General features: G+C 39.2%; 2 protein-coding genes across 5 annotated transcripts; one reads left to right on the top strand and one right to left on the bottom strand.

Moving 5' to 3' along the window:
• Positions 1-5815: 5815 nt before the first annotated feature.
• Positions 5816-28332, top strand: TARP (TCR gamma alternate reading frame protein). Its single transcript, XM_070046264.1, has 7 exons — positions 5816-5908; positions 6018-6325; positions 8344-8347; positions 12693-12743; positions 22161-22538; positions 26354-26389; positions 27926-28332. The coding sequence occupies exons 1-7, from the start codon at positions 5866-5868 to the stop codon at positions 28066-28068; spliced, it is 963 nt and encodes a 320-aa protein (XP_069902365.1). The 5' UTR covers positions 5816-5865; the 3' UTR covers positions 28069-28332.
• A 9555-nt stretch (positions 28333-37887) lies between these two features.
• Positions 37888-87878, bottom strand: STARD3NL (STARD3 N-terminal like). Of its 4 annotated transcripts, none has more exons than XM_030871162.3 (9): positions 87739-87878; positions 61343-61625; positions 54081-54158; positions 51313-51390; positions 49089-49142; positions 48857-48974; positions 46072-46167; positions 39602-39677; positions 37888-38377 (listed from the first exon to the last, which is right to left on the bottom strand). In XM_030871162.3, the coding sequence occupies exons 2-8, from the start codon at positions 61565-61567 to the stop codon at positions 39619-39621; spliced, it is 708 nt and encodes a 235-aa protein (XP_030727022.1). In that variant the 5' UTR covers positions 61568-61625; positions 87739-87878; the 3' UTR covers positions 37888-38377; positions 39602-39618. The 4 variants fall into 4 exon arrangements, with proteins under 4 accessions (XP_030727022.1, XP_030727023.1, XP_060160821.1 ...); XM_030871163.3 differs by having other exon boundaries at positions 39619-39677; XM_060304838.2 differs by having other exon boundaries at positions 61343-61610; positions 87739-87872.
• Positions 87879-127300: the final 39422 nt, after the last annotated feature.

The following is a 127300-nucleotide window of genomic DNA, read 5'->3' as shown; positions in this document are numbered from 1 at the left end:
GGCAGGGCTTACTTTCAGGAGAGCCAAAGAGCTGAGGGAAATAGAGGTTCCACTCATACAGGGCGCACACAGAATCTCACAGGGCAGTGGCAGTAATTAAAGGAGCCTGGGTCAGGTTCACCTGATGATCTTGGAGAGCTCCCCAGAGGCAGGAGGCAAACAGAGCTCACCCAGGGGGCCTAGACCCTGGCAGCAGCCGTTTGGGGGAGATCATTCTACCACAAGGACACTCGTGGTGGCTAGTGTCATTTTGGAATCCTCCCTCTAGCTTATTAGTGCCTGGGCCTATGAGGCTATCAGCTGACTTTTCAGGAGAAAATTTGCAGGCAAGAAGAGAATGCCATGACATATTTAAAATGATGAAAGGGGGGAACCCAACAACCAAGAATACTCTACCCAGAAAGGATTTCATTCAGATTTGATAGAGCTATCAAAAGTTTTACAGACAAGAAAAAGATAAAAAGAGTTCAGCCCCACCAAACGAGCTTTACAAGAAATGATACAGGAACTTCTCTAAGTAGAAAAGAAACGGCCACAACTAGAAATATGAAAAATGAGAAAGGAAGAATCTCATTGATAAAGACAAATATACAGTAAAAGTGGTCAATCAAGCACATATAAAGCTAGTAGGAAGGTTAAAAGACAAAAGTAGTAAAATCATCTATATCCACAATAAGCAGTTCAGGATATCCGAAATAAAAAGACGTAAACATGATATCAAAAACAGTAAATATGGGGGTGTGGAGTACAAATGCAAGGTTGTTAAAGTGCAAAGTGTTTGACCTTAAGAGATAAGCAACTGAAAATATTCTATATATAGATTGCTACATATAAACCTAATGCTAGCCACTAACCAAAAATCTATAATAGATACACACATGAAAGAGAAAGGAATCCAAACATAACACTAGAGACCGTAATTAAATCAAAGGGAAGAGAGCAAAAGATGAAGCAAAGGGGTGGCGGCCAGGCTCAGCGGCCACGGCTCACGGGCCCAGCCACTCCGCGCCACGTGGGATCCTCCCGGACTGGCGCACGAATCCGTGTCCCCTGCGTCGGCAGGCGGACTCTCAACCACTGCGCCACCAGGGAAGCCCTCCCAGCTTTTTAATGTGAGATGAGGCACCTTTGCCACACTGTTCTCATAGGTCAAAGTGAGATAATAATACCACTGACCCTCAAGATTGAGAAGTCTAAATGAAAGAATACAAAAAACTATTTAGAACAGTGCCAGCAAATCCTCAGCAGATTTGCAGTAGAAATACCCTACCTACATCTTCCTCCTGTCCTGCCAAGTCACACGACACCTGCATCTTCCAAAACCCCACTTTCCTGCTTTCTTCTAGGTGACATGGTCAGGCAGACAGGAAAATGTCACTGCTGGGCACATCCATATTTTTCTCCCTCTGGGCTTGTGAGTTGCTCTTAAGAGATGAAATACATTCTTTATTATTTCCACTTTCTGTGTCAGATGTTTATGGGAATTTCCCTTAAAAAATTTTTTTTTTTTGTGGTTGGACATGGGCAGTTAAAGTTAGAGCAACCTAAAATGTCATCTTCCAGAGCAACAGAAAAACAAATAACATATCCTGTATGAAGAAGACTTTGAAAATATAGTTATACACTGGTATTTGCAGAAACCCAAGGAAATTATGACACATCAGATGTTTGTCATCTCAATAAAAACCCCAGTTTGAGTTCACTTAGGTGAGAAACAAAGCAAATTTGAGGCAAGAAAATTTTCAAGCGCCCAGTTCAATCCTTACCATAAACTTCATAGAAGAAGCTGTGGCCACTGACTACAGTGCGGTGGGACCCACAACACTAGAGGTGCCGACAGAGCCTAACAACTGCCTCTGACGGGGCTCTGCCCCATCACAGCCTTCCCACAGGAGCAAACTCAGCTAGTTCCTGCCTGGGCTCCCAGCCTCTGCCTCACTGTCTCTGCTACTTTCCTGAGCTTTCCAGGAAGCCATCTTCGCTTGTCCTTATACATCAGGCCCTATCTTGAGCAGCAAGCATTTCTGACCATGAAGTTCCCAAATCTTCCTTTAACACAACTTCCCAATGAACTAAAGTCTTGTCTGGGAAGGAGTAGACATGGGCTTCATTTATCATATCACCATCCAGAGATTTCCAGTAACTGGGAATCGTTCAGGCTGAGGGAAGGAATCACTGCGTACCAGGACTCCTAGACTTGGTACATATACATTACCACGCGTAATTATTACAACTCTCCTGCATTTTAATCATTATCTGCCCATCTTATAGATAAAGAAATTAAAGCTTAGAGAATTAAAATGATTGGCCAGAGACAGGAAGTCTATGCTTTTTTAACTGGACCTTGAGGCTATCCTGAAAATTTAAGGATCACAATTCTATAACAAACAGAATACTTGAGGTAAATTTGGGATGGAGCAAGTGTCTTTTTTCTGGGGGAGCAGCAGAATGTTTCCTCTCTTCACATTCAAGGCTGTGCCAGCCTGACTTCATCAGAGTAGAGGTCTGAGCTACTGAAGCCAATAGATGAACCCACCAAATTGTGAGTAACCCTCGGTTCTGCCTATGAAGAAAGTCGGAAGATGACCCAAGAGAGGAACAGCTAATAATTCTGTGTGTGAGAGAATTCTCTATTAGTGTTCTCAGTTCTTTGCACATATTAAGTCTCTTAACCCACACGGTAACCCGGGAGGCCTCTTCTGTTACTGTCATGAAGCCACTGACTCACGAGGTAAATAAGATACTGCTTGTCTCAGGAATCTGTCCAGGTCACACAGCTGGTACCTGGCACAATAGGGTTGGACCCAGGAAATCTAGCTCCAGGGTCTGTCCTCTTCATCATGAGAGGATAAAAAGAAGTACTATGCATCGTTCCTACCTCCATGGAGAAAATAAAAGTCACCTTTGTGGAACACTCACTGGCACAATTTATTATTTTATACTGAATCAGGTGAGCAGGATTTGAGTCATTGCAGGCTTCACAGAATATGTGAAATGCCAATAAGTTAGCAATGTATTTTCCAAAGTATAAAATAATAAAAATCTATTGTTTTCTGATGCCACCTCTCAAATAATTGTGAAGCAAAGGGCTATCCTGTAATCCATGCATTCTTTTTATGCAGTACATACTAGGCACCCCCTGGATATCATTTTGCATCTGTGCCATGAGTATTCCCTTATTTATTTGATAATTTCCAAAGTCATGGCAACATATTCACCCCCATCATCCTGTCTACTAAATATTCCAGTCCTATTTCTAATTCAGGGAAGCCATGGAAAGAAAGAAGGGGGATTCACAGGAAAGACTGACATAGAATCAGTCTGTCAGCCTTTCTCTTCTTGCCTCTGATGCAGGCAACCTTTTCTGATTGCATCCTGTCTGTTTAATTTCTGTCCATCTTATTCACTCAGTGTGGCCGCCATTAATTTCTTGAAATTAAATAGGGCGTTATTGGTTACCTAAACTTTGAACACAAGCTAAGGTAGAGAGCCAGACCTTAGAGAAACCAAAGGTCTGAAAACGTAAGCCCTTTTGAGACAGAAACTCGAGGACAAGCTTGTCAACCTACCTCTGCTCCCTTCTTGACATGGTTGCTGAGTACTCAAAAGTGCCTCATAAAGCAGTATGAGGCGTCCAAGGCAGGACCCCCTGTGTCACAACTTAGAGGAGAAGTTTCCAGTAGGTTCTTACGTGTCGGACTAAATGGTGAATAACAGGGAAAGATTTACATTGTGTTCAAAGGGTAGAAAACTAGGCAGCCGTTGAAAACAACGTGTTGTGGATTTATTAATAGAATTGAAAAATACCCACAATATAATATAAAGTAAATTCATGAGGATATAACAATCTATTAAAATTATAGAGGTTGTATTGATAGAAGAATTTAAAAAGAGAAGAGGGAGTTCTCCAACATCTTAAGAATATCCTTGAGAAAACGAACGGTTTTATTTCTACTATGTACTTTGATAACCTAACTTTACTAAATGAGCTACTATGGTTTTACTGTAAAAAAAGTAACTTTCTCTTGTTTGATAATAGTAATAACAAGATTTCCTAACATCACTGAAGACTCAGGATGTGCCAGGTACTGATATCTGAGCATTTTCTTCATGTAATAAGATAATGTAAGCCTCCTAAAACCTCTGAGAGATATGTATGCAGTCAAGGTGGAAAGTGAGGCAGAAGAAGCTTAAATAATTCAGCTCATGTCAGATAGGGTAAGTGGTATTGGAAGGTGTTGACTTATCTTTAGTCATTAGAAATAGCATTCACATAGTTTAGTTAAAGCAATGTTGCTTACTATCATAAGTTAACCGAGAGAAGAGAATATAAAGCCCCAATGCAAATCCCACTTAAATGTGTATTTATGTAGATAATATCCAGCAATCCCATCTCTAGCCATAAAAATGTACAGAAAAATTCAAACTGAAAGTAAAGGATGGATGATGCCTCTTTTGTCCTTCTTTATATCGTACTTTACCCATTTTCTCTGATAAACAAAGGTTACTTATGTGAGTTATCACATTTACCAACTCCACGTCTCTGAATGAGTCTGTTTGCCACTATCCTCACTGGTCACATGGAGATGTTCATAACAGCTCCCTCACAGGCTGATTAAGAGGATTAAATAAAATTGTAAGAGGACATTTAGAACCATGCCTGACAAATAGCAAGTCCTCAATGGATATTAGGTACCATATTAATTTTAAAGATTACCGTTGCATATTAAACAGAATATTGCTTTTAAAATACTCCTGCATGTGACATAAAGTTCATGAGACTGTTCTCAGGTCCAGGTTGAGTGAAGCTGATTTCCATAGATCACTCTGTCTCACAGATCCACTAGCAATTGTAATCTAATCCCTTTTTGAAGGCACCCTGATTGTAAACAAAGTATGATTTCTCTGACTGATAATTTGCATGGTAACATCTCAATTAATTAAAAAAAAAAAAAATACCCCAGTGCTTGTGCACATGGCATATTAAATAATGTCCAGGATGGCTTCCCTGGTGGCGCAGTGGTTGAGAATCCGCCTGCCAATGCAGGGGACACGGATTCGATCCCTGGTCTGGGAAGATCCCACATGCCGCGGAGCAACTAAGGCTGTGTGCCACAACTACTGAGCCTGCGCTCTAGAGCCCACGAGCCACAGCTACTGAGCCTGCGTGCTGCAACTACTGAAGTCCGTGCACCTAGAGCCTGTGTTCTGCAACAAGAGAAGCCACCACAATGAGAAGTCTGAGCACTGCAAAAAGAGTAGCCCCCGCTTGATGCAACTAGAGAAAGCCCTTGCGCAGCAAGAAGACCCAACACAGACAAAAATAAATAAATAAAATAAATAAATTTTAAAATAATGTCCAGGAGATGTTCTAGTGTCTGATTTTTTTCTGTAGCATTACAGAAAAATAAAGGTTAGTTTTCATACCTGAGTCCTGGCTCACCAGCCAGTTACAGAAAGATAGACATAGGGAAAGAACACAGTAGGGATATTTCTGTAGCAACGTTACATATGTACAATTTCTGTAGCAATGTTACTACAGCATGGAATTTCAGGGGGATGAGGGGAGTGGCTGTGGGAACTGCTCCACCCCCAGGTATACGCATTCGTCTCAGGGTTTTCTTTCCAGATCGTGAGCCTACTTAGCCCGCCTGCCCAGCACTCAGGGGCAGGAAAACCCCACGAAACCAGAACTGCTCATATCCGTAGCAGGTCATGAAGAACCCTAGAGAACCACCTGACCTGATCCATCGCTTCTTCCGAGACACGAGATCCAGCCCGGCTCTCCTGCCACTGGCCTGAGACTTCCTGCCAACAGAGCCCTCAATTTCTTACCTCCTCCCAGGGAGCCAGTCTGGGGACGGGATGGCACTCCCGGAAGCGATCCTCTTCTCCTCCCTCTGGGCTTGTGAGTTGCCTCCGAATCATTTCAGTCTACAGGAGAGACTGAAGAAGGTCTTTATCGTTGCCTCTTTACATGTCATTTGTTTATGGGAATTTCTCTTCTTTGCTTGCAGTTGGCCTTGGGCAATTAAAGTCGGAGCAACATGAAATATCAGTTACTGGAGTAAGAGATAAGAGTGTAGTTATATCTTGCAAGGTATCCTCTCAAGACTTTAGCAACAAATACATCCACTGGTACCGGCATAAACCAAATCAGGGTATGGAACATCTAGTATACGTCGTAACAGCCCCTGCTCCAAAAAACTTAGGAGGGAAGAAAAACAAGATTGAGGCCAGAAAAGACGTCCGCACCTCCACTTCTACCTTGAACATAAGGTTCTTAGAGAAAGAAGATGAGGCCACGTACTACTGTGCCTGGTGGGTTTATGTCCACAGTGTTAGAGTTTTTTGGGTAACACACACAAGAACCATCTCCAGCTCTGTGCCTACCCACATCCTCAATACCAGCAACTACTGAGGCTGCACAGCTGAGAGCCCCGCCTAAGTCTCCCGTTAAAGAGAGCGAGTCGCATGTGATATTTTTTTTTACTATCCAGAGATTACTTGAAAGTTACATGGCTTATCCTCAAAGAGGAAATCACCCATTGCCAGAAAACACGCTGGTGGTATTACATCTTATATCAATGTCACAACACTGTTGCAACGTAATTCTCACTTTTTCCACTTCAATACTAATAATTTGAGGCTTAGCGAGATAAAATGACTTTTTTTTTTTTCAAGCCTGCATCTGACATTAATTAATTAATTTATTTTTGCTGTGTTGGGTCTTCGTTTCTGTGCGAGGGCTTTCTCTACTTGTGGTAAGCGGGGGCCCCTCTTCATCGCAGTACGTGGGCCTCTCACTATCTCGGCCTCTCTTGTTGCGGAGCACAGGCTCCAGACGCGCAGGCTCAGTAGTTGTGGCTCACGGGCCTAGTTGCTCCGCGGCATGTGGGATCCTCCCAGACCAGGGCTCGAACCCGTGTCCCCTGCATTGGCAGGCAGATTCTTAACCACTGCGCCATCAGGGAAGCCCCAAAATGACTTTTTGAACCTCCAAATCCCATGCTACTTCAACTCTCTCAGGCCATCCTGAATAAGTTCAGAGTTTGGTTGCTCCCTACATATTTGGGGTGAATGTGGGATGGGGCTCTTGCCCTCCCTTGCAGGAAGGGGGTCACTGTTAACTCCTCACTCAGGGTTTGTGTGACAGCCCGACCAGGGCACTTCCTTTTGCACAGGCCTCTGACCCCCAGGGGCATTAGGTGATCACACAACAAGGTGGAGACTCCTGTCAGGATCCTTTTCCCCGGGATTCTGCTGTGAACCTGCAGAGCACCACAGAGTCCATTTATTCAGGCTGCTGCTCTCTCTCAGACACCGTTCTAAATCCTTTAGGTCTAATTTTTCTCATGTTTGGGACAATCCGTTGACATCAGTGCTGTCATGATTCACATTTTACAGGTGATGAAACACAGGCATGGAGATGTGATTTCTTTTGTGGTAATAGTTACCGAATGGGGGAGGAAGCCTGCAGCCAGATGGGGAAAAAATAGTAGACTTTCTTCAGAAAGCATGCAAACAAGAAGACAGTGGACAAAAATCTTTAAAATATTGGAAGGGAAAACTGACATCTCAGCAAAAATATCCTTCGAAAGTCAAGGAGAATTGAAGAATTCTCAGACAAAACAGAAATTGAGGGGTTTCATTGCCAGCCCACCTACTCTTAAGAGATGTTAAAAGAAGTTATTCAGGCATAAAAATATGGTATAGGTCAAAAATTTGAATTTCCATAAAGAAATGATATGCATTATGAGTATAATAAATGAAGGTAAACAGTAATCCTTTAAATGTTTTTTTTTTTTTTTTTTTTTTGCAGTACGCGGGCCTCTCACTGTTGTGGCCTCTCCCGTTGCGGAGCACAGGCTCCAGACACGCAGGCTCAGCGGCCATGGCTCACGGGCCCAGCCGCTCCGCGGCATGTGGGATCCTCCCGGACCGGGGCACGAACCCGTGTCCCCTGCATCGGCAGGCGGACTCTCAACCACTGCACCACCAGGGAAGCCCTAAATGTTATTTTTAATTGCACTAAAATAGGAGTTGGCAGACATTTTCTGTGAGGACCAAAGAGTAATGATTTTCAGTTTTGTGGGCTGTGTAGCCTCTGTCCTTCAGCTTTGGCACGGCAGCATGAAGTCACTCTCCTTTTAGACCTTTAGGGACACGGAACTGCTATGACAACAGGGAGGGTATCTGTATTGAGAGGTCACTTTGGGAATTCCCTGGCGTTCCTGTGGTTAGGACTCAGTGCTCTCACTGCCGAGGGCCCGGGTTCAATCCCTGGTTGGGGAAAAAAGATTCCACAAGCAGTGAGGCGTGGCCAAAAGAAAAAAAAGAAAGAGAGGTCACCTGCCAGGAGCTGTGGCCTTTAGTAAAGGGACACAACTGTCTGTCAATGCAAATCATTCATAAGTCATCTTTAATAGGAAGAGAAAAAAAATTTTTTACTTGAGCTAACCTGAAGACAGCCTAGGAGACACAGATTCAAGGACCACAGCTTTTCTGTCAGTAATTAGGATTAGAGTCGGCAAGGTGTGAAGGGTGACTCTGAGCTGGCAGCTACGAGCAGGTACTGTTTTTGAAAGGGCTTGTCGTGTCCTTGAGTTTGATACACTTCAGAAAATTCAAGTTCCCCGTAATGCAGGAACGTGCCGGAAAACACATCCACAATGGAACCCGGCTCCATTTGGGATGCCTCAAACAGTTTTGTTTCTGTCAGAACAAAGGACAGACATCGAACATGACAAGGGCACACTTCATCAAGGTCTCAGAGAGACAGATCAGTATGTACATGGCGACTCAGCTTGACCTCGGTGTCTGGAAAGGAAATCAATCTCATCTTCAAAGGAGTACAAGCATTGACCTCATAGGAAGGGAAGGGCATTCATTTGTATCTTCAAAGTGGACATCCTAAATAATCTGGTAATGCATTCTTTTTTTTCCCTTGAATGGTTAAAGCGAATGTGCAATATATGTTTGACAGGCCATAAGACAGGCTGTTCTAGTTAGCACAAAGTTCAAGCCAAATGAGGTATAAACAAGAATGACTTCCCCATACCTCAGTATGTGAACATGTCTTCCATCAATACCTACCTATCTTAGTTTGGGTTCCCCAGAATAGATGACTTGGGATATGAGTATAAGTAGTTTATTTGGGAGGTGCAGGCAGTAAGGAAAGGAAACATGAAAGGCAAGGCAGATGACACTAGGTCGCTACAGGGAGCATAACAAGGGTTCAAAACTGAGTGATGGGGCTTCCCTGGTGGCGCAGTGGTTGAGAATCTGCCTGCCGATGCAGGGGACACGGGTTCGAGCCCTGGTCTGGGAGGATCCCACATGCCGCGGAGTAACTGGGCCCGTGAGCCACAACTACTGAGCCTGCGCGTCTGGAGCCTGTGCTCCGCAACAAGAAAGGCCGTGATAGTGAGAGGCCCGCGCACCGCAATGAAGAGTGGCCCCAGCTTGCCGCAACTAGAGAAAGCCCTTGCACAGCAACGAAGACCCAACACAGCAAAAATAAATAAATAAAAATTTTTTAAAAAAGAATAAAGATGTTAATCTGAGATCACAAAACGATCTTTATTTAAAAAAAAAAATGAGTGATGAATTGTGTAATGGATTTCCTGTTATGCTCTCCTGTTTTGTGGACTGGCTATGTAAAAAGAATAGAATCTGTGGGACCCTAAGCGATCTGAGTCAACGTGGTGGTGAACCAGGGAATCTTGCTAAGAGTCAGAATACTGCAAAGAAGTACTTACAGAGTAGAAAAATGTTCATGGTATCATATTAAGTAATAAAGACAAAGCACAACCTTAAATATACGATATCATCATATCTATGTGAAACAAATTTTTTAAATGAACAGAAATTAATCTGTAAGCGAATGTACCAACTGTTACCAAGTAATTGTCTCTGAGCGATGGGACAAAAAACAATTGTCTTCTCTTCTGTTTGTATTTCTTTATGATCCATACTGAGGATGCACTCATTATATATTAGGAAATAACAATGGCTTTTGTTTTTAAGGTATATTAAGGCACTACGAGGACACAGCATCTCTAAGGATCCCATTTAATGGTCACATTCAAAAATAAGAGAATATGGGGCTTCCCTGGTGGCGCAGTGGTTGAGAGTCCACCTGCCGATGCAGGGGACACGGGTTCGTGCCCCGGTCTGGGAAGATCCCACATGCCGCGGAGCGGCTGGGCCCGTGAGCCATGGCCGCTGAGCCTGCGCGTCCGGAGCCTGTGCTCCGCAATGGGAGAGGCCACAACAGTGAGAGGCCCGCGTACCGCAAAAAAAAAAAAAAAAAAAAGTTTATTTGAAAATACTGGAAAAAACTAAACATTCTCCAACTTTCTCCTCTGAAACATTAAGTATTAAGTAAAGGTGCTTCTTAATCCTCTTCCCTTTCCAAGCTCCCCTACACAACAGACCCAATTAGTCCCCTACTTCTTTCCGGCTCACATCTCTAGATTCTTTTTCACTTGGATATTTATCTACTTGGAACTCAATTTATATGGTATGAGGTAGAGAGCTATTTTTGCTTTTTCCAACAGGGTAATCAATAGTCCAAAGCTTTTTTAAAAATAATCTATTATTTCCCTATTATTAAAAAATACCAGATCACTGGGGCTTCCCTGGTGGCGCAGTGGTTGGGAATCCGCCTGCCATTGCAGGGGACACGGGTTCAGGCCCTGGTCCGGGAAGATCCCACATACCGCGGAGCAACTAAGCCCGTGAGCCACAATTACTGAGCCTGCGCTCTAGAGTCCACGCTCTAGAGCCCGTGCGCCACAACTACTGAAACCCACGCGCCTAGAGCCCATGCTCCGCAACAAGAGAAGCCACCGCAGTGAGAAGCCCGTGCACCGCAACGAAGAGTAGCCCCTGCTCGCCACAATCAGAGAAAAGCCTGTGCGCAGCAACGAAGACCCAACGCAGCCAAAAACAATAAATTAAAAAATATATATACCAGATCACATTTTAATATCAGCGTACACTTGGACCACCTTCTGGAGGATTTCTGTGTTATATAAGTTTCACTATTCTTACACCTTTATCCTACTATGTCAGTAGCTTTGTAATAAGTGATAAAATCTTCTATGCTAAATGTCTCTTCACCATTGTTTTTAAAAATATTTTTCAATTATCTCATATTTATTCTTCCCATTAGAATTTAAAATCAACTTATCTAGTCCACCCCGACATTTTACAACAAAGAACAAAAAATAAAATGTTATCATAATTCTGGTTGGAATTGAGGTCAATTTACATACATGCTTTTAGGAAAGGTTAGCATCTTTATGATCTTGAGTTTTTTCCTTTACAAATATGGTATATATCTGTTTATTCAGGTTTTACTTTATGCCCTTTAGTAAAATATTATACTCATCTAGTTTTTGTAATTTAATAAAGGATTTTGTAACTCTTTACTTTTTTGTATTTTACTACCTTCATGGATCTTGAAATATAGACAACTCCTAAAATACCTTATAACTCTCCTCATTTTCTTGGAATAAGGTAAAACAGAGGAAAAACTATCAGAAAGGAATTGAGTGGGCATCATTTATGTCTACAATGGGTGCAAAGGGTGTTTGACAGCTCCAAGTAATAATATCTTTGAATTTTCAGTTAAAAATCCCTTTCTAAACGTGATTTTCATTCAGGTCTTCCCCCATTGTGTTGGGGGTTCTGAGCTGCTGTGAATGAACAGTAGCCCACCGTGGCTTCCTCTTACTTTCATTGTCAGGGCAGAGGCAATGATTGCTCACAGGACTGAGGCCGGAACCAAGTGGATCTGGAGTGGACATGGGGATACTCAGGCCCTATCCTGTCCGGGTCCTGGCAGTTGGACAGCTCATCTGTATTCAGAGGAGCACTCAGCTGCTTCTGGCAATTTCTTTTCCCTCTGATCCATATTGAGTGACATAACATTACAGGACAGCATCCCAAGATGACATCTTTCAACTTATCAGAGAACTAGGCTTAGTTTTTAAGGTTTAGTTTAAATAAGGAATCTATTATTTCAAAGAGACAGAATGCTACAAATTTCTTCTTTCATCCCACGAAAAATAATAAGTCATCACAGGACTTATTTTCTCATTTGACACTGCCTTTTTAAAAATCATGTGGCCCAATGGTAAAAGCGGTTTAGGAGAAAAGAAGAACTTTGTTCACAGTGCTCAGTATATTTGTGTTGGCATATTTGCATTTTCAGTTACTGAAGCATTTCCTCCTTTCAGAAATGCATTCCCTAATCACTAATGGAGAAGCCCTGGTGTTTGTGAGAACAAAAGAGACTTTCTTTGATGCAAACTCAGCAGTTTCAACACAACCGAACACCTGGAAATAAAAAAAAGCCTTAATCCTCTGAATACTTTTCCTGGTAATTTAGAAAAGCAGTTGGTTGACCAGTTGGTGCTGAACTCTTCTTTTCCTGCTTTTATCCTTTTCATTTTCTATCCGTGCTTTTTAAAGTTTATGACTCGGAGGAAAACAGACATTTGGGTCAGTTGATTTGAGGAAAATCTACAAACTATCAGATGCCATGAAACCTACGTTCAGGGACGTTCGAAAGAACTGGAAGATCAAATTGACTCTACAAAGTTTTTTAACTGCTGGTCACGTCATGAAGCTAGGAGAAGGCTGAGATTTTTGTAGGCGCTCTAACCATTGTGATAGCTCAGGTTGGATCAAGATATTTGGAAGAGGAACTAAGCTCATAGTAACTCTCCCTGGTAAGTAGCTTTTCTCTATTTTAACTTCATAGTGAAAAATTCATAGTTGCTTTTTAGAAAAAACAAAACAAAACAATTTAGGGTTCCCCCTTATCTGACTGCCACATTCTTGTCCTCAGCATCTGAACAGCAATTTTGCAGCTACTGGTCACTGTATATGGAAACAAAACTCTCTTGTAAATGGCTTTTCCCTGCTTGTTAGTAGTTCAAATTCTACTTTTAGAAGTTCAACTTTTTATCCAAAAAAGAATAGACTCAGGGTAGAAATTAAAGTATTTTGAGGACCATGTCTGTAATCCGTTGCTGTAAGTTATTGGTTCAAAATGCTTTTCTTATAGATGGGCTATTTTTTAATAGATTTTTAAAAAATTTTTATTTTTTCTTTGTGTCTTTATTTTTGGCTGTGTTGGGTCTCTGTAGCTTGTGTGGGCTTTCTCTAGTTGCAGTGAGCAGGGGCTACTCTGCGTTGCGGTGCACAGGCTACTCATTGCGGTGGCTTCTCTTGTTGCGGAGCACGGGCTCTAGGCACACAGCTTCAGTAGTTGTGACACGTGGGCTCAGTAACTGTGGCACACGGGCTCAGTAGCTCTGAGGTATGTGGGATCTTCCCGGGCCAGGGATCAAATTCGTGTCCCTTACATTGGCAGGCAGATTCTTAACCACTGTGCCACCAGGGAAATGCTATGGATGGGCTTTTAAATGAGAGACAATATTTACCTCTTCTCTATAGTTTGAGATAAACATATTGCTCCTTTCTCCCAATAACCTGAAAAAATGACATTATTGGTTTTCATCTCATCCTTAACAGCAGTGCAAAAAAATTCTTATAGTAAATGACTATAGAACATCGATAAATCCCACTTCTTGTTACTCTAGCTTCTCAGACATAGGCTGAGATCAGCTGAAATTCATGCAGTTACAACTCTTGTTACATTGCCTGGATGTGGACCAGTTTCATGGGATTTTTGAGCTCAGTGAGCCATCTCAGCTCCAAAGTCCATGAAAAGGGTCTGCATGGTTGTATATTCTCATTTGCTCCTTCTCTCAGCAAACATTTATTGAGGACACTTTCTGTGCTGGATGCTGGATATAAAAGGGTGAACAAGACACAGATAGGACAGGTCCCAACACTCAAACAGCTTCCAGTCTAGTGGAAAAGTCTTCTAGATTCTGGCTTGATTGAGCCCCATATTCTTTGGTCCGTGGCTGCCAGAGAGGTAGGAGGTCTTGCATTGATGAGCTTGTTTCCTTTCTTAATTGATGTAATACCTATAAAATCCATATACTTTGTTTACTGGAAGATTTTGATGAAGTGGCCACAACCATCCCATTAAAGGGAATAATAATATCACCTACTGTTTACTGAGGACCAGACGCCAAGATAAGTAGTTTCAGTGCCTTATTTCCTTCCTCAACAGGAATCCTCTTCTTCCCATTTCATAGATAAGGAAACTGAGGTTTAGAGAAGTTCAGTTACTTGCCTAAAGGCACATGACTAGTTACTGTGGCAAAATTTGGGACCCAATAGCGACTTGTTGATTCCAAAGTGCAGGGTCTGGACCATTATGTGATGTTAAACGTCATGTTTTTATATTCTGAATATTTAATCTTTTGTATTCTGGCCTTTAAAAAGGATTTTGTAATTGACTACCTAATTAGTAATAGCTCATAATTTGTATTAATACTCATGTGTGAAAATAATGCTCCTGCTTCTAATCATGGCACCGAAAGGACCTTGCTCCTCCCAGAAAAGATCATGTAAGTCATACTGAATATCCAATTATTAAATACTCAAAATATAATTCTTAGAGTATCTTTATAGAATGGCAATTCATTTTGACACCATTTCACTCAATTTTCCTTCTGTATTGGCATCAAATTTGCTAAAAATATTGAATCTGGTAAAAGAATTATAGCATTTATACTAAATTGCATAACTTAGAACTGCTTCTCCAGACATGATGGGAGCGAAAAATACCAAATACACACTATTCTATTTAAAATAGATAACCAACAAGGACCTATATTCTGCTCAATATTCTGTAACAACATAAATGGGAAAAGAATTTGAGAAAGAATAGATACATGTATATGTGTAACTGAATCACTTTGCTGTACACCTGAAACTCACATAACATTTTTAATCAATTATACTCCAATATTAAATAAAAATTTTTTAAAATAGTGCAGGAAAGGTGGTACCAAATGCTTGAGAAATACCAAACTGAATAGGATTCTCTGATGAGCAGCGGAGGATTTTATTTCAATGCCCTTGAAACCATAAGGTTATTTTCAGGTAGAAAGGAGCAGTCTTTCAGCAATGAATAGCTTAAGAGGCCATCATTAAAAATTCACACTCTGCCGCAACTCATCTGGTCTACTGAATGAGAATTGGATTCTGGAAAGAAGTTACTTTAGAATTAACCCAGATACCTACCTCTCAATACATATATATCACAAAATAGCTATAAAAGGTAATGAATAGACATTTATTAAATAATCAAATACATTATTCCTAGTTCAACTTTGGAAATTAAAGAAACATTAACTGTATACCCTAAGCATGAACTGATTTTATACATGAAAACCCTTTAAGGGAGGATATTTAGAAGATTTAGGCAAAATGGTGAGAAAAGATGGAATCATACTCTCCAGTGTACGTGAGGTGAGATGGGAGCAGATGTAACCCAAGATGCCCAATAAGAGCAGGTTCAATTTTTCAATTCTTGACCACGTTCGTACCTAATGCACTTTTGCTTGAGTTCCACCTTTGTTTATTGTTAGCAGGGCCATTTTTAAAATATATTTACACAAATATTGAAAAACTATGGGCACAATTTTAAAGCAGGCCGAGAGGGAGCTTTCTACAAAGGCTTTTTAGATAGTGGGCTAACACATGGCAAGAGCGTCAAAGTGTTTGGTTCTGGAACACAGCTCATTGTTACAGGTAAATATTCTTTAAATTCTGTAGTAAGGTAGGGAAGGGAGGCAAGCAATACAGGCACTGCACACTGCAGTGCTGGTGTTGGCCCAGAATTCTTGGATTTGATCCCTGTTTGGTCACGAATCAGGGTGGGGTCTCTGGAGAGGTCGGTGACTCCATCCAGGTCCTTGGCGTCTGCCTGGCTCCTTCTCTGCTGACCTAGTACAGAGGACATTGACAAGAGTTAGCCAGTTAGACCAAGTGTGAGTCCCTCAGTGGTGGATACATTAGGTTCATTGGGTCTTGGAAAATTTCAAAGACTCTTAGGTGGTTTTTTCATTTGATTCCAGAAATAACCGATGGAAAAATTGGACAAATATTGTTCAACTTGTCATTTAGTTAGAGAATGATTAGTATCAAGTAGCAAGATATTTAACTTTGCGACCATATTCAAGCATGTCTTAAGGTGGATTTTTTTTTTTTCTAAATTCAATCCAGTAAATTTATTCCCTCTTCATTTGCCTTAAAGGTGAAATTTTGCCTGGATGAGGGGGGAACATCTCTCAAGTATGTTCCTACCCTATGAGATCCACGGAAATGAAAGTTTTAAAAAATTTTCACAAAGTTGATAAAGCATTGAAAAAAATGAAAGAATTATATATTTTGATCTCTTTAGTGGTGGTGATCATATGAACAAATGAATTTGTAAATTGAAAAGCAACATTCCGGTCTCCCTTTTTCAACTGAGTCTATTCAATGAAAAGTATAGCAATCAAATTAAATAAAGGTGACCCAGATACAACTCATAAGTGTCCTGAAAAATGATTTTTAGTAGTGTGTAGTGCAGGGAAAAATATGGACTTTGATTCTGTCACTTTCTGTATGATGATCCTTTAGCAAATAAAATTTGATTCACTGGTTAGTGCTTTAAAAAATTATGCAAATAATGCATGCCCATTGCGGGAAAAAATTGAAAAATACCAAAATAAAGAAAAATTAAAAATTTTTATAGACACATCACTGTTAACAGTTTGATATATTTCTACTCACTTATTCCATCTGTGCAACAACCATCTCGAGTAGATGTTGTGAGGATTAAACAAAATGAAAAATGAAAATTACCTACCACAAATGTTGGGACGTGGTCTATGATAAAAAGATCAATTCCTCTCCAGAATTTAAATTGTTACTCATTTACTCATTGGAATTCTTTATGAAATCAGGAGTGCAGCTAAATGTATTAATTACCATCTAGTCTTAGGTCATTTTAGAACAAATGGTCGGTACTTAAAAATTCTCTCAGTTTCTATGACCAATTGTTACTAAAAAGTGGTAAAAGTGGTAAAATGTAATAAGCATTACCTCAAATATTATTAACCTGAATATAAGGTGCTCTCTCATCTTGCAGTAGAAATATCTGGAAGTAAAAAAAGTGGGGTTTTTTAAATATTTTTTTTTGCAACTTGAACATATAAGCTTATAGAGATATAGACAAAAGTCAAATATTCAATTGTAGTATTTAATTTCTTATTTGGATTACACCTGAAAGTTAAAAATTATGTCAATACAAAACCAGTTGAGAAATATTGCTTTTTGCCCACACATTTCATTAAAAATTTTGTTCAGACCCTAAACAGGCACCTAAAACATCTACCTTAGAGCAACTTACTAAGTCATCTCAGGGTCTGTTTGTTTTTTGATCCCCATATGATGATGCCAGTGGGTATTTCATTCAAAGAAATAATTACCCACTTATAAAATAAAAGGAAAGCATTTGTAAAATTTATTCTGTTATTCTATACATGTGCAAGGTAAGCACAAACTGTAGAGACTTCAATCCCAAATAATTTTTACCAGGTAATATTAATACTCCCAAACCAGCTTTAACTGAGTTCCTTTCAAGTTGATATCTTGTCCAGGTAGTACTTTTTGATCAGAGCAGAGTATTAGAAGAGGGTCTTTTAATATGAATGGTTGCACAGGCACTGACACATAGGCAGCCCCTTGTTTTGTGAGGGATAATTTTGAGAAAGAAAGCCTCACCTTATGTTCTGGCACCCTCGGTCTGTTTGAATCCTGCATGTTTTGCTTCTATATCACAGAACTAGGATTAGTAAACATATTTTACCATACCTCATATCATCCTGGAGTTAGATCTTACTAATTATGAACCCCTAGGGCAGAAAAACAAGCAACCTATAATGCAGAAACTATTTGTCACTCATTTAAACTGCTTGTTTGCAAAATCTATTTGAGAAGACCTAACAGAGCAAACATATATAGAGGCAGAGCAGGAAATAAGAATAGAAGATCAAAGGCACTAAGGGAAGCAGAATGAAAAAGGCCTCTGATAATCTAGCAAGAAGCACAGGGTAAGATTTTATGCTCAAAAGTAGGAGAGTTATGTGTCAGTTATATCTCAGTAAAAAGAAGTGAATAAAAAAAGAAAAAGGAAGGTAGGGGAACATGTAGTAGAATACATACCCTTTGTTAACTGATAAAATGAAGCACACCAAATTTTCAAATATGATATGTTTTCCCACCATAAAATTAGAAAAAGACTTCAATGCAGGGGTCTTGAAGGAGGAAAGTGATGTAAAGCATGGACATTGACTTCAATATCCGTTCCATAAAATGGAAGAAATGGTCTTTAAGCCAACCCAGTTTATACTCCCAGTGCATTGATGATACGGCACCATAACATTTAATGTCATTTGGATGGTGACCCTCAGCAGATAATGTCAGGCAAGTTTTCGTGATCCAAGGTGACAATAATAGGATTTGAGGACCAGGCATCCTGCCATTTCTCTAGTCATCCTGCCTTGAAGGTCCACTGCCAGGAGTTGCAAGCTGAACTCTGAGCATGAGCTGGAGAGAAGTCAGATTGAGGCTGAAATTTCTGGTAAAACTTCAAATGCCAATAGATTATGCTGTTGATTGGGGAAAAGCCATTTGTTTTGGACAACACGAGTTAAGTAGTCCCATATACTGATTACATATATTTAACCAATGTTCCCTTTGATTTTCTTAACCATAGATATGCAGGGGATAAGACAAGATATACTGCCTATTAATTGGGTGTGTAAAAGACACATTTCCTATGATGAAGGCTTTGAAACTTCCAGATATATCAGAGCACAGCAAACCAGGGAATCAGCCTTCCTGCTTGATTGCCACAGATCCAATTGCAACCCCCAGATACTGAATTTCTAGCGGTGAGGGCATGATTTGGTCCCATGAGATTAAAATGTCATATTGGACCACACAATCATCACAAATTGCTAATAAAATGATAATGATAATAATAATAATTATAATCTCATTTCTGTAGCATTTTTAATCAAATTGCTTTTCAGATCTTGTTTTATTTTGGTCTCACTTCAGCACTGGTAGGGATGATGAACTGATTTACATTAACATCATTGTTTTCAAATAAATAAAGGCTTTAGTTTACCTGATTAGCTCAGACACAGAACTTGTTAAGAGCAAAAAGAACCAGGAACAGAGCCCTGGTCTCTTGAATAGCAGGCTGTTATAGTTCCACTAGGATTTGAAGAAATCAGAGAAGCTAAATTAGTCTAAAGTTTTTGATATGGGTTGAATCACTGTGGAATTATTACATAAAAATTTTCGGCGATGGGACAAAACTTGTGGTCACAGGTAGGTATCAGAGGAATGCAATTTTTTTCAAGTTTTTGGAGGGAGGGAAGAAGAAGTTAGAGTAATAGTTAAGAATCTTTAGAAAAAACAAGGCTGTGATGGTATTTAAATGTAGAAACCTTAGAAGTGGTTTTAAACAAATCTGTATAGTAAAGGACAGCACAGATAACACTGTGCACATACTGTGATAGGAATTAGTTTTGTGTCCATGTGGACTTATACAAAGTGCTCATACGTATGTAATTATTATGAAAATGTTTGACCCAAGGCTGAAGTTTGCTATTACAGGTAAGTTTTGTGAGTTGACGTATTACTTTTCTGATGGTGAAAGGGTGTTGTCAAGGAGCCTGGGCTTTGGCATCAGGCTGAGCTGGAGCTCCAGGTCCATCACTTACTGCTTATGTGAACTTGGAGATGATTCTCTGGCCTCAGTTTCCTAATCCATAAATGGGATAACAGTATGTATCGAGCAGGGGTTGTGCTGGAATTGAATGAGACAGTGTGAATAAAGTACTTTGCACATTGGCTAACTCATCATAGGTGCTGGATAGGTGTATCTACAACTTATTCCAGGAGAACTGTGTCCAGTATAGAGTTATTTGCAGCCTATAATATTAACAGAACAGATATTCTCCAGTGAATACAGTTGTACTTCTAACTGCTCAAATGAAAAGTTATTTTACTGTCCACTCACACAAAAAGATTGAATTTAGACATACTTTTTTCTCTTTAGCAGAATTTTTCCTCACTTAGCAAGAAAAATGAGATTAAAATGTGTCTGTTTTTCATTTCTGTTGTTCTGTGTTTGTAAACATAGATTATGAACACTTTAGGCACATAGAACAAGAAAATAAATCTTAATCCTTTATCTCAATTGCTATTATCTCAACACCAATATTTATTGCCTCTAAAATTTATAGGCAATAAGTTTGAGTTTCATACTCATGTTTATAAGGAAAAAAATTAAATTCATACAGAAAATGATCGATATGTAAAATCAATTAAATGTAGTTAGAAATGTCATAAATTGGAAATTCTTATTTAAATATAAATTAGCTGTAATTAGTTATTTGATTAAAAATGTGACAAGACAAAATAGAACGTGTAAATCAAGATCAACAAAGTACATATACAGTTGGAGAAATTTTTAGTGTCATTATTATAATCAATCAAATATTATTTGCGCTAAAATTGAGATGTATAAAATTAAAATAAGCACACTGTGAACTAACTATATTTACAGTATGAGTAAAAAATCAACATTGTTTGCTTACTGATTATGATAAAAATCAGGAACTTGGCTACAAAGGCAGAAATTCTCAAGAATATTTTTCCTTTTCTGCTCAATGGAGAAATCCAGTTCTTTTCTTAAGAAATTGCCCATTGAATTATTAAACTAAATCCAAACTAGTCAAAAGACAATATCAGTAAAGCATTAGTGTTTCAGTTGAAGATCAAATTGGAAAGAGTTCTAACATTTATAATTTCAGTTGTTATATTAACAATAAATGTATAATCAAGAACATTCCAGCATTCGAGTGACATCCTTTGCAAACTGTGATGGTTTTGTACATATCTTGACGTTATGTCTGCAAGAAAACTCGGGAACCATAACTTTTAACATTACACTAATTATATATACTCTTTATTCAGCAGAAGTAAACACAGAAATATTTGAGCTTGAAAACAGTTCAGCAGCCCAACAGGGTAGACTCAAATTTGGGGGGAGACAATAAAAGTCAAAATATGGTGCCTTCTTAGTCATGCTTCAACTTCAAATGAAATTCCAAAATAAAATGAGTTCTAGATGAACATTTTCTAAAGTGGAACAAAATTCTGTAAGTGCATTACTTGGTAAGGTAAATATAAAAGCATTTCCAAAAATAATATATTTTAACAGAAATATTGGAAGTATTGCTGTTTTACTTCTAAACTCAAGGCAGTGTTTTGGAGGTGCAACTTTAATATTGCCCTCCTCAAAAATCTGGAGTGGTTCAGATGTGACATTGAGAAGTTGTACAAAATTAGGAGAACTTCTTCACTTCAGAACTGAGCTTCAAAATAAGGAGAACTTCTTCACTTCAGAACTGAGCATGGGACCCACATTTGAAGCTCAAAATTCAACTTGATAGATTGTCAGATACAGATGGAGGTAGAGTCCCATTAATACAAGTAACTGTATATTGTTTTTAAAATGATAACCCCCTCCTGACATTTATTTATTTAGGAATTAAGATAAATATGGTGCATTCCAGAATCAGTTAAATGAAGAATGAGGTTCCACAGAGATGCAGAACATGAGAATGTATTAACCAGCCAAAGAGAGCGTGTTAACAAAACACAGGATAGGAAAGGGAAATAGCTTAGAAGTGACTAAAGATTCTTACCTGTCGAGAGACCATCAAAGTTACATGGTCTTCTCCCCCAACCCTACCACCCACTCTCATCCCCCTTAAAACAGGCTCCACTATGATAGAACAAAAGAGATTTAAGAAGATGAATTTGTTCTTGAATGTTCCAAGCATTGATATGGGGCAGTTTTAAGTCATATTCCAACTTAGCAAGTGGAGAAGGAACCAAAGCCAAGGTGCGAGCCAGCCTCTGTTTCTGAACAGCTGTGACTTTGGGCAGGTTATATAACCTCTTGAACATCTCTTCCCATTGAAAATAAGAGCAATAATGAGTACCTAGACATCTACTGTGGATGAAAGGCCATGATGAGAACTAATTCAATGGAAGCTTTTCTGCCTTTTACTATAAGCTAGGTTGTTCCAAACCACACAATATTTATGTTTCTCTAATAATTTTCAATTCTATTCCATTATCCCCTACAGATAGAAGCCTTGATGGAGACATGTCTCCCAAGCCCACTATATTTCTTCCTTCGATTGATGAAATAAACCTCCATGAGGCTGGAACACATCTTTGCCTTCTCGAGAAGTTTTTCCCTGATGTCATTAAGGTCTATTGGAAAGAAAAGAATGGCAACAGAGTTCTGGAATCCCAGCAGGGAAATATCATCAAGACTAATGATACATACATGAAATTCAGCTGGCTGACCGTGACTAAAAAGTCAATGGATAATGAACTCGTATGTATCGTCAAACACGAGAATAATAAAAGAGGAATTGATCAAGAGATTCTTTTCCCTTCAATTGAGAATAATAAAAGAGGAATTGATCAAGAGATTCTTTTCCCTTCAATTAACAAAGGTATGTGGTTATAAAGAAACATAACCTCCCATAATTCTTTTTTCAAAGAAAATACCCCACATTGACGATCAAGCATTAATGAAAAACAAATATAAATTGTTAAATGTTGTTACATTTAATGGTAGCATAAATGTCCTGCTATTTCCCCACAAAATTAAAATTGTATTGGCTTTGAAGCATAAAAAAGAAAAAAATTTACTGAAGCATTTTCAGCTCAGTTTTATCATCTGAAATATAAAGGTCACAATGATGTATTTTAGGGTTGCTGTATAGATTAAATGAAACAACGCATGTCAAAGTACCTATCAGTTTAGCACACAATAAATGCACAAAGAGAGATTCCATTTTTGATGACCTTACTTGATCAGGAAATAAGAACAATCACACATCTTTCAAGAAGGTTCCACTCAGCAAGCAGAGTTCCTCTCACTTCACTCTTACTTTACTCAAAGTATAACCCAGAAATAATGAGTTATTAAATGACAAAATGGTGTTCGTATGAGGAAGCCAGATCATGGCTCAACAAAATGTAGAATAATTACTGCTGCATGTTTATTATGGTCTTAGGTTTTTGAGGTTTGTGTTTTACGTACCACTTAAGCTAAAATTTTGTAATTGAAGATTGGGTGAGCCTTAAGTGTACAGACTTACTCCCATTTTACATAATGAATGTATTTCTTGCCATTGGTAAACGCCTCTCAAGAAACTTTTCTTGCAGCCCTAGCACGTGCCGGGCCTGGAGGGATGTGTGGATGAACACTCTCGGGTGAATTACTGTCCCAGGAGGATGCAGTACAGTAAAGAGAATATACACTTTTCCTAATCACTCAGGGTCTCTCATGATTCAGGCATGATGTCCCAAAGGAGACCTTTTGATGCAGATGTTGTGCATATCCACACAGTGTGGGCAGAGGGCTGGCTGTACCTTGGCCCTGGCAGTGGTCCTGTAACTCACTGGACTCAGGACTTAATGACCTGAGTGTTCACCTAACAGACCAAAGGACCCAGAGTGCCCATCAGAAGAAACCATTTTGTTATCACTTCTTTTCTCTGTGGTTAGGAAAACTTTTTAAGCAGTGGCAACCAAGCATAAAACAAAACTGTGCAGAGATTTTGGTGTGTAGCAGTCTGAATTTCTGAAGCAAGTTTTTATCTTCTCAGATCGTGAGTTCATCCAATGATCAAATTACATCCGAGCACTTGCCTTGGCTTTGTCCTGGGGCTGCGATGAAGAGCAAATGAAATAACGTCAGTGAAAATGCTTGCTTTCCAAACCATAACACTGATGTATTTATTCATGCATTCATCATATTTATTGATATGCTTTTCTCAAACTAACTAGAGTAAGATTACAAAAACAACCCTAATTTTCTATTTCTACAGCTAAGAAACAGAGGGGAAGCAAATACGCAAAGTGTAAGTTTAACATAACCTTGGGCTTAAAGGTCTTATTAGGTTTTGATTTTGCTAGTGATCAGGGAAAAACAAAATGATAAGTTCCATGGTGATGACGATCATAAAGGAGAGAAGTTCCAGTTCATAATGTGTTTTACTTGGCACTCCATTTCTGAAATAAATGTCTTCCATGGGCTTCTCAGTGCAACATAGCAAATGAGGGCATTTCTGTCAATGTCATTCTACACTAAACTCCTAATGCTGTTTCATAGAAGTTTTTGTTGGTGGTTCTTTTTGCTGTCTTAATGAAAGATAAAAATATAACATGGAAGCACAAATCAGTGAAGTGATCTTGAAGGCTCATAAAAGTAATCTGGTCCAAGTTCTTGATTGAGAAAGAGAACTTAGGATATTCACACAAATTTTATGATGAAAACTTTTTATGCTATTGTTTTTACCTCAATCAATGCATGGTGATAAGTGATTTTTATTTATCTTATAATAAATAAATTCACTGAAAGGAAAAGAAAGAGGTTTTTAAGACATATTAATGTCAGTTCTTAAGTATATTTTAACATCTAACAAGAGTGTACTAACATTTTCCTTCTTGGAATTTACCCCAAAGTCTACACAGGTTTACCCTCTACCTGAAAGTAGATTGTTCCTATGAAACCTTTCCTAAGATGAAAGGCATAAAGCGAAGAAGCAATCATCTTAAGACAGATCTTGCTAACAGATGCGCAAAGTAAATGGAGATAAGGCACAGATGCTCACAGATAACAGTTCAGAGCTATGGCAGCTTGATGCTGAAATGCTGAGTGTAGTCCCGTGGCGATGCTGTTCTTGTTGCTGGAGCGCCCGCTGCCTCTATCATGGCTGGCTGCAAAACAAACATTAAATGCTATTTTTGCTTTTAACCTTTTCTCGTAAAAGTGAAAATCCTCTTCAGATTTCTTTCTGTTAGCAAAAACAGGTACTAATGTAGGTCTTTCGTAAAAGCGAAGTGGCGTAAACTTTTGAAAAATAGTGGATACTTGTACCTCGAAGCCATTTTTTAGAGCAAACCAACTAAAGATCTCCCTGAACCATATCATAAACTAGAACCATATCATATGTACAAAAACACACCTAGGAGAAAAAGGATAAACCAAACAACCTCTGTGTCTCTGATTTCCTCCATCCAACAGTCTATTATTTTTTTAAAGAAATTTTGTTTTTTTATGAATGTAGGAGAAAAAGGATAAACCAAACAACCTCAGTGTCTCTGATTTCCTCCATCCAACAGTCTATTATTTTTAAGAAATTTTGTTTTTGTATGAATGTTTGCCTTTTTTTTTCATTGTAGATAAATACACCTTTCACCTCAGGTTTTCATATTAACTAGAAATATGATTTGGTCTCTCTCTCTATCCTGGAAAGAATTGAACTGAAATGCTGAGCTCCTGTAATAAATATTTCATTTGTTAAGAATAATTAAGATCTCTGGAAAAGAAGATGTTTTCAGTGTCCACCATGGTGGAATTATGTTGTCTCTCTATAGATTAATTTCTCTTTATTTCTATGGATTATTTTTTACAAAGTACTTCCCACCTACTCTATCTCATTTAATCCCCCATGACCATCCTTTGAATGCACTCTGTCATCACTGATATGACTTATCCTCTAATCTTTATTCCTCTTTTGTACCGTGCAATACCCCCAAATACAACTCACTCCAGTGTCACTGGGGAGTTAAAGGAGATAGTGCATATGAAGTATTTAAGCAAGTACCTGGCACAGTAATAATCACTCGCTAGCTATTAGCCTCATTTATATTGTTATCCTGACGTCCACAAACTCCACAACTGCAGAAAATCACATACGTGAGTTGGGGATACTGGGGGTATGTGTGATCTGGAAAGGTTTCACTTCTTTTTTTTTTTGATGGGAAATTTACCTAAGCCAGACTCCTTCAAACATGAGATTCTGTTGTAGATTCTGGGATTGGATGCATCCGTTTGGGGAGCATCCCTTCATGTCAGCTGAACTTCATGGGCGCTGAAGATGTAGAGCAGCCGCTTTTTCTGACGATTTGTCGTTTGACAGTATTTCCTGAACGCTTTGGGGTGTAGGAGATGCGAACACAGAAGGAAACCAAGATGGTCTTGGATATTACCCTCCAGTTGTAATAAAGAAAAACAAAAATGTACCCTTCATGAACTTGAACGTCCTCAGATACAGAAAACAGTATATGCACTAGATCTACTGAATTACATTGAACCAGACCATCTATTCCCAGATTGTAGGCATCTTATTTTTAATGATTCTCTCCTCTCTTGGCAGATTCTATCAGTCTGTCTATCCAGAGACACACACAGAGATGCACACTGTCAAATAATGGATATAAACAATTCACTAATACTTGCTCTTATTTCTTGTAGAGGTCACTACACATGCCTGCGTGAAAAAAGGAAGTGGTAAGTTTTTGTCTAGGTTTGCCTTTATGTCAGGCTGCAGCACATTTTTTTCCTCTGGATAAACTGAACTTTTGAACTTCCTTGGTTTAAGGGAGAAAAACCAGAATGTCTGGATGCTGCAGAAATAGACTGAGTGATAGTTTAAGTAAATCTATCATCATTTCCTAGGAGTCACCTTAACACAGTAAATGCCGGTTTTGGTGTGACGTGACTCTAAATTAGGGGGTGCAGTGATAGGGTCCGAATTATTTCAACAGTGGATTTCCTCCAATTGTGTGGCTTGTGTTTCTAATGACTAGGGAAACGTGGTATCAAGTTGTTTGTAGATTTTTTTTTTTAAGTTTTAGCCCTTGCTAGTACCTAATACATGAACTGACACTAACTGAGAACTTCGTATACACAAGGTGTTGTGCTGTGTCTTGCCTACATATCCTGTTTACTGCTTCTAATACTCCTAGGAGGTGATACAATATTTTTCCCTCACTTTACAGATGAGGGCAGTGAGCTACAATTAATTAAGTCCCTTGTACAAAGCCACACAGCTCTATCTGCGGATTCAACCCAACCCATTTGAATCAATGGCTCATGCGCTTACTCAGTTCTCTATCCCTCCTCTAAGATATAAATATAGAGCAAGAATCCCAAGGTCAAAGCCCTGAGACAGAGTGGGCAGGGGTGTAAGAGCGTGGGCTTCCGCTATCACAGACTGGACTTTAACCCCAGTTCTTTCATTACTAGTTGCATGAATATGGGTAAATTCCTTACATTTTCTGAGCAATACAGTCATCATCCGCCCATAGGGAACAATTACACCCTACTCAGTTATTGCAGACATAAGGTCACATATGTGGAATAGGGTATCCATTTAGCTAGCACAGAATCAGTACTAGTTGGTGGTCCTTTCTCCCCACATGAAGGTTCTAAGTGAATTTAGAAGCACTGGCTCTGGCCCTGCTGATCCTTCTTTCATTCCCCCTATCAGGGGGCCTGGAACTCACCTAACACCTGAGCTGACTGAGGGCAGTGAGTTCTGAGCACATCACCTCCTGAGATCCCTTTCCACACCAAGTGCTGGTGATTCTGGAATTCTGACTCTATGAAGGTGAAGCGTGGGAAAAGGGAAATTTCCCCAGAAACGGACTCAGCCTTGTGGTCCATTCAGTAGCCAAGTCAGGCCCGTCATCACTGTTGTTAATTATTTCTTCACATCATATATGTCTTTGAAAACTTGATAGGAGAGGAAGTGTCATTACCTAATAACATCCTAGCCACCATGAGAGATGTTAAAGAAAATACAGGTGACTGAGGCATGAGATCCTAAAGTTTCAGAGAATTTGGATTAAAATGTTTATTCCACTTTGTGCAATGTTCTCTTTACTAAGCCCCCAACCACTCCACTGTGAACACCAGCAGATTTCCCTGATTTGTACCCCTCATACGAATCTCATTGATACTTCTGACTGTGATGCGTCCCCCATCACTGTGTTTTAGCCTCTCAAAAGAACAGGTGAAACTAACCAAGATGTCTTCTCCTAGATTCCCTGCAGCTGCAGCTCACGAACACCTGTGCCTGCTACACCTACCTCCTTCTCCTCCTCAAGAGCTTGGTCTACTTTGTCATCATCTCCTTCTGTGTGTGTAGAAGAACAGCCGTCTGCGGCCATGGGAAGAGCTCGTGACAGAGGACACCACAAAGGGGTCACCTTTCCTTCATCATCTCTTGTCTCTAAAAGTGTCTGCTGAGGATCTAGCTGGGCTTCCTTTCTGGGTTTGGGTTATTTCAGTTCACATGTGTATTCTTCTATGTGCCATTATTGTGTAAGGGCTTTTCAAACCACTGGGCAAGCAGACAGTTTGACTCCGTAACAGGGAATTCTACCATTACTCAGGGCAGGGCCCAAGGCTGGCCCAGGGGAGCCTCTCCCACCACTGTCCCCACAACCTCCTCAGGTCCTCCTGCCCCCAAGTCCTCGTGCCTCCTGAGGGCACACAGCGGGCAGCTCCCCTCTCTCCCTCAGTGCCTCCACCCAGACCACGGCCCACACCCTCCCTGCCACCCACCCTGGGGCCACCAGCTTTGCCACTTGAATCCTGTCCTTTGATTTTCATAAGAGACATGAAAAATAAAAAAAACAAATCAAAAGTCCACTTTTGTCTGTGTATTTTAATCTCATGAAATCTAACCAAGGTAAGGAATAGCATGACAACCGAGCTATCAAATCCAGTGCTGGTTGTAATAATGGTCACACCGCATTTCTGAGGCTTTCCCTGAGGTGCTGATCTAGTCCTTTCTTTGGGGCACTGGCTCCAACGGCACCCACCGCCAAACGAAGGTGCCCGGGTTCCTTCACTTTCAAAGGTCACCGGATTCAGACTCATTGGTTTGGGACATTCCTGTGATGACAGTATAACAGCCAGCGTGACCTGCACCGTGTGTGCTCAGATCTGTACTAGTGTCTCACAGGCACTGACTCCTGACCCTCACATTAACCCCATGAGAACTGCACCGACACCAGAGGGGCACTGGGCGGGGGGTGAAGCACACAGATTCTGACCCCAGAGGGCCTGAGTTTGAACCCTGGGTCTTTTTTTTTTTTAATAAATAAGAGAGGCTGTTATAAATATAATTAAAGAATAAGAACAAGAGCAAGAGACTATCAAAATGATTGGACAAAATTTTCAACTAAACTCAATTGAAAAATACAGTAAACTGGAAACTTAACTGTTAAACAAGTCATGCATTGTAGAAAAAATTTATAAGCTAGAACCTAAAAATGAATAAATTACATGCACACACAGATAGATAGATATATCTCACATATAACATGTAGAAAATATATAAATATGTATATCTATATGATTAGAAAAAAAGGAGTAAAGAAAGAAAATAGCTGACATACTTACAAATGGACTTCTGGAAGAAAAGAACACGAAGAATGGAGGAAAGACAATATTTAAAGAGATAATGGCTAAGTATTTTCCAGAATTGTTGTATGGCATGAATCCTCAGTTTCAGGAAGTCTAATCAATCTCAAATGGGATAAATAAAAAGCAAGGTATACTTAGCCAAGTTGCTGTAAAACTGTAGGACCAAAGACAAAAACATGATTTTAAAAGCAGCCAGAGGAAAGAGAGAAATTGCTTACAAATGGCAAAAATCAGATTAAAACCTGACCTCTCGACAGCAGCAATGTAAAACAGAAGACAGTTAAACAATAGCATCAACTTTCTGTGAGAGAACTGCTGTCAACCTAAAATTCATTATCCTCTAAGCCTACCTCTCCAGGACAAAGGAAAATATATTAACTTATAGATTAAGGAATTTCTAAGATAAGTATTTCAAAAAAAAAAAAGAAGGAAAAAATGATCTCGAATGGAGGCACCTGAGATGCAAGAAATTATAAGCCAAAAATATGGCATGCGTGTTAATCTAAATAAACAATTACTATATAAAGGAAAATAATATCTCAATTATAATCAAGAGAGAAATGATCTGTTCTAAGGCTTTGCTTTTATATTGATTTAACTTTACATTGTGTTGAGTTAAATTCCCTTATTGAAGCTCTTTAGGGCAACCACTAAAGAGAAAAAGCAAGAGAGGAGAAAAATAGAATGGGGAAAATTATTAATAAAAAGGTAAGAAAACAGAGAGGAAAGAGAAAACATAAATCACAAAATAACCTAGTAGTAATGAATCCAAATAACTCAGTAAGCATTTCAAAAATAATAGATTATATAAAAAACAGAATCCAACAATATATTGCTTGTATATGACACAATCAAAATGTAAAGGCATTTGGGTGGAAAAAGATCTACTAGGCAGGGCTTCCCTGCTGGCGCAGTGGTTGGGAGTCTGCCTGCCAGTGCAGGGGACGTGGGTTCGTGGCCGTGGGCTGTGGGCCGTGGCCACCGTGGGCCCCCTGCGTGGGCCTGCGTGGGCCTGCGCCGTGGCCCCCGTGGGCCATGGCCGCTGGGCCTGTGTGTCCGGAGCCTGTGCTCCGCAGCAGGAGAGGCCACAGCGGTGAGGGGCCCACGTACCGCAAAAAAAAAAAAAAAAAAAAAAAAAAAGAAAAAAGATCTACTAGGCAAATACTAAGCAAAATCAGCTGGGCAAGTATTATAACAGAAGAAAAGTAAATAAATGACATAAAAGTTGGAAAGGAAGAACCAAATCTATCACAATTCACTATCCATAGATCATATGACTGTTTACAAGAAATTCCAAAATAAACAATAGGAAATGATTAGAATTAATAAGAACATAATAAAGATGTTGGATATCAAATTGATATATAGAAGTAATCTGCATTTACACATATTTGCAGAAAATAGAAAATGAAATTCAAAAAGGTGACATAGTAATTCTTTATATCTATCTAACTAGCATCTATCTATGTATCTATCTATCATCTATCTACCTAAGTCTTTCACCTATCTACAAAATCTAGAATTAAGTCTAAATTTAATGTGGAACCTTTTAAAGAAAATTATAAAATTTTAGTGAAAGACATTAAAGAAGAATGAAATAAGTAAAGAAATACCATGTTTTGGGAAGGGCATATTTAATGTTTTTAAGATGTCAGATCTCTCCAAAATTATCTGCGGATCCTGTACACGTCCAATGAAAACACAAAACGTATTTTGTGGAATTTTACAAGCTGTTTCTAAATTTTATATGGAAGAGAAAGGGGCCCAAAATAGCCAAGAGTCCTGGAGAATATAAATAAGGTAAGTGTGGGTGGGGTGGTGAATGGCCCTTCAATGTATCAAGATTTATTATAGAACTACATAATTTAGACAGAGTGGTATGGGACAAGGATAAACAGGGAGAAAAAGGTGAAGAGAACGGAGACCAATTCATATAAAGTCCTACACAAAACAGGGATGGCAATGGAGGAAATCAGTGGGGAAAGGATCAATTATTCACTGAATGCTGCTGAGGCAACTGGTTACCCATAAGGAAAACAAAATGAAATCGTATCCTTATCTCACACCATGCACAACTTTCTTGTTTTATGCCTCCTGATGCTTCCGAGGGGCTTTCTCCTGTCACAATACTGGGGCAACAGAACAGGGGCTTTCTCTAGTGATTCACGGTGGAAAAGCCCTAAAGAGAGAAACTTCTAAAAGCTACCAGTGGGTAGCAAGCTGATTCAGCTCTTCAGCCATTCAGCAGTAGGTTGTCACATAAAAAGCATATACAAATTTAATTCCCTGCTGATTCTAACTAACATTTTGGAATCCTAGTCACTTCTAAGTACATTTCCTTTCCTTTAAGAAAAGGTTAAGTGCTAATGTGGTTGCTGGTTTGCCAAGAGAAATCTGGCAACTCTTACAAGTACAGAGGTAGAGTGTAATTAAATTCTTAATGTAGAGCCAGACAATTCATTGCTTTGAAAATAATACTTAACTACAAAGCCATCCTACGTTCTTTTACTAATAAGTATTGACTGGAGTTGGAGGAGGAATTTTTTTTCTGACCTGGTTGATGAATTCAAGTGACAGAGCCCTGGGTCTTTATTAGTACATTTCTGTGTGATCTCAGGCAGCGATCTGAACTCTGTGCTGTCATTTCCTCCTGTGTGTCATGAAGTTACAGCGCCCTGTCTCCTGGAGCGCGAGGATTAGACGAGTTAATAATGTTTGGTCCATGCACATCCTTGACAACATTAGCATCTACTGTCAGTAGCTCTACTGTAAAAACAGCAGATTCCACACATACACACGCAGACACACCGAGGATCATCTCTAATCTCATTTCCCTGCAGACAGGGTGGGTGTGGATGGATCAGGGACTCGGTTTTAACAATTCCCCAGGAATCCCATTCATTGTCTAAGAGCCCTTGGGGGAGGGTACAGTTATAGCCACAGTTTACAGATTGGAGAGATTAAGTATTCTGCTCCTGGTCACTATTTTGTTAAGTAATAGTCAGTTACAGCCAGGGCTCTCTGAACTCAGAGATCATATTTTGTTTCCTAGGATCTTATGGCTTGTCCTTGACTCACTTTCTACTGGGAAAAACAAAAATAGAACAAGCCACAGCAAAATGAAACACGCACTGCTTCTTGACTAAAGACGTCCTTCAAGGAGTCGGTGAGAATGTTCTAAAGGACTTGTGGGTGCACCTGTCTTCTCCTCATGTACGTACTCTGGAATCACCATAGCTGTTCACTTTATTGTCCACGTCATGGAAATCCTGCCTTACTCTGTGAGTGTGTCTAGATTTGTAACTGCTCTTTTGGGGGGTGTAATGAATTGGACTGAGATTCTCAGGCAGAGCAGGACACTGGATGGTGCTCTGAGCATCCTGACACCACAGCTCCTCCCCTAAACTCAACGGGCCCTGAGATCCTCAGAATCTCCCTGTGGAAGCCTCTTATATGTCCAGGAGCATTTCTGAGGTGGGAGGAAGGCATACATCGTTTTGGTCCAGTCCTTTTCCACTACAGCGTGGCTACAATGTGGTATTGGGGGAGGAACCCTGGACCAGAGGTTCTACCTCACATCCCATCGTTAGAGCCTCCACTTCCCGGTCTGTTATAACCAGCTGTGTCATTTCTCCTTGACCATGTCACGTTGCCTAAGTTTACCCATCTTTAGAAGAAAGTGTTCAAATTAAGTCACTTCAGATTTCTATGGCAATGTACAAATTCAATGATTAATAACCCAATGAAGTAATAATAGCAAAGGCTTTCTGGTACTGGTCTAAGTGCCTGTTAACTTATTTAACTCTCACAAGACATGTGCAGTTATCGCTGTTCTATAGATGGAGAAACTGAGGCAGAAAGGGTTAAGGAGGGTCCCTAGAGTGAAAACAGCTAATAAGAAACAGACGTGGGATTTGAACCCAAGCAGCCTGGCTACTGGAGCTCTGCTCTTACCTTCTACATTAGTTGCTGCTATTATAGAAACAGGTTACATTTACTTTCGGTTAAAACAGGAAAATTTCCTTCCTTGTCCACGTTTCCTCTCCTTGCTCCTAGGCTGTGCGTGCAATTAAAGGGTCAGAGGCCAACCTGCCCCCAAATTTTTCATGCCGGGAAGACTTTTATACACTGACTTGCCAACCACTGATAGAACCTCTGTGACTAAAGTCCATGACACTTGGTTGGATAAAATATATACCACGACAGCAGGCTGCATCTGCAGGTGCGAAACGGAAAAGTTAGGCAAAGATGGATACAATTCCACATTAGAACTCTCATGTGTCAGTTGTTTTTATAGAACTAGAGTACATCATACACTTCTCAAGTATACAAAAGGGAAACTTCAAGGCAGCAATTCTCAAAGTTTTTCCCATTATGAATTCTCTTTACTGTTTTGGAATTCTTTCCCTCATAGACTTCAGTGTTTGAAGGCTTCCTGTCAATCTAGCAGGCCATGATTAAGTAATACAGGATTTCCCACTTTATTTATTCAAAGTCATATATAATTGTCAATTAGAAATTCTGAGTAAAAAGAGATATCTAGAAATACTACATACACCAAGCTGGTATAATTCAGCCAAAAAGCTAGAAATTCAACATTTCTGTTAGCCATGAAAACTAGTCTGGGTAAGTGCATGGTCTCTGTAATGGTCTCTTAGGCTAATTTTGTATGTTTGCTTTCTTTTGTTTTCTTTGAATCATAGCAAGTACCTACCACTTAGTGAGCATCAGGAATTCTGCTGGGCAGTTTGCTTGCTTCACGTTCGATGCTCTCACTAAAACACAGATCAGGTATGACACTCATTTCACTGATGAGAACACCAGGCCCCAGAGAAACTAAGAAATATACCTCAAGTTAATACAGAGCAGCGCCATAGTTCGCATGGGCCAGGTCTGCATGACTTAAGCCCTACTGCTTTATCCATTATAACAGTTGCTGTCTTCTTGGGAACCCATGGAATGTTAATTATAACTCAAAATAAATGGAGGGAAGAGAGGGAGGGAAGGAGGGAGGGGGGGTGAGAGAGGGAGGGAGGGAGGAAAGGAAGAATCACTGAGGCCCAGACTTCATAACAGCCCAGGCATCAGACTTTAAAAAGCCCCCTTCAGTAATTCTAATGTGCAGCCGGGTGGAGGCAGCAAGTGACTGAAACAGTCCCAGTACTGCCAGCTCAGATCTCAGGCAGCAAGGAGTCGTCGCAGAGCCCATTACACAAGTGTACAACGTGCTTCACCTGGAAAGTGATCTTACCGTCCACGCATCAACTTCCTAAGGAAACAAAATGTATGTACTGAGATTTATGTGCCCAGATGTCCATCGAATGTAGCACCACTTACAGCAGCCCAAAGTAACCCAAATGCCCAATTAGAAACTACAGAAATAAACTAAAGGACATCATATGACAGACTACTATGCATCTTCCAAAAAAATGTACATTATTTAAAGAAATGGAGAATTAGTCAGGAAGTGTGGTTGAAAAACTAATATGCCTAGCAAACTCCAGTAAAATTGTTAGATTATACCACCACATGGTTCCAAATCAATCAAAAACACTCTAGAAATTGCATTAAGAAACCTTGCTTCAACCACTGTTTCTACGTCCCTACCTCTTACAGGTCACACTTCTCTTTCCTCTGCACACTTCCAGTTTTTATTTAGCAAATTCAAATGAACATACAAAATAAATAAATAAATGAAACATATATGTATATGCGTGTATACATATTCTAATTTCCGGCTTCATACACAAAGGTAGTGAACAATATACATTCTTCTGTACCTCTCTTCTCACTTATACCACCTAGAGCTCTTTTCATGTCAGTCTCTGGGGACACATGGAGAGCTGTGTGATATTTCACTGGTGAATTACAATACTTTACAAAAATCAGTGGCCCCGTGATATGTCATTGGCTTATTTCCACTCTTTTGCTATTACAAAAGATGCTGAAATTATAATAGTGTTTTATGTCATTGTGACCGTGCATATTGGTCATTCTGACAGCTATGGCCAACTTGCCTATTATGGACACAGCACCATCCTGCATCTGTACCACAATGTAGGTGAATGCTGGGAGAGTGCAGTCAAAGGTCAGGATTCTGCTGATCTGACAGGTGAGAAACAGTATCTCATCTATCTCATTGTGGTTTTGTTTTTCTCTTTCTGTGAGTGAGGATAAGCATCTCTTTATATGAAGTCTATTCGTATTTCCTTTCCTGCGCAATATTTGTTCAGTCCTTTGATCACTTTTTTCTATTGAGTGGTAATAGTAACTAGTACGATGCTCATTTATATGTGTATCTGTGTATTTCTACAGGCACACACAAAACAAAATGTTCACTGCATGGTAGGTGGGTGAAAAAATAAGTGATTGTATATTTTTCTATTTTCTCTGATCCTTTTAAAGTAAAAATCCTTTTTATGCATTAGAATTAAAACATTGTCTCCTTTAAAATTGGGAAGCTGTTTTTTTGTTTGTTTCTGTGTTTATAATTCACTTCAGCTTCCGTGAAACTAGTTCTTTTGAAAACCAAATAGAGGTTCCCATTTGGAAACAAAACAAGAGCAACCAGATACAAGAAAGATGAAATCTAATTTAGATAGTCTCCTTGGTTGAGACTATCTAAATTAGATATTTGAGCAGATCTCTTTAGCCCAAGTACCTGGCCCTCCTCTTGGAGTTGGAAACTATTTCTACGTTGGGAAAGCATAGAAAGGCAAGATGGAAAATGGCAAATCTCTGAAAGTTTTGTGCAGCTGATTTCACTGCCAGGGCCCTGCTGGGCAGTGCCTCCTGTGGTTTCCAACTTCTCAGCAATTTCCTTTCCCAACTCGCCCTGGGCTGCCCTGGGAGGCGCAGAGACGGGAAGGCGGTGGTGGTGAGGGTGACAGCGTGAGTGGCAGGAGGGCGCTGGTGTGGCTGGTTCTCAGGCTTCTTTTGTTCATGTGTTCTGTCGAATGTGGTTGATTCGTGGAAAATGCTCAAAGTCAAACCGGCCCCTGCTGGTTGGGACTGTGCAAGGGGTAGATGGGGTGTCACAAGGAAATAAGAACAGTTAAACCACAACCAACTTTGCTCACTTTCAAAGAGTCACAGCTAATGGAAAGAAAACATCCCTCTACACGGGCACGTAATTGCTATCAAACATACTGTGGCTTAGGGTTCCCCATTATTCCTGTATGCAGTTCCTCCAATTAGCTCCTATGTGAGTTGGGAAACTTACGCCCAGAATATTCAGATGCTGCTTCTCTGTCCGCGCTCAGGACTCTGTTCTGGAGGAAAGAGCAGACAGGATTCCTTGCAGCACTAAGATAATCCCTGACATTCCACCAACCACCCATGCTCTTCCACGATCTGTGATTTACCGAGGCTGGTACTTCTTGGTTTCATTTTCTCAGTGTACACAGGGTGACACAAGACTCGATCCCCTAAACCCAGCCGCATGGACAGACGTGATGTGCTTTTTCCCTCACAAGAACAGAGATATGGAGGCCCTGATCTCGCCCATGCAATTGAGTGTCATATACTGAGTCACATAAGTTCCCCAAATGGGACAAAATGACTTCAGAGTCATCCTGAGCAAGGCTCAATAGAAGCACTAACATCAGATAAGAGTGTGATGGGTGAATGAGCCAAGGGCGGCTCAGCAACGTGAGCATGGAGAGCAGGTGTCCTACCTCCACCCCACCCAGCAGGGGTCCAAGCCCTGGACTCCATCCGTCCAGTCCCAGAGGGAAGCACGGCTCTATGGCTGAGCTCAATGCTTTAGCTCTCACAGTCTGACCTTACAGCACATTCAAGTCACATCCTTCATTCTTCCTGGTCTCTGCTCTGAGAGCCAACATCTGGGGGGCCCTTGCTCACCTAGGACGACTGGCCACATCCTACTGGTCCAACCCAGTGTGTTGGGGAGAGCTCCTTCTCAGCTTAAAGGCACACAGGTCACATCAGTGGTCATGGTGTAGATGGGGGTCCACTCCCGAGACAGGATGTTCTCGTTGTGATGACACCACTGAATTCTTGAGGCTTTAGTCCAAAGCCAGACCCTGGAGCTCTCCCTCCCCCTTTCTCCATGGAAGAAGCTCCCCCTGGTTAGGCCCCAGCCTCCCAGGGAGCTTCCAGCTGCACTTCAGTCCTGTGGCCCATTCTTAGACCAAGCATGGATGGAGTTGATTTGATCTGCATAAATGGTCAGTTTCCATCCAAACCAGCACCATTTCCATCATACACAGTTGAGTATTTCTTGAATGACACATGAATAATGAAAGAAAACTGATAGACATGCTGCCTTCCCATGAAGCATTGCGTTGAATATTCCTGTTTAACAAAAATAGCTCACAATATAATTGAGCTCATTTTAATTCAAACTAGCTAAACACAAGGGAAAATGATTTCATAGAGTGGGTTCAAAGACGAGTAATCAGACTATTTTAGATCATACTTCTGAGAGAACGATTCTATTTCTGGTGACTTTTTATATGTATTCACAATCCCTCATGTTCCCCTTTTGTAATTCCAACACTTTAGGCCAAATACATAATGCAAAACAGGAAAAATAAAACCGATCATTTTGATATGTTGGATTTTATTACCTTTTAAAATTGTACAAATAGTGCATGTGCATGAGTTAAAAAAACACAAGGGAAATGTAGGGAGTTAAAAAAGAAAGACAAAAGAAATCCAAGACATGAAACAAAAAAATTCCATTCTGCAAGTCAAAATAAAAAGATATTCTGCATACTAAAAAAGTGTTATTCCAATATATTAAGAAGTCTTTTGATCAGGAACACAGCACAAGACTTTCTGCAACTATTCTTTGACAGATCAGACTCAAGTCTCACCGAATACAGGATGGATCATGACATTATCTTACCAGCCACAGGCAGGTGATTAAATGTATGTGGAGATGGTACCATGTCTGTGAGGTATTACAATCAATAAATTCGTTATTAGCCGTTCAGTAACGTCAGCAGTGGATGTCACCATTTCAACCTTCAAAAGGGAGACCCTCAGTTTCAGTGCTTTTTTCCCTCTGGTGACGTTCAGTGAAGGTTTTTCACACTTAGAAAAAGAGAGAACACAGAAATATTTGAGATGTAGCGTAAAAAGGCAAAATGCTACATTTTGCTCTATGTAGTTACAACACAGTCTACATACTAAAGATAGGCTGTGTTACAGACACTTGAAAGACCATGTGTGAGGCCACCCAAGAAGTTATTTTAAAGCATTTTAGAAAAGGACGTCCTTATTCACATGCTCATATTTTTGTCCTACGTCTGAAGACTGTTGTAAAAAAAGGGGCCGGAGTGCGCTGGGTACCACGGATGCAGGGCGGGGCCTCCGTTTGCTGCGACTCTGGCCGCCTCTGGCTGCCTTTTATTTCTTTTAAATAAAATTTTACATTTTATTTCATTATTTTTTTAAGTTGAGATATAATTGACATATAACATTTTATTAGTTAAGTTATACTACCTAATGATTCTATATTCGTATACATTGTGAAATCATCACAGTAAGTCTATTAACATCCCTCACTATACATAGACGGATTATTTTTTTTTCTTGTGATGGGAACTTTTAAGATCTACTCTCTTTTCCCTTCTGTGGTTAAATAATTAAGCAGGGTTGCTGCTTCTACCATTGCCTGTATGTTTATTTGCTCGTATTTCTGAGGTTGAAATGTTTCCTTTGATGATTTGAAGGGAATGAACAACGTGCCCTGACCTGGAGGTACATCGGGCCCGACTGCTGTGACTGGACCACATGTGTCATCTCAGAAGCTCCAGAACCCTCCAGAGACGTCCATCCGGTGCGGGACCAGAGGAGATCCTGGTACCACACAGAACGCCCGAGTTCTGGCTCTGCCCCTGCCAGCTGTGCGACCTTGGACCAGTCACTCACCCTCAGTCTCACCCGCCTCCGTGTAAGTGGAGACAATGACAGTACCAGCCTCCCAGGACTGCTGCCCTCGCCGCCCTCAGAAGTTAGGCTTTGTAATTAAACAAAGTCTGACACGGAGACATTCTGGCTACATAAACAAAAAGGAACTAAGTCATCCTTATTTAGAAATTTGGGACTCTGACGTATTTCTCATCCTTCACAAATTTATACCTAGAAAAGGTTAAAAGATTTTACATCATAAAATGTGCCTGACAAATTCATGTACTTAGGAGAAATATAATGTATAGTCACACACATATTCTTTGAATTTTACTTTGAATCTACTCAAAGAAAGGCTCCGTATTTAACCACTTCATTATTACAGTTTCCTTTTCGAAGACTTACTTTAATAAAAGTCTTACTCATAGTTCTAAAAGTGGTTTTTCACTGTCCTGCTTTTCTTCAGCTTCATTTTCAGATCCTAGATGGTAGGGAAGGGGAAGGAGAAAAAGTACTGCATTCGATTACAGTAACAAATGATTTCTTGAAAATTATAATCTAAGAGCATAAAATTTTAAACGAGGGATACATATGTTTAAGCCACAAGAGATTCAAGTTAACAAAACTGTAAAATAGTTTTACATTATATCTTGTAGGAGGAAAACCTTTCAAATAGGACCTATCGCAAGCACCGATCTGTCAAAATGGATTTCACGTAGGTTCTAAAAATATTCATATGGACCAAGAACTACTATGCACTGCTCCTCCTCTTGTGCTTCTTTGCTGAAAAGCTTACCTGTTTTTCAAGTGCAAGTATCTGTGGGTATTAATAATTTAATCTACGTATTTTGAAAAAATAGCTGTATTCAGTGAGTGAGAGAGCAGTGAGGGATTCCAATGTACAGGCAAAGCTGATGTCACCACTGTGTGCTGTTGCCAGCGACCACGGTTACAACCATTCTGGGTCAATGTTGCGTGACCCTTCGATTATTCTTGAATGTGACCCAGTCATTCCACTCTGGGATGATATCCTTAGGATATCTCCCTGAGGAAATAACATTTTTTTTCCATTATGAAGACTTCCCCTCTAAAAATGAGAAGAAAAATCTAATGTCTGAGAGTAGAAGAAAAGTTAAGTAATTATTATATTTCCATGAAATATCTTCCATCCACTTAAAAACTGTGTTTATACTGTATATAACAACATGGGAAATGCATACGCTAGAAAGTAAAAGCAAATATGTAACGAGAAATATAGTGTAAGATCAGATTTGATAAAAATTTTAAAAACTTGATATACTTGTACAAATCAGTAAGACTAGAAATAAATGACCAGGGGACTTATGTACATTTCTGGATATTCCAAAATTTCTACAATAAACTTAAAGTGACTTTATCATTTTTAAAACAGGGTATAAATAACACAGACAGTACGGCCAACAATTATGTGAATTACACAAAAGTAGAAGGAAACAAACTGAACTGTCAATACTAATGCTGCTGAATAGTTTGAAGGAGCGTGATCTTTCATTTTTGTTCTTTCCACACATTTTTATAACAATTACGCATTCCTATCATACTCAGGGAAGGGAACTAAAGAGAGTGGTGAGGAGACCAAGGGAACAGGTTAGGATGTTACCTACTCACCTGCAAAAGCAGCCAGCGCCACTGTTGCTTTACTCTTAGCAGATAATACACTTCAAAAAGGGCACTTTCACCGGAGGGAAAGTGGGGGCAGAGGGATGAATCGGGAGATTGGGATGGACATCTACACACTACTATATATAAAATAGATAACTAATAAGGACCTACTGTATAGCACAGGGAACTCTACTCAATACTCTGTCATGACCAATATGGGAAAAGAATCTAAAAAAGAGTGGATATATGCATATGCATAACTGATTCACTTTGTTGTACACCTGAAACTAACACAACATTGTAAATCAACTATACCCCAATAAAAAGTTTTTTAAAAGGGCACTTTTTTCTTCGAGAACGTCTGCCTGGATTATAGCCAAGAACAAATCTGGTACAGAAGAATGAATGCCTGAGAATCTTAAGAAAAGTTTTGAGTCCCACACCTCAACCTCATAAATGTCATGTCGTTCAGGTTAAGTCTGTGGTAAAACAAATACATAAAGAGGTAGTTGTTGGGAGGCTTCACTTCCCAGCTTATTAAACTGCTGGAAATCTTAGAGACACTGGAGCGGTTTAACTGCCATGTCACTTTGAAAGGAGTCTAAGGAAAGTGGTCATACCGAGCCTTCCTGTTTCCGGGCTCACTTTCCACCTGTCAGGGTAACGGCACTCAAGCCACAATGAGCTGACGTGGCTTGGAACTATTTGCGAGTCCTAAATAAAGCCAAACTTTAAATTAAAACGTAATAATGCACATGCTTTCCGTAATTTAAAAGCGAATGCTAGCAAGGTGTGCTGGCTATTGTCGAATAAGGAGTTCAACAAATGTTCTCCTTGAAAAGCAACTCTAAAACTGGACTAGATGAACCAGACAGCAAGTTCAGTGCTGGGGAAACGACCAAAGGCTTACAACTATGTGAGAAGTGCTTGAAAAATTGCAGAATTGCGGGAACAACCATGTTGCTCTTTCCTTCAGCTGCCCCCATTCTTCCCCCCTCCCATCACCCAGCTCCACGGCATGAAGGTCCTTCCAGAGTACGGCAGGCCGTGAGGACTGCCAGCAAACTTACATGGTTGAAGGAGCTCATTTAATCTGGGGTGAGAAGTGATGCAATGGTGAAATGACAGACTTAGTGGTATGTGAGCACAGGGGCCAGAGCCTCTGCTGGTTTGAGGTGATGGTCATGACTGCAGCACGCATATGTCTGGCTGAAGCTGTGTGCATACACAACGGAAACCCAAGAGAACCCACGCTATAGCCTAAAAACCACGAGGCTGTGAGCATATGCAGAGGAGGTGTGAAAATATTCAGCAAAAGAAGACTCAAAAAGCTTTTTGAAGAAGACTCAAAAAGACCTGAAATTTGAATGTGCTATCCAATACATACAAATATCCCTTTGGCCGAGGATGAAAGTCTTAATCAAGGTGACTGACCACAAAGGCTGTCTAATCATTGGCTACCACTAAGCTATGTAGACACAGGGGTGACCCCTAGGAAGCCAGGCTTAAAAATAAAAGAATTAAAAACAACAACTACAACTGAAAAGACACAGCCACACACCGTAGGGGACATAATTTCACAGACTTAGCCCACACCAGCATGCATGGCGTCAAATTTAAATTTCAATGCCTTACTCAGCCATAAAAAGGAACGAAATTGGCTCATTTGTAGAGACGTGGATGCATCTAGAGACTGTCATACAGAGTGAAGTAAGTCAGAAAGAGAAAAACAAACATCGTATATTAACGCATACATGTGGAACCTAGAAAAATGGTACAGATGAACCGGTTTGCAGGGCAGAAATTGAGACACAGATGTAGAGAACAAATGTATGGGCACCAAGGGGGGAAAGCGGCGGGGGGGTGAGCTGGTGGTGGGATGAATTGGGAGCTTGGGATTGACATGTATACAACGATGTGTATAAAACTGATGACTAATAAGGACCTGCTGCTGTACGAAAAAATAAATAAAATTCAAAAAAAAAAGATGTTTCAAAAACTCCAGAAAACTTATCTAACGTACAAAAATGGCCCATAATTTATAAAGGTAAACTAGTATTGTATTTAAATGTTAAATTCCATTTTATTTTAATGAGTTATTTATTTACTTTTTTAGACCTCAGGCAGTTTATTTTACTAATTTTTTTTCAAATGTACTAATAAAACTACATTTTACAGTGTATATATATATACACATGTTTAACACAAATAGACTCATAGTGTATATACTCTTCTGCAAGTTGCCTTTTTTTACTTAATATATAGTGGACATCTTTTCATATTCGTTTATAAACCTCAGCCTCCTTTTAACAGCCTCATAGGATTTATGATAAGGATGTACCATAAGTTATTTAAATGTTTTGCCTTTTTTAGGTGTTCCCAGGCTTGGGTTTCATTTTGCTCTGCTTTACTTTATGAACAATACTGCACTGAACATCCTTGCCCACAGATCCTTGTGCGGTGTGGCCACACCCATTTTAGAAGGCACACACACACACAAAAATTTCAATGCCTTCATCTAGATTTGTTTAGCACAGATGATAGTATGCAATGAGCTATTCTTCATTTTAAGTCAGTCTTTCAATGATTCAAGAGGTGACAAATTACCTTTTCTCCAGCATCACAACTGGTTCATTTAAATTGTCTGAGCACATAACAACCTCAACCCAATCATCCGAGAAAGGACTCTGCTCCCTCATTCTTTCCATTTAATACACAGGCAAACAGGATATGGTTAAACCAACAAGCAAATCTGTAAAACAAACCACCTTTATATCCTTTAAAAGTACATCCACTAAAATGTGCTAATTTTCCAAAGCTCTGTGATTCTAAAATTCAAGCCATTCCTTTACAAGGAAAAATGCTAACATTTAAATTTCTGGTGCCTCCAATTTCTTTCTTTCTCTCTTCATTCATTCCTTCAACAGTTCTAAGTTTACTATGTGCCAGGCACTATATTAGGTGCTAGAGAAAGACAAGAAAAGGCAAGGCAGGCCTCAGACACCCTCTTATTGATAGGGACCAATTAGCACTGTTTAAGGGCAAAAAGCTTATAACTTCTGCTGCTAGAAGACTATTTAATATTTGTCTGCTGACCTCATAAGAAAGCTTTATTTTAAAATAAAATCTTTTCTAGGCACATTAATTCCAATAATAGTTTTCAATCTTAATTCTTTCCTGAATTGAACATTCAGACAATGAAAATATAATACAATAAAGTAAGTCACTTTGAACACTCCTCTGCCCACTACTAATCTGGGCTTTGTCTTATACAATGCAGCCACCCAGTGGAACGCTGACAGGGTTGTTTTTGTTTAGCTTCATAATTCAATGAAATGGTAATGCTTCCAACTGCCACTAGGTGGTGGTAAAAGTCAAAGAAGGAAGCCAACGGCTTGCTGGATGAAAAATGCCTGAGGTATTCCTCACATTTTTATCCTGTTGTTCTGAACTTCTAATTAAAAAAATACACTGGGGCTGAGAAATTTTATTAGTCTTAGAAAAAAAGTTATACAAAAGCATGAACTGTAATGCAAACTTTTTTTTTGAAAGAATGAGTCCTGTGACATAACAAAAATCTCAAGGAAATCATCCTTATAATGAGGTAATGAAAGTTTAATACTTATTCTAGTTTCTGCTGGCTGAGAAATAGCTTTTCTGCTAATTCATATCTTTATTTCATCTAACTCTATGATTTTGTGTTTTATATTGCTTTTAAATCTAACACCAACAGTCCAGAATAGCAAGTTACTTCGAGTTCCCCTAATATCCTATGTCCCATTGTTGTGCCTTTGATATTCACGTGGCTCTTTCTGCCTGGAGTCTGTTTTTACTCTAGTGTGTGTGTGTGTGTGTGTGTGTTTAAAATATTTACTAAATGTAATGTGGGGAATAAAACAATGTAGTCTCTAACCCAAGTTTATATCCCAGTAATAGAAACAGGCCAAGTCACTGCCAAAGACAGTGCAGTCAACCCAGGATGACAGGGTTGTGGGAGAGATCTTAGAGAACCGAGACAAAAGACCCTCTACCTAGGACTGCTGGGAGCCAGGGGGAGGGTGGGAGTGGGGAGAAGCCTTCTGCGTGTGTGAGTGGAAACTAGGATTGCAGAGGGTAATGTCAAGGATAGAACAAGCAAGATGGCTTGAGGGTTTTAGTGTATTTTCAGAAAGCTAAGAACAGCACACAAGGAGCATGAGAAGAGAGCTTGGATCACTGGGTAAGGGTGGACACAGAGGTGCTTTCTGTCAGCCTAAGGATCCAATGACTTTCTTAATTCTTTGCGTCGTCGAAGGCTTTCAAGCAAGGAAATAACGTGATCAATTTTGCATATTCATTAATACTGAGCGGCTGTATATTAGCTATGATCAGGGACTCTAGCCCTGGAGCTGGGGTTCAAATCCTCCACCTCCTTACTCTTTGTGTGATACTGGACAAACTACCTCACTTCTCTGTGTCTCAACTTGCTCATTTCTGAAACAGGGATAATGAGACTTTTACCTCACAGAGTGGTTATGAAGAACCTTTAGAACAATGCAATTGTTCCATTTAACATGGAATTCTAGTGGCTGGTTGGGAGAAGGCAACTGAGGAGGGGGCTGTTGCAGAAACTGAGATGAGAAATGCTGGGGACTTCCCTGGCGGTCTAGTGGTTAAGACTCCGCGCTTCCAATGGAGGGGGCGCGAGTTTCAGCCCTGGTCAGGGAGCTAAGATCCTACATGCCGCGCGGCGCGGCCAAAAAAAAAGGAAATGAGAAATGCTGAACTGAGGCTACAGATACGATAAGTGTGCAATTTAAATGAAATCTAGGAGGCAGAAACAAAGAGGATCAAAACGGCGTGGTGAACGATGGACCGGGAGCCACAGGTAAGGGGCAGAGTCCCCAGTGAGGCTCTGGTTTCTGACTTGGGCAACTGGGTAGGCAGTGCTGCTACTTTCAGACATGGGGGATTGTGGAGGAAGGTCAGTTAGGGGATGACAGATAACAGAGCATAGAGACCCTCCCCCTGGCCACACATCAGGTCTAAGGCCCTCTACCACGTTTATTTTCACATCTTTGCATCTCATCACGGGTCGCACATCAAGACCACGTCTTAGTTATATTCACAATCTAAATGCCCGGTATGTTAAATGTTTGCTAAGCATATTGAGAAGTAGAGGGGGTAGTGAGGGGGAGAGGGGGACCAAGTTCTGAATGATGGACAGAGACGCAAATGATAATCAAATTTTGTACCTGCTTCGGATTCAGGAGGAGAATAAAACTGACCATCAGAAAGACCACCAGGTATCAGTGCTGCCCTCTCCGAGGCATCCTGAACTATTAGGAGTCCTGGAAAAGAAGAAATTCAGATACTGGGAATGATGTCAGTGTTCTGGTAGCTTAGTGGCCAGGTTAATCACAATAAAATGCTGTTACTATTACATTTAAAAAAAAACTCTTAGCAGGAAGGGTACTCTGAAAATCTTTCAACCAAAAACAAAGTGTTATTAATAAACTATGAACCGGTACAATAAGGACAGGTTTCAACTAGTTAAAAAAAAATGCTTCATGTTACTCATGGGATTCTTTGGCTCTGTATTTATAGCATCTTTCCCTTTGGAAATACCTACTTCCCTATAGAAATCAACAACATCAAAACCAAAGCACAAAGCCAAACAAAAAACCTGGTCATGCTTTACGTCTGTGTCTGATTAGAGAAATGGCAGACGTAAAGCATCAAAGCACTAGCCCATGATGAGAGAGGCCGTCGACAATGAGTTCTTCCGGCTGAAGCTGAGTTAGCACCGGGATAAAGCTAGAGGAAGCACCGGGCCAAACAGCTGGTGCCAGGTATGCATGTAATACATGCTACAGTGAAAATAAAGGCTGTTTTCAAGTTTTTCATTAATTATATGTTCTGCTTTATTAGTTACTTTGAATTTGGTTTAATCACATAGGCATGCAAGCCTCAGTCACATTAACAGTTGATAAGGCTTTCAAGAAAGTTCAGTTTGATGTTTATATACAACTTTTTATTTTTTATTTTTGGCTGTGCCATGCGGCAGGGGGATCTTAGTTCCCCAACCAGGGATCGAACCTGTGCCCCCTGCAGTGGACACGCAGAGTGCTAGCCACCGGACCACCAGGAAAGTCCTCTATTTACAACTTTTTAAAAAGTGGCTTCCGTTAGCTTTATTTGTCCCCTTTTCACAATACATTTTCATAAAGGAACAGAGGGCGCAGAATAGAAGACGGATCTTGGTCTGATTAATGTGTTTTAAAATCTACACTTGAAAGTATAATTTTTTTCTTCTAGATGTCTTCTTTGTATATGAGCTTTTGAAAAATAAAACCACTTGCAAGGTTATCTTCCCTTCTGCTGTATCTTGAGGTTACAATCATGCTTAACTTTCTATAAGACACAAGAATTTTTTTTTTCCTATTAGGCAGGGCAAATCCAGCCAGATGACTGACAGAGCATAAAAACAGCATGTCTTGAAACTGCCCGGGTCTCTGCATTGAACTTTGATTATATCACCTCTAAGAGGGCAGGTGGGATGTACAGGCTTTCACTAAGGCCATCATGCAGAGGAGAATTCCAGCCCCATAGTTCATCCTAAAGTTCAGTCAATCATTTGGATTCCCCAGAGAATATTCAGTGATGCTCGAAGCCACACAGGGAGATGATAACAGCTTTGACAGGACTCATGACTACATAATGTCAGCTCTCACTCTGCTCCTCAGAAGAGGACTGGAAAGCCTGAGATGGGTGAACATTTCCAGCTGGCTAACTCCCTCCTCTCCATCTCCATCAGCAACCCATCAAACCACTCCCCTGTAGGCACTCAGCTGTTATTCACACTGTGGCCCATTCAAAGGCACCACCTGTGGGATGGATGGCAATGGGAGGCTGTGGAAAATGGAGGACTTCTATGTAGAACTGCTATCTCGGCACAAAATGCTTTGTGTCCTCCGGCTATTATCGACAGGGAGAAAAGGTCAACCTGTCCGAGGAGAAGGAGGTGTTGGCTGTTGTTGCTGCTGGAATGTCTTTTCCACCAGTGTTCACACTTCCTTCTGGGGAAGCCTGGCCTAAGAGCTGGAGTGAGGAGCCACACCCTGTCCCTGTCTTTTCCTCCAACCCTTCCCTCGATGTCTCCTGCAGCCCTGCAGGGTGGAGACATGCGATCTGCCTAACTGCACCCAGAGCTCCATGCAAAGCCAGATCTCTGAACCCTCCTACACTGTTGGTGGGAATGTAAATTGTTCCAGCCGCTATGGAGAACAGTATGGAGTACACTTAAAAAACTAAAAATAAAGCTATCATATGATCCAGCAATTCCACTCCTGAGAAAACCGTAATTCGAAAAGATACACACACCCCAATGTTCACTGCAGCACTATTTACAATAACCAAGACGTGGAATCAACCTAAATGTCCATGGACAGAGGAAAGGATAAGGAAAATGTGGTACATATATACAATGGAATACTACTCAGCCATAAAAAAGAATGAAATAATGCCATTTGCAGCAACATGGATGGACATAGAGATTATCATACTAAGTGAAGTAAGTCAGACAGAGAAAGACCAATATCATGATACCATTTATATGTGGAATCTAAAAATGATACAAATAAACTTATTTACAAAAGGGACACAGACTCACAGACTTAGAAAACGAACGTATAGTTACCAAAGGGGAAAGGTGGGGGGAGGGATAAATTAGGAGGTTGGAATTAAGATAGACACACTAGTATATATAAAACAGATAATCAACAAGGACCTACTGTACAGCCCAGGGAACTCTACTCAGTACTCTGTAATAACCTATCTGGGAAAAGAATCTGGAAAAGAATAGATACATGTATATGTATAACTAAATCACTTTGCTGTACAGCTGAAACTAACACAACACTGTAAATCAACTCTATTCCAATATAAATAAAAATTAAAACAAACAAACAAAGACAGACCTCTGCAGCCCCTCCTCCCAGCCTGGCCAATCTCAGGAGGGGAACTTGGAGAGAAACTTACGGTTTTCTTCTTCTGCCTCTTGAGGTAACACCTTGAAATCCAGGAACCACGTCTCGATCCAGGCAAGGATGAAGGAAATGATGGGCAGCACGTAGCCGAAAGCCCCTTGAGAGAAAAGCTGGAAGAACAGACGTGACCAGGAGAGAGAAACGCAGTTACCATGAGCTCACCCTGGAGAACGCAGCTGTGTCAGTACAGATGGTCATGGCACAGAAAAAGCGGAAAGCCATACCTTTGAGAGGATCACTTTTGCTAGTAAAAAGGCACTGGTCACTGCTGTCGTCAACTGAAAGACACATAATCCAGAAGCGTTCAAATTCGATGTTTTACACTCTGAAGGCACCTTCCTCAAGCAAGAGACCCATCTGAGCCAGGAGCAGGTAATGCCTGAAAGGGTCTGTCTTACCCAGCTCCCTCCCATGTCACTCTATCCCCTAAACCAGACAGGGGCAAAGTGGGCTTCCACGTGGCACACGAGCCCTGACCGGCAGCTTGAGGTTTCCCTTCACCCACACGCTGTGTGTTGGGAAACTCTGTTTTGTCCACTAGAGGGTACAACATGCAAAGATGCTATCGGCATATGAGAAAGGACCAGTGAAATAGAGGCAAGGCTCCTCCAGGGCTAGGGAAGCCCAGAGACAATCCCACAGCACCTGGGGTTTGTCTCTCCATCCTTCAACTAATATTTGTAGCAATATGAAACCTGACCAAAGTGAGTGCCAATGGCAGCCATAACTGACAAAATGGAGGTTGGAGGTTGGGGAACATCAGGCATCATGCTTAGTGTTGACGAAGTTGCAGAGTTAGTTTTGTCGGCAAAACATACACACACACAGCAGACACACACACACACACCAGCCAGACACACACATACACACACACACAACACGGGAGGGGAGGCATCTTACATTCTGATACTAATTAACTTTACAGGCTGACACTAAGTGCTCTTCAGGTACCAGCTGACTCCTTTCAGCTGCCTGGCCCCCTCTCTGTAAATGTTTTTTAAAACGAGAATCAAAAACAATAAAATGGGCCCTCCCTGGTGGCGCAGTGGTTGAGGGTCCGCCTGCCGATGCAGGGGACACGGGTTCATGCCCTGGTCCGGGAAGATCCCACATGCCGCGGAGCGGCTGGGCCCGTGAGCCATGGCCGCTGAGCCTGCACGTCTGGAGCCTGTGCTCCGCAACAGGAGAGGCCACAGCAGTGAGAGGCCCGCGTACCGCAAAAACAACAACAACAACAACAACAACAATAAAATGGATGTGCTAAATCTGACCTGTCCCTTTGATCATTTCAAAGAAGAGGTTGAAGAAACTCTCTTAAAACTCTCATTGCACGTCAACCACTTTCCTGAAACAAACACTGAGACAGATGGTCTGACAAATACCAGTGCACATCATGGAGACTGGAATAGAACGGCCCAAATTGGGGCTGCTGCAGACGGTGGGTAAGGGATAACCATCACGGCCGTTTGGTATCGGCAACAGCGTACACAGTAAAGGGAGTCAAGTCCGGCTGAAACTGTCAGCCCTCATCCATGAACCGTGACCTTGGGACTCAACGGATGGTCTGACAGCAGCCCTGGGATTCTGTGGATGCTCAGAAGAGATGGCCCAGGCAGATGCGGCCCCTGGGGGACTCCCCCGTAGGACAGTGCACAACCCCATGCCCAGCTGGACAAGCCCATGCCGGTCCCACACAGACTGAGGTCTCACCTTCTAGAAGCAGGACGGCAGATTGGTCCTGCCCATGTCTCTCCAGTCTGAGGACTTCAACACCCCCCATATCCCTGCCTCGTTAGAGCTCTCAACAAGGTGACTGTTTAGAAGTCCATGGAAACAGGGAAAATAAGTCAGGCAGAAATGTTTGTAATTCTTCTCTCAATCAATAAATATTTATTGAGGGTGAAGAGCTTGTGCCAAAGCTCTGGGCTGAAGGCCAGGAAACAGAGGTGAGTTAAAAACTGCCACTGTCTTCAAGAAGCCCGAAGGCAACCATAAAAAGGGAGCTTTCCCCTTTAAGACCGGAGCGAGGGGGATAACACAGCGAGGAAGGCAGTGATCAAAATAAGCTGAGAGCAAGTCATGAAAAATCACCAAGCAGTTTCAACCCGAGAGGAAACTGTGCAAATCGCTTCGTGACAGAGGGACGGAACTCATCTCTCGTTTGCATAATGAGGTAGAGGGTGGGCTGATGCTTGGACCACAATCACGGGTCGGCCCCTAGATTCCTCACTTGTCTCAGTCTCCATAGCGACAAGGCTAGTTACTCATTAGGTTTGGAAAGAAGCCCCGGAGAATGAAACCTACGGAGGTGTGGAGTACGGGGACTCAGGAGAAGCAAGTGGAATTCAACCCAGATGGAATCCACATCTGCCCCCAGCTCAGCCCTCTTGTGAGCAGGCCCCAGCCACCACAATCGGAGGGGAGGGACCACTCACCAGGCGTACTCACCGCTATGGCCCACCAATGGCGCAGTCTGCACACGGCATATGCAAGTATTAACACTTTAAATCGAAAAACTGCCAAAAGCTGTATTAAAAAGAAAAGACAAGATAAGTTTTAAGGAATATACACAAAGGTAAAGTCATTGGGTTTCAGGAAGAACCCACCAAAGTGTCTTCATTATTCTGATTTAGCTGAAAACTGTCACAGATGGGTACTGGTCTACAGACCAGCGTTTGGGATCCTCTGCTCTAGAATTTATGCAACACTGCCCAAAGAGGGATTCAAATTAACTTCCCATTATCAACAAAAGAATATATAGTTAGATGTTTATTTTTCCTTTCTATTTGAGTCCATATATATATATTCTGATATCCTCTTAAGGTTGGAGAAAATGCTTTGAAAGTTTCCACTCCAGTACCTTTTCACTCCAAGTACAAATACTGACTTTTTGGAAGATACCAGATTCTTAGTGATGTCCACTGCAAAGCTCTGAGTTACTGGGGTGTTGGGAGAGTTCTGCTATCCCAGGACCTGCCCTCTGATTTTTCAGGGTGGTTCAGGGACTTTTGTGAAAACTTTCATGTGCATTAGTATCCCATGTAATCCCCCAGCCCAGCAATCCCGTGAGTCAACTGTCATTAAGATGGATAGAAAAATTGTCCAAGGCCACACAACTCTTAGTGAGGAAGCCATGATTTGAACCTGGTAGCTTGACTCCAAAGACCAGGCGCTTATCCACTATGCCTTAGCTGTCTCAGTAATTCTACTAAGGAATAAACACGGAATAAAACTTTACTAATTTTACTTGGAAAACATACTTATTCTGAGTAGGGAGAAGTCAGGTGGCTCTGGAGCAATGCCTCAGGGTAGGGGGTCTGCCCAAAGTTCCTCACTAATCGCAACTGCTGAAAGGCTGGAGGCTGACAACTTCTTTGCTGCCACTGGCTGGGTGACCTCACTGAAGATCCTTTCACGTAAATGAACTTTGCAGTTGTTTTTGTTTTAATTTCCTGCTTTCATTAAAAACGTGTTTTCTAATAATCTGCTAACCATTTAGTTTCTCTATGTATCCTACCCCTATCTCTGCATTCTGGACTTGGCAAAAGTATAAATCTTTATTCCTCTATCTCAAAGTCTCCCAGATCCCAAGGTTTCCTGGAGGCTGTGTCCATTTCCAGGGCCAGGCATGACAGTCTTTCCAAGCTGAGCCAATAGGTCCCACCTATTTGTCCAATATCATTAACTCCCCAAGCAGAGTTCAGACAATCCTTGGAGATCTGGCCAGTGGATTAACTTGGCTTCCCGGTAAGTCCTGGCTCAGACTATGTTAAGATAAATTCAACAGGGGAAATAAAAGGGAAAAGAGAAGTCCATTTTGTTATTCTATGTCAATAGTTTTACAGGAAAAAATTATCAAGAGGTTTGGGATCTCACATGCTCTGCCACCAAGTTCAGTGACCTGGGGTAGGTCAAGACACTGAACCATGAGACTCAATTTCTTCATCTGGAAAAGGAGATTAAATTATATCAGTGGTTTTCCAAATATTCTGTAGCAGCCAAACACTTTTTCAAAACAATCTGATTGGAACCCTAACATACCGTACAGATAAAAATGGAATTACTCAGATTGCAAGGGGGTGATGACATGAACACTGATCTCTATTTACTGGGAACCCCATCTCTTTCCTCACACATACTTCTGCAGTGAGTGTGGGAAAAAGAAAATAAAACAAGACTTTTTAAGGTAGTATGAAAACCACTAGAAAATATAATCAGTAATACTCTTCATCCAAAACTAATGATGATAATAAACGTGATTGCAGGTGAGTCTCTGAGCTCCTAGGACATACCTATCATTGGGCTTAAGTGTTTTCCAGGTAGTATTTCATTTACTTTTCAGAACGATGATGATTTCATTTCACATATGAGGAAACTGAAGTTTAGACCTAATATATTCAAAGATATACAATGAGTGATAGTGTTGTGAATCAAACCCAGGTTTTTCTGACTTCAAGGGTCTTATCCGTTGTGCACACAGCTTCTAAAGATAGTGAGTAAAGTAGTTAAAATGAACTTAGGGGGGATTCTTTATGAATTTTAATTGCCTATATCGTGTCTAACACAATGTTAGAAACCGACTGACTTACACTATCACCTGTAAAGAGATACCGTGAGATGTATTAAACCCAACCAAAGTCACAGTGTGTCCTGGAAAGATACCGCCTCATCTACAGATAACTGCATCTATATAATTCTACAACTGACTAGTTTTGCCCAAGATTATCAATATATCACTTTTCTCAAAAACTCCTATTATGGAAAAATGAAACAATTATTTTTAAAAACATACACAGAAATCTATCTCAAGACAGAAAAGGAATGGCATTTTCATGCGTTATTACATAAACAGGTGCATCTTCCTTTCAGTGATTAGGGTCTGTCAGTGGCTTCTATCTCAGCCATTTTAAAGAATAAAGGAAAATCAGAATGGCTTCTTCTGCTATGCTCCCGTATTTCTCATTAATCTTTTTTTTCCTTGAGATGACCAAGCAATTTCTTAGAAAGAGAGAGAGAGAGAGAGAGAGAGAGAAAGAGAGAGAGAGAGAGAGAGAGAGAGAGAGCGCACTGAATGGTCCAAGAATAAGGAAAAAGGAAAGATAATGTTTAAAAGAGGAAAAAAGAATGGCATAGAATCTGAGGTCTACTGACAGGAAATTTGCCTTTTGGTTAGTTTCATCATGTCCAAAATGAAACCTACAACAGAGAATACTTACAAATATATCAAAATAAGAAGAGTAGTAGTCATACTGCACCACCTCTTTTTCTAACGTGTTCTCAATACCTCCATTCACCTGGGAAGGAGAGGAAGAAGTAAAAATGAGGGGAGTTATGTGTGAAAATAATACAAGAGAACATACAAGTAAATTTTTGCATACACTTTTCTGCCTTCTCCTAACCCAGAAATATTAAAATATGGGAGAAAAGAACGCTCATAATTCGAACAGAAAAATGCTGAAGAGCATTTCCCACTTGAATTCTGAATTCATTTGTTCAACAAATATAAATATATAATGACAAACAATGCCGTTTTTTGTAGTTCATATTTGGTAAACTGAAATGTTAAATGTGAAAACTATTTTTTTTCTCTTGTAAGATAAAGTCTTCAATCACACAAACATATATTTTTATTATTTTTTAACATCTTTATTGGAGTATAATTGCTTTACAATGTTATGTTAGTTGCTGCTGTATAACAAAGTGAATCAGTTATACATATACATATGTTCCCATATCTCCTCCCTCTTGCGTCTCTCTCCCTCCCACCCTCCCTATCCCACCCCTCTAGGTGGTCACAAAGCACCGGGCTGATCTCCTTGTGCTATGTGGCTGCTTCCCACTAGCTATCTATTTTACATTTGGTAGAGTATATATGTCCATGCCACTCTCTCACTTCGTCCCAGCTTACCCTTCCCCCTCCCCGTGTCCTCGAGTCCATTCTCTATGTCTGTGTCTTCACTCCTGTCCTGCCCCTAGGTTCTTCAGAACCATTTTTTTTTTAAATTCCATATATATGTGTTAGCACACGGTATTTGTTTTTCTCTTTGTGACTTACTTCATTCTGTATGACAGACTCTTGGTCCATCCACCTCATTACAAATAACTCAATTTTGTTTCTTTTATGGCTGAGTAATATTCCATTGTATATACAAAACATATTTTTAAAGAAGAAAATTAACATTTATCCAGGGCTCCCCTCACTTTCTGACCACTGCACTATTTTAAGTCTTGGAAGGTCAAGTGGTTCCCTGATCTCTTAGCACATATCCATGACGACAGTTATCATGACACAGGACAGAAGTGTAAAAAATCTCCTGGTTGCTCCTAGCACTTTAAAATTCTGCACTCTTATCAACTTATATGTATATATATATTTTAACTTGAACAGATAACAAAATAAGGACCAGATTAGACCTATGTGAGAAAGTTATAGATGAAGAAAATTAAAGCTAATACGATAAATTTTCTGTCCTCTCCCAATTCTCCTATCAAGATGAATTTTAAATGATCAAGTTCAAAATTCTGCATATCGAACTATATAGAACACTAATCAAGGAAGGGAATGTATGCGTGGAAGTGAATGCAGCGTTCTAAGCAGACCCTCTATAAGGCGAGGGCCCGTGGATTAGCTAATAGGGAACATGATGTACAACAGTAAATTCAGGGTTCTGATCTGGAGCACAGACATCGTTGGTCCTGGCAAACCAGTGCAGCTGGTCTGAGAAGGACAAATTAGAGGGCAATTAACCCAAGACCTGAGTAAAAGAAAAAAGGGGAAAAAAATCAATAAGGAATACCTTTGCAAGGTTTGCTAATTGGTCAAATTAGAATAAAAGTTGCCATAAGGAAAGGATTCTCTTGCCTTAGATACCTTTTCAAGTATAGTTGACCCTTAAGCAACAGGGGTGTGGACTGCACGGGTCCACTTACACATGGATATTTTGCAATAGTAAATACTACAGTACTACATGGTCCATGGTTGGTTGAATCCGCGGTTGTGGAGGAACCTCGGATACGGATACGGAGGGCTGGCTACAGATTATACAAAGATTACTGTCCCCCTCCCCCACATGCTGGGGTCAAGGGTCAACTGTACTTGTTATGAAAATAGAGTATACCATAAACACTATTCTGTTCTTTAAATTCCTTAAGGAGGCTTAGACATCTGTGTAATTCATGCAGGTTGCCTACAGACCTGCCTGACTATAGGTAGACCTTTACAAATGAATAGAATTGAAAACCTGGGAGCAAGGAGAATTAAAAGCCAACCAACCACCTAGTCTCACTGCTATGTCTCTTCAGACTGAGGAAACTTACCAATATCCAACATATTTTTTCAAAAGATTATTCCAAGTAGCCTATGGCAAAGAGGAGTTCTCTACCACATAGAAGTTACCCCTCCTGGCTGAGAGAACAGGAATTAAAGCTGCTGATAACAATTCAATAACTAGCCAGTAGAAAAGGGTTCTCTTCGGTATCCATATATACTTTAAGAGACCCTGATTTCATGTTGCCTTTAAATATAGAAATCTAAAATCTACATTTCTAGCCCATCTTGTACTCTAAATTATTTCAAAATCTTCGTCATCTCTAGCACAACATGTCCCAGATTCACCTTTAGTTTCACATGGAACCCCTTCCCAATCAGAGTTCTGCCAAAGCTGGTAACTGTTATTCTAGGCTCCATCCTTAGAAATCTTAGAGTCACCTTTGGATACTGGGGGTGATAAAATCAACCTATCAACAAATCGTCTGATATTTCTTCCTTTAGTATGTCTCTCAAGTTAGCTGCTCCTTTTCTACTCCTACCGCCTTCCACGGGGCTCCTTCAGCAGTTTCTGAGTTATGTTCTTACGGTCAGTCTGCCCGGAATTTATCCTAATCTGCAAACCACGGCCATTACCTTGATCCATTCACCAAATACCTGTTGAGCACCTAGTGAATGCCAAGTACTGTTCTAAACACAGGAAATACTCCAGTAAACAAAACAATATATCTGCCTTTACGGACCTTCCATGCTAGCAAGTGGAGATAGAGACACATAAGAAAATCAGTGCTACAAAGAGGACAGAAGCAGGACAGTGTGATGGAATAATAGTTGACTCCTTTGGGTTGGGTGGTCATGGAAGTCTTCTCTTCGTGACATTTAAACTGATACCAGCATGCTAAGTTGAAATCTACATCAAGATAAAGGAAATTAACCATTTCATATAGAAGGAACTAGTGTCAAAGTCTAAGACAGAAGAGAGCTTGTTCCATTCTGAGAACAGAAGTCTGGCTGATCTGGGTGGGCCAGGAACAGAGGGTGGGAAAGGAAGTCTGGGTTGGCTTCTGGGGGGCTTTGCAAGCCAAGTTTCAGCATTTGGACTCTATGCTAAGTGCTCCGGTTAAGTCCATGAAGGGTTTTAAACAGAAAGTAACATCTGATTTATGTTTTTACTCTTAAGAGTCACTGTGGATTCTATCAGGAGAATGGATTTGGGGAGGGCAAGTGTGGAAGCAGGCAAACTGGTCAGGCACAGACAGGGTGCAGCAGTTTGGATGAGTAATAATGTTGGCTTGGTCGAGGGTGGCAATGGTAGAAATGGAGAGAAGGGATCACATTGTGAGTATACTTTGCTGGCAGATTTGACAGGACTTACTTTTAGATTGGACAGGGGGCATGAGAAATACAAAACAAACAAGCAAATCAATCAAGGATGATTCTTCACCTTTGGCCTGAGCATCAGGGCATTTTTTTTACTGATAAAGAAGTGGGTGTATGTGTCGTCGGGGAGCAATGTCAAGTTAAGCGTCCACATCGACATAGCAGGTAGCTCGTGATGTAATGTGGAATGCGAGTCAGTGACCTCTGGAAGATCTCAAAACCGTGTTTTTCAATCTGCTCTAGAACCTATCTCAGCTCACAACTAAGGTAAGTCCAACACTTCCATGTAGCTCTTTAAGAATTTCAATTGTTTAGAACCAGGTTACCTAGGCAATTTCATTTCCTAGAGGCACTTTAATTCTAGCCAGCCTAATATTTTCTCTGCATCTGCCCTTGTTCCATCCAAAACACACACCTGCATAAGCACAACAGTCTTGCCTCAGTGCTTCTGTTCACCTCCATCTCGAAACCCTCTCCCTATTGGTCCCACCATCCAATCCTAGATCACCCTTCTATCCCCAATTCCACTCTTCAGATAATTCTAACCCACTGAACTCTCCCAGTGAGTTTTTGTTATCGTGGGTCATCACAGTTTAGCTATAGAACATAATGACAGTGGGGTAATAAAATCAGAATCAGAATCAGTAGGATAATAAATACCTGAAACATAAGTGTAACAATAGAGAGAGATTAATAACCAACTTGTTTTTTCTCTTTCTGGGTAGAATTTATTTAGCTAATAGTAAATTACATAATCTATAGTTACGTAGAGCTTTGTAACTGCCAAGGGGCTGTGGAATATATCTTTTTATTTGCTCCCCACAAGAATTCACAAGGAAGGCAAGACAGGTATTAGCTCAGTTAACTGACTGAGAAACCAAGGCTCAGAGAAGTTACACGGCTTGCCTGAGGCCACAGAGTTGGCCATGACAGCTCTGGGACAAATTAGAAGCATTCTGCCACTTTCTGCTACACCAGTTAGAAAATAAGAAGACAGGCAATGAGCACTGATAAAGGTCTTTCTTGAACCATAATCTCAACCAAAGTGTCAAAAAAAGAAAAAGACAAAGAAATCAGCCGGCCCAAGGTCTTCCAGCAGGAAAATGATCCAAGGTGCTCTTAGGCCGCTCCAGCTCGCCTAGGCCCTGCACACCAGGCTGGGTTGGCGCCAGTCAGCTCCCTGGAGCCAGGAGGAAAAGTGGCTAAGTTGGAAGTCATATATGAAGGCAAAATATTTTGGTTATTGTTATGATTGCATAGAACAGCTGGGTCCCCATACTCTTTTGAAGGCCTAAGCTCCCTTCATGCTATTTCTTTCCTCTTTTAAAGACCAACAGTAGGAGGCAATATAAGATCATCTGTTACACCTCCTCAGCTAAACTTTAAAGCTCAGAATCAGAAGCCTATGTCTCGGCACTCGGTAAACGTATAGTCATGTGAAAATAACAGTGGATCCGAGTGATCAGAGATTTACAGAGACAGACAACAAAAGAAAAAGGGATGGTACAGTGTGTAATGAAAAACCCGGGTCAGGGCTGACAATTCAAAACAAATAGAACTAGAAAGTTAAATGTTTTCTTTTTTTTTAAACAGCCTTGCTAAGAAAGTCATGATGTACTGTCTCAAAGATCATATACTCTTTTTACAAATGGGGAAACTGGTAGTCAGTGGAAAAGTGAGGATAGAAACAAATTTCTTAATTGCTAGGTCTGGTGATTTTTCATTTATAAAATGTTGCATGTGGATGGCAACAGATTGCTTATGATGAATGAAACAGGGTGCATCCCACTTACTTCACTTCCATTTCAATTTCCTTGAAGCAGTAAGAAAGGAGGGAAGTGAGTAGTGTAATCCCGTAACCCACCACGGCCCCATCCCATAGCTTCCCTAACTTAAGTGCACACTCAGTGGTCATATTAGTGGCAAACCAATGAATGCCTCGATTTTGTGCTGTCACTGCAATAATTTTAAGTGTGCTTCCTTAAGACTGCTGCTAAGCTTTCCTGTTAAAAGATGCATTTCTTTTTCATCTCTCATGCTACAGCTGCTGGTTTTGAAAACATATTACTCCTTTAAAATATATCAATTTAAATATATTCTTTAATGTGTACACATGGAACACATGGTTAAAAGAGACATTTTAAATTACTGTTGTCATATCACTGGCTTTTTTGGTTTGAAACAAAACTAAGGCATACCCACAATGCTAGATTAACAGAAGGAAAAATCTATAAACAGAAACTTAACAGTAGATTTGTGCTGCATATGACCTTGATTCTGGGAAAAATCTATCTTCTTTTGATTAAATTTTTAAAATTTTCTAATATAAGTATATATCTGCTTTCATGAAGTTTTATTACTCTATTAGAATTTATGATGAAATTAAATGAATCCAATGATGCTAATTATTAAGAGTCTAGAATCTAGAACTAAAATTGCTGCTATGAATCAGAATATTAATCAGAGTTTAGATTAAGACATTAACTCTTTCTATCATGAGGCAAAATTAAAAATCATTTTCCAACAGGAATCTCAGCATCCTTTCATATTTTCTCTATTTTAATAAATTTCTTAAAAGCACCTAGCACCATGCCTAGCAAAGAGTAACCTCTTAATAATAAACACTAGCTAATAACTATTGCTTCCCAGGCCTTAGCAAATGTTTCTTGGAAATAAATGAACTGCTGAAAGTGAAGGAAACAGACAATTTTTGCTTGGGAGGAAGCATTCTGGAAGAGTTCACCTATTTGTTGGTAAGGAATGTAAACAGTCAAAGCCAAGGCTTTGGAGAAAACAGATATATTGGGTTAAATAAAATGTATTATTAAAATGAATTTTACCTGCTTATTTTTATTGTTGTTAAATGTAGCAGCTAGAGAACTTACATGAGGCTTGCATTCTATTTCTATTGGATAGTACTGGTCTAGACAATTATTTGGCAATATAACCACATAAATTTGACAAAACTTCAAATGCCTCTAGGATTTTTTTGTGTGTGTGGTACGTGGGCCTCTCACTGTTGTGGCCTCTCCTGTTGCGGAGCACAGCCTCTGGACGCGCAGGCTCAGTGGCCATGGCTCACGGGCCCAGCCGCTCCGCGGCATGTGGGATCCTCCCGGACCAGGGCATGAACCTGTGTCCCCTGCATCAGCAGGCGGACTCTCAACCACTGCGCCACCAGGGAAGCCCTAGGATTTTTTTTTTGATAAAATATGAACAAATAATCTTTTGCAAAAAAATAAAAAATAAGGGCATGCAAAATCTTAAATATGGGAACTAGAAAGTAAATGCAACATTTGAAACATATTCCAGGAGCATGTTACGTTTTTTAACGCAGTGATTAGCAGTTTTTTTCTGAAAAGGGCCAGGAAATAAAAAACTTTGCCTTGGTGGGCCAGATGGACTCTGTTAAAACTACTCAACTCAACCACTCAGCACAAAAGCCAGCCACAGACAATATGTAAACAGATGGGCAGGGCTGTGTTCCAATAAAACTTTATTTATAAAACCAGGCCACCTGAATTTAGCTCTCAGACTGCAGTTTGCCAACTCCTGTTATAGAGCAAAACCCGAAGAATTCAACTTTCATAATTGCAGACACAGTGAATTTTAAACTAACCAGGTTCTTCTTAAATATTGATAATAACCATAAAAAAACAAGAAAGGTCCAAATCAGCTGGAGAAGACCAATGGTGCCTCATTTGAAAAAAAGTTGAAATTCACGAAAATGAGACAGAAATGATGAGAAAAATAAGAAAACTGTTTTGTTTTCTTTTGTTTTTGTCTCTGGAAACAATTCGTATAATGTCATGAAAAAAAAAAACCACTTACATTTAACTCTATTATCCACAGTAACGTTACAAATAAGAGGTCAAAGGTGACAAACAAACAGAAAGTCCTCCTGACATCAGATATGCCTTTCTTTTCCCTTCCTTCATAGGACTCAATCCTGGCCATGAGTTGCGTGGGGTTGATGGAATGGACGTCGCGCAGGGAAGCGTGCGAGCTCTGACTCCCCATGAGAGCGTTCTCCATGTCTTCTGGCACAGGGTTCATCCTGCAGAAGGGTTAAAGGAGCCCCTCTCCAACTTCACCATCCCTAGAGAGAAGAAATCTTTGGGGAATGAAAGAGAAACGCACGTTAAATCAGAGCCCACCTGATACCACAGTGCTACCCCTGCCCCGTGTGACTGCCTGTCTCACTAAGCATCAGGGTTTTTTAACTGAAGACATTTCTGTCTTGATGAAGATACAGAGAGAAAGAGAAATGAGAAGCAATTCTTGATGTTATCCATCAATACTATCAATACCAAAAAAGCTGTTATGGGAAAGACTGTCAGTAAAGAAGAATGCAAATTTATAGTAAGTAGTATACGGTAAAAACAGGCAGTTAACAACAGACAGGTGTGCCTGGAACCTGGAGCAAGCCTCTGGGTGACCCAGCCAAGCCAGCTCCCTTGCTGTGCCAGGGAGAAAACCTCTACAGTTCTGTCAGTGTCACTACCCATGGACTAGGAAAACATTTACTGAATAGCTTCCCAGAGAGCATGTAACCAGAACGTGTAAACCCACTATAAAAAAAAATCTGTTTCCTAAAGAGGAATTGCTTTCCACCACAGGTATCTAATAAATCAAATTTAGCATTTCCATTACCTCTTAATGAATAAGCATGTTTCTGGGCCTCTTCTTGGAAAAGAAGTACGCATACCTCAAAAAGTTTACCATTAGTTTACCATTATAACCCCACTGATAATTGCAACAATCATAGTCCTATATGGAGACGCAGGACTCCCATCCCCGCAAGGCCAGCATGTGCTTCTATAATAAAAGGCTGGCGATCTGAATGATCTGATCTCCTCATGGATGAGGCAAAGTCATCAAATAGAGAGTATGATGGATGGTATTTTTCTTTGCCAAACATTGTAGTTTCCCTTCCTACACCACCTCGCCCTATGGGAGGATTATATACCCCTGGCTCTACTGAATTCATGTGCCTTTCTCTGGCCAGTGTAATGTGGCCACTGTAATGCGTGTTACCTGCGTCCAGATCTTAAGAACCAGCGCATGGTTCACCCTGCTCTCCCTTCTGCCACAATGACTGACAATGTCCAGTAGAAAGAACATTTTCCAGGTGGGTAAAATACAATTTCAGAACATTGCTGGAATTTCCCTAAAGTAATATGGTCCCATTTGGTCCTATGCACAGTCCAGAACTCTGTATCTTCACACTTGACCTTCAATTCTCTCCCTCCCCACACTCAGGAACAAAAGTCCTTTCCACATTTTCATACAATGTGGTGATTTAATGACATAGCATTTTTGAAAGCAATTTCGTTATGTAGTTTGAACTATGATAATTTAAAATAATCATACTGCTTGATCTAGTAACCCTACTTCTGGAAATCTATAGGAACTTAACCGTAGACCTTCAAGGCAAAAATTGATCTATGTCATTAGAGGCTGGGTCAGTGATTACCTTAGAGCAAGAGGAAAGGAAAAGTGACAAGAGGGTGCAAGCTTGGTCCAGTCCTCTTTCTTGGGCTGAGTAGTGCTACCACGGCTGTACTCACTGTTTGATAATTTATTGTCGTATCAATGATTTAAAGCCACTAGACTGTACAGAAAAATCAACAAGTTCACAATTCAAACTGAGGACTGTTTTTAGGAAGAAAATCATTTGCAAGGTAATTGGATCATCTTCTTAGTCTCACCCATTCCTCCTTTCCTGAGCCCACCCCTCATGAATAAAAAGGACAACAAAGAAAAACACCCACCCCAGAAGTCTGAGGCTATTTCCAACTAAAAAACTGACATCATACAATGCTGTACACCTGACTTGGGAAATGAGAATCATTACATTATTTTCCAGACGTGTGTATATATAACTTCTAATTAGCTAGAATGTATAGATACTACTTGCAATAGCTTCAATGATAAAGTTACCCACTGCACAGATTGCTCTCAGCAGCCTGACTCTAACCAGACTGATCTCTGTCTGGGACAGAAGCAAATTTTAAAAGGGAGGGAGAGCTTCCTTTCAATGTGTCAAGAGGAAGATACTTCTAAAGCCTCTTTCTACTCTACAATGATAGGATTTCATCCTAACCATGTCCTTCAGAAAGATTCAGTTCAAGTGTCAATTCCTTCAAGAAGACTTTCCTGAAATGCTCCCCACATTCCAATCCCCACGCAAGGCCAAGTGCATCTCCTCCAAGCTCCCCTAGGACTGTGGATATGCCACTTACGGTACCGCTTACCGCACTGTGCCTTAATTATCCACTTACTTGCCCGCCCTCCTGCTAGCTGGAGTGCTCCTTGAAGGCCTTGAATTTGATTTGCACATCCCTGTGTCCCCAGGGACTACCTCAGTACACAGCACACAGCAAGAACAAAACAGATATTGACTGCATAAATCCTGTCTAGCATCTAGCCCAGACACTAACGCCGAGCGGGCTCTCAAAAAACTCTGCTGAACTGAGGAGACCACACTGTTTGTTTCTGAAGAAAAGCTTGGATATTTTCCCAGATATAATATTGGAAGTATTAAATATCCAGTTCTTGTACTGAGTCCTCTCTGGGGTTGGCTTGAGGAAAGCTATGCCTCTCTAAAGAGGGTATTAAGTTCTGATTAGCTGTACCCCAGGAGACTGAATCTACAATGCAGGGTTTATTCCAACTATGGAAGAAGCATGGGGAGGGGGGAAGGTGATAAGGAGTGGGGTGGAGAATTATAAAATAAAGAAAACCATCCCCTTATCTTTTACTGGAATTTGTGTAAGGAGATGAGCATCCTCTTTTGTTATTTTGGTTTTTGAAAAAGAGATTCATATCATAATTGTTTTATCTGGATGGGTAACTATCCTCCTCTATATTGGCTAGCTATTTCTACAGTCATGCTGTGCTCACAAACTACCCCCAAACCCAATGGCTTAAAACAATCTACGTGTGTTCTCAAGCTCATGCGTCTGCAGGGTGCCTGCAGTTCAGCTGGTCTAGTCTGGGCCCAGCTGGCAACTCTGCTTCAGGTAGTGGACAGCAGAGCTTGGCTTCAAACTGTGTTGCGTCTAAGTCTGCTGCCTGTTTGTCTTTCCTCTTGGACCAGGACTACGTGGGGAAGTAGTCACGGAGAAACTACATGTTCTCTTCACGGCAAATGGCAAGAGCACAGGAGACAAGCTCGACCATGTAAACACACTGCAATCTCTGTTCACATTCTAGAGGTCAAATATATCTCAAGGCCAAGCCCAGAGGGCATGGAGCTGAGATGTACATTCCATCCAAAGAGGAGCAGAAGGTAAGTGGACATTTGCTGAGAAATACTCCAATCTACCACAGCTGTCAATGCTCTAAACTAGGAGTCAACATACTATAGCCTGTAAGTCAAATATTGCAGGCTGCTTGTTTCTTAATACGGAGTTGTATTAGAATACTACCACATGCAGTCCTATGGTTGGTATCGATTGCTATGGACACTTTCACATGAAGACAGCAGAGGTGAACAGTCACAACAGAGACTACGTGGTTCACAAAGCCTAAAATATTTCCTTTACTGCCTGTAGTTTTCTAGAAAGGGAGACTGCTGCTTCCATCAGCTTTTCAAAGGGGAGCCATGTGAGATGTAGAGGTTCTGTGTTATAATTAGCAAAAAATAGGCTGATTGATGAATATTAATTTTTCCAATGCACGCTCTGATTCTGCAATTAGCAAAAACCTGTAATCCAGTCTTATTTTTCCACAGGTGGCTCTCGTGACACAGCACAGCTCAGGCACAGGTGGTCTTGTTGCCTTACCTGAGGGCCACTTCAGCAGTACTTACAGCCCAAACACACACAGCTCTCTGCCGTATTCTCTTCCCTTAATCCCACACCGCTAGAACTGGAGAAAAATTCTACCATATCTATACTGGTGGCTTCCTAAATGATGATACCCTGTGCACGTGGGAAAACCCAAAAACCTGAAATCCTTTTGCTTCCAGAAAGAATAGCTTACATCTTTGAGATGTTACTACTGCACTGGTCCCCAGGCTGGTTTAAAATAATCTTAGCAAAGCTAAGCCAAAACTTCAGCTCCATCTGCTTCAGCACAGAATTGATACCACCCAGACGGTAAACAGCAGCTGCTATAGCGCAGTAGCTACCACTGCTAGCATTTTACAGAAGTCCCACAGTCTCTCCTGGGAGAAGTGGAAAGGGCCTCTGGGCACCTACTGGGGCGGCCAAACCAAGTCTCTCAACCCAGGCACCCAGGCTTCTCCTCTGTATTACTTCCGGCCACAGCAGGACACTGTATGTTCTCCTCCAAGAGAGAGAGAATTGAGAATAACAGACGCTAAAAATATTTATCATCTTTTCCAAAGGCCAGTGGAGCAGATTTGGCTTACAGACATGTTTTGCTTGGTCTTGTACGGTGTTTCTAAAGATCTTGAACTAATTGCTAACATTTTAAATAATGATCTTTCATCTAAAATTCCAGATGTCTAGCTTCTCTGGAAAAGTTAAAAGACACAGAATAGCCAGGCCTGCATTCCCTTACCATAAGAATAAAGCCAAGAAGATGCTGAACTCTTTAGATGGAGCCCGCACTCTCCACTTGGCCTCAGCCTCGACCTAGCCTGGAGTCATCTGAGTCTGCCACTCTGATCTATTCCCCTGTCGTCTGACAGGCAAAGAGAATCCTACACCTGCAGATTGTGTCTCTTCTTGTTCTTTCAAAGCTTTCTTCAGGGACTTCCCTGGTGGTGCAGTGGTTAAGAATCCGCCTGCCAATGCAGGGGACACGGGTTCGAGCCCTGGTCCAGGAAGATCCCACATGCCGCGGAGCAACTAAGCCCGTGTGCCACAACTGCTAAGCCTGCGCGCTAGAGCCTGCGAGCCACAACTACTGAGCTGGCGCACCACAACTACTGAGCTGGCGCGCCACAACTACTGAAGCCCGCGTGCTCTGGGGCCCGTGAGCTGCAACTACTGAGGCCCATGCTCTGCAACAAGAGAAGTCACTGCAATGAGAAGCCCACGCACTGCAATGAAGCCCCGACTCGCTGCAACCAGAGAAAGCCCGCACTCAGCAATGAAGACCCAGCACACCCAAAAATAAATAAATTAAAAAAAAAGCTTTCTTCATCTATGTTGCCGAAATTATTCTCGCCTCTGAAGTAAATGTTTGCTTACAGATGAAAAAAACAAAAAGGTAGCAGCTGAGGCCTACGTAGATTATATAAGGACACACCCATCTGAGGGATATTTCAAGATATATCTTAGAATTAAGACTCGGGTCTTCCACTTCTGTCCTCTCCATCAGATTCCTAGAAGGAAACAGGAGGGACCCTCTCCATCAGATTCCTAGAAGGAAACAGGAGGGACATCAGAAGGTGTTCAAATGGCCCCTGGGATGCAGTCATTGGATTTGTCCCTAAAGACATGAGCTGCCCCAGCTGTGCCCACTCTACCCCGGGTCTGGGTTCCTCTGGGGGCAAGAAGCACCTCAATCTGACTCTCTTCTTGCAAGGCCCACCACGTGTTACGAGACCTGGTTTATGATGGTTTTTAAAAGCTCTGTGTAGAGCCCACAGTTTCCAAAATGAAACAGCTAGAAGTGGAGAACGGGAATCGTATGTCAGGGAGTAACCTGACATTTACAAACATACTTTGCCAGTATGAGAAAGAGGCATGATAACTAACAAACACAGATGCTTTGGAAGTAAACATGCAGAGAGAAGAGAGAGCTGTGGGAAGGAAGCTAATCCACAGCAACAGAAACACATAATAAGACAACCTTCCTATTCTAAAGTATGAGAGAAGGAAAGTTCTGCACGCCTAAGAAGACCTGGGAAATCTACACGTCAGATTCAACCAACTATTCAAACTTTCATAAATTAAAAACTTTTATTTAGTGTCTTCTTAAATGATCCGCTTATGTTTTTAAAACATCATAAAGTTGGTTTGTGGTAAAGATGTTCTAAGCAACAAAAAAAGGTATGATTCATCATCCTGGACTTCTTCATGGTACTGATGCTATAGGTATGTCCATTTTACCTTGGAAGGTAAAGACCTGGTATAACTCTGATGAAAGTGTCTTTAGAAAGCCTGGCAGCGGCTGAGGTTAGGGAGTTGATGCATTTGTGTAACATTCCAGCTTCCTGGGCTGGAGAACTATCACGATGAAGCACTACAGGAAGGTTAATAAAATCAAGATCAAACAAACCTGTCTTTGGCAAATGTCCGCTACCATTATGTTCACATTTCAAAACAGCCCTGGCTTACTTTACGCTTTATGTATTACAAGTTAAATAGAACGTCTAGAAAACATTTCTAAAATCTAGACTATTGGATTGAATTTTAAACCACCTACGCATCACATCCAGATTAGTAGTTGTAGCAATAGGAAATTACTGGATAAAGAAATATGGAAAATAAAGTTATTTTAAATTAATAAGTAAAAAAAATGTTTTTAAAGCATCTAAAATCACCCAACCAACTGTTTGGCATTACTTTAAAGAAAAAACTTTGAATCAAGGAATCAAATTTTTTCCAGCAGATTCCTATTGATTTTCCAACTGAAAATGAGTGAAATGTTTTAAAAAGGAAGAAGAAAAAGATCTATGTGTATGTATGAAACTCTGCTAGGCTTTTTATAGATTTGCCCATATCATCAGGACTACAATGGGGAGAGAATGTTGAAACAATTGAAATAATACTGCCCTCTGAAAGTTAAACCATAAAATCTGCACATAATGAATCAGAGTAGATGTGCTCTGCCCTTAAAGAAGCAAAACGGCTCGTAGGCCAAGACATAAGAACAAGGTGACAGGACATATGTTCAGATCTAAAGAGGTGAAGAGGGAATGTGCCCATCAGAAAGAGGGTGGGTCAGTCCCGAAAATACAGGAAAAGGAGTGTCACAAGCAAATGGCACCTGTGCCCAGTCTGGCACTCTTCAAGTGGGGACACCTTGTCTGTTTGATTTTAAGTATCTTCAATCCACTGGCCTTCCTATTCCTATCATTAGTGTGATGGCATCAGGGTATCATCAGTGCCTTTTGTCACTGAACAGTTTAATAATTCCCTACATGCCTCCCACAACCTTTCACAATTCTGTGCTTCTTATTAAAATGTGATAGGGAGACAATAGAATGGTCAGCTTGAAATAAATATCCAGTCTACACGGCAGTTAATGGTGTTCACTGGAGATTCTGAGATGTAAGTTTACCCATGTGAGAAAGAGCCACTCTCCCTTGGGCTCTGATTACACAAGCCGACAAATGAAGTTTCTCAGTCAACAAGAAAGATGGCTGGACTCAAACCTAATAAAGTCACCAACGTGATGCCACTGAGAAGCTTTTTGGGAGATAAACGTCTGGACGTCTCCTGACGACCCTCAACGGGCTTATCGTACAAAATTGCTCTTTAGGAGCTTCTAGAGATATCATCCAGAGACCATTTTAGTGACGGTTAGCCACCAAAAAATATTAGCATATTCTGTATATAGTATGCAAGTGGTAACGTTTCAAAAGAGAAATATATAAAGGTTGTATTCATCACTCCAGTATTCTTCCAATATCTCTTTATAAACCTACATATAATTATCAATAATTTTCCTTAAGTAGAATTATTAAGTACATGACAGTTACCAAGCTTAACCCAAAGCTATAGTAACTGAACTTGATTATGCAACGGTGATCCAATATTTGCTTATTTTAAATCTGACTTGTAAGCATTTGGGTATGATTACGAGTTCATACTCAATAAAAAGCAGGGGAGGGTACACAGTTCAGCTAAAGATTTTTAATAAGTACACAAAAACTTCGAAGACTCAAGATGTGTAATTAAGTTCTGAGGATTTTTATATATATACTCTTAACTAGGCAAGTATAGCTAATATTTGATATTTTTAAATTTAAGAAGTGTAATACGTTTGAAATCAGGTTTAAGATTTACCAATCAGTATCCATGTATTCCTTACCAGAAAGAACAGAAATACAAAATGCATCTTTAAAAACGAAGAATCTAAAAAAGAATGGATGTATGTATGTGTATAACTGATTCACTTTGCTGTACACCTGAAACTAACACAACATTGTAAGTCAACTATACTCAAAAAAAAAAAAAAAACTAAAAAATTGCAAAATCTTACTTAGTGATAGATTATAATCAAAATGGGAAGTTTTTGAAGATTACTTTTTAAAATCTACTGAGTATTTTAAAGATACAAACATGGATACAGATTATTTGAATACTGTAAGTTTTTTAAAGATAATTATTTTTTCAACCCTACAACCATAGACTATGTGCTATTTTGAAGATATGCCATGTTTACAAAATTGATCATAAAACTAGACTATCAAAAAAAAATCTAGGGCTTCCCTAGGGCGCAGTGGTTGAGAGTCCGCCTGCCGATGCAGGGGACACGGGTTCGTGCCCCGGTCCGCCACATGCCGCGGCGCGGCTGGGCCCGTAAGCCATGGCCGCTGAGCCTGCGCGTCCGGAGCCTGTGCTCCACAACGGGAGAGGCCACAACAGCGAGAGACCCCCGTACCGAAAAAAAAAAAAAAAATCTAATTCAGTAAGCCTTGCAATTAGGAGCTAAATACAGAACAAATAATGCATAAAATAGAAATTTATAACATAGTAGTATTTTCTAAAATAACTACTGAGATAAAAATATTTTAAAATTAAAACAAACTATTTAGAAAATAGTGACAGTGGAAAGTTGTCAAAGTTAAGCTTATTATCAAATTCACTTCCTTAAAGTGCTCTAATTACTTTTCAATAAAGAATAAAATTAAAGAATTAGGCATTTAAACAACAAAGTTACAAAAACTCTATCCCCATGGGAAAAAAATATAAAAAAGAAAAACAATGGGTACAATTAATAAATAAATCCAAAAGAAGAAGAAGAATTGCTCCAATCTGAGGAATGAATACAATGTTATTCATTATATTAAACCCTCTACTTTTGCACATGGATGAACAGTTCCACAAATTTTAAAAATATAAATAAACCCCAAAATTAGTCTTTTAAAAGGGAACATAGGTAAACCTAGATTCGGGAGGGGAGATTAGGAAAGGAATACAAGTCCCATAATAGGAGAGCTTATTTTTCAAAGTGTAAGTGATACTTTATACTAATCACATTTGAAAATCATAAAGAAAGTCCATACTCTGAAAAAATACATATATTACATCAAGAAGACATAGATCGCCTGAACAGAATGAACCATCCCCAAAAGAAAAGTGAAAAAGTTGACAAAGAATTACCTAGCAAAGGAATGAGAGTCAGAGAGTATGACAGGTATTCCAAAATTTTAAATAAAAGATAAACAAAATCCTATAAACTGTTCCAGAACATTAAAAAGAAAGAAAAGCTATCTATCCTATCATTAAATAAAGCTAGCATAATCCTAACATTATCTGACCAAGAACAAGAACAAAAGAACATAAGTACAAACCTATCCCACCTATTAACATATTATTATATTATGTAACAGTGTAAGCCTTATATTAACATATTAACAAAATCAATAGCTTCCTTACACTGAGACTGAGTCAGGCTTGGGGCTGAGTACTTAACATACATTATGTCATTTAAGCCTCACAATAGCTCCCGCAAGTAGGACCCACATATTAGAATGTATTCCTGAAACATCACAAAAATAAGTCAAAACTCATATTTAAAAAAAAAAAAAAACTAAACCTAATCAGAAGGCAAATATTTCTGTTTACCCACTGAAATGTTTCACTGCATTTCGAAACCACACATGAACACAACTTACAACTTATTTGAGCCAAAAAGCTTTGAAATTATGTATGTTTTGACTACTCTTCATTTCCGCATAGATTACCACTACCTTCCACTTTTCTTAAAATGTGTCTCTCTCAAGTCTCTTATTCTCCAGGCTTTGAAAGAGACCTAGGGAAAAATATGTGATATTGCAAAAAACACCACAGTAAGCTGAACAAAAATGGGCAACTGACAATCAGTGTCGGGAGACAAGGAACAACCGGCAAACAGGAGGGGGGCGTATGCCCAATATTCCAGGGCCAAACGTGTGGACATAGAGGATACTGTTATTTATCCGTAGAAGCCAGAAACGTTAACTGTCATAGGAAATTTCCAAAATATTAAGCATTAGTTCAATTAAAAAAATAATAAAAACACTGACGGCCAAGGAAAACTCATTACCAGTAAGCCACTGTGGGGCCTGTACTTCCCTAAGCTTTTCTGCAAGGAAAAACTTGTGTAAACCAAAAAATATCTACAGATGATAAAGATACCATCAAAATTCAGTTGCAAAAGAATAAAACTATTAACCAGTCATTCAAGTACATGGAGAAAGAAATCTACTTATCAAAATATACTGAAGATTTTATTAAAAAGCTAACAAAGCAAAATCGTTTGTATGGTTTACATAGTAGAAGAAATTGTGGTAAATAACACATGATTTTAGGATGTGGAATTCTTTCTAAGACAATCTACAATGGAAAACAGAACTGAATACATAAAAATCAAGTTTCTCTATTCAAAAACATTAGAAGCAAAACAAGAGTATTGAAAGACAGATAATAAAAACCTTAAATCCAATTAGAAAAATGGGCAAAGCAAGTCAAGGTACACTAGAAAAATAAATGTATTGATAAACTAAGGTAATTCTCACCCAACACCTGTAGATTTTTTAGGGGATCAAATTAAATTTATGAGATCATTTATTAGTTTCCTGGGACCTTCAGGTGGAGCTCAAATTCCTTAATCTTGCCTAACCTAACACATGGCCTACTTCTGCCTACCTCTCCAGAATCATTTCACCATACTACAAATCACAAGCAGTTCCCTAAAGGAATCACATTCTCACCAACCCCGGCTTGTATTTTTCTCCCTACCTTGAGTGCTACTTTCCTTATCTCTAAGACTCTTAGCCATCCTAATAAGCCTTAACTCAAAGGTCACTTTCTCAGGGAGGCTTTTGCTTCCCCTCATTCTTCTACACCTCTCCGCCCCTATCAGAAAATAGTGTACACAGACATCGATCATGCTGCCTCAAGATTATTTTCAATCTACTTTAGATAAAAACAAAATAAGACAAAACAACAAAACATCAAAAAACAAAAGAAAACCAAAAAAATAGCTTATTCAGGATGTTGTGATTCACCTGTTTACCGATCCCTCCATTCTAGGCAGTTGGGAGCAGGAAGAAATGAGGAGGGGGTGGAATGCTTTTAAAATAGCACCCAAAACATAAAACACTGTAAAGCGATAAAACACTGCTGAGTGAAATCAAAGAAGATGAAAATAAACAGAGAGCTGACCATGTTTATGGGTTGGAAGAATTCATATTGTTAAGATTTCAATTCTCCCCAAATTGGTCTATAGATTCAACTCAATCCCAATCATAATCTCATCAAGCGGATAAGCTAATTCTAAAATGTATACAGAAATGCAAAGAAATGAGAATATCCAAAGCAATCTTGAAAAAGAACAAAATTGGAAGACACACTACTTAAAGATTTTCTATAACACTTCAGTAAGGCAGTGTGGCACTAGCAGAAGGATCAACAAATAGATCAGTGGAACATAAGGAAGAGTCTAGAAACAGACCCACACTTATATGATTTTACTTTTGACAAAGATGTCAAAGCAATCCAACAAGAAAAGAAAGTATGATGCTGAGACAACCAGATATCAAAATTGAAAAAAACCATGAATCTCAAACCCTAACTCAAACCATGCAAAAAATAATTCAAGATGGATCATAGGCAGAAAAGCTAAAAATATAAAGCTGATATAAGAATTTGCAGGAGAATATTTTTAAAACCTTTTTGTAGGCAAAGATTTCTTAAGAGAAGGCACAAAAAGCCATAATCATTAAAAAAAAAAAAACAAAATTGTGCAGGCTGTGACGAGTTCCCGCGGGTCAGATTGGGTGACTTGAACATAAAAATGAATAATGACTGTAATGCTGGAATTTATGTTGGAAAAATTAAGAAGTTCCATGAGTCCATCGTAATATTGCAAAAAAGAGAGGGTAGAAATTCTCCTTTACAGGAAACAAATGTTAGATTAAGAAATGTAGAAAAAATTAATAAAATTAGATAAATCAACGGTTTGTAAGCCCCAGCTGGAGTAAGTGATTCGGGCAAGGATCTTTACTGGATGCTTAAAATTATTAAAACATTGTTGGGGAATAGGATATTCATAGTCTCAAAGTGTAACCCCTCAGAATATTTAATAATTTCACTGGGAATAATATGACTTTATAGTAGAGAGATCTGGTAGTCTCCACCTGTACCAAGTAATCAAACAGCATTACCAATATTAGAACAAGCTGACATTATATGCCTTTTAATGTGATACAGTCACAGGTATATAACAATTATGATGTTCCCTTGCCAAAAAATGTTTAGCCTGAATTCAGCCATAAGGAAACAAACAAACACAGTAGGTGGGACATTCTAAAAGACCGGTATTCTGGAATTTTGAGCGAAGTCAACATGTTGAAAACCAAAACGAGAACAAAAGGTAGGAAAGCGGTGTGGATACTCTTCAAACTTAAAAAAGCATAAAGAGCCACAACCATCAAATGCAATGCAGAAGTCTAGACTGAATCCTGAATTAAAAAAAACCCCAAAAACCCAAAAGATAATGCTACAAAAGACAGCTGGAAAATTGATTATAGTCTAGTATTCTGATTATGCAGGAGAATTCCCTTATTCTTAGAAATTCTTAACCTCTGAATAGTTCAGAAAAACATAAGGACATAAGGATGTTTTGGGATAGAGTTGTTCTATCTATCAATCCATCCAGTATATATAAACATGTATATATGATATAAATATATTTAAACATAATAAGTATATAGTATACATATGTGTATGTTGTGTGTGTGTTTATATAAACATGAATAAAGACAAATTTTCACTGCAAAAATTCATTAAATTAACTTTACTGTAAGTATGAGCTACCTTTAAGAGCAGAATAAGCAACTGGAATCATCTTAGAAAACTTCATAACTCATTCTATAAAAGAGAATGCATGTGGATTTTGTACACATACCTCTGTGTAATAATTCCTATGTACGTGACAATTTGAGACACACTGATAGACTCAAAGGAAAACCTATATAAGATTTCTGGGCATCCAAATCATTCTGCCCCTAATAAAACTATCAAATTTCTTGGACACAAATGGAGATTGGATGAACACTTCTAAAGTGCTTGTGACTGCAGACAGGAGTCATTCTGTCTGGATTTTGAGCCAATACCAAATACCTAATAATAGTCTTTTGCTGTTGTTGTGTCGTCACAAGGCTTAAATGAAATAACAGAGTGCACACCATGCAACAGTTTGGGGTCTCAAGTTTGCTCCGGTCTTTAGTGAAAATGTGCACAAGACATAACTTTACTGTAAGCTTTTAATGGCCAACTTTATCCTTCACTTGTTCCGTATGTTAGTACTTATACTCTTCCCAGACACCTGGGGAAAGATGGATCTTTTACAACGCATCATCCACCGAGGCTTGTGGGCACCATGTGTTGTTTTATTCATGCAGCTGACTTATTCCACTGGGACCTACATTTCAACTGCACTCCCTTCTTTCTCTTACTTTGCTTCAAGAATTTAGAACTCCAACTCCATAGTAATATCTCTATGTATCAATTCCATGGTTTTATTCTTAATACTTACGTTCCAGGTGTCATATTTTCTATTGTTGTTCATATTCATTTGGGAGGTAATGAAACATTTTATTCCATCCTGATAAGTCTGCTCACTCTGCTGCTATGTGTTCTGCCCTCTTCCCCCTCGACACACATTAAGGCTCTCTAATCAAGCTCTAGGTCATTTCTTGCAGTCTCGTCTCATTTAACAATTTCTGTTAATATCAACAGATAAAAGTAATTGTGTGTGCATAAAGAGAAGTTAACTTTTTGACAGCATGTTTCAAGACTCAAATTTATTTAGAAACTAGCATCAATGACTTGGAAGAATTAAAGCAGAAAACAAGTATGTGATGGTGTTTTTAAGTCGCTCCCCTCACAGACACTAATTTATCTCCCAAGCCCAAACCTGTTCTTATGGCAACTTAATTTCTAAGTGACCTATTTCTATAGCAATATTAGAAATATTAGTGAACTTTTATTTGACATATAGAGGGAAATACTAAGATTTAAAGATAGCTGGGTAAATACATATTGATGTTTTCATAATTTATGAGGCAAATCTAAAACGTTTATTAAGAAACTGAACCTGGATGTATACTATAAGATTTAAAAATTGCACTTGATAATTTTTGAAAATTCAAAGTTTGCCGAGAATATACCGCATCTACTTCATTTACTCCACAAATAGGTTTTGAACTACCAAAAACATATCAGGTCCTCCTCTGAGCACTGGGGATGCAGCAATGAATAAAGCTGAAGGAATTTTCTCCCCTCACAGAGCTTACCTTCTAGAGTGCAGGGACACAGGATAAACAGAGGAGCCCTGTAACCATACACTGCTTGGTCTGGATGAGCTCACTGAGGTCATTTACAGGTGAACAGAGGTGGAGCAAGGACTAGCAGGTGATAAGGGAGAGACGTCACAGGCAGTATCAGAAGAAAGAGCAGGGCAGGTGGAGAAAGAGGACAGGCACGGGCCTGAGCGTGGGGTGGTGCGGGCCAGGCAGGAGTTCAGCAGGTCGTTAGCTTCCAGCTTTGCAGGAGCCGACAGCATGGAAGAGCAGCGGGAGGTGATTAACGGAGAAGTCAACAACTTGGGGCGGCCTTGTGGCGCATCAGAGGCCACAGTAAAGATTTTGAATGAGATGGGAAGACACTGGAAGCTTTTCAGTAGAAGAGAAGGCTGATGCAGCTGAAGCTTTAGGAGACGCTCTGGCTGACAGAAGCACAGAAGCGGGGAGCCCCTTTAGGGGACTACGGCAATAATTCAGGAGAGGGAGGACATACTGCCTTAGTAGATGAGGGTGGTGATAGTGGTTGGTTCCAGACACAGAGCCAAAAGCAGTAGGGGATGGGTTGGGCATGGGATACAGGACAAAGGGAGGACTAAAGGAGAGCTGCCAGATTTATAGCCTGTGGGAAGGGAGGGATGGACTCACTATTTACTGAAAGGGAGAAGCTACAGGAGGGGCGACTCTGAGGGAGAACATCAGCTCACTTTGGACACATGGAGTATAAGATGCTTATTAATATCTAAGTGGAAATAAAAGTAAGCAGTTGGATATGAGTCAGGAGTTCAGGGGAGAAGTCTGAGAGAGAAACAGAAAGGGAGTCAACAGCATTCAGATGGAAATTATTAACAGCCATGAGACACAACAGAAATCAGAATGTTCTCCTTTCTCTCCATAAAAGAAGAAGGGGGAAAAAACCAAAGAAAGTGCATCTACTTGTAGAACAGAAAATAATTATGAGGCGGGCCCTATTTAAATCCTCTAAGAGTTCTCATTTTCTTAAATAATAAGCATTGAACACCTACAGAATGTAAAACTCCAAGCAGATATTTTAAAGGATCCAAAAGGTAATGCAAGAGTTTCCCTGCTCTCACAAAAACTTCCAAACAGTCAAGGAAGCAGATATATAAATACTACAAGGGAGCGACCGGAGAGAGGGGAAAGAAATCAAGTGTATACTCTTGACAGTAACCATGCCAGTGGGATGTTGCTTGGTCCAGGGGAAGATGGGCCAGCTGGACAGAGGAAGGTCCTTTGACAATGTATATTTGTTCTTCCAAAGATCATAGGTTGGCAAAATGAAAATAGGCCACACAGTGGTCAAAGTCATGTTGGGTGGTACATGTTGTTAGATCACCCTGCAGGGCTCAACAACTCGGTAGCCAGTTACATCACCAGCACTGGTTGAGTCAGATGGCTGGAATGTTATAGCTACACCTCACCATTTTTCAAAAGTCTCTCTCAAGATGGCCTCTGACAAACAGGAACACTACTTTATTTGTCTCTCATCTTTTTCAGAAGCTGCTATCAAGTGGCCCGGAATCACTGGAACAACAAAGTTACTATAGCTACCTTCCTCCAGCTTCTACTGTCTCTCTCCAGCCTCTGATTCTCCTCCTAATAGATCTCTCCTGGTGCTCAAATTGACTTTGCAGCTTGTTAAAGCTTCAGCTTTAACTCCTACACTCAAATATTTTCGCCACAGCTTACCTAGAAACTCCTTTGTCTTAATCTTCCCAATCACAGAAGCTACACATAACCTCATTTTCCTTCATGAGTCAGTCTTTTCCACAAGTCAAAAGACTGCTGATTTTTTTTTGGTTGCTGACTGCCTATCATTTTCCAGGACTTTTTTTTCTTCCCATAGAACTAAATCTATTTTTAGCTTTCCTAAAAATCACAAAAATACCGAACGGTTATTATGGAGTTACCACTATTTTTCCCAATTTTAACCTCATTATTACTGTCAACCAGTCAACCATCAGCTGACAGTAATTCAGAGGAACCATGTTGCTCCTTAGTGCATATATTCTCATGAATATTTAAACCTTCCTCTTAAGAGATGTGTTGCCAGCCTTGGCAATAATGGAATCAACATCATATTACTATCTAGACAGATGAAGGTCCCTCAGTTAAGAAACTTGAAATATACTCCAGTGCATACAAGGACACCTTTGCACTATGTAATGCCACTTCTTCAGTACTTACTGCAAGCAATTTTCCAACAAACGCTTTCAATTCTCAGGGTGGAACTGATGATCTTATTGATCTAGATCTGAAAATCAATAATATCTCAAGGCAGTGAGCTCACTGCTCTCCTAGGAACCACAGGAAGGTAGCTAAAGGTGTACAACTTGTTTTAGTAACTGTCTTTCTTCATCTCAAAGACTAGAATTAAGAACGTGTGAAGAACACATTCCTAGCAGGCCTCCCCAGACCTATCTTCTCTATGCAGAGAAAACAGAAGCTAAACTATAAGTAGCTAGCTGATGAGCAAACAGCAAAGCCAAGGTGGATATTTAGAGGCAAGAGGCATTTCTTTTTATTCAACAACCCAAGACTCCTTCTCTGGCAGGATAAGGGTTCCTGCAAGTGTCGCTCTAGTTGTCAGAGCCATCCTCTACTCACTGCTCCTGTAGTGGCTCTACAGCTGGTAGAAGTGGCACACTAGTAGCAATGCTAGGGAAGATGTAACATCAACTGTCCCTGGAGTTATCTGAGGCCAACTTCGTATCTCACAAACTAGAGCAAGTCAATAAAAGGGAAGGCCATTGGCATGTTTGCGCGGGGGTATCTACCAACAGGCAGAAGTTACATACGTTATCTCCCATAATTTGAGACATGGGTAAAACACAGTTCTTTAAAAAAATCACTAATCTCTACCGTAAGTCAAGGTTTGAGGTTCAAAGCTTGGTGCATGTGACTTGGAAGGAAAGTCAATCTCAAATCTTGACACTGAGATTTAAACCAGTACCCTTTCCTCTTTCTTCATCAGACTTTTTAGGTGGTCACAAAGGAACACAGAGCCTTGAGAGATCAGCATCAGAGGACTTTATCAACCTAGCTTGTGCTTCAGGAAACAGGATCACAGAAACAAAGACCACTAATTATAAGAGTCAATACAACTACAAGCTAATATATCCAGAAAATAGAGTATGAACTACAGCCTAATAATGAGAATGGGCTGGGAACACATGTTACAGAGGCAGAGGATATCACTAAAGTAAGACCTGTTTAAGCTCACAAGGTTCTCAATAGAGGTTTGAAACTAGCATGTCTCCAAATAATTGCTCTCAAATTATTTGCTCTCAAATAATTAATAAGAAATAAACAATTACAAAATCAAAAAAGAAAATTTTAAGAATGACTTAAAAATACTGACATTGATGTATAATATATATACACTACCTATAAATACTTCACAAATGTTTAAGGTAAGAAAAATTAACCAATAATAATCAGTAAGATCTCGTTTACACCTTGTATTAAGACAATGTGTTAAATGTGATTCTGCTACTGGCTCTATCTTCCAAACATTATATTCTTAACTGGTGACTGTGTCATTCCTCCTAATAGCGCTCATCAGTCTTTTCCATGGTTTTCCCAATCAGCGTTTATCCACATTACTCTGTAATTCAGTCTACTATCTGCAAAACATTCTCATGCTAGCTTTTCTAAAATGAAAGCCTGAATAAACCATTTCCTCCCTCTACTCAAAACTCCATTTCCCTCACACCCAGGGCTCTAGATGTACTAACTCATTGTTGGCTCCCTTGTCCACGAGGTGGTTGCACCATCCGTGCCTTTGTCCTAATACTCCTTCTGCCTGGAGTGCCTTTCCCTCCAACTGCCAAATGATTAACAGCAATAGAAGCCTATTCATTGCTCAAGGAAGCTTAAGGATCACTTCCTCAATGAAATCTTCTCTGATCCCACTGATATATTATCTTTCTTTACCAGCACTTCTAATCTTTCATATGTATTTCACATATTGTTTACATGTCTTATTCTCAGTACTATACCAAAAGCTCCTAGAAGACATTTCTGTGCCCTTAGCACCTAGGGAAATGCGTGGCCATGTTTTAGGCATTCAATTTGTTTGTTAAATTCATGAATTACAAATATCACTGTATAAAAGTATGGAGTCTAGGTGCTTGCTACCTAAAGTTAGACAAGTTTACACAGTTGTCTGGAGCTCTAATACATTATATTAAATAAGCCAAGGATATTTCATCTCCGATTACTAGCACTGACAATGTAATTAAAAAAGATGCTCCAACCTCCCCAAATTAATTTGGTCATCACTTTTTCCTACATATTCTGAATTCTATTTAGTGAAGTCCCTCTAACAACACACTATATTATAAACTGATACAAATATATGGAAAGAAAGGGAAGAGATCACTGTATGAGTGGGAACCTACCAGACTCCAGTGAATAAACTGAAACATATTAAGTATCTACTCTATGTAAAACACTATGCTAGATGCCATGGGGAAAAAGTGAGATGGGAAAGACTGTTCCCTATCCTCAAGTAAAATACAGTTTTATAAAGGAGGTAAAATGCTTATACAAATAATTAGAAATTAAAGCCTAAGATAGCTATAAGTCTAAAGGACCAAACTTTAAGTTCTTGTGGCTAGAAAAGGCTTGATGAAAAAGCTGGCCTAGAGCTTCCCTGGTGGCGCAGTGGTTGAGAGTCCGCCTGCCAATGCAGGGGACATGGGTTCGTGCCCCGGTCCGGGAGGATCCCACATGGCGCGGAGCGGCTGGGCCCGTGAGCCATGGCCGCTGAGCCTGCGCGTCCGGAGCCTGTGCTCCGCAACGGGAGAGGCCACAACAGTGAGAGGCCCGTGAACCGCAAAAAAAAAAAAAAAAAAAAAAAAGCTGGCCTAAGAGAAAATGTATGTCTTCAGAAGAAATGAAAAGGTGACATATAGCAAGGAAGAGGCAGACTAGAGGAAATTAAAAACAAAGGAGGACCAGGAACAAGTTCTGGAGACTGGGCCACAGTGGGGGAGGGGCCCACGTGAGGGAGTCTTAGGAGGTACTGGGGACTGAAGGACAGGACAGATCTGGAGGCCATGAAAAGTCAGCATAAGAAAAGGAGTTTGCTTTTCACACCAGAGCAGGGGCATGATGGCACACAGGCTCAAGGAAAATGCTGCAAAGGCCAGCAGAATTCCATCTGCTACTAAAGCAGGCAGACAGCCTGGTCCTACCTAGAGAGTGAAAACATACTCAACTGCTTACTGGCTGTTAAAAAAGTGAGGTATGGTTGTGGTTCATTTCTCCAGGATATAGCCACTGAATTCCAGAATTTATGTTTTCTCAGTGTCATATAAGATATGGGTTTTAACACCTGGACAAGCAGAGGTCATAAAAGAAACTGTTATGAGTGATGCTGCTGGAGGACATAAAAGTACAGAACTTGCAAACTGAGTCTGGGCAGCAGAGCATTAACATTTCAAAGTGTGACAGATGGCCAGCCTAAGTCTCGCACTCTTTTGGCTTATAAGAAAGCAAGACAACCATTTCTAGCTAGAAGCTCCACCCACCCATCCTTATTTTCAGAGCCTTCCAAGAAGCGAAACTTTCGCTCTCCACAGAGAATCTACCTCCTTGCCCCTCATCAAATGAATATACAATTCTCTATAATGTTATATTGCTGCAAAGTCTCCACAAAAAGAGACCACAAACTTTAATGGCCCAGGACCAAATCTTGTCCATATGTAGGTGATACTCTTTGCCTGTCTAGTGGCTTGCACGATGTTTTGTAAACACTGAATTGCCAATATTAAAAGATAAGAATTTTTTCACACAAATAAAATCCAGATTTCTAGCTTCTCTTGAAAAACAGGCAATTCTGGCAAGGTTCCCCAGTTGCCTCCAGCCACCTCACAGCCCTGCTTGATGCCACTGGCATTTGTTTTGTCCCCTGGTTTACATGGGTCTTTGGATTCCTAACAGTTTGCGCCCAGTCTGTTGGATACGCTGGGCCAGGGTTCACGAACAGCAGTGCCTGGTTTCACATCCAGTATGATTGTTGACTAGTTGTGTAATCTCGGACAAGTTACTTAACCACTCTATGCCTCAGCTTCTCCTTCCATAAAATGAGGACAATAATATGACCCACCTTAGAGGGCTGTTGAGAGGAATAAATTAGTTTATATAAAGCAGTTGTTCTCAAGGTGTCTGGGCTGTGGAGGGAAGGACTCTGCTCACTACCCCCTTCAGGACAGCTGGCTTGTCGAGAGACATTTTCGGTTGTCACAGCTAGGGGAGGGGCCCCTGGTACCCAGGGCATAGAGCCCAGGGATGCTGCTAAACTCCTTATGACACACAGGACAGCTCCCACCACAAAAAATTATCCAACCCAAAATGTCAACAGTGCTGAGGATGAGAAACCCTGACCCACAGCATTTAAAACAGCACCTGACACAGAGGAAGCCCTAAGGGTCAGGGGTTTTTTTTGTGGAACGCGCCTCTCACTGTCGTGGCCTCTCCCGTTGCGGAGCACAGGCTCCGGACGCGCAGGCTTAGCGGCCATGGCTCACAGGCCCAGCCACTCCGCGGCACGTGGGATCTTCCCGGACCGGGTCACGAACCCGCGTCCCCTGCATTGGCAGGCAGACTTCCAACCACTGCGCCACCAGGGAAGCCCTAAGTGTCAGTTTTTATTAATAATAACATAAGCAAGTCCTGGCTGGTGCTCCAACCTCAGCTGGAGAAGATTCTAATTTCTCAAGAGCTCCTTGTGTTCCCTTGGAAGAATTTAATATACCATACCTATAGGAAAATGAACTTGAAATTCTCTGGTTCTACATCATTAATTCAGCAAGTGATTGATTAATTAAGAGAATTATGAGAATACATTTTCCTGAAATAAAAAGCAAACAAGAACATGCTCTAGTGAGCAACAATGCACAGTGTCTGAAAAGTAAACTGTCCTAGAAAATATGGGACGTGGAAACCTGTAATTACCGCAACTTAGAAGGCACGAGACTGATTTCCTCCAAACTCCAAGTTTAATACAAAGGATGCCCACCAGTCCCAAGATATTTTTTGGAAAACTGTGATGAGAGGGGAAGTAGAAGAGAGAGGTTTTAAACTAAAGAGCCTGCCAAACCCAATACCAGCCAATGCTTGCCCAGGAAGATCCCACGGGCTTAAATAGCTCAGTCCGGGATCCTTGGTGAGAGGTCCTGCTTTGACCGTGAGTCACAACAAGAGGTGTCTCCCAGATCCAGGGCGACTCACCAGCAAAGCAAGTGTAACAATCCGGAAAAGGCCTAAGCTGTACTGATACAATCTTTTTCACTGTTGTGGCCTCTCCCGTTGCGGAGCACAGGCTCCGGACGCGCAGGCTCAGCGGCCATGGCTCACAGGCCCAGCCGCTCCGCGGCATGTGGGATCTTCCCGGACCGGGGCACGAACCCATGTCCCCTGCATCGGCAGGCGGACTCTCAACCACTGCACCACCAGGGAAGCCCTGATACACTCTTAATAGGCTACCAGGAATTCTGCAGCAAAACATCAGCACGAGTGCTGGCCCACACTGGCCCCGCCGCCGTGAACCAGGAGTACTCACCAGGCTCCCCTGCCTGGCACTACAGGAGCCCCTGGCTAGTCCTCTGGGCTTCAGTTTTCTCATCTTCAGTATTAAAAACTGGAATTACTGTTATTTTTTTCTAAAGCCATAAACACAGAGAACACTGATTTTTATTTGCAACAATGTGTCTTCAATATTTACAGCCCAAAGAGGTGAGTTCCTCTCAAGGGACCCTTTGGTAGCTGTAGCAGTCAGACCCTCAACTGAAAACAGGAAAGAGGTTCTACTGAATCAAAGCCAAGAAAAGCATAACAATGCTTCCCGCAAAGAGGAGGCAATAAAAGCTCTACAAATCTAAAAGGGCTAAACTATAAACTACAGGGCTCTATAATCTACAAAAAACTTTGCATGTCTAACATGAATTGTTAAGTCCCTTTTAAGCTCAAGTCAACATATATTTGAATACCCACATACAATATAGTGTATTACCAAAGACACCAAGATTGGTAAACTGTCACGAGAAAGACTACCAAAAATGTTGTGAAAGAGAAGGCTTCCATTAAAGAGGTACAGGAAGTATCTCATTGAGGAAGGAGCATAGATGGAAACAGAGGCACAGGTAGAACTTTGTCTGGGTTTGTCCATCTAGAAGGCATACCAGGCTGTAGGCAGAGCACAAGCAATGGCACTAAAGCTGGAAAGGCCAGGAGTCCAGTTTGGGGCACTGAGTTCATGGTGGAAGGACGCACTATAATTTGAGTCCAAATCATGACAGCCTGGACCTTCAGAAGGTGGAGGTCAGTTGCATGAACAATCTTAAAGGATAGAGATACTCAGTCAAAACAGCCCGTAGATGACTAAAGAGCAAAAGCTCTCTTTTGGCTAAATTTAAATATCTTCCAATGTTTAAGAAAGAAGGTGTTACTAATTCTAATAACATTATTCTGATTTGACTAATAGAAAAGACAATCTCCACTAAGTTATAGGAGAGTCAAAAAGCCACCAGAAAGTAAATTTAGCTATTTTTTAATTTACTATTTTTCATCAACCATATCCCCATCATAATTAATAAAATAAGCAAACCTTAGAAATAAAGAATGGGTATTTTTAAATTGTAGAAACAAAGTAACCCATTTTCCAGCCATATAATTTAGGAACTGATTTTTACTCATTTTTTAAAAATGGTAATACATTACACTAAGAAAGAGAAGTTGTATTCCTGAGCTGACCCAACAGCTTCCTCAATTATAGGAAGAAACTCTACTTGCCAGCAGAAACTCTGAGCCAGCAAACACTCGGCAATATTCCCATACTTGTAAGCAAATGGTTAAAGCTGGGAAAACAGTAAATTTAAAACTCCCTTACAAAGATTTGTGAAGTTAAAACTTAAATTTTAAAGTCATTTTGAAACCACTTTCTACTAAGAGAACCAAGATTCATCCAGAATATTTACACCTGCTCACTGCTGAAAAAGAGAAGTAAAATAAAACAAGGGGTTATTTTAGCCCAAGAAGCAGCACTGTTTCATCTTTTAAAAATTGCCTTGTATGAGGTTATGGACAGTAAATTCATGATGCTGAAAAATTATATTTTTGTGTATACAGAAACTCCTTGTGAAGGGACTTTCATGAAGTAAGTATAGCAGAAAAACAAACAAACAAGCAAACAAGAACACTAGGCTGAGAATCAGCAGGGCGAGAATCTGGTGCCAATTCTGCCTTGAAAAGCACCGAATATCAATGGGCCTCCACAGTCTCACCTTTAAACTAAGAGGATTGAATCACGATCCCTAAAATGCTATTTCATAAAATATTAATTTCAAATAACAGAGGTTTGTAGTTGTTATGTACTCGGGAAGCGGTGAGGTGGAGTAGCATGGAATGGGGCTTTGGGGGCAGGCTAACTGGTTTCAAACCTGGGCTCCCTCAGTACCACCTGGGTGGCCTGAGGCAGAAGCTTCCTCTTCCACCAAGAAGGGATAAGATTTACAGTAGAAGGTTAGAAGGATCAGAATGTATATAATGCACCTGGTACATCGTAGGCACTAAATAAAGGCAGACGTTAAGTCTCTGGTCAGTAATAAAAGTTTTAATGGAAAACAGTAATCCACTTGACAATGCAGTTTCCTAGAACTCTGTGTGGGGAAGTGCAGGGACTTAATGTCTGCACATCAACACTGGAGAGGACTCGTGCTTGGGAGCAGGAAGGATAAAAGCAGGGAGTGGAAGATAAGCAGAGGCTCAGAGTCCTGCCAGTAATAAGAATGAACAGGAAAGAAACAGCTTGGGACACAGCGCTTGAGGGAAGAAGACATTTTTCCATTAAGAAAGAGGACCATCGGTAAAAAATATATACATGTAATGATTTCATAACCAATATAAAGCAGAGAGCTGGTTAGCTTCTATGAATGTCACGTAAAAAAATGGAGAGCTTACTGCAAAAAAAAAAAAAAAAAAAAAAAAAGGAGAGCTTTGACTATATCTAAATCCTATTTCCTTTGTCTGGTTGCAATTCTTACCTGGGGTTCAGATGACCTCAGTCCTGCCTACCTCTTGAGCGTCATCTCCTCCCCGTGTCTCCCCATCTCCCTCTCCCCTAGGTTCACCTCACTCCAACCACACAGCCTTTCATCCATCCCTGGAACATGCCAAGCTCCTTTTTCCTTCAGCTCCTTTGCACTGTAATTTCTGCTTGGAAACTTCCAGTCATCTTCCCATGGCTGACTCATTCTAAACACTCAGGTCTCCTCCAAACTTCCTCAAGGAATCTCCTCTGATCACCCACATCTAAACTTCCGTCCACATCCCAGTCACTCTCCAGCCCCTTCCCCTGTAATATTTTTTTCTAGCATTTATCATTATCTAAAATTGTCATTTTTGTTTATATATTTATAGTATCTCCACCAAAATGGAAGGTCTTGAGGGCAGGATCCTTATCTAAACGTTTCAGCGTTCAATCCCCAACATCTAAAACAAAGCATGGCATAGATGAGGCACTCATCAGATAAATTTTCCAAAGACTAAAGTCAAACGATAATAACCATTCTTCTGTGAACCTTAGTAAGGAAAAGTCCCCTGAAGCGGCTTTAATTTCATTTCTTTAATGCAGTTTTATGCAATAATGCAGTCTTAAAAGGTCAATGTCTCAGACAGCAAGATTTAAAGAGAATAAATTCTTCACAGTACAAAATACTACATATGGATACATATATCCTATAGTACACATTTTCACTTTATGAGCATGAATTATGCCCCACCTTATTAGAACCCATCAATAAAGCAACGGTACCCTAAGTTGTTTTGTTTTGTAAGGGTGTATGGGTAGACTGTGTGTGTGTGTGTGTATATATTATATATATATATATATATATATATATATATATATATATACGAATTATCTTTCAGAACCCTTCTCAACAAAGAATTCTGAGAAACAAACAACTAATTCCAGTATTAGTATTGAGAGGTTCGACCTGTTACTTTGTTACCTTGCTAAACTTATCCAAACTATTACTGAGTCAAGTGATGAATTCAGTGATTCCATCTGTGAAATAGAAGACACATGACAGGGTGAACAATTGGCACATGAAGAGAGTGATAAGAAAAGTTCCACAATGTTAACTCATGTTTGAACTGAGAGAGAGAGAGAGAGAATCCCTTTCTAATCCTAAAACAAAAATAAGCATGCTATTGAGATTTCAAAATATGGCCAGATACCCACGAGTGGGCAAAGCATTGAACTGAAACCAGAGCCAGAACATTCGGGACTTGAGCTTTAATTTTTCAATTTTGTTTCGAACACAGCTTTTCTTGATGAATAAAAGAGGTCAGTAACCGACCTTGTCTGTATAATCCACGCATCACCCCAGTAACCATTCTTGGTCATTCTGTAGGGCCCAAGGGGCCAGCACCAGTCTGGACCCCACCGAGGGCTCCTCGGGGTCCGCAGGGTTAAGGAATGGAGACCTCGCTACCTGCATCCATCCCCTGAATCCCAGCCCAAACCCTGGATGAAAAGGGGCTCCGCAATCTGCAACTTCACTTTCGTATCCTTTATAAATACAGCCTGCCTAGCCCCTCCTCCTCCCCGGAGGACGGCGAGGGCTCAACAAACACAACCGGACGCTCGGCTCTGGCCTCCGTTCGCGGGTCTCCAGTGAGTCCCGGGCAAATCATCTGATCCCGGATGACTCAGTTTTCCAATCTGTCAAATAGGGTGACGAGAAACCCAGCCTACCTCATCGGGTGGTTCCGGGCCGGCCGCCCTAGGCTGGCCCGGCGACAGCGGCTCTGTGGCTGCGCCCGCTGCACTCTTCGCGGGCGGAGGGGCGGAGCTCGGCGGGGCTGGACCGGGAATCGAGCCCTGCAGACGTCGCGCAGCCCACCGCCCGCGGACAGCTGCCCCCGGCTCCTCGAGTACCCGGCCCGTGACGTCAGCACGCTGACGTCGACGCACAGAGGCTGCATCTCGCCGGAGGGACCAAAGACAAGGCTGAGGGCCTGAGTGCCCCCCGTAGCAGAGCAGCGATTGGTGAGTGACTCTGTCAATAATCTACTGCCCAGTAAGCGTCGCGGGAAGGCGGGAGAGGGCGGGCCGGCCTGCCCTGAGGAGAGAGTGGGAATCTGGAACTCCGGCTGGTTGGGTTTGCAGTAAACCCGTACCACACCGTTTTGTGACACGTCGCTTCTCCCTCCTCAACCATTCTTCCGCCTTCCTCCAGTCGCTCGGTGGGGATTTAGGCTCCAGCTCTGGAAAATAATCATGGGACTGGATTTCAGGGCCTCCGGGCTCTCCAGGAATGAAAAAGTAGGACATTTCAGTTTCTCTGTTCAAGAGTCACCTCAGCTTTGACTTCTCCTCAGACCCCTCCAGACTTAGGACACACCCTTTCTCTGCGCTCTATCGCTTAACTAACACCTCAGTCTTAATATAGTAGTCACATTCAATTATATTTGTATCGATTTTCGCATGAAATTGGCATCCTTTAATCATTGTTTGACTTCACATTATATTTTAATGAACCTTTTTTTCCAATAGATGCTACAGTTACATCGTTCAAATACAGGAGGCAATAGGAGCTTACAGAGTGAACGTTCTCCTTCCGCCTCCAGGTCCTCAGGCACTCGGTTCGCCTGTTGAAGTTAGTGCCTGAGTCCGGGTTGCTGATATTAATTCATGTTAAGTTACACATAACCATAAATGTGAACATCACACATTAGGCTAATCCTTTTCAGGCAGGAATTACAAACCAGTCCCTATATGGTGACTCCTAGTTCCTCTGCATCTAAATATGTGTAGATGTAATTTTTTTCCCCAATCAACATTATATCCTCGAGATCTTTCCATATCTCTATATAACTTTATCTCATTCTTTTAAAATACTACGTAGTAGTTCTCAGAACCAATAGATTTAATTTATGATTCCCTTACCCTCTATCCATAGTTTGTTTCTTTTTTGGTTTTCTGTTAGAAGCGTTGCTACCTTCAACGTGTGTTTGTGCCTTTTTGCACATATATCCAAGTGTTCTCTAGGTAGAGATACTAACGTGGGTGCGCTGGATAGAGTATGCACATTTTCAATCTCAGTAGTAGATTTCCCTCTATTTACTCCTCAAAGTAGCTGTTACAACTAACATTACTACCATAAATAAATGAGCACCCCTTCCCTGCACCCTCGCCAAAACTGATGAAATATAGTTTTTAAAATTTTCTGAATGGATGTGCGAAAAGTTGTTAAGAGATAACATATGTACAAAAGTGCAATAATCCCGAGCAGGTATCTTGGTAACAAAGTAAACGAACATATGTTACCACCTCCTAGACCAAGATGTTAAATGTTTACCAGCAATATAGAAGCTCTCCTTGTGCTCCATCTTAGTCATTGCAACCCATACAGAAATGGTCACTGTTCTGAATTTTATCACCAAAATTAGTTTTGCCTGCTTTCCAATGGTTATAAATGGCCACACATAGTATGTACTCTTGTGTGGCTCTTTTCACTCAATAATATGTTTGTAAGATTGATCCATAGTAAAGAATATATTAGTAGTTTATTCATTTTCATACTTGTATATATCCCCATATTTCTTTATCTATTCTAATATTGCTTAACATTGGGTTGTTTAAAGTTTGGGGTGACTACAAATGATGCTGCTGCTATGAATATTCTTATACCTGTCTGTTGATGTGCATAGTTACACATTTGATTTTGATATATACCTAGGAGTAGTATTACTGTGCCACAGGATGTACATATATTCAGTATTAGTAGACACTGCCAAATAGCTTTTTGGTTTTGTCAATTTACATTCCACTAGCAGTGAATGAAAATTCCAGTAGCTCCACATCTTTGCCAGCACTCGATATTCTCATTTTTGTGTTCATCTTTTTTTGTTGTTTGTTTTTTTGCTTTCAACTTTATTGAGACAAACAATATACAAAAAGTTGCAAAGATTTAATGGATACATTTTAATGAGTTTGGACACATGCATAGACCTGTGATACCATTACCACAAACGAGGTAATAAACATATCCATTGACAAAACTCTAATTCACAAAGATACATGTACCCCTATGTTCATAGCAGCACTATTTACAATAGCCAAGACATGGAAATGACCTAAATGTCCATTGACAGATGAATGGATAAAGAAGATGTGGTATATATCTATAATGGAATGCTACTCAGCCATGAAAAAGAACGAAATGATGCCATTTGCAGCAACATGGATGGACCTAGAGATTATCATACTAAGTGAAGTAAGTCAGAAAGAGAAAGACAAATAGCATATGATATCACTTATGTGTAGTACCTAAAATATGACACAAATGAACTTATCTATGAAACAGAAACAGACTCACAGACATAGAGAACAGACTTGTGGTTGCCAAGGTGGAGGGGAGAGGGGGAGGGGTGGATTAGGAGTTTGGGATTAGCAGATGCAAACTATTATATACAGAATGGATAAAAAATAAAGTCCTACTATATAGCATAGGGAACTATATTCAATATCCTGTAATAAACCGTAATGGGAAAGAATATTAAAAAAAATTTATATATGTGTGTATTTAAATACACACACACACACACACACATATATATATATGTATAACTGAATCACTTTGCTGTACACCAGAAACTAACACAACATTGTAAATCAACTATACTTCAGTAAAATAAAATTTTAAAAGAAGTGTCCATCACCACTAAAATATTTCTTGTGTCCCCTTGCTTTTTTCTTTGTGGTAAGAACACATAGCAAGAGATCTACTGTCCTAAGTTTTTAAGTAAACAACAACCTATGTTAACCATGGGCTCTGTGTTGTACAGCAAATCTCTAGAGCTTATTAGTCTTGTATATAACTGTAACTTTATAACCATTGAAAAATTCCCCATCTTTTCCTCTCCCATCTTCTGACAACCACCATTCTGTTGTCTGCATCTATGAGTTTGTACTAAATACTTGATTTAAGTGGAATCATGCAGTATCTGTTATTCTGTGACTGACTTATTTCCAGGCCTAATGTTTTCTATGATGATGTTGCATCACCAGCTCCTCCCTCTGAACTTCGTGTGAGCCACGGGCTAGGCTGGACTTTGGTGTCTGCCTTTCAGATGGTTGGTGCCATAAGAGGGCCACGTGTGTGCAGGTAAGAGGTGCTGCTACAACTGCAGATCTCCCTCTCCCCACCCCCAAGTACAGCTCAACTCAGCCCTCACCTCACACTCCCCCAGGCCAGGCGCCTGAGCCCAAAAACTTCTCTGCCCACTCCAGGTTTGGGCTTTGGGACACCACAGCTACTAAAGCAGCCCATGAGAGGTTTTAGCCCTGAATTTTGTATTCCAGAAATCTTTAGGAATTATCTAGAAAATACAGATGCTGTAAAGAGAAAGTGGTGATTGAACCGAATGAAGCAATGTCAGAGTAAGAAGATGTCTCTGGTTGTGCAACTGATCTATATCACATGCCTTTTAAGCAATTAGAACTCGATGGTGCAATTATTTGTCACCCAATTGAATCTGAAAGGCAAGAAATACATGAAGTAGCACTTTAGCTTTTGCTTCAGTCAAAGCAGTTGTTACTTAGATAAAAGGGCATTTAAAATGAAAAATTAATTTTGATAATAATGTAGAGGTATACATAATATTTACTTCTAGGTCCATCCATGATGTCCCAAACGGTAGGATTTCCTTCTTTTTTAAGGCTGAATTACATTCTGTTGTATGTATATACCACATTTTCTTTATCCATTCATCTGTTGATGGAAATTTAGGTTGTTTCCAAATCTTGACTGTTGTGAATCATGCTGCAATAAGCATGGTAATGTAGATATCTGTTTAAAATCCTGATTTCACTTCTTTTGGGTATATATCCAGGAGTGGAATTACTGGATCAGATGGTAAAAGTAATAGAGAATATGAACAGACTAATAACAAGTAAGGAAATTGAATTAGTAGTAAAAAAAACCTCTCAACAAAGAAAAACCCAGGATCAGATGGCTTCCCTGGTGAATTCTACCAAACATTTAAAGAAATTTAACACCAGTCTTTCTCAAACTTCTCCAAAAAATTGAAGAGGAGGCAACATTTCCAAATCCATTTTATAAGGCCTATATTACCCTGATACCAAAACCAGAAAAAGACATTACAAGAAAATTACAGCTCCATATCTCTGATGAATGTAAATGCAAAAATTTGTAACAAAAATTCTAGCAAACAGAATTCAACACTACATTAAGAGTATTATATGCCATGATCAAATGGAATTTATTTAAGGGATACCAGGATGGTTCAACATATACAAATCAACCAGTGTGATATACCACATTAACAAATGAAGGATGAAAATCATATGATCATCTCAATAGATGCAGAAAAAACATTTGATAATATTCAACATCCCTTCATGATAAAAACTCTCAGCATATTAGGTATAGACAGAATGTACCTCAACATAATAAAGACAAAATATTAGAAGCCCACAACTAACATCATATTCAATGGTGAGAAATTGAAAGCTTTTCCTCTAAGATCAGGAACAAGGCAAGGGTATCCACTCTCACCACTTATATTCAACGTATAACATAGGCAGTCCTAGACAGAGCAACTAGTCAAGAAAAAGAAAAGGCATCCAAATTGAAAAAGAAGAAGTAAAATTGTCCCTATGTGCAGATGACCTGATCTTATATATAGAAAACCCTAAAGATTATACACACACACACACACACATACACACACACACACACACACACACACACACACACACACCTGTTAGACATAATAAACAAATCCAGGAAAGTTTCAGGATACAGAATCAATATACAAAATTTAGTTGCATTTGCATACACTAACAGTGAACTACCAAAAAAAGAAATAGGACGATAATCTCATTTACAATAGCATCAAAATCAATAAAATATTTAAGAATAAGTCTAACAAAGGATGTGAAACTACAATACACTGATGAAAGATATTAAAGAAAACACAAATAAAAGGAAAGACATCTGTGTTCATGGACTGGAAGACTTAATATTATTAAAATGTTCAGACTACCCAAAAGAATCTATATATTCAATGCTATTCCCATTAAAATTCCACTGGCTTTTGTTTTTTACAGAAATAGAAAACAATTCTAAAATTCATATGGAACGCTGAAAGACCCAGAATACCCAAAGTGACCTTGAGAAAGAACAAATCTGGGGACATCACACTTCCTGATTTCAAAATATATTACAAAGCTGCCATAGTTAAAGCAGTGTGATACTGGGATAAAGACAGACATACACACCAATAGAACAGAATAGAGATCCCAGAAATAAACCCATACACATATAGGTAACTGATCTTCAACAAGGGCACCAAGAATACACGGTGGGGAAAAGATAGTCTCTTCAGCAAATGGTGTTTGGAAAACTGAATATTCACATGTAAAAGGATGAAAACAAACCCCTATCTTACCACATACACAAAAATCAATTCAAAATGAATTAAAGATTTAAACAAAAGATCTGAAACTATAAAACTCCTAGAAGAATATGGGAAAAGCTTCATGAGAGTAGGCTTGGCAATGATTTCATGGATACGACACCAAAAACACAGGCGACAAAAGTAAAAATAGACAAGTGGAACTATGTCAAACCAACAAGGTTCTGCACAGTAAAGGAAAAAATCAAGAGTGAAAAGGCAACCCAAAAGTAGAAGAAAATATTTGCAAACCATATATTTAATAAGGCATTACTTTCCAAAACTTATAAGGAACTCCTACAACTCTTTAGCAAAACCCCCCAAATAACCCAATTTAATGGGCAAAGGATTTGAATAGACATTTCTCCAAAGAAGACATACAAATGGCCAACAGGTATATGAAAAGGTGCTTAATGTCACTAATCATCAGGGAAATGCAAATCAACCAACATGAGATATTACCTCACATCAGTTAGGAAGGATATTAACCAAAAAACACATGTTGGCAAGGATGTGGAGAAATTGAAACCCTTGTACACTGTTGGTTGGAATCTAAAATGGTGCGGCCACTATGGAAAACAGCACGGAGGACCTTTGGTAATGTTATACATTCTGATGCATCTGTAGGCTATCACCTTATGGATTTAATTTGCATTTTTTGGATGACAAAAAGAGTTTAGCACCTTTTCATGTGTCTATATATCATTTGGATATTGTGAAATGCCTTTTCAAATCTTCTGCCCATTTTTAAATTAGGTTATCTGTCTTTTTCTTACTGATTTCTAAGAGGTTTTCTATATTCTAGATATGATTCTTTGGCAGATAATTGTATTGCGGATATTTTTCTTACTCTGTGGCTTTTTCATTGCAAAATGAATCTTTGACTTATTAGAATCTTCTGCAAGTTAGTACTTTCCCTAGTTTCCAGACAATGCAAGGACTGTAGAACACTTTAATTTCATTTACCCAATTCCTGATTTTTGTGCAATTGTTGTCACTTATTTTCATTCTGTTTAATCATTTTAAAACCCAACAAAATATTATTTATTTTAAACAGACAATATTAGTTTAGATTTATCCTTATATTAATGCCTTACTTCGCTTTTCATTGCTTTTTGCATTTCTGGGATTAAATTTGAAATCATTTCATTCTTTATTAAGTTTTAGAGCATATCTCCTGGTGACAAAAATCACTACCAGGCTATCTAAGATGAGATACCTAAGCTATCTTTCTTGGCTGCTTTGGATACCCTCAGATGCTACTGTTTCCTTTTCAAAGTTAATCCAGCACTATGGTTATTCATGATGGGAAGTTGGTCTGATACCATATACTCAATTATAGCTCAAAATGGGTTGAGCATGTTGACAGGTGTGAATAATATGATTTTAGTGAACCTCAGGCTAGAATAGCACTGTGCACCATAAGAAAATTATTTTTGAATGTCAGTGGTGAAAATGGCAGAGTATGCACGTTCAATGGCTTATCCCTCCACAGAAATTTTGAAAACTTAAGCAGAAACAGTCAGAATCAATTTTGCCAGAAGTCAGGAAAACAGGCAAAAGTTTCAAACAACCAAGCAAGTGCTGAATCAAGACAAGGCAACTTTATAATGGTAGACGGGTTTTGGGTGTTTTTACTTGCCCTTGACCAGCCCCCTCCCAGGTACTGCAGTGGTCTTAAAAATATGAAAATATTTACTTAAAGAGACAAACTGTAATTTGGATTTTTAAGGATATAAGTGATATAAACCTGTAAGACGATAAGTGGAATATGGAGGACAAGCGTTATAGGAAGAGAAATGACAGCAGTAATGTGTAAGTAACCTTGAGGGTAGCCATGATTGAATGGTACATGAAACTATAGGTCTCTGAATTATCTAAATTGAAAAGTCACTTAAGGTTTTGAGAGGGCCTATGGTTGAGAATATGATGAAAGGAGGGATTAACGCATTTTTTCCTAAAATTCTTCTTATATTTCCTTTATCACTAGTTTGCAGCTAAAATAATCTTAGGAGTTTGTCCAAAAGGGACAATCCTTTTAGTAATTTAATAATTAGACACATTGTTACCAAACCAAACTTGGGTCTCTTTGCCCAAAGTGCAGCAAAGCCAATCCACTAACACCAGGTTGTGGTGAAGGAAAGTACAGCTTTTATTGCAGGGTGCCAAGAAAGGAAAATGGGTAGCTTGTGCTAAAAAGATTGGAACTCCCCAGTGGCTTTCAGGAAAGGGTTTGTTTTTTTTGTTTGTTTTTTTTGCGGTACGCGGGCCTCTCACCATTGTGGCCTCTCCTGTCGCGGAGCACAGGCTCCAGACGCGCAGGCCCAGCGGCCATGGCTCACGGGCCCAGCCGCTCCGCGGCACATGGGATCCTCCTGGACCGGGGCATGAACCCATGTCCCCTGCATCGGCAGGTGGACTCTCAACCACTGCGCCACCAGGGAAGCCCAGGAAAGGGTTTTTAAAGACAGTGGGAGGGAGGGGGTCATAGGATGTGTGATCAACTCGTGCACTATTCTCTGAGTGGTTGATGGTGAGGTAACAGAGTGAAGTTTTGGAAATCTGAATTATCAAACTCTGATTCCAACTGGTTGGAATCAGTCTACATGTTGGTGGTCAGCAGGCAGTTAACTTCTTCTGCCTGGTGGAGGTTTAGTATCTGTAAAATAACTCGAGGATATGGCTCAGGATATTATCTGTGGCCCTTGAGGAGGAACTAAAAGTCCTTGACTTTGTTTTATGGGTAAATTATTATTTTGTCTTGCTTGACTGTTTTGGTTTGTTTGTTTGTTTCAGCATTTTCTCACTTCTTTGATTATATTTACTCTTTGGAACTTGGGAAAGCCTAGGAGGCTAAAGTTTTTCTACAAACAAGAGGTGGGGGGCATGTGGGGTTCTGTCCCCAGGAAGGCTCAGCAAAGTCCTGCTTGGTTTCAAAATCACTGATGCACACTGCAACTTAGTTCCCACTAAGTAATACTACTATATAAATAAAAATGTGAAAAACCTGGGATAGATGATTTCAACTTAAAAAAGGAAAAGCACACCAATCCTGGAGAAGAATGAAATAGTAGATACCTGTTAGGAAGGGCAGTATCTATACCACGTAAAGTGACATGGGTTCTGGGCAACTTGGGACATTTGGGTCTGATCCAAGATAGACTTTAAATATTAATTTACTTTAAAACAGAATGTAAATTCATATTGAATTTATTGAAAAGACAACTTCAGCTGCAGGAATTTAAGTATTAGAAGTCTAAAAGACTAAGTAAAACCCAACTTATGAGACCAGAGCTAATGTTAGAACTTCATAGAAGTTTGCCAACCCAAAACATCAGTGAATTTGTTCATTCTCATCCTGTTCTCGCCTAATTTGAGGGATCTGGTTGCATTTTGGTGAAGCCGTTTAGCTCACCATGGTCTCTCATGTAACACAGGACCACAACCCCAATGAGCATCCTCTTCTGCTCCCGAGTGAGTCAAGACAGCCAGGAAGGAGGCTTTCTTCTGCCACTGTGACTCACAGCACATGAGACTGAGTTGGTGCCCTGGAGCAGGGAACCACTGTACCCCCCCCTTACATGTGGACCTGATGTTAGCCAAGGCTGGTCAAACCACCAAATCCACATGTCAAATTAGGCCTTCGTCTTGCAAAGTTACTAAGAAGTCATACAGAGGTTATTGGCTATTCTTCCCAGCTATGTTTGTAAAGTTTTCACACAATGCTTATGTTGGCAAGAATCAGCTTCTATAAGATTCTAGTGGTAGCATGTGAGGAAGGGCCAAAATAACGGCAGAATATTGAGGAAAACAGTGTTTGCTATTATTATTAATTATTTTCAAAGAAAGTTTTCCACATTGCTTTTTTGACTTTTCGGGGTTTTCTTCGTCTTTTTGTAAGCCTCTGTAATCTGATCTTCTTTCTATGTTAAAAAAGGAATTCAAGTAAAAACATTGTTAGTAATTCTTAACTTTTGGGAGCACCATGCTGATATAAAATTTCTCCATAAATTACGCTATCCATAAAAGTGCTTTTTTAAAAAAGAAAAGGAATACAAGCAGACAGCACTATAATGCTCAGTATTTGGTCTTAGTGAACTCATTCACTATTGCCAGGAACTGATAGAGTTAGTGAGGTATTTTTTTCTGTTTAAAAAATTAGTTTGTTTAAAAATTTATAGCAGTGATTTTGACCCTGCTGAAGTTGAAGCTAAAGGGATGGGGAATGGGGAAGAAAGAGACATGGAATGGGAGGCAGGTAGGAAAGGTGTTAACTGTAATGTAATTTTGTAAGATGGCTCCATGATCTCTGGGCCTGGGAGTTTTGTATTATTTTAACTGTGTTTTTTTTTTTAAAAACAAAAAACATCTAAGACAATATTTACCATCTTAACCATTTTTAAGTGTACCATTCAGTAGTATTAATTATATTCACATTATTGTGCAACTGATATCTAGAGCTTTTTTATCTTGCAAAACTGTACCTCTGTACCCACTGAGCAACAGCTCCCCATCTCCCCCTCGCCCCAACCCATGGCAACCACGATTCTACTTTGCTTCTGTATATATGACTACTTTAGATAAGTCATATAAGTGGAATCATATACTATTTGCCTTTTTGTGACTGACTTATTTCTTATTTCACTTAGCATGATGCCCTAAAGTTTCTTCCATGTTGTAGCATATGACAGGATTTCCTTCTTTTTTAAGGATGAATAATATTCCATTGTACGGATATACTACATTTTCTTTATCCATTCATTTTTCCATGGACATTTAGGTTGCTTCCACCTCTTGGCTATTGTGCATAATACTACAATAAATATGGTTATGCAAAATGTCTTCCATCCTGCTTTCAATTCTTTTGGATGAATATCCAAAAGTGAGATTGCTGGATCATATGGTAATTCTATTTTTTTTTTTTTGAGAAACCTGTATACCGTTTTCCATAGTGATACATCATTTTACATTCTCACCAACAGTGCACAGGCTTCAAATTTTTCTGTATCCTCACCAACACTTGCCATTTTCTGAGTATATGTCTGTGTGTGTGTGTGTGTGTGTGTGTGTGTGTGTGTGTGTGTGAGATATCTCATTGCAGTTCTCTAATGATTAGTGATGATAAACCATCTTTTCATATGCTTGGTGGCTGTTTGGATATCTTCTTTGGAGAAATGTCTATTCAAGTCCTTTGCACATTTTAAAATTTGTTGTTGAGTTGTATTCTTTATATATTTTGGATATTAACCCTTTGTCATATATATGATTTGCAAATATTTTCTTTTGTTTTGTAGGTTGCTTTTTCACTTAGTTGATTATCTTCTTTAATGTGCAGAAGTTTTTAAGTTTGTCTTTTTTTCCCTTTTTTGCCTGTGTGTTGGTGTAATATCCCAGAAATCAATGCCAAATCCATTGTCATGATGCTATTCCCCTATGTTTTCTTTTACAGTTTTACAGATTTAGATCTTATGTGTAGGCCTTTAACCCATTTTGTTTTAATTTTTGTATATGGTGTAAGGTAAAGATCCAACTTCATTCTTTTGCATGAGGATCCCCAGTTTTGCCAGCACCATTTGTTGAAGATACTGTCCTTTCCCCATTGTGTGGTCTTGGCACCCTTGTCCAAGATTATATAACCATATGCGTGAGTGTTTATTTCTGACCTCCCTATTGTATTCCATTTGTCTATATACCTGTCTTTATGCAGTACCACACTTTTATGATTACTGTATCTTTGTAATGTTTTAAAATCAAGTATGAGGCCAACAACTTTGTCCTTTTTCAAGATTTATTTGGGGTCCCTTGAGGTTCCATACAAATTTTAGGATGGCTCTTCAATTTCTTTAAAAAGGTCATTGGGTTTTTCATAGGGTTTGTATTGAATCTGTAGACTGCTTTGAGTAGTATGGACATTTCAACAATATAAAGTCTTCCAATCTGTGAACATGGGATATCTTTTCATTTATTTGTATCTTCTTTAATTTCTTATAGCAGTGTTTTGTAGTTTTCAGTGTATAAGTCTTGTTCCTAAGTGAGTTTGTTCCTTAGTGCTTTGAGTGAGTCTGTTCCTAAGTATTTTGTTCTTTTTAATGTTACTGTAAACGGAATTGTTTCCTTAATTCCCTTTTCAGGTAGTTTATTGTTAGTGTATAGAAGCACAACTGTTTTCTACCTGTTGTTTTTGTATCCTGGACCTTGCTGAATTTGTTTATTAGTTCAAACAGTTTTGTGTGGGTGTGGGTATGTAATCTTTAGTTGTCTACATATAAGTATATGTCACCTGTGAACAGAGATAATCTTACTTCTTCCTTTCCAAATTGGATGCCTTTTTTTCTTAACTAATGGCTTTGTCTAGGACTTCCAGTACCATTTGAATAGAAGTGATGAGGGTGGGCATCCTTGCCTTATTCCTGATCTAAGAGGAAAAGATTTCAGTTCTTCTATGTTGAGTAAAATGTTAGCTGCAGGCTTTTCATATAGGACCTTAATTATGTTGAACTGTTTTTCTTCTATTCCTAGTTTGTTGCATGATTTTATCATGAAAAGGTATTGAATTTTGTTAATGCTTTTTCTTCATTGATTGAGATGATCATGTAGTTTTTTTCTTCATTCTATTAATGTAGTGTTGATACACTACATTAACACTACAAATTGATTGCTTTTCATGTGTTCAACCATCCTTGCATTCCAGGAATAAACCTCATTTGGTCGTGGTAGGATGCTTTTAAAATGCCGTTGAATTCAGTTTGTTATTATTTTCATGAAGATTTTTATATCAATATCCATCAGGGATATTTGTAGTTTTCTTTTATTGCAGTATCTTTGTCTACCTTTGGGATCAGGGTAATACTGACCTCATAAAATGATTTTTGAAGTGTTCTTCAATTTTTTGGAAGAGTTTGAGGAGTATTGGTAATTTCTTCTTTAAATGTTGGTAGAATTCTGCAGAGAAACAGTCTGGTTCTGGGCTTTTCTTTGTTGTGAAGTTTTTGTTTACTGATTCAGTCTCCTCACTGATTATAGATCTGTTTAGAGTTTTAATTTCCTCATGATTCAGTCTTTTTTGGTTCTATGTTTCTAGAAATTTATGCATTTCTTATATACTATCTAGTTTGTTGGGTATATTTCTTCATAGTAGTCTCTTTTTTATTTTTATTTTTTACATAGTAGTCTCTTATAATCCTTTTTATTTCTGGAAAATCAGTTGTAATAGCTTCTATTTCGCTTCTGATTTTATTTATAAGGGTCCTCTCTTTCTTTCTTAGTCTAGCTAAGGGTTTGTCAATTTTGTTGTTTTTTCAAAAAAATTAATTCTTATGTTTTGATTTTTCTATTTTTCTATTCTCTATTTCATTTATTTTGGCTTTAATCTTTATTATTTCCTTCCTTCTGCTAAATTTTTACTTAATTTGTTCTTTTCTGGTTCCTTGATATGTAAAGTTAGGCTACTGACTTTAAATCTTTCTTCTTTTTTAATTTCAGTGTTTACTGCCATAAACTTTCCTCTTAGTACTGCTTTCACTGCACCCCATGAGTTTTGGTATGTTGGGGTTTTTTTCATTTTTATTTGTCTCAAGATATTGTTTTTTTCTTTTTTGACTCATTTATTCTTGGGTGTTGTTTAATTTCTGCATTTTGTGAATTTTCCAGTTTTCCTTTTGCTGTTGATTTCCACTTTCATCCCATTGTGTCCAGAAGAGATATTTGGTATAATTTCAGTCTTCTTAAATTTGTTAAAATTTATTTTGTGGCCTAACATGTGGTGTATCCTGGTGAATGTTCCATGTACACTTAAGAAGAATGTCTATTCTGCTGATGTTGGGTGGAATGTTCTGTATGTCTGTTAGGTCTAATTGGTCTATAGTATTGTTATTGTTCAAGTCTTCTGTTTCCTTATTGGTCTTCTGTCTGGTTGTTCTATCCATTATTAAAATTGGGCTAATGAAGTCTCCTACTATTATTGTGTTGCTGTCTATTTCTCTCTTCAATTCTGTAATTCTGTTTGCTTTGTATATTTGGGATTTCTGATGTTAGCTGCATATATATTTATAATTGTTATGTCTCTGTGGTAAATTGACACTTTTATCTTTATAAAATATCCTTCTTTGTCTCTTGTGACAGTTTTTAACTCAGAGTCTATTTTGTCTGTTCAATTATGGTCATCCCTGCTCTATTTCAGTTACTATTTGCATGGTATGTCTTTTTCCATTCTTTCACTTTCAGCCTGTATGTGCCCTTAGATTTCAAGTTAGTCACTTGAAGAGAGCGTTTGGATGGATCTATTTGGGTTTTTTTCTAATCTTTTTAATCAATCTATGTCTTTTGGTTGGGGATTTTAATCTATTTACATTTTTAAAGTAATTACTGGTAGGGGAGAACCTGCTACTGCCATTTGTTAATAGTTTTTGATATGTCTTGCAGCTGTTCTGTCTCTTTTTCTCTTGCTACCTTCCTTGTGTTTTTTTTGTAGTAATATACTTTGACTCCTTTTTCATTTCCTCTTATAGATCTTCTATAGGTCTTGTTTATGGTTACCATGGAGATTACATAAGACATCTTAAAGTTATAACAATCTATTTTAAACTGATAACAACTTAACTTACATCGCATACAAAAACTCTGCTTCTTTACATTTACACTTCCCAACTTTCTGTTATTGATGTCACAAATTACATCATTTACATTGTATATCCATAACATAGATTTATAATTATTTTAAATTCTTTTGCCATTTAAATTCTATTCCAGAAATAAAAGTGATTCATGTACCAACATTACAATACTTGAGGATTCTGTATTTGTCTCTATATTTACCTTTTCCAGAGAGCTTTAATTTTTTGTATATTTTCTTTAAATTTTTGTATATTTTACTTTAAATTTTTGTATATTTTCATGTTGCTGTCTAGTGTCTTTTTCATTGAAGTATAGTTAATTTACAATGTTGTGTTAGTTTCAAGTGTACAGCAAAGTGACTCAGATTTATTTATTTATTTATTCTTTTTCAGATTCTTTTCCATTATAGATTATTGTAAGATATTCAGTATAGTTCCCTTTGCTATATAGTAGATCCTTATTATTTACCTATTTTATATAAAGGAGCATATATATGTTAATCCCAAACTCCTAATTTATCTCTTTCCCCACCCCCACTATCCCCTTTGTAACCATAAGTTTGTTTTCTATGTCTGTGAGTCTATTTCTGTTTTGTAAATAAGTTCATTTGTCTCTTTTTTAAAATATTCCACATATAAGTGATAGCATATGATATTTGTCTTTTTCTGTCTGACTTACTTCATTTAGTATGATAATCTCTTGTTTCCTTAATTTCTCTTTCTGATATTTTGTTGTTAGTGTACAGAACCAGCAACTTTACCAAATTCATTGATGAGTTCTAGTAGTTTTCTGGTAGAATCTTTAGAATTTTCTATGCATAGCATCATGTCATCTGTAAGCAGTCACAGTTTTACTTCTTTTCCAATTTGGATTCTTTTTATTTCTTTTTCTTTTCTGATTGCTGTGGCTAGGACTTCCAAAACTATGTTGAATAAAAGTGGCAAGAGTGGCATCCTTGTCTTATTCCTGATCTTAGAGGAAATGGTTTCAACTTTTTACTGTTGAGTATGATGTTAACTGTGGGTTTGTCATATATGGACTTTATAATGTTGAGGTATATTCCCTCTGTGCTCACTTTCTGAAGAGTTTTTATCATAAATGGATGTTGAATTTTATCATAAGCTTTTTCTGAATCTATTGAGATAATCATATGCTTTTTATTCTTCCATCTGTTAATGTGGTGTGTCACATTGATTGCTTTACAGATATTGACAAATATTTGCATCCCTGGGATAAATCCCACTGATCATGGTGGATGATCCTTTTAATGTATTGTTGGAGTCAGTTTGCTAGTATTGTGTTGAGTATTTTTGCATCTATTTTCATCACTGCTGTTGGCCTGATGAAAAATTTTCTTTCTTTGTGATATCTTTGTCTGGTTTTGGTATCAGAGTGATGGTGGCCTTATAGAATGAGTTCAGAAGTGTTCCTTCACCTGTGAAGCCATCTGGTCCTGGACTTCCGCGTGTTGGGAGTTTTAAAATTACTGATTTAATTTCAGTCCTGGTAATTGTTCTGTTCATATTTTCTATTTCTTCCTGGTTCAGTCCTGAGAGATTGTACCTTTCTAAGAATTTGTCCATTTCTTCTAGGTTGTCCATTTTATTGGCTTATAGTTGCTTGTAGTATTCTCTTATGATCCTTTGTATTTCTGTGGTGTTGGTTGTAACTTCTCCTTTTCCTTTATGATTTTATTGATTTGGGCCCTCTCCCTTTTTTTTTTTTTTCCTGAATAAGTCTGGCTAAATGGTTATCAATTTTATTTATCTTCTCAAAGAACCAGGTTTTAGTTTCACTAATCTTTTCTGTTGTTTTTTAGTTTCTATTTCATTTCTTTCTACTCTGATCTTTATGACTTCTTTCCTTCCACTAACTTCACATTTTGTTTGCTCTTCTTTCTCTAGTTGCTTTAGGCATAAAGGTTAGGTTGTTTATTTGAGATTTTTCTTCTTTCCTGAAGTAAGCTTGGAATGCTATAAAATTCCCTCTTAGAACTGCTTTTGCTGCATCCCATAGGTTTTAGATTGCTGTGTTTTCATTTTCCTTTATTTCTAGGTATTTTTTAATTCCCTCTTTGATTTCTTCAGTGACACATTTGTGGTTTAGTAGCATGTTGTTTAACCTCCACGTGTTTGTGTTTTTTGCAGTTTTTTTCTTGTACTTGATTTCTAGTCTCATAGCGTTGTGGTTGGAAAAGATGCTTGATATGATTTCAGTTTCCTTAAATTTATCGAGGCTTGCTTTGTGGCCCAGCATGTGGTCTATCCTGGAGAATGTTCCATGTGCATTTGAAAAGAATGTGTATTCTTGTGCTTTCAGATGGAATCCTCTATAAATATCAATTAAGTCCATCTGGTCTAATGTGTCACTTAAGGCCTGTGTTTCCTTTTTGATTTTCTGTGTGGATGATCTGTCTATTGATGTAAGTGGGGTGTTAAAGTCCCCCACTATTATTGTGTTATTGTCAAATTCTCCTTTTCTGCCTGTTAATATTTGCCTTATATGTTGAGGTGCTCCTATGTTTGGGTGCATATATATTTATAATTGTTATATCTTCTTATTGGATTGATTCTTTGATGATTATGTAGTGTCCTTCTTTGTCACTTGTAACAGTCTTTATTTTAAAGTCTATTTTCTCTGATATAAGTATTGCAACTCCAGCTTTCTTTTCATTTCCATTTGCATGGAATACCTTTTTCCATCCCATCACTTTCAGTCTGTATACATCTCTAGATCTGAAGTGAGTATCTTGTAGGCAGCAAATATACAGGTCTGGTTTTCATATCCATTCAGCCAGTCTGTGTCTTTTGGTTGGAACATTTAGTCTGATTAGCAAACTAAAAGAAAAATATGTTGACACATGGTTAGACACTATTTTAATATTTTATAGGACTTAGAATTTGACCTCTCTGCCATGGAATTTGTTAGATACTTGGAGTACAGAATCATGTGGAAGTGTGGAAAAGATATTTTGACCAGTAGATGTCTAGTATACCTACAAATTTGAGCTTTTCACTGAAATTTCATTAGTCTTGCATGTTCTGATGTGTGTATGTGAGGTAGGCGTAGTGATTGCTGATGCTAAGAGATTGTCTATAATATCTGGAAGGATACTGGCAACAAGACTGCATTAATTTTATAGCTCCTTTAATCATGTACCACAAATTAAGTGGCCTTAAATAACAGAAATGTATTGTCTCACAGTTCTGGAGGTTAGTAGTCTGAAATCAAAGAGTCAGCAGGATCATGCTCCCTCTGAAAGCTTTAGGGAATATCCTTCTTTGCCTTCATATAGCTTCTGGTGGTGGCCACGGTCCCTGACATTCCTTGGCTTGCAGCGGCATCATTACATTCTTGGCCTCTGTCATCACATGGTGTTTTCCTTGTGTGTCTCTCTTTAGTTGTCTTCCTTTTCTTATAAGGACACTGGTCATATTAGATTAAGGAGCCATCCTACTCATCTAATTACATCTGCAATAACCCTGTTTCCAAATAAGGTCACCTTTGGAAGTGACACATTTGAGGTATGGGGGGTTATGACTTCAGTGTATCTTTATAGGACACACAATTCAACCCATAACAATGACTAAACCCAGTTGTAGAGGTACTGGAGTAGTAGTGGTCAGATTACCTAGAAATGTTATAAAGAACAAAGAACAAGACAGAAGTCCAGTTATAAGAATCAGAACAAAAGCTCAGAATGAAGCTGAGATCAAGGATAACTTACTGCCAAAGCAGACAGTTAGCAAAAGAGATAAGGCATTGTGGCTAAGGCTAGGATTTATTCTAGAACTATAATATTGGGGTCAGGTGTAGAGAGGGGATTACAGAAATTGGAAGCCAGATAGGTGCAGATAATCATTAACAGTTGTATCTCATATTTAGTGCTGTGAATCACTTTGTATAATCCTTTAAAGTTTTTAAACCATCTTTTATGTGCCAAGTCCTCTGGCAAGTAGCTGGACAGGTACAGTGACAGTAGATACAGTATGTCCCTTAGGACTATCTAGCATTTTGCCAAAACACACATATGGCATTTACAATTAACCCTTGAATAATAAGGGGGTTAGTGTCACTGACCCCAGGGCAGTCAAAAATCCATGTATAATTACAGTCAGCTCTCCATATCGAGATTCTGTATCTGCACATTCAACCAACTGTGGATTGTGTAGTATTGTAGTATGTATTTATTGGAGAAATCCACGTATAAGTGGACCAGCACAGGTAAAACCCATGTTGTTCAAGGGTCAACTCTACACACAAATGTTACTGATATGGGGCAATCAGACTGATAATTGATGCATAAAGCATGTTATTGAATGGAGGGAAGGGATGAATTGATCTTGACAGGGAGGATATATGTTCTGTGCCCCTCAGCCCACCGCTCCTTTCCCCCACCCCGTTTTGGTTTCTGTTTTCCTCTGTTCCTTCTATGTTGATCTTGGCAAGCATGTCTTCCACCCTTACTGTCTGACACTGAACCCAAAGACACTGTTATAGACTAAATATTTGTGTTCTCCCCAAAATTCACATTGAAACCTAATGCCCGGTGTGATGGTGTTAGGAGGTGAGGCCTTTGGGAGCTGCTTTCATCATGAGGGTGGAGCCCTCATGAGTGAGATTAGTGCCCTTATAAATGAGACCCCACAGACATCCCTAGTCCCTTCTGCCATGTGAGGTTACAGTGAGAAGATGGCTGTCTATGAGGAAGGGGCTGTCACCATACATCAGATCTACTGGTGCCTTGATCTTGGATTTGCAGTCTCCAGAACTGACAGAGAAATTTCTGTTGTTTATAAGTCAACCAGTTTATAGTATTTTGTTGTAGCAGCCCATATGGACTAAGACAGCTTCTTTCATTCTTTATTTCTGCTTTGGTGTTTGCTGGCTAGACGGAAAGAGGGAAGGAAGCTGGGAGGGAGGAATAGACATTCTCAGTGTACCAGTGAGAAAGTGGGGTGGGGAGGGAATTATTTGGAAAACACACAGATTAACGCTGAAATATAATCCTGCCACAAAAAGGCCGTGTGGCAAAATCACCTTCTCAACCTTCACTGTAATTAACTTTTCAATCCTGCAGGCTACTAATCAACTCCTAACTCTAAGGAAAAAATTATTGAATTTAAGCATGTTATGACTTAGGAAAAATGTAATTTTAGTGGTTGACTTGCATGTATACACTTTCTCCCAATCAGCAAAATGGATAGATCAACTGATGCACTTTTTTTCTATACTTGCCTTGTCGTAAGAACCACGTGGGGCAACAGTTAAATGTACAGATTTTTGCCCCAGCCACAATGCATCAGCCTCTCCAGGGGAAGGGCTCCGAACATCTATTTTTAAGTTAAGAAGAATCTCATGATCAGGCAAGTTTGGAAACACTGAGCAAACATGGGGAAATATTTCGGAGAAGGAAAATAATAGTGCACTCAATTTATAAATATCATAACATGCATTTGGAAATAACTATCCCATTGACTAAACATGTCTTTTAAGTGAGGAAAATCCAGGTGAGATCTTAAATCTTTTCTAAGTTTGAGGAGGATGATTTTTCAGATTCGCAACACTGAAATTTCCCCTTTGCCTCATCTTCTATAATAATATCATCATCATCATGAATTGCCCAATCAGTATCTTTTTTTTTTTTTTTTTGCAGTACGTGGGCCCCTCACTGTTGGGGCCCCTCCCGCTGCAGAGCACAGGCTCTGGACGCGCAGGCCCAGTGGCCATGGCTCACGGGCCCAGCCGCTCTGCGGCATGTGAGATCCTCCCGGATCGGGGCACGAACCCATGTCCCCTGCATTGGCAGGCAGACTCCCAACCACTGTGCCACCAGGGAAGCCCTCAATCAGTATCTTTTAACTAAATGAGAATTGTAAGTAATTGCTTATGAAACACTATGTTATTATTTGTTTTTAAAAAACAGTTCTGTAGAAATAAAAGGAAAATTAATCTGCCTTTTATATGAAGGGAAGAAATGGTGGTTTTTTGAGCACTTATCAAGAAGCGTATGCTGCTATGCCATATAACTGTTTTCAAATCAGAGCAAAGTTTCCATTTTACTTATGGGGAAGCAGATTTAGAAAAGCAAAGAGGCTTTCTCATGACCACAGTGTATATGGTGGACCAGTATACCAACCCAGATAATTTATTAAGAAAGCTAAGTCAGTAATTAAGCAGAGATGAAAAGTTTGAGAATTCATGTTGTATTTCAAAAATAAATCTGCCATAACGTATACAAGAAAGAAAAATCTTATAAATGCTTCTTTTAACTCCAAGAGAATTCACAGTGCTTTTGTATTGGCAGTTGTATTGTTTATAGTAACATCAGTGAAGTCACAGACAGTGGGTTGACTTTACAAGGGTGATGAGTAAGTTTAACTAGAGCAAACAAATGATGAATCAACACAATTTCCCACAAAACAATACAAAAGCAAACTGTAGGAAAATTTCTTGAAAAACAAACTCATGTTTTTATGTCAAAATATAGTATAATGGGACTTAAATATTCTTCAGTGGTTCATCTGCTCCAGGCTTCTTTGGTGCTTGCCAGCAGGATTCAGTTCCTCACTGGCTGTTGTACTGAAGGCTCTAGTTTCCCCTGGCCATTGGCCAGAGGTTGCCCCCAGTTCCTTGCCACGTGGGCCTCTCAGACATGTCATTTAGGCCCACAAAAGAGTCTGCTAACAAGACAGAAGTCACAATTGTTGTAACCTAATCAATGGAAGTATTCTACTCATTAGACCCAAGTCATTCGGTCCAGCCCACACTTAAGAGGAGAGCATTACACAGGGTGTGGATACCAGGAGGCAGGGATTGTTGGGGGTCATCTGGAAGTTGATTTATGGCCTAAGGTCTCTATAGGCATCAACCCAGAAGCATCTTTCTTTCCCCTTTGCCTTAAGATTTCTCTGTTTTCTACCACATCTCAAGAAAATCTTTGGACTAAAATACATTAAGCCAAGGAATTTGCAAACATGTCATAAGAGAGAAGAGATTGCCTCAATATAAGCAAAATTTTGGTTCTTAGATAGCTATGAAAATGATAAAATTACAGAAGCAGCAGAAATTCTAGAACATGATATTCATCCATCCTGCAGTGATTTTAGTACAGATCACACAAATTTGTATAAAGAGCACATTTTTTTGTGTTTTCAATAGGAATGTTTTTAGTTCAGGCATGCTCTCTCTAGTTCCTCACTGGCCCCTTCCACTGCTCATGGGCATCGTACAACCCTGGTTGGTTTCTTACCTTAATATAAATAACTAGCCTGGCACCAAATCCTTTGAGTTGGAACTCCTTGTGATATAAGGTACCACTTGTCAAAAACTTCTGTGATTTTGAGGTCCCTCCATTTCCCAGTTTCTTAATGATGGAGTCTTTTAGAAATGCTTTAATGCTCTGAAAGAGGATTAGCGTAATAGAGGAGCAGCATATTGCAGGACAGCATATAACTTTCATTGTTTGCTTAGTATGGTCAGTCAGCAAACCCAGATAGCAGATATTTTAGGCTTTGCGGGCCATATATGGTTTCTGTCACCTATTGTACGTTTATTTTGTTTTGGTTTTTGTAACTCTTTAAAAATGTAAAAATCCTTCTTAGCTCCAGGATGTATGAAAACAAACTGCAAGTTGGATTTGGCTTGTGGTTGTAGTTTTTCAACTCTATTAAAGATTTGTTTAATGAAATTTTTTTGATGTTTAAAAATTGAAGTACCATAATCCTCAAATTTGAGACACAGGCACATTTGTTACAAAGAGTGATTCAAATTTACTTATTGAATGTAGTTAATATTTTTTCTTTATATTAACTAAATATTAGTTGAATATAAACTATAAGGTAAATAATAGTCCACCTGTCATGCTAGATACTTGGTAGGCCATTTTGATTTGGAAAATCTCTGCAGGAAATTTAACTGCATTACTTCTGTTATAATTTCATCCTTTTCATTTTTCTCTACTCTTTTTTGTGAACTTGTTATTAATAAGATATTGGACCTCTTGAATCTTTTCTATCACATTTTCCCACTCATCTTTGGTTTTTAGTCATACTTTTGGGGAGAGTTCCTTAATTTTTATCTTTCAATCCTTGTATTAACCCCTAAAAAGTTATATTTCTAAGAGTCCTTTTTTGTTCTCCAATTGTTAATTTTCCATAACACTCTGTTCTTGTTTTATAGATGCAACATATTCTCTGATTGTCCTGAGGATATTAATTAAAGATAATAGTTTTGAAGAAAACCTTAAAAAAACACCCAGGGCTGTATTTTCCTATTTTCATATCTTTCTTACATATGGGAGATTTTTCTCAAATGTCTCATAACATTTAATTTCCATTAATATTTCATAGTGAGACTCTGAAAAGCAGATTGGAAGCTGTGTGGTTTAGCTCAAGGACTGGTCATTCATTGACTCTTTTGCTTATTTCAGCAAATACCATTTGTAGAGGTATATCCCAAGAACCACTAAGTTCTTCAGAAAAGAAACTGCCAATCTCTTGCCCATGGTGAGAGATGGGAGGAGCTTAGCTATCACTCTTCCATGCATAGTGTGGGAAGGAGGGTGGAAGAGTTAGCTGTATACAATTTTTGTACTGTCTACAAAAATTCAATTTTGCCCTGTGCCTCCTCATCACTTTCCTCTGTACTTTGCACCTTCTAGTCCTGAGCCCCTCCTAGTCCTGGCATGTGAACTATCACTCTTCATTCATTGTGGCCGTGGCTTCCTCAGCATCATTAAATCCATATATGTTTGGTTTTCTAGAAATTGAGATTCTTCCTCTAGCCGTCCCCCTTTTCATGTTCTCTTTGTATCTGTCAGTTTACATCTTTTTTCTCTTTAATGTTACTTCTAGGAGGGTGATTAGATGAACAGTTGACTGATTCCATATATTTGGAATTAATTAATTTGGATTGATCTTGTATTTAGTAATTTTATTGGAATATATCCTTTAGTAATTATATTAAATGCAGTTTGAAGTTAGTAAATTTTATTACTTGTAGTTACTTAGTTTACATAATAGTTTTTGGATCTGGGAAAGTCAAAAGACATTCTTCTAAGGGCTTAGAAGATAGCACTTCATTATCTGCTTGTATCTAGTGTTACTTGTGAGATACCTAATTTCAGTCTGACACCTGTTAGTTTATAGATAATTTTTGGTTGTTAGCTGCCAGTCAACAAGATCCTGAGAAGTTTTCCCAACTTTATAGTAGGAAAGTATTCAAGCAAATAGGAAAGTTGAAAGCATGGTGTAGGGAATACCCATGTATCTGCCACCAAGGTAAGCATTTAGCCATATTTGCATGATATTCCCCTCTCTATATGTGTGTGCATTCTTTTGCTTAACCATTTGAAAATACATTGCAGCCATCATGAGTTTTCATCCCTAATATTAACATACTTTTTTAAAGAATAGGGTAGTCTTCTATTATCCACAAGCCTCTCATTACATCTAGGAAAATTAATACTTATCATTTTATAAGTAATATTTTTTATTTTCTTTTTTTCTACATTTTAGAATTTTTCCTTGATGCTTTGATATTTTTCTTTAATGTATACCAAAGTTGGAGCTTTCTATATAATTTCTTTTTAATCTCCTCTGTTTAGCACTTAAGCAGTTTCTTTTAATCTTACACCAAGCCCTTTTTAGTTCTAGGATTTTCTTAGAACTAAACTTTCTTCTTTAATTTTCTTTTTTTTATATTATGTACCACTCTCTCCCTTTGCTCTCTGTGCTGTCTTCCTCTGGAACTGCTTCTGGAAATTCTGGACATGCTTGCTATGTCTCTTATCCTTTCTTCCATGTTTTCTGTCACTTGGTTCATTTAGAATTCATTTAGGGAGAACTCCTCAGCTTAATCTTTCAGCTCACCAATTTGTCTTTCAGCATTGTTTATTTTTCTGTTAATCCAATCTCTAGAGTTGGATCAATTTTTAAATTTTGTAGATCTCTTAGAGTTTTTGATGTATGCAAAATTTTCCTGAACCTCTCTGCAGGGGAGGTGTCTCCATTTATACATTTTCTATAGCTTCATTTAGTTTGCTCTATTACCTCTATTACTTTATCGTTTTTCCTCAAGTGTACGGTGATTACAGGTTGTGTGCTCATCTTTATTTGTGTTTCCCTTTTAGCCCTCTGTGGACATAGTATGTTTTTACTATAGTCTTTCTCTTTTGATTCTGAGGAAGGGACATTTCTTGTTTCTTCAAAGCTAGTTTCTTTATGTTGGGTTTTTCCCACTCTCCTTATGTTTTGCCAACATGACACCAACCTGATTCTTAGCAGAAATCCCCACTACTCTTTCTTGCACAGATACTACTCCTGCCTGCTCAAATGGCATAGATCCATCTCCGTGAGTTACTGGGGCTGGATCCCTAAGGAAGTGTAGATGCCTCTCAGGATTAGCCTCCTGAGGCGCAGTAGGAGAAGCAGTTATCCATTAATTCCTGACCCCCATTGGTTCAGTGTCCCCCCACTGTTTGCTAAAGCTCCAGAGCTTCTAGGCTGCAGAGGCATGTGTGCAGAGTGGTCTTCTGTGTCCCGTGCTGCAGCAACAGGAAACCCTGGGCAGAGAGCATGGGCACTTGAAGTGTTAGTTGTTAGTATGACATGAGACAAAGTCTTCAGAGAGCTGTTTGCTACAGCCATGGAATCAAGGGTGTGACTGAGAAGGTCTAAGACAGGCACTAGTGGCATATGATACAGAAAAGGAGGTAGGAAATTTCAGGCAAAAGATGTTAGACAGACTCCTTCTGGAGTCATAGTCCTTGTGAGACACAGGAGGAACTTAATAAAAGCAAAGAGAGATCCCGCTTGCCGTTACCTGTTATCTGGCTTTACAAGGACAATGGCATTCAAATGAGCCTCACAACACTTCAAACCTGATTGAAAGGAATACATTTTAGGCAAAGCTATATAAACATCACACCAAACCCTCTTCCCATTGCCTCTTTTTAACATTGGCTTCTAATTTCAGAATCCACCTAACACTGTCATAATTCACAACATGGCAGTGAGAAAGTGGACCATCATAGGATGATGTGGGGGTCGCTAGTAGCACATGCTGTCTTCACCTACAGCAGGGACTTTGTCCTTGAAAGTCTCCCGTAGTTTCCTTTAGCGCTTTACTCGTGATTTTCGGCATCTTCCCACAACTGCTAAAGGATCTGGACTTTACCAGACATCTCAGAACAGAATATATATATTTATCTCCACAAGGGGAAATTATTCTTTGACAAAAACTATGGGTGAATTTTTGCTGAATAGCTTCATTTTATAGAAAAAGAATAACAGAGTAACAGGGCTTCTATATAATTGAATCCTGGAGGAAAAAAGGGAAAATATTATGAGAGGAGATTTATCTCTAACTCCCACTATTTATGGACAGCTTCCACAATCACAATTTCTACCAGATATTCCCCCTTTAAAGCTTCCATTTCAAAGACAAAAACAAAAAAGGGAAAAGTTATTGCATGAGCAAAGGCAACTAGGGGAGAAATAGTTTTAAGAATCTGGGAAATATCCATTCCATGTTGCTGTAGCAACGTCAAGTTTGAGACAGGGGATTGTGACATTTATAGCTGAAGGGGTAGGCAAGGGTTAGATCATGAAGAAGTGTCACGATAAGTTGCCCAGACATTATTCTATAGACAATAATTGGTGAGTATTAAATATAAGCATGATGTAATCACTCTTCATCTAAGAAGAGTGATTGGGAGCTTTGTGGAGAATGAATTCGATGGGACAAAAGCAGCAGCAAAGAGAGTATGTTGTCATCTTTTTTTTTTTTTTTTTTTTTTTGCGGTACGCGGGCCTCTCACTGTTGTGGCCTCTCCCATTGTGGAGCACAGGCTCTGGACGTGCAGGCTCAGCGGCCATGGCTCATGGGCATGCGGAATCCTCCCGGACCGGGGCACGAACCCGTGTCCCGTGCATCGGCAGGTGGACTCTCAACCACTGCACCCCCAGGGAAGCCCTGTTGTCATCTTTTGTATCTCCAAGAGGGTTATGATGGCAGCCTGATGCCTGGCAGTTTTAGTGCAGATGAAGGTTCCAGAGACCAGAATATTTGAGATATAACAAATGACTAAGTTAAGGATGTGATATAAAACAGTGAGGGAGTAGAGAGCTAAAAGGAGACACCAAATTTCAAGCTTTAGTTAAGGTGGCTGTTTAAATAGGCAGTGGATATTGGACATTCTTTTTGGTGTTCTGAGACCAATTTCCAATGTGTGGATGGGGGGTTTCACCATACATCCGACAATTCTCCAGACACTAGCTGGATGTCCTACAATTCAACTGAATTCTGACACTGTCTACCCAGAGACAACATCAGATTCCACAGGTTAAGAGTTCATTCCTTCTAGACTGCCCCTCTTCTGCCCCAACACCCACTACTTCAGATCCCCAATTGCAAGCCCAGGTTGTTACCTGTGCTTCTGACCAACCAGCTACAGACCGGACCTCTTTCTTGGACTTCACATGCTAGTCACAAGTCCAGTTGTGACCTGTACTTCTGACTGACTGGCTGTGCATTATGTTCCCAAAACCTCCTCCTTGGTTTCAACCAACTTACTATAGCTCTTCCCAGAACTCAGAGAAACATTTCGCTTACTAGATCACTATTTTATGAAAGGATATAACACAGGGACAGCCAGATGAACGAAATGCATAGGGCAAGGTATGGGGAAAGGACACAGAGCTTCCATGCCCTCCCCAGGCACACCACTCTCCCCAATCTGCACATGTTCACCAACCCAGAAGCTCTCCAAACCCTGTCCTTTTGGGGTTTTATGGAGGCATCATTATATAGATATAATTGATTAAATCATTCACTATTAGAGATTGATTCAACCTTCAGCCCCTCTCCCTCTCCTCTCCTCGGAGGTGGGAGTTGGGGTGGGTCTGAAAGTTCTAACCCTCTAATCACATATTGGTTCTCCTGGCACCAACCCCCATCCGTAGGTGCCTCCAAAAGTCACATAACAAAAGACACCTTTATCACTCTCAACACTTAGGAAATTCTAAGCATTTTGGGAGCTGTGAGCCAGGAACTGTGGACAAAGACCAAACATGTATGAGATATATATTTTGGTACTCGGAATGACCAAATATATTTTCTTATACATCATAATATCACAGGTGTATATATGGGTTTTGGGAAGAGATGCAGGATAGTGGGAAGAAACTAGTTTAGAAATACTGGGTTTAGGTTCCTCTCAAAAATTAATAATCAGATCCAGCCAGCTAGTGAAAACATGTCTTCAGATCTCAAGAAAGGGAGGGAGTTGAGTTGAAAATAAAAATTTGGAAGTCAAAAGCATAGTGATGATAGTTTAAAATGACATAATTTTACATATTTTTGGTTGGTCTGTGTTGAAGGCAGAGAACTGAGAGAAGAATCCAAAATTTAAAAATATGTGAGAGAAAGAGATTCCACTTACAGAAATGGAAATACAAGTAAGAAATTATTGTTACTCGATTTTATTCCTATTTTAGGAATTCTATTCCTATTCACTTATAGGAATAGAAATAAGAAAATAGTGTGTCTTGGATAACAAGGGCAGAACAAATGTTTAAAATGTTACTGAGTCCAAGCTCGCTCTGCTCACTGCACGACAGGCCAATAAATCGGAGACAAGGTGTTGAGGCAAGGAATATGACTTTATTCAGAAATCTGGTAGACCAAGAAGATGGCAGACTAATGTCTCAAAATAACCATCTTATTGGGGTTTGGATGCCAGTTTCTTTTATAGCACAGAAAGGGGAAGGAGATGAGGAAATAAAGGAAAAAGGCCATAAAATTTGCAAATATCCCCTGGAATGGGCAGCCTCGGGGAGGGGTGTGTTAATTTCTTCTTTCTTTCAGCCATCCACAGGTAGACAGGGTCCAGATGTTTCCCTGAACAAAGGCACTTTGGTTTAACATTCAAACAAAGGGGCAGGGTCCCCCAAGGCAGGCCATTATGTATAGACAGTATCCTTTTAGTGAACAAAGGTTACAAAGGAAGCAAAGGTTAAAGGAAAAGAAACAGATCCAACATGTAGTCAGAACTGGCTCTTCCCTGTTACTAAAAGAACAGGATGAACAATGCCAAGTAAAGTGGAGAGATCTGGTAAGAGAGCAACTGAAAATGACTATTAAATTTGGTGAAAATGTTATTATGGACCCCAAGAAGAGTAACTTCAGTGGAGTGCTGAGAGTGGGAGCCATTAATTCAACAGATGAAGTACAAATGCTTGATAAACTAGTCTAGACTGGTCTCTTCTCCCTTATTAATCTGAACTTCAGAGAGGAAAATGTTGCTCTTGAAGAATTCAATTCAGGGGAAGGTATCTGTTCTTATTTTGTTTTGGGAAGGGCAGTTAAAGAAGAAGTAGGGCAGAAGAGGTTACATTTATAAGGGAGACAGTGAATGATTGAAGGGAGTGTGAAGGCTCAAGGGCTGAGTGTTTGGTCGACACGTGACATAAGGAGAACTTAGACCACAGGAAATAAGGTAAAAATGGACCAGTGGAAAATATATTTCTAGATAGGGTAGAAAGTTCAAAGTGAAAACAAACACACAAAGAAACAAGCAAACAAACCACTGAAAATGTTAAGCACAATCTCAGTAGAAAGTAACATTGAGAAGATGTGTGAGAACAAGAAGCTGGGAAACTGGAAGTTGGATTGTGAATTTAATGGCAGAGAAGTTATGGTTTAGATTTACAAGAGTCATTGAATGGAATGGAGGGGAAAACTTCCATTAGCTTGCAAGAGTGCAGTTAGGAGGTGCCTGTGGCTTATGAAGCCAGAGTCTCAAAGTGTGGTTTCATCAGTTTGTGAGGTTGTGTGTCTTGCTCCAGCAGGCCCAATCCCCTGCATAGAGTAGGAGAAAAAAGGTGGATTATTCCTTGTCTTTTATCCAAGGGTCAGGGAATATGCATAGTGGGTGAGGCAGGAGGATAGGGTGTAAGTAAACTGAGGTGCTGGTGGAGAGCAAATCAAGCCTGAGGTTCAGGGTAGGTAGTAAAGCTGCTGGTACAAGGGCGCATATGCTCGAGTGAGGGGAGATGAGGAACTAAGGAGGGAGGTCTGTGGGGTAAAAACGAGGAGATCCTCTGAGAAGTGGAAGGTTGTGGTGAGAGTACAGGATATTGGAATCTATGTTTCTGAGGCCTAAACTGAACCAGTCTGGTCTTTGGGCTTAAGGACAGAATATGAAGACCCAAAGGATTATTTCTACCACATTTAACTATCTCTTCATCAATGCCCCAGATCAGTACTGAGGTAAAAAGCAGCACAGTGGTTATTGACTCACAATTTTTCTGATTCCCACCCCTTTCATCTTATTATTTAAGGGAAATCTGGTTAAAAGCAGCAATCTATGGGAGCCTGGGGAGAGCTGACTATGCAGAAGAATGGGAAAGCTAATCTATTAGACATTCCCTCAATCACCACTCAAACATAATGTGATTATGAGCAATCACTGGTGGGGATATTTGCAAGGTGGGAATACTGTACCGCAGGAAGTATCATATTATATACTTGCTTCAGTATATTTTAACAAAATGCTATGTGATGGAATAATCTGATACTAGGTACAGTGTTTAAAGATACGTCAAAGAGGATGACTTAGCTTAGAGGTTTTGAAGCACTATGGAAAAAATGGAAATCTTGGGCTATTCTCATTAACTACTGTGGATAACCACTATATTTCCCAATCTGCAAAGTATGCAAATCGTAGAATATTCACAAAAGTGTCTTTGGAAAATGTCAACAAGGAAATAGTTAAATGATTTTTCTTCCAGAACAGATTATTAGAGTTCACTTTGGTTTTCCATTGTAGCCTTAAATATTATCACCTACAACTCACCCAGAAACTAGAGTACACTGTACCCTGTTTCTGTTTTGGTTACATGTCTGTTATCTTCATGAACTTTTTTCAACCTCAAAAGCATGTGACCTTAGAATCCCAAAAGAATAGAAATCATCATAATGTTCTTTTATTCTTGGATCACTTTATAATATTATTAGGATTTTCTAGGCCATTCCTTCAAGATTGGTGCTCTGACCTTAGAGGGAAATAAGGCAAAAGCTTAACAACTGAAACAAGATCCATTGCCCGTCTAAGCAACTTTTTAACATATCTTGAACTGGGCTGGTGAAGTTCAGTAATTAGCATCATAAACACATACTTTTCTTTGCTGGTTTAGAGTGTTTATGTACTCTATTGGTGTAAACTTTTTAAAAAGTCAACCCTTGTACTTAAATTTTCTATCCCATCGGCAAAGTTTAGCTGAATTGGGCCTAAAACATGCCTTCTGATAGAATGAGGTATCCTCCAAATTATTGACACCAAACTCTGTCACTCAATCAATGGTATATACATTTAGAGAAAAGATACTGTGTGACCAGTCAGATGTAAGTGTTTAATTATTCAGAAACACAAGAGCACAGCTTGCTTTGACTTATTGTACAACTTTCCGGCTCCAACAAGACCTCAGGCAACTATGTAATAGAAGTTCTAACCAACTTAAGTATTTGTTTGTTTGTTTTTTAAAGAATAAGGGAAAATAAAGATTGAAAATAAAAAATCGAGTTGAAATCCTTCTCAGCACCTTAACCATCTCAGGATCACAGAAGGATGGAGATGCAACCAATAGGATGGTAACAAGATGAACCCAAACCAATAGAGCATAACAGGAACTGACTAGAAAGCTGGGGATGGACGTTTAGAACCCTTGTCTGCATATGTAGTTAACTCCACACACAAAAATTCCTTTGTTTCAGTTTTTATAACTCCAAAATTTTAGTCTTGCTCAATTTATTTTTTACAGTGCTCAAAGGACACATTCATTTACATATCCTGTCCCACACCTCACTCGTTGGGAGTAATCTGAATACTTCTCTGCCGGCTCAATTCCCACAACCAAAGATAACTTGGTAATATAGTTTCCATTCAAAGAAGGGAGGACATTCAATGAAAGAGGCTATAAAATGTGCATTTCCCCAGTTCCCAAACTCAGGTATCTTCTTTGTAAAATCCCATGGGAAATTTATCCAGTGAGACCGAGCTATTGGCATAGTGAGCACTGAGGCAGAAATGTTGTTTCTGAAGGAAAATCCTCTCCTCAGACTAATTCAGAAAGGGAGGGAGAGCTCTAATGTTTCTCTGTGGTTCTGTTCTGCTTTACTGCACTTTGTAATAAACTCTCTGGTCAAAAGACCGAGTTCTGATGAAGTGGCACAAAACTGCGTGTCATCCCACAGCCTCAGAAAGGAGGTCTCTCTGTTTTTATTTGAAGCATACGAAAACATGGGATCCCATCACAGTCTTTGAGAATTGAAGTATAACAACACACAACTGATGTTTGAATTGCCTCTAAACCACAAGAGAATAGCCACAATTCCAGCAACTTTCCTTCTTAGTTCCAGCCAAGTGTTCTAAAAGCTGTATCCTGGAATTATAATGTGGAATATCATTCATTTGGGAGGGAGAGGGAGGGAATGGTTTTAGAAGACAGTGACTGATTAGTTTTAATGCAGTATGGGATAATAGAAAGCGCCTTAGACACGAATTTTAGCTTTTTTCCCCACCCAAGTAACTAACTCTTCAATTGAGGTGAAATCACTTGGAGTCCTTCATTTAACAAATGAGAGGATTAATACTGAATGCAATGAGCTTCCTTATACGTCAGCGAAAAAAGTCAAAAGCTTGAATCTCATGATCTATAGACTTTCTATAATTCTAAACTTTTCCTTTTTGCTTTGGAAGGGATTCCATCACTGATGTAAAAATTATTACTTACTTAATACCCTCCGTTTTAAAGATAAATAACCTCTCAGAAATTATGTTTCTTAATTTATAGGGAAATTAATCAACACTGTACTAATTTAAAAAAAAAGGTTTCCTGGCTAATTACCTCTAGAACTTATTGACAAGAAAGGATGTGCAATTCTACTTCCTGGAAGATTTTAGAGACTAAGATACTGGCACTCCTCAATCACCCTGGGGTAGAGTAAATCAAATCCCTAATTAGCTATGGTAATAACGCAGCAGGACTCAGAAATCAGGTAATAGCCATCACTTGTTGCCATTGATGTTCACTAGAACAATTTCCCCACTCCCCCAGAGGGCTGGCGCTGGCAGGGTAGGGTTAGGATAACCAGAACCAAACCTCAGGGAAGGCAGGCAGTTGGGAAGCAATAGAAGATGATGCATAGTTTATTTCAGCTTTGATTTTGGGTTGTGCACTTCTCTCTTCTCTAATTAGTTGAGCGTTGACTATATATCTATAATACTATATGTTCAGGACAAAATGGACAATTTATCAGTGTTGTTTCTGGTATGATCATGTCATGATCCTCAAATCCATCTTCAGCATTTTCTTCATATTTACTCTTCATCTCTAATCTCTACTTAAAGATACAGAAAATATTTCCATGAGAAAGAACATTGGCATACAGTGGAATTAAAAGACAGACTTTTTTACTGAATTTGAAACTTTATTTAGAAATCATTTATTGTTCAATTGCATGCATCCCTAGCATAATAATGACACTAATTATTTGTTAACAAGAAGGGATTTGGAGAATCATTCTCTTGACATGAGATGCTGAGTATGCTTCACAGAGTCAGTCCACATCCAAGCCTCTGAAACCAAAATGTACGGCTTTAATCCTACAGGGTGTCTTAATCCATGCAGAGTAATTCTCTGAGTGTAGAAAGATTTTCAGGGATTAAGGTTGTAGCTTGTTTTTGCAGTAAGGTTAGGTGTTGTCACAAAGAAATGTTACTCTTCCTTGAATAAAAATGGGGATGGTCACTGGGTCAGAGATGGAGAGGAAGTTCTTTCACATTGGAGGTTGGTTAAAGAAGATGGGAGGGAGGAGAGGCAATTCTGAGCAATTGCATGGCTGAGACTGAAAATCCTTCCAAATTCGGCCACTTTGCGGATTAAGTATGGATCTTGTACAAATGGCTGTAAATGTAGACTAAAATAGGCTCAGGCCTGCATAGAACTACCATAGTTGACAATGACACCACGGAGAGATTTCTTCTTCCTGTGGAGAAACTGCTGCCAGATAAATGATGGATGGCAGCGGTGCTTGTAGGTCACCAAGGCTCTCTGCAGCGGTCACCAGCCACAATACCGGCCTGGGGCTCAGCAACAACAGTGTGAAGCAGGAACCCTACCTGGGTGGCTGTGTTCCCTACGTTTCAACAGTGACACCATGTGGCAGCAACTGTGAAAAAGAATGGCCTCCGCCACTGACGGAGCAGGTTTTCTGGTTCTCTTTGGTTGGAGTAAGCATCCCGGGGAGTTTTGGTGTTCTCAGAGGAAGGAGAATCCTAGGGAGAGAAGGGCAAGGATGACTGCAGTCTGTATGGACCAAGCCACTATCTGAGAGGGAACCAGTACTTCACTCCTCATCACAATGGAGAAGGAAGAGAAGTGCTCATCTACTGTCTCCCTGCAGAAATTATCTTCTCACTCAACAGGGAAAATCAGGACTAAGCAACTTGAGGGCTCTGAAATATTTGGTATGAATGGCAAAGCAAACCAAACTACATCTCAAGCCAATCACCAAATAACCTCTCTGAAGCAAAAGCCTTAGAGTGGAAGCTAAAACTTGGACTTTGCCTCAAACCTACTTGGGGTTAAACACAGTCCTGCCACTTACTGTCTATGACTTTGGAAAAGCTATTCAACCCTGGGTCTCTTTATTCTTATCTTTGTATAATGGGATGGAAACAACATACTTCATAGAATGATTTTGAGAATTTAATGCATGAATCTACAAAAAGTGCTTAACCCAGTGCTGGACCCAGTCAACTGACATTTGCTGGACATTATTATTTTTTACCTTTTTATACTGTGCTGCTTATCTTGCTCTAAGGCCCCTTTACTTTCATTAATTCAAGATTCATTCTATAATGTAGAAACCAGATCTTGATTCCTGTTGTATTTCTTCCCTTTTAACTTTACCTCTATATTTCTGAAATAATTTCAGTATTAATTTTTTCCAAGAGAAGCAAGAAATAGTTTTATAATGTGGCATTCTCTAATTTTAAACATTAACCAGAAATACAAAATTTTGAAAACATGATTGGCCAATCAAAACACACGTGGGCCAGAATCAGACCCTGTCAGTTTGCAACCTCCCTGTCACCCTCCTGGGTAGATACAAATTAAGATGAGTGCCACCTAGTGGTTAGAATTATAATTAAGAGATAATAAGTAACTTTTACATGCTATTGATATTTTACAGTTTGTGATTAAAATGCTAAGTATAAAAGGTAATTGGTGTCCTTTAATAATTTCCTAAATAATTATTCATAAATGCTAGTGGGATCAGTTAGTTTCAGGAAATTCTTTTATCACAAGCAGTGATCCCATACTTTATTTCACTCTCATAGCAAAAGTGCCTACAGAAGAGCGGCTCCAATAACGTAACTGTAAGATCACTTCCATTCCATCTTGCAGTTTCTGGAGATTCTATTCTCATAAACTCTGGATCATCTGCTACCTGAAATCACTCTCCCAAGCCTATGTCTTAATTTTTATCTTGTCTAGAACTGGTATAAGGTGGGAGTGAGGGAAAAAGAAAGAAGTGATGAGTTAATGACGGATAAGGAAGTAAAAAATCAAGTCATCTACCATCTTTGTCCAATTCCTTCTCTATTCTTACTGAATACCTATTCCAGCTTCTGAGATTGACTTTTCCTACAAAATCATGATGTCCTAATTTATCGTGTTGTACCTTAAAGTATTCCTTTGCATAACTGTTCGGCCCATGATTATGACCTTTCAATAGAACAAAACTCAGCACACCATGGTCTGTTGATTAAATATAGTGTGCCAACTGTTTTTGTGAAAAAGTTTTCTTATAACATATGTATGCTCATTTATTTACATATTGTCTATGGTTGCTTTCTTACTACAATGGCAGAATTCAGTAGTTGTGACATACAGCCCAAAATATATGTTATCTGGCCCTTTACAGAAAAAATTTGCCAACCCCTGCAATAGAACATTTTTTAGATTACAGCATGTATAGTGTTTATTTTACTATCCATTTGCTTGTAATCTTTCTGTATGCTTATGTTTTAAGTGTGTCTTTTTAAAACAGAATATTGCTGCATTTTATTTAATCCAACCTTAGTTATTATTTAACTGTCAAACTCAGTTAAACTGATGCATTCATCTTCCATTTTTGCCATCCCATTTTGTGATTTTCGTTTATCCTGTTTTTTTCCCATGCTCCATTTTTCCCCTCCATTCAAGCTTTTAGTAGATTAAGTTTTATTTAAGAATCCTATTGCTCCAATAATATTTTGAAAGTTTTATATTCTCATTCTCTTCTTTAAATAGTCTTAAATTTTACAAACACACATTACCTTGAAAAGTCCAGTTTTTTAATTCTTTATCAATATTTTTATTGAAGTATAGTTGATTTGCAGTGTTGTGTTAATTTCTGCTGTACAGCAAAGTAATTCAGTTATATATATATACATATATATATATATACATTCTTTTTTTTTAGTATTCTTTTCCATTATGGTTTATCATAGGATATTGAATATAGTTCTCTGCACTATACAGTAGGACCTTGTTGTTTACCCATTCTATACATAGAAGCTTACATCTGCTAACCCCAACTTCCCATTCCATCCTTCCCCCAACCCCCTCCCTCTTGGCAACCACAAGTCTCTTCTCTATGTCCATGGTTCTGTTTCTGTTTCATAGATAGATTTATTTGTGTCATATTTTAGATTCCACATGTAAGTGATATCATGTGGTATTTGTCTTTCTCTTTGTGACTTACTTTACTTAGTATGATAATCTCTAGTTGCATCCACATTGCTGCAAATGACATTATTTAGTTCTTTCTATGGCTGAGTAGTATTCCATTGCATGTATGTACCACATGTTCTTTATCCATTCATCTGTAAATGGACATTTAGGTTGTTTCCATATCTTGGCTATTGTGAATAGTGCTGCTGTGAGCATTGGGGTGCATGTATCTTTTTGAATTATAGTTTTGTCTGGATATATGCCCAGGAATGGTACTGCTGGATGCCAATTCTATTTTTAGTTTTCTGAGGAACCTCCATACTATTTTCCACAGTGGCTGCACCAACTTACATTCCCACCAACAGTGTAGGAGAGTTCCCTTTTCTCCACACCCTCTCCAGCATTTGTTATTTGTAGATGAAAAGTCCAATGTTAATCAATATATTTATCCTGAAAAGTACAAATTCTTAGAACACTTAAATACTTACCACATTTCCTCAGGTCTAGTGTTTCCCTATTTTAGCTCTAACTTGTTTTATACTCTTCAATTAAGTTGTAAATAATAATTATAATAATATTTTATGCAATGAATTCTTGTTTATATTTATCCTGATGTTTGTCAGTTCCTTTATCTACCACTGTTTCTTGCTTTGCAGTTCTTCCTTTAGGTTTCATTTCCTTTTCTGGAAGCACATCTTTTAAAAGATGTTTCAGTGAAGGTCTTCTATATAAGAAATTGGGGTTCCACAAGGGAAGGAGATAGAGGATGGGGAAGAAGTAATATTTGAAAATTTTTTCAAGAATTTTCCAAATCTGTCCAAAGATAATAAGTGATAGAGTCAAGAAGTGTATAAAGTCCAAGCAGAGTAAATACAATGAGAACCACATTTTTGCACATCAAACTGCTGAAAATGAAAGAAAATTATATTAAAAGTACACAAAATATAAAGACACATTACTTTCAAACCAGTAAATATAAGATGGACAGCTGATTCCTTAACATACATAATGAAAGGCAGAAGACAATGTTATGACATCTTTAATGATGAAAGAAAATAACTGCCAGTTTAGAATTCTCTAGCAAGTGAAAGTACACTTCAGAATTGAAAGTGGGAAGAAAGACTTTCCAGATTACCAAAAGCAAAGAGGACTCACCATGAGTACATATTACAGCAAATATTACGGGGGTGCTTCAGATAGAAAGAAAATAACGCCTAACCGAAAAACAAAAAATTCAAGAAGGAAAAATATCAATGGTATTGGTAAATACATGTATAAATATAAAATAATGCTAAATAAAAAATAAAATACTTCATAATGTTTACATGGGTGTCGAATTAAAATACATGACAATGAGAACATAAAAAGTCAGAGGGGGTTTAAAGAAGTGAAGAAAATCATAAGTTTTCATCATGGGTTGTTAAGTAGAAACTACTATTATATGAGATGATAATAAGTCAAGTGTGCAAAGGATTCATATTGTAATCCCTAATATATATATATAATATAAAATATATATAGATAGATATAGTATAACTATATCTATCTCTCTGTATACATATAAGTATAAATATATATATGTAAATACATTTATTAAATATATACATTATATATATACATCTATGTATCTCACATAATAGAGGGAGAGTTATAATAATAAAATATTTGATTAACAGAACATAAAATAAGTTGTACAAATAGAAAACAAATAGGAAGTTGGTAGATATAAAAGCAATATATCAATAATTGCATTATTAATGTACTAAGTATTCAAATGAAAAGACCAAGATTTTTCAGACTGAATAAGAAAACAACCCAAAAGTATCTGCTCCTTACAAGATGGAAATTTTAAATGTAAGGACATAAAACGATTGCAACAGGATGGAAAAAAAAATTTCATGTGTAGCTCTACTAATATCAGATAAAGTGGACTTTAGGGCAAGAAATATTACTACAGTCAAGAGGGACATTTGATTTTGCTAAATAGGTAAATTTGACGGAAAAAAACAGTTCAAAATTTGTATGTATCTGATAGTTATAGCTTTAGAAACAAAATTGATATAATTTAAAGGAGAAAAGATAAATTCATATAGTGATGAACTTAAACACACCTCTCTCAATAGCTGATAGACCAACCTCAAAAAAAACCACTAAGTATATAAATGTCTGAAACCATGATTAACCATTTTGACTAATTGACATGTGTAGAACACTGAACACAGAAATGACAGTATGCACTTTTCAGCAGCATATGGAACAATTACCAAAATTGGTCATGTGCTGAACTATAAAACAATTCCCAAGAAATTACAAAAATTCCCTACCAATTACAACGAATATCAAGAATGAGAATGAAAGTGTTTCCACCACTGAAAAATCTTTGTATACCTGTCTGTCCTTTGACTAACACTCCACTGTCTTGTTATCATAGCTCTATAAGTCTTGAATAGAAGTTGAACAATTCATCTTGACATATTCTTCAAGATTTCTTTGACTGTTTTTGAATTTCTGCACTTTCATAAATTTTAGAAACACCTTGTAAAATTTCATAAAATAACTTTGGGAGTATTGATTAGGATTATATGAAAATATGGATCAATTTGGGGAGAAATGACACATTTGTAAAGCATTGAACTTTCCAACCCATTAACATAGTATACCCTCAGTTTATTTAGGTCTTAGCTCTTTTCTCTAAATAATGTTCTTTTCTGTAGAGATATTGCACATTATTCAGAATATTTATTTTTAGATATTTGATATTTTAAATTATATTCCAAATTGTATGCTTTCAAAAAACTTCATCTTCTATTTGTTGTTGGTATACGGAAACACAGTTTTTTTTGAAGGGGATGGGGCATAATCACATTGGATATTTAGAACAAAATTTTGTTGACAATAGAGAAGTGTATTAAAAGAGGATCAAGCTTGGGGACAAGAAAATTTAGTAGGCTTCCGCACAATGCACATGATCTTGCTTAAAATAAAACTGTGGCTATGGATGAAAAGTAGATATAAGATAGTCATAGCTTGTTGTGACTCTTGTATGTGTGCTGAGGGAAAGGAAAGAATCAATGATAACTTTGACATCTAGAGGGATTATAGTATTATTCACAAAGGTGGAGAAAGAAAAAGTGGAGGTTGAATGAAGAAAGTGAAGCCTAAAACTGAACTCATTGAGTTTAAAATGCTTGTGGAAATCTAGGTAAAGCTGTCCAGTGTAGAGTTGGATTTAATGTGAATACAAAGCTGTTCAGTATATAGTTGGGTCTAATATGGTTATGAGGTTTAAGAGAGAGAGATGTGGGCTTCCCTGGTGGCGCAGTGGTTGGGAGTCCGCCTGCCAATGCGGGGTACGTGGTTTCGTGCCCCGGACCGGGAGGATCCCACGTGCCGCAGAGCGGCTACGCCCGTGGGCCGTAGCCACTGGGCCTGCGC

This window comes from Globicephala melas, chromosome 9, assembly GCF_963455315.2.
Source record: "Globicephala melas chromosome 9, mGloMel1.2, whole genome shotgun sequence".
NCBI lineage: Eukaryota > Metazoa > Chordata > Mammalia > Artiodactyla > Delphinidae > Globicephala > Globicephala melas.
The sequence above is the reverse complement of the archived record's forward strand: the minus strand, read 5'-3'. Positions and strand labels throughout refer to the sequence as shown.

Excerpts from the sequence above, each read along its gene's own strand:
- TARP (XM_070046264.1), top strand. The coding sequence starts at position 5,866 with ATGGCACTCCCGGAAGCGATCCTCTTCTCCTCCCTCTGGGCTT. Across the intron at positions 12,744-22,160 it reads GCTCATAGTAACTCTCCCTG|ATAGAAGCCTTGATGGAGAC; the intron begins GTAAGTAGCTTT and ends TATCCCCTACAG. Across the intron at positions 22,539-26,353 it reads TTTCCCTTCAATTAACAAAG|AGGTCACTACACATGCCTGC; the intron begins GTATGTGGTTAT and ends TATTTCTTGTAG.
- STARD3NL (XM_030871162.3), bottom strand. The coding sequence starts at position 61,567 with ATGAACCCTGTGCCAGAAGACATGGAGAACGCTCTCATGGGGAGTCAG. Across the intron at positions 54,159-61,342 it reads TGTGGATAATAGAGTTAAAT|GTGAATGGAGGTATTGAGAA; the intron begins GTAAGTGGTTTT and ends TCTCCTTCCCAG. Across the intron at positions 46,168-48,856 it reads AGAGGCAGAAGAAGAAAACC|GACTCCTAATAGTTCAGGAT; the intron begins GTAAGTTTCTCT and ends CTTCTTTTCCAG.